The following is a 144,179-nucleotide window of genomic DNA, read 5'->3' as shown; positions in this document are numbered from 1 at the left end:
CCACGTCTCACACTTACCATGTCTTTGATAATGAGATTGCTAACTTCAAGTTAGCCGTTCAGGTTGGCTATCAGAAGGGCTGGGATCCCTGAAGCCGCGCCTGAGATTGGAATTCAGGAATACATGATTTACTAAGGATCTACTCGAAAGACAAGGGTGTCAGGAGGTGAGGGGAGCAGGCTGGAGCAGAGGAGTGAATGAAGAGTGCAGGTGGAGAGGCCCCTGCAGAGGTGCACCCCTTTAGGTAAGGAGTTTTGCCTTTTGTAACCACCCTGTCAATCATTAACCACAGGCGGAGTGAAAAAGACAGCAACCTCCCACAAGAAGGCTCCTGCTGGGCTGTGCTAAGTCGATTCAGTCATGTCCCACTCTTTGCGACCCTGTGGACAGTAGCCCACCAGCCTCCTCTGTCCATGAAATTCTCCAGGCAAGAATACTGGAACGGGTTGCCTTGCCCTCCTTCAGAGGATCTTCCCTACCCAGGGATTGAACTCATATCTGTTACATCTCCTGCACTCACAGGTAAATTCTTTACCACTAGCGCCACCTGGGAAGCCCACCCAAGCAGCACATCCATCATCTTTAAGTCAGCAGTTCATGTTGGAAATCAGACCAGCCCATCACTTTCACACCATCCTTACGATTTGCATAATCTTAAAAAAAAAAAAATTGGGTTTTCCTACAAATGAAATAGCATCTCAATATTAAAGATGTAGATTAGTTTCAGTGATACTTCAGATCTCTTGTGTCAGTAGCAGTAATAAATACAAAGGAATTATAATTTGTGCTTAGGCAATGGCAATAGGCTCAAATTTGCCTGCAGAAAAGAATTTCCTCCAGATCTCAGGAAATTTAGGGAGTAAGAGAGAAACAGAATAAAATTCGGGAGGGGGACAGAAAGTGTCTTCTCTCAAACCATAAATCATAGAAATTGAATTAGATCATCTCAAATTGAGGGACAAAAAGCCAGTTATAGATCCATTTCACGACACTGGCTGACATGGATTCCATTTGTGACTCACCGAGTAGCATTACTTATTCTGAGTGCTCCTCTGACAATGCAAGCACTTAACATGAAGACATGCGTAACGTCGCAGGAGGGGAGAGGAAAAAGCAAAATCTGACGGTTTGCCTAGAAAGCAAACCCTGAGTGTCAAGCATTTCTGAGGCCTGCTCTCAGGGTCTCTCTTAAATTCTGCTGTTTGCATAGCTCAAAATTTATAAAATCCTATTCTCTTTCCCAGACACGATTACCACCATCAAACCATTTTCATCTCAACCTTAGGGCAGTAGACTACTAGAAGGCTAACTATGTGATAGGGATCCAGTCCCAGGGGGTGGGGAGGGGGAAGGGGAGCAGAAGGGCTGAGACCTGAGAGATGTGGCCTCCAGATGGGGAGGGGGACTGCATCCCTGGGAAAGCAAGCAGGGCGAATAAATACCCCAGTCACTCGCTTCTCCTACCTCCTGATCCCCTGTCAATCCACCCTCATCTGAATCCATCCAGAAGGCAGCGGAAAATGGCCTGCCCCATGCAGTCCGCCCAGGCACCCAGCGGGCTGGGGAAGAGTGGAGAGCGGATTCAGGCAGCAGACAGATAATATCCAGCATGGTACCCCACTATTCCAAGCATGCAGCTGATACCTTTTGTAAACAGGCTAGAAGTTACGGTTTAAAAAGGGAGGGGAGGGTAGTTTCTTCAATTTATTCCTTGTGGGAAGCGCTTCACGTATCATTTATAATAACATCTGCTAGATATTTTATGTTATTTCACCCTCATAACAACTGTGTAATGGGTGAAATAGCTTTGTTTTATAAGTGATCAATGGGAAGCCTAAAGGAGCCGGAACTGGCTTCACATTACATTGCAAGGAGAGGAAGGAGCGGGGATGAGACCCAAGAACTTGCTGATATCATAGCCCACGGGGTCTCCTCTGTCCTTCTTCCTTAGACAGAGATGGCTGCCATCGTTCAGAACAAGTTAGAAGCCCTCCTCTGCTTGCTTTTACAGTGCTTTTAGGAGCCTTCCCCTTTCCCCCAAATCAGTCGCACTACTTTATAGGCACACATTTTTAACAACAGCCAAAGAAGATGGAGATGATTCATCCTCATCACGTTCACCAGATGTAAGGCCAGATGACGCTTGAGTATTTCCAAAAGTCAAATTAGATTCTCTCTCCAAAGACTGAGGAGATTAAAAGTAAGCTCTGAATGACAACTCCAAAAGAAAAGTCTCAAGAACATCTGTAATGCTGGACATCTCAATGGAGAAGGTGGTGCCTTTAAAACTGAGAGCAGTTCTCTCACGGAGTAATCTCGGGCCTCCGAGAAAGGCCCATTGCTTATTTATAGGCGCTGGAAATTGAAAACAACCTGAATCTTTAAAAGCAAACACGTTTGTGTACTACGGGCTTCCACCCCACCCTATCCTTCCTCACATGGAAATCAACACAGGGGTAGAACTGGCTGCCTTGCCCACCTGCTCCACCCCGCTCTACGCATGGAGCCTGGGCATGGTAGATCCTCAGATATCTGTTGGATGAATGAATGGATAGAATTCTCTTCCTTAAAGCATATGTGTGTGCAAGGGCACTCAGTTGTGTTCGACTCTTTGTGACTCCATGGACTATAGCCTACCAGGCTCCTCTGTCCAAGGAATTTCCCAAGTAAGACTACTGGAGCGGGTTGCCATTTTCTACTCCAGGGGATCATCTTGACCCAGGGATCGAACCCGCATCTCCTGCACTGGCAGGCAGATCTTTACCACCGAGCCACCCGGGAAACCCTCCTACAGCATCACTTTTGTGTAAACATTCCATACCCTTTGGTGTCATTCTGCAAGAAGAATGGACAATAATAATGAATACAAAGTGTTTTGTTCCCCCCACTGATAAAACCAGGAAATCACCTACAGAATTACCGATGGGAAAGTAAGAAAATAAACAAGTCCCTCCTCCTCTCATCCTCTGCACCACCCTCTCGCTTCCTCACACACTCAGGTGTCAAAAGAATCACCAGTTCTGTTTGGCGGACTTCAAGCATCCTTTTCTTGCAAGGCCATCCAAAAAATAATGAGTATTATGGCATCTCCTCCACAGCCATGTAATCAGCTAATACTAAAAGTGCTAAGAGAGATGGCGTTTTGCTGGTTCACATCTAAAATGTAGACAATCAACCATGAATGCCTCAGGCTGATCACATGCTGGGAGAAGCAATAATAATACGTCTGGCCAGATCTCCCTGCCAACTGGAAGGCCCAGGTTGCGGAGCAGATGTGCCGTGGAGGTGATGCATTTGGTCTTCAGTGGGGAGGGTCTGTGGGTCTCATCTGTCTTCTGCACCCCTACTGGTCAGCTCAGCGCTCAGCCCTAAAGCCAGCTGCTTAAGGCCCCGCTCCTGTGCGAATCCTCCATTCACGGGGACAGAAGCGTGCCCGAAGGAGAAGACAGCCCAGGAGCTGTGCCCTCATGACACGGCCAGGCTTTGTTCCCAGGCTCTTGTTTACAATATGGTGTCAACCCTTCCTTTCTCCACAGCCAGAGTTTGGGGGCATCCTTTCAGGGGATTTCTGTATGGCTCTGCTACATGAGGGAAGTCTAGCTCCTGCTTATACAATCAGCCCACAGATCCCGTGTCAGCTGGAAGCCACAGATGACCAACTGCAAGATCAATAGGCCTCCGTCGCTGCCACATGAGGGAGACCCCAAGCTTATCAGTAGCATCATGATAAGTACCTATTTGCCTGACATCTCCTCAATCAATAACTTTGTTATTGTTTGCATTATCTGACTATAAGTTTGGTCAATATACCCAGCTAATGGGTAACATGAGCCAGGATTGCATTTCAATTTTCTTTTTCTTTCAAGTCTAACTCCCTCTGCGCCAGCTTGAAGGAGTCACCAACTGAACCTCGCTGGCTCTACCTCCGCCTGTGCTGAGTTTCACTGAACCCCCCCCCCCCCCCCCCGTGACATAGGCTGTCTTGAGACAAGGAAGTTAAAGTTGCCCAGGTCTAAACCAAATTGAATAAACCCTGTCTCTCTTTGCTATTGTTTTTATTAGGTTTTCACTATGATGGGCAGATGGTTTTACGTGTGTGTTTCCTTTACCTACTGCCCTGGAAGGAAAAAAAAAAATCAACTAGCTAATGTGTGGATCAAGATGTACAATGCAAATGGGAATTAGCTGGTTGGAAAGTGGGTATGGGGCTAAACAAGTTTTGAACCCATGAAGAGCCTAAGATAGATATGGTAACACCATAAAGTAAGTAGAATAAAAGTCACTGTTCTTGAATTGTGTCACCAATCAGCCCTGAGCGCCACCTCAGAAGGGCCCCAGCCATTGTGTGATGAGAAGGACCAGCAGACGGCCCCGCATGTGAGGACGGCTCCAGCTGGCCTCTCACCCCTAACAGGATTGCACAGGGCTCTCGTACAAGATCAGGCCCAAGAGGTTACGGCTAATCATAAAAAGAGAAATAAAACTTGTAGTAACAACAGTGTGCAAGGCACAGAATGCTTTGATTTTCTTGTCACATTAAAAATATTTACTGGTTTCTCCAGTCCAGATTTAGTGGCAACCCCAAGTACAGAAGGAATAAACAAATTACTCACTTACCAGAATGAGCCTGGTAGTATTCATCACCCACTTCATCATTCTGCCTTCGGGTGCTTTTTTTTTTCTTATTTTGATTGGTGATAATAAGTTATTCATATATAACTGCATTGGTAATGGGGTATAAATTTATAGACCACAGGAAGGTTTTTTTTTTAATAAATTTTGATAACTTTAAGAGGGTGACAGTGTTCTCAAATGGTAAGCTGCCACTTTCTAGCTCATGGACTCATGGACCCCCAGAGCCAGCCACAGGGCTTGTGAAGCCTGGCCCCCTGAGTTCACAGCTGAACGGCAGCCCAGATCTCAATTTCCCTCCTTCAGCTCCCCTGCTCGGAAGGCCTCCCGCACACCTTTCCACTTGGCGGTCCTTACTTCTCCACTTCCCGTCCCTCAGCTGTTCGCTTCTTCTCCATCATAGAGAGAGGAGAGAGCTGCTTGGGGAGAGGCAGACACTTGACCTCTATTACACTCCGAGGGTCATTCAGACCCTGTTTGTCATTTGTGAAGGAGCAGAAAACCAGAAAGTGCCAGAGAGGAAAGGATCAGATAAGAAAGGAGGGGAGGGGAGTGGTTTGTGTCCATCTACTCAGACACAGCAGGTGCGAATAAACGCCTCCCTTCCAAAGCTCGCCTTCCCTCCTTCTCTGACTATTAACTTAACCTAAAGTCCTAACAAGAATTGATCTGTTAACAAATAGATCCAAAGGGGCTAACAGGGTTGATGTGTCTGTATCATGGGAAATAATGAGTCATGGAAAATTATGAATGAGAAACAAGTGTAATCAATATATGACAATAGATGTGAGGGGAGGGTGGTAATGGTTGCAAGGCACTGAGTCCTTTGTTTCACATCATGACTGATGGAGTTTCGGGCATGCCACCCCCAAACCAGCACCTTGATATACTGAGTGTTTTCAGCTGATGGAGCGTGAGGAAACAGTAGGTGCAGGGAAGACGCTCTGGCCTCCTTCCCTTACCCGTCTCACTGAAGGAGGTCACTGCATCATGTGAGATGCACCCTCCCCGTATCTGGAGTGAGGAGAAGAGCATCCTTATCACTCGAGATGGAAAGCATCCCACCCAACAGGCCTGGTCAAGTCCCCCAGTTACTGCATTCAGCTCATACTCTTCACCTAATCCTGTGTGCCCTGCAGAGTCACTTCAGTCGTGTCTGACTCTTTGCAACCCTACTGGCTATAGCCCTCCAGGCTCCCCTGTCCATGGGATTCTCCAGCAGGAATACTGGAGTGGGTTGCCGTGCCAGCTCCAGGGGATCTTCCCGACCCCGGGATCAAACCCACGTCTCTTACGTCTCCTGCATTGGCAGGCGGTTCTTTACTAGTAGTGCCACCTGGGAAGCCCTCGCCTCATCATCCCTCTCTATTGTATCTCTCTTCATCCAGTCTGGTATAAAAGCACTCCGTTTGGGACTTCCCTGGTGGTACAACGGTTAAGCATCCACCTGCCAATTCAGGGGACACGGGTTCAATCCCTGGTCCGGGAAGATTCCACATGCCACTGAGCAGTTAGGCCCTGGCACCACAAATACAGAACCTGTGTTCTACTGAAGCCCACGAGCCTGTGTCCCACAGCAAGAGAAACCACCGCAGTGGAAACCTCACACACCGCAACTAGAGAGGAACCCCTGCTCACTGCAGCTAAAGAAAGCCCACAAGCAGCAACAAAGACCCAATGCAACCAAAAATAAATAAAGGATAAATCATTTTTAAGAAACGCTCAGTTTTAACCATTTCTGGGGGGTCCTCACTTTCTTATGGAGACTCTCATGTACACAGAAAACAAATGTGTATGCTTTTCTCCTGTTCGTCAGTCTTTGCATCGGTTTAATTTTCAGACCCAGCAGGAACACTACGAGGGTGGGAAAAAAACTTTATTCCCCTCACACATGACGCTCATCACCAGAGCCCATGTGCACCAGACCAGGGCGTACCACTGAGACCCGCACTGATTAGCTAGACTGAATTAGTTATGTCTTCTGCCTTCTTGTCTTCTGGCTAAAACCAAACGCTGTGGCTTCACATTTACATCCTGCTCTTTTTCTTTTAGACTTGTGAGCCTGTCTTTAAGTTTGGGGAGCTGTGGAAAGAGGAAGCCATGGAGCGAGAAGGCCATGGAGAAGAACAGTGATCACTTAGCCCGTGAACCTCAGAGAGTCTAGTGAGAAAGGAGGGACCCACCGGGCTTGCAGGCGCCCTGCTGAGCTGGTTACATACTCAGTACCCCAGGCCCACTAACCATCTGCTCACTGCCCCTTCTGTGTGGACGGTCCTCCTTTGTGGCAGACTCCACGGTCTGGGATCTCAAATTCTGACCAGGTTTCCTAATTCATAAACTGGTAGGTTTTAGTGAAAGATTTACCCTTTCAAAACAAAGTTCTGAGACAGGATCAACTTCGAGGTTTCCCGGCTAGTGAGTAACAGGATTCTGCAGAAATAAGTCCTGTTAAAAAAAAAAAAAAAGAGTCTGTCCTTGGCACTGTAATCTGAAACAGCGATTCAGCCTCTCTGGCCATCTTCACGTGTGTTTCCTGCCCACAGGATGAAGTTGGAAAGTCAGAGCCGTCATCTGTCTCTACATGCGAGTTCTTGCCCGTCAGCTGGACGGGGAAGAGCCTCGTTCGGGTACATTGATGTTAGTCCTACTGACACATTTCCAAGTTCTCCAGCTGCCGTGTAACTTGAAACGGGTCAACTCTGGGAGGGAGAGGTTTGCTTTTCCTTCCTGTAACCTCAGGACTGATTTAATTAAGCAACTCCTCCAGCCCCGATTTATAGTCTGAAAAGTGTTTTCGCCACAGCCCTTCGATGTGCTGTGTTTTTCAATGAGCTGAAATGCACTGTTCAGTGGAAACACCATTCTGAGTGTCTGCTGCCACCCCAAGAGCTGTTCCAACATACGCACCCGTCCCCGTATGTTTAACTGCAAAGGGCTAGATAAATGAGCCGTGGTTTCCTTTGATAACTTAGCACAGTTTTAGAAATCAGAGGCGAGGATGGCTAAATTCCCCCATGGGTTCCTGAGGAGGGCAAAACTTCACCCTAGCCTCCTGCTGTGAAGAAATAACCTTTTAAACCTCATTTTAGAAATCAGTCTTTTTTTCCCAAGATTAAAACTAAAAATAAGAAAACCCTGTCACGTAGGGGTGGAGGGAGGAAAAAGAAAAGATGCCACAGCGTGACTGTCCTCTGTCTGTCCCTCGGGACATTTTGTTCTACCATCAGACCCCAGATGTCCTCCCCTGTTTGACAGTCCTGACCCCATCCCCCTCCCAACCTGCCACCTAGGAATGAATGAAGCCAAATTTCCCACAGGAAATGCCCTTTCTTAGTCTCTCAAAGGCCTCTACCTCAAAATGAAATCTGACAAAAGAAACAAATTAGATTAAATTGCAGCACTAAGGGTTTCAGATTGCTCAGATAACAGACTCAGACAGCGCTGCTAGGACTAAGCAAAATCATCTTCTGCAACGTGGGGGAAAACGGGGTTTCCTTCCCTTCATCTGTTCTTGCTGGCCATAGTGCAGTTTTTAATATCATCGAACGATAATGAATAGGCAGTGGGAGATGGGAGGACCAAGGGAAGGACATCAACCAGAGCGCCCACAGAAGCCAAGCCAGGAATATGTGTGAATGAAGCTGGATCAGTGAGAAATTTCACGTGATCACTCCAGAATTTTAAATGTTAGCAATCCATTCCATTAAAAACAGAAAAATCCACCACGGCTCCTTCAGTGGTTATCGAGCACTTTCTTTCTTACACATCCATGCTGTTATCGCCTTCTGTTCACCGATGGGGAAGAGCAAGTCTCTTAAGCGGCAAAACCAGTACCTACCCACAGCTTCAGCCACATTTTATCCACTGAACTGCCTGGGAGTTTTATAGATAGAGAAACGGAGGCCCCCACCCTAGGGTTAACTAACGTGACCAGGATCATAAAAGAGTCAGGATGACTTTTTTGAAAAATAAACCATCAAACTACAGAAACTGAGAGGAGAATGCGAAGGAGGCGTGCTGAGACAGAACAGAGAAATAATGAAACATAAAAAAGAGAAGCGCCATCACTGGATGGCGCCTAACGGCTGCCTAGACCAAGAGATAAAGATGTCTTATCGAAAAATACTGCAAATTTTCAAACACAGATAATTCTGCTTCTATTATCAGTCCTTGTGTTTGAAATCCAATGGTGGAAGACCCTCATAGTTATCGGTGAGGTTCTGATTGTCTTCATTCTGGGATTTATGTAGACAATGCTGCCCTCTCCTGGCCAACATTTTAATAACATGAGTCATTGTTTAAATTGAAACATTTTTATATTTTCTCAATGTACTTTGAAGAAATTGGCATCCATTTAGCATCACATATATGCATATTATTTACATGGCACAATACCCTCTCAAATTTTTTTATATAACTTGGGATTGGGTTTGTATCATTTTTACATGCATTTTATAGAGCACTAGAAGACATAAATGGAAAATAAATCATGTTGCTATGGGGCTCCTGAACTTTCAGAATTCAGTTCCTCCAGGAGGAAGTTTTTTTCTCATGACAGGAAACTTAGAAGAATTCCAGAAACAGAAAATATTCGAGTGTCTCTAATCTGAACACTACCTGACAGAAATGACTATGCCCTTCCATTTGAAGGAAAAGGGGTTATTATGTTTGAAGGAAACAACAGATCAGTTCATAAATATATTTTTAGGTAAAAGCAACTGTTCATGCTCATGGTGATAGAAAATCATCTTCTGGTTTCCTGCACCGACAGGTCATTTATCCTTAGAGAAATCACAGACCAGGAAGAGACTGTCAGCTAAGAGTTACCATACCAAGGTAGACACTGCAAGGCAATTTTCTTAGACCTGAGTGACAGTTCTCAGAACCTCTAACAGAAGTCAGTTGCCTCACAGCTTGTTCCATGAGCACATGTCCCATGAGAGTCACACCTCCATGGAAGTCATGATGTAGATGTTGGGTAGACAGCAACCTACGGAGAGAAAATACCTCTTATGGAAACAAGGTTGGGGAGCATTATTAGAGGAAGGAACACAGTCACCATCAAGGTCCCTCTTGAAGAATAGATGCAAGTGTACAGAGAATTTTTTTACTCGCCGAATTAATTATTATTCTTAGGGGAAATCTAAATCTGAAAATATATGAAAGCCAAGACTCAAAAATGCCAAGAGTAGACTGAGGTCTGCAAGGCACACCTCGCTTGCTAACATACTATTGTGGCCTGTTTGTTCTTTGGTCGAAATATTTTACACGATAATCTAATGTTGGGTTTTTCAGTAAAAGCAGAAGACCTAACACCACGGGTTCTATTTTTCCACTACAGCTGAGGACTGGCTGCCCCCTTAGATGGGGCATGCCCACTGTGGGTTTCCCACCATCCCCACCACACCCTGACACATACCCAGCCCGTTTCACTGAATTACAATACTTGTCGTGCCTTGCAATTCTTTAAGTTATTTACCTTTTTGCTCTAGCTCCGAGAATTGTGATGCCCACATTTGTTCTTTACCAGCCACAGTGCTCAGCAAATTTAAACAGCTCTCCAACTTGAGGGAGGGGAAGGCAAAGTTACAGGCACTAATTCTGATTTATCTCTTTTCATTTTGCCTACACTTTTCCTCCATTGTCTTCCTTCATGATTACAAATTCCCGTAAGAGTTTTAGTTAAAAGGTATCTCTAAAGCACCTTAAGTTTTAGCAAAGAAAATTTTAATATAAATCTATATTTAAAATAACTAAATCAGACTAATGGAAAGCACATTGAATTAGGAAGCAGAAAACCTGGGATCCTATTTCAACCTTTTCCCCTGATAAACTCTGTAACATTAAGTAATTCACTTAAACCCTCTTTACCTTTTAATACTCCATAAATAAGAGATAATAATAGTTGTTCCTTCTACCTCACTGGGATTTTGTAACAATAACCATAAATCAGAAGACATCTGAGTCTACAGAAGAATATTTTATAAAGACCAAGATAGCATTACCATGATGCAGCAGTAGATATAAAGTAAAATACTGTTCAATGGAAAAAAAGAAACTATTTTGAAAAAAAGAAGTTGTTGCTATATAATGATTTCTTTGGAGAATATACATCAACATGTTAATAGTAGTTATATCTAGGTAATAAGATTTGGGGGGATTTTTCCCCCTTTAGCTTACAGAAATTTTTTCTTCCCCTATAATGAACATATGTAATAAAAAATATAACAATAGTTTAAAAAAAGAGAGCGATTGGGAGAAAAACATAAAACTCTATATTTCCCATTTTACTGGGCTTGAATAATCACTGATTTCAACGGAAACCGTATATAAAATTGCCTTATATATCTTATGTTAGAAATCTGAAAATTAGAAATCTCCTGAGAAATATTTTTTAATATATTGCAAGCAAACTGGACTAGTCAAGGTGAAGCTGTTGATTAACTATTTTGTACCTTCCCCTTCCAAGCACTACAGGAACTTTAACTTTCTGATCCCCTCTTCATTACACGCAAGGCACGTGTAATTTCCGTGCCTGTGTTCCCACATCAGAATGTAGAAGTTTCCGATGCTTAACCTCCTCTAGCCATTGTGCCCTTTGGAGAGACACTGTTGCTGCATCCCAATTCAAATACCACTGTAAACCCATGCTTCTCAGCTGAGGGTGGTGTATCTCCCCAGGGGACACCTGCCCATGTCTGGACACATTTTTAATTGCCGCACTGGAGAAGGATGCTACCAGGATCTAGTAGGTAGAGAGCAGGGATGCTACTCCATGTCCTCAAATGCACAGAACAGCCCTTACCATGAAGAATTAGCAGTAATGGATTGAGAAGTCTTGCTTAAGTAAACAAATGCCCTAAGTTCAGATACAGTATCATATGGGTGTTTCTGGAGTCACTGGGATGAAGGTTATCAACTTTGTACCTAATAATCAAAACAGGAGGAGGAGGGGCACCATCTAGCAGATTTAAATTATCTGATAATTTGATATTTCAAAAAATATTTACTAGTCCTTTTCATAATAGCCATTGCTTACTGTTGAATGAGATTATTTCTTCTTAAAATCCCATGTATTTGAACTCTATAGAAGGTGATATCACAAAGAAAAACCAGGGAAAGAGTGGCGAAGAGCTCGGTTCATCACTATTTACATTTCTCTCTACCCAGGAAGATGAGAGAAAGTGTGAACTCAGTGCTTTGCTGGAGCAAATGAAACCTACACCCTCAACATCAAATATGCTGACAGGACATCACTCTTTTCAAATTCAGAAAGAAAAATACTCTCAACAAGAAATGTGGAAGCTCAGGGTTGTATAATTTTTTTTAACTTATTCTGAGAAATAGTACCCTTAACAAAGGAAAATCAACTCTATACAAGATTTCTTAAAACACTCAGGTTAAAGTAGAACAAAAGCAAAAAGATATATTTAGACACAAATGCTATAACTGTTTTCCTTTGAAAATCACTCCTTAGAAATTTCTCTAATTAGGCAAATAAAAGGGTTTTATACTCCTCAGATTTGTTTATTAGTGTGGATTATCATTCCTTTTGTGTTTGCAAAACAATAGGGCTTCATCAGTCAAAGAATTATTCAGGATAATAATTAGCAAGTTATTTTGAGAGGTGAAAATTTTTACTAATATTTAAAAATCCTATCACCACTCTACCCAGAGATAAATTATGAAATAACTGGGAAAACAGAGAGAGAAAGGACTCATGGAAGCTTTGCCTCTACTGTCTTTGAGCTGAATCCTTGACACTCATTATTAATATTTTTTGTTCATAATAGTCATTATAAAAGAAATTCATTTGCCTGATTATTCCCTTTTTGACCCCAAGGTCACAGAGCATCCTATTTATAATTCTGGTCCAGGAGGAAACTGAAAAAGGGGAAGCACACACAAAATAGTCTCATTGCTCCGTTGATGAACAAGCTGAGTCGGTCCTTGGAACCCCTGACCTCACACTCTAGATTTCGTGTGGCGGAGAGAGGGCTGGACATGCAGGAGAGGTCTGCGCAGAGTGTCGGCCAAGTGTGTGGCCTGGCGCTCATGTAGCTGAGATACCAGACACCACGAGAAAAAAAATAGATACAAGGACGAATGAAAGCCTCATAAAGTCCATTTCAAACCACTGCAGAGGAGGGTCAGGAGTCCTGCGGCGAGTCCAAAAGGGCCGCGTGTGACAGCTGAAATCAACATCTCTCCTGACAGGTCCGGTTGCCCTGCTTTGACTGGCATCAGCCCGAGAGCCCATCACGCTGGCTTATGGCAGTTGGTCCACGGGGCTGCTTCTCCCCGTCTCTGAAGACATCTTACCTGCTCCCTTTGTCCCCTCTGGCCCCAAAGATGTCCAAGCAGACACAGGCAAGATATGTGAGGAGGAGGAGGAGAAGGGGAAAGCAGGGGTAGGGGGAGGGAAGAGAGAGAGAAGGGGAGGGAAGCACTCAGGAAAAGAACATGGGAGAAAAAACAAACCCACGCTTCTTTCCTTCTAAAGAAACCTTTAGAAACACTATAATCATGGCTAATATTTTTTGAGTGTTTACTATGTCCCAAGTTCTTTCTAAACACTTTGCATGTATTGACCCACTTAATCTCTACGTCAGCCCTCTGTCATTTTTACCTCTATTACTTCATTTTATAGATAGAGAAACTGAGATACATTTCCCTAGTTACACAGCTAGTAAATGACAGATTTGAAAAAGGAATCCAGATGGTCTGATTTCCGAGCCCGTGCATGCTCTTTACTGTCTTACATTATCTCACCTTCCCAGTATCTATGAGGGATGGTCATTGCCACAGCCTGTATTTTATAGGGAGAAACGAAGAAACAGAAAGGCTATGTGATATATCATCCCACAAACCATGATGCAATGAGAATCATTTGTTCCCATCATGTGCCCTCATTATATTTTTCTGCCCCTCTGACCACAGAATGTGGTCCACTGGAGAAGGGAATGGCAAACCACTTCAGTATTTTGCCTTGAGAACCCCATGAACAGTATGAAAAGACAAAAAGATAGGACACTGAAAAAGGAACTCCCCAGGTCGGTAGGTGCCCAATATGCTACTGGAGATCAGTGGAGAAATAACTCCAGAAAGAATGAAGGTATGGAGCCAAAGCAAAAACAATACCCAGTTGTGGATGTGACTGGTGATAGAAGCAAGGTCCAATGCTATAAAGAGCAATATTGCATAGGAACCTGGAATGTTAGGTCCATGAATCAAGGCACATTGGAAGTGGTCAAACAGGAGATGGCAAGAGTGAATGTTGACATTCTAGGAATCAGCTAACGAAGATGGACTGGAATGGGTGAATTTAACTTAGATGACCATTATATCTACTACTGTGGGCAAGAATCCCTTAGAAGAAATGGAGTAGCCATCATGGTCAACAAAAGAGCCTGAAATGCAGTACTTGGATGCAATCTCAAAAATGACAGAATGATCTCTGTTTGTTTCCAAGGGAAACCATTCAATATCACGGTAATCCAAGCCTATGGCCCAACCAGTAATGCTGAAGAAGCTGAAGTTGAATGGTTCTATGAAGACCTACAAGACCTTTTAGAACTAACACCCCAAAGAGATGTCCTTTTCATTATAGGGGACTGGAATGCAAAAGCAGGAAGTCAGGAAACACCTGGAATAACAGGCAAATTTGGCCTTGGAGTAAAGAATGAAGCAGGGCAAAGGCTAATAGAATTTTGACAAGAGAACGCACTGGTCACAGCAAACACCCTCTTCCAACAATACAAGATAAGACTCTACACATGGACATCACCAGATAGTCAACACTGAAATCAGATTGATTATATTCTTTGCAGCCAAAGATGGAGAAGCTCTATACAGTCAGCAAAAACAAGACGAGGAGCTGACTGTGGCTCAGATCATGAACTCCTTATTGCCAAATTCAGACTTAAATTGAAGAAAGTAGGGAAAACCACTAAACCATTCAGGTGTGACCTAATCAAATCCCTTATGATTATACAGTGGAAGTGAGAAATAGATTTAAGGGACTAGATCTGATAGACAGAGTGCCTGATGAACTATGGACGGAGGTTCATGACATTGTACAGGAAACAAGGATTAAGACCATCCTCAAGGAAAAGAAATGCAAAAAGGCAAAATGGCTGTCTGAGGAGGCCTTACAAATAGCTGTAAAAAGAAGAGAAGTGAAAAGCAAAGGAGAAAAGGAAAGATATTCCCATCTGAATGCAGAGTTCCAAAGAATAGCAAGGAGAGATAAAAAAGCGTTCCTCAGCAATCAATGCAAAGAAATAGAGGAAAATAACAGAATGGGAAAGACTAGAGATCTCTTCAAGAAAATTAGAGATACCAAGGGAACATTTCATGCAAAGATGGGCTCAATAAAGGACAGAAATGGTATGGACCTAACAGAAGCAGAAGATACTAAGAAGAGGTGGCAAGAGTACACAGAAGAACGGTACAAAAAAGATAAAATAATCACGATGGTGTGATCACTCACCTAGAGCCAGACATCCTGGAATGTGAAGTCAAGTGGGCCTTAGAAAGCATCACTAAGAACAAAGCTTGTGGAGGTGATGGAATTCCAGTTGAGCTATTTCAAATCCTGAAAGATGATGCTGTGAAAGTGCTGCACTCAATATGCGAGCAAATTTGGAAAACTCAGCAGTGGCCACAGGACTGGAAAAGGTCAGTTTTCATTCCAATCCGAAAGAAAGGCAATGCCAAAGAATGCTCAAACTACCACACAATTGCACTCATCTCACACACTAGTAAAGTAATGCTCTAAATTCTCCAGTCCAGGCTTCAGCAATACATGAACTGTGAACTTCCATATGTTCAAGCTGGTTTTAGAAAAGGCAGAGGAACCAGAGATCAAATTGCCAACATCTGATGGATCATCGAAAAAGCAAGATAGCTCCAGAAAAAACATCTATTTCTGCTTTATTGACTATGCCAAAGCCTTTGACTGTGTGGATCACAATAAACTGTGGAAAATTCTGAAAGAGATGGGCATACCAGACCATCTGACCATCTTGAGAAACCTGTGTGCAGGTCAGGACGCAACAGTTAGAACTGGACATGGAACAACAGACTGGTTCCAAATAGGAAAAGGAGTACGTCAAGGCTGTATATTGTCACCCTGCTTATTTAACATATATGTAGAGTACATCATGAGAAACGCTGGGCTGGAGGAAGCACAAGCTGGAATCAAGATTTCCGGGAGAAATATCAATAACCTCAGATATGCAGACAACACCACCCCTATGGCAGAAAGTGAAGAGGAACTAAAAAGCCTCCTGATGAAAGTGAAAGAGAAGAGCGAAAAAGTTGGCTTAAAGCTGAACATTCAGAAAACTAAGATCATGGCATCTGGTCCCATCACTTCCTGGGAAATAGATGGGGAAACAGTGGAAACAGTGTCAGACTTTATTTTGGGGAGCTCCAAAATCACTTCAGATGGTGATTGCAGCCATGAAATTAAAAGGCACTTACTCCTTGAAAGGAAAGTTATGACCAACCTAGATAGCATATTAAAAAGCAGAGACATTACTTTGCCAACAAAGGTCCATCTAGTCAAGGCTATGATTTTTCCAGTGGTCATGTATGGATGTGAGAGTTGGATGGTGAAGAAAGCTGAGCGCCGAAGAAGTGATGCTTTTGAACTGTGGTGTTGGAGAAGACTCTTGAGAGTCCCTTGAACTGCAAGGAGATCCAACCAGTCCATCCTAAAGGAGATCAGTCCTGGGTGTTCATTGGAAGGACTGACGTTGAAGCTGAAACTCCAACACTTTGGCCACCTGTTGCCAAGAGCTGACTCATTGGAAAAGACCCTAATGCTGGGAAGGATTGGGGGCAGGAGGATAAGGGGATGACAGAGGATGAGATGGCTGGATGGCATCACCGACTTGATGGACATGGGTTTGGGTAGACTCCAGGAGTTGGTGATGGACAGGGAGGCCTGGCGTGCTGCAGTTCATGGGGTTGCAAAGAGTCGGACATGACTGAGTGACTGAACTGAACTGAACTGACATTTAACCAAACAATTTGACAAAAACATGCTTGGAACCAAGTCTAGTTCAACAAGTACTTTAGCATTATGAATTAATAGAAAACAAAATACAAATGGAGATAATCTGCCTTTATGTCAGTTGGGTTGTTCTCTAATTATTCTATGTGTATGAATGTCTGAAACTGCAACAATTCCCTAGTATATTGACATGAAGTATGCTTGACAGCTTGATGAGTCATCAGTCTGTCAATCAACTTCCATTTGTTGAATGTGTATTATTAGGTGCAGCAGGAGACAATAAGTAATAAGAGAAATAGATTAAACCTGTCTTCATTTAATGGTAAATGGGATAAACTAAATACTTCAAAGATCAAGAATGAAAACATTCTCCCTTCTTCCTTTTTGAAAGACCTTATCTCTATTTGAGGTGACAAAACAGCCAGTTAGAAATCCTCCCCTCGTCCAGATTGCCTTATGGTTAGAGGTAGCCATGGGAATACATCCGTGCTGGCTGATTGCAAACAGGTGCTAAACTCAAGGGGAACCTTCTGCAGTAGTATCTCCACCGTTCTCATCCTGCCCCTTTATCTTGCCTGGAGCATGAATACAGTGCCTGGTGCTGGAGGAAAGGTGACCGCAGGGCCTGGGAAGGAGCCCACGTCCTCAGAGACCTCCTTGGGCACCAGCATCTGCGCTGGACTGCCCCACCCAGATTCCTCATCACACGCATCCTTGTCTAAGCCAGGGAAGCCAGGGCTTTCTTCCCTGCAGCTGAACATTATCCCGGCCGATGGTAATTGCTCATTGTGTTCCTTTGTCCTCTCCCCTCACTGGTTTTGAGGAGCACGTGTCTTATAATTTCTGCCTATATGGCCACAGGCAGAGATAGGAGAGGGAAAAAAAAAAGAAAAACTAAAAGAGATACAATAAAACATCACTAATTGCATATTATGTAATTTTTACAGGTTTGATTATTTTGGGAAATTATTTGGAAGGAAAGCAGTAGATTTGTTATTACATTTTTTTTCCTGCAATGTCCTCCCATCTGTTTGATTTTTACACCTCATCTTGATGAAATCAAGATGTTATTTTCCTCTTCAAGTTTTTTCAATATGAAGCTTTTGAAAGATCTCCCACTAGACTTTTCCAGTCGATTTTAATAACTATTTCTTGCTCCAACACTAAACTACCATGGTATCTAGGATCCTCAAGACTATAATAGATCTGAAACATTATATAAATTTTCTTAGAGCTGAAATCGTTATCACTTCTAACTCACAGCTAAATCCACTAAAAAGTTTTCATATAACTTCTAAGGAGTTCACTGAAATGACTGCTTAAAAATTGTTAAAGGAATCAACACATTCTTTGAGATGTTCAAATAGTATCTTAGGCATCACTTTGTTAGCCTTAGACTCATGTAGCAGAAACAAAAATATTTAAATCCAGCCTAATATTTTTTAAAACTTTATATATTTTTTTAACTTCACAGAGGTTAAAAAAATTAGTTTAAACAACTTAAAAAAAAAAAAAACCTTAGGAAAAGTTGATATGTCAATACATATTCTGCTAAACCTACAGTTATTCATATATCTCAAGTAAAAACATGATTTCATTTTCTCTCATTCCCTCAATATTGAGAGAAAAGTTGATTTGGGGTTAAGAGCTATCAGGATGCCTGCTTTATTTATCCCCTATACCACTATTCTTCACCTTTTAGTGTGTGAACCTAACTCTTAACTCGGTCATAGGAAAAAAGCATTTCAAAATAAACGTACTAAATGAAGAATCCAACTTAGAAAACGTTGCCTGGCATTTATTCAAGTTCTAAAAACTCATAAATAACAAGGAGATGAGGTTTGGGGCTGATGAATCGCTGCACAGCCTGGGAAATTTATTTTCTAGGACAGTCTCTAGGTTTCAGATGCCTGAATTAGGTACTTCTCTTCAATACAAATGACTGCACCAGCCAGGTGGCTCCAACACTTCCTTTCCTCTACACTGCCATTATTTGGGATTTCTTTCTCCTTCTGTCTCTCCTCTCCACCCCACCCCCAACTCCTTCCCAACTATAACCTTTTGATATTGCAGGACAAATATGGAGGGACAGTGAAGGAGGAAGCAAAGGAAAATCTGAGGGAGGAAGAAAGAGCATGACTTCATCTCCCATTCCTTCTGTCCCTTCTGCACTCTGTGACATCTTACATTGCCTTCTGGGAGCAAGGGGGTTTGCGGAACCCTTCTGTGACAGCACAAAAGATCCTTTATGATCTGGTGTTGGCCTTTTTTTTTTTTTAAATGTAATGTAATGACTTCAATACACTCATTCCCAGGAGGAACCCTATCCAGCTCGGTTTGAGTATCAGTCTGGTGTGGGTTAGGCTCCTTCCTGAACTCTCAGGATGTTCGTTCTTCCTGTGTACCCTTTCCCACTTAACATCCTCTTCTCTACACAGTGAGCAACTTGGGAGCAGAAAATGTCTTTCATCTGTATTTTCAGGGCTTAGCAGCCTTAGTCAGTGACTGGTTCAAAAACATCAATGGTGCTCAAAAAATATTTGTTGGAGTATGTATGAGTGACCCCAGAACTTTTCCAAATGCTTCATCCCAGAGGCCCTGCTCTACCTTCTCCCACCAGAAGTTACTCTTCCTTGATAAAGAAGGAAGATAAATTTAACTGAGCTTATCAACTATGCTCCAATATAAAGTTTAAAACTATTTTAAATTAACTGAGCTGGCTCTCCTGAAGTGGAAACAATGCTACTTAGGTCTCTTTGCTAGCCTGAGATCCAGCATTATCAACTATATGTAGCTTTGTCTCTAAATGGAAAAAATAAATACAGTGGCAGGTTGTCAGTGGAGAGACCCACACTTTCATTAAATGGGTGGGGCTTTTTAAAAGAACAAAGGTGAAGACATGGTTATACACAATAATGGTCAACATTTACTCAGCCGTTATCCTGTCTAGACTCTATTGTAAATACACTACATCTACTGTAATCTTTCATTCTTGAATCAGCCCCAGGAGGTCTTGTTCTCCCTGAGTTAGGATGCAGAAACTTTCTCTAGTCCACTAATATCCATTCAACAGGATATTACCAGGCCTTTTAAAAATATGTATATATATGTGGAATCTGAAAAAACCAAACTCATCAAAACGGAGAATAGGCAGGGGTTGGGTGGGTGGGCAAAAAGGGTGAAAGGTGTCAAAAGATACCAACTTCCAGTTATAAGATAAGTAAGTCCTGGAGATGTAATGTACAACTTGGTGACTAGATGTGTATGTGTGTATGCACAGACTAGATGTATATGTACACATCTACATATAGATAGATGTGACATGACATTGAAGTCACTCAGTCGTGTCCGACTCTTTGCGACCCCATGGACTGTAGCCTACCAGGCTCCTCCATCCATGGGATTTTCCAGGCAAGCATACTGGAGTGGGTTGCCATTTCCTCTCTAGGAGATCTTCCCAACCCAGGGATCAAACCCGGGTTTCCCGCATTGTAGGCAGACGCTTTACCGTCTGAGCCACCAGGGAAGCCCATAGATAGATGTGTATGTGTATATATATGTTTATTTATATATGAAAGTGAAGGTTAAGTCACTCAGTCGTGTCCGACTCTTTGCGACCCCTTGGACTGTAGCCCACCAGGCTCCTCTGTCCATGGGATTCTCCAGGCAAGAGTACTGGAGTAGGTTGCCATTTCCTTACACATGTATATACATACGCGCGCACACACACACATATATATACACTGCATTGTGTATTTGAAAGCTGTTAAGAGAGTAGGTCTTAAAAATTCTCATCACACACAAAAAATTGTAACTGTGTGGTGATAGATGTTAACTAGACTTACCGTGGTAATCATTTCTCAGTATGCACGTATATCAAATCATTATGCTGCACATCTTAAACTTATAGAAAGCTATGTATCAGTTATATCTCAGTAACACTGGACAGAGTGAGGTCTAGGTAGGATCCTTGTCCAGGATTGGACAGAATCAGTGAGTAAACAACCAGATTGTCAGTAAAAGAGAAAGTAAAAGAGGTCCTAGCAGAAAATCAGTGAGAGATAACTCTAAAACTGACCAAAGATCAAGAGTGATTCCAACTCAGAGATATGGGCTGATAAATTTGCCCCCCTCCATCTCTTGGCCCCAGATTCCCAGACCATCCACCCACAGAACCACACACCCCAGACTGTCCTGCCCCTCCCTGCCAAGCTTGACTGACTCAGAAATATGAGAATCCCCTCTCCCAGAACCTGACTGGGAAGGGAGGTAGATCAAGCGAGAATGCCCGGGAGAGAATCTGTTCCTGGCTCTCAGAGTCAGAACAAGCTTGACCAGGAAACTCTCTCAACCCTGCTGATCCCTTTCTATTGGTCAAGCAGTCTGTGAAATTAATAGGTTTCTGTGGGTTGGGCAGATGAACCTAGTCTAGGCAACTGGCTTGACTGTATCTATGGGAAAACCCACGGCAAACACCAAGGAATCAATTACAAAAGAATCTTTGAAACCCCGCTGCTCCAGCGTGACCCCAACCGCACAGTCAACTGACTGAAGGAGTTGCAGGGGAGATCATTGCCCACACGCCCTTTGCAGAGAGATTTCATTTTTTATTGTCATGGATTTGTTTCCTTGCCATATTCTCTTTCCCAGCTAAATCAACACTTAAAACTTTTTAAATTCAGATTTTTTAAATAGATAAATAAAACATTACAGATATCTTTAAAGCCTTCCCAAACTCCTCCCTGATTTCGCTGCATGTCATTCTTCAGGGGCAACCATTGTCTTGAATTTGGTGCTTCTCATTCCATGCACGATGGTATATTTTCACTGGGTATGTAGGTGTCCATCAGCAACATGTACTTTTGTTTGGCATACTTTCAGTCTTTACAAATATGTTACTCTGGACTGGCATCTCTTTCACTCAGTTTTTGCTCAATATTGCTTTTGAGGTTTACTCATATTAATGTGGCTCTAGTGAATTCATTTCTAATTGCAATGTTCTATTATGTGAATATACCATATTACTATTATTATTCTATTACCATTAGTGTTCATTACAGTATTTCATGTTAGTATTCTGTTATGTAAAGACACCATCATTTATTTCTTAATTCTACTGAAGAGTAGAATAGCTGGATAGTAGAGTATGAGCATTTTTAACTTTAAAGAGAAGTTTGGTAATGCCTAATAAAGCAGTCGAGCCAATTCATACCCAGGTTGAGAGCTTCCTCTATTTCACATCCTCAGAAACACTTGATATTGGCAGACTCTTTAATTTTTGTCCACATGATGGAGGTGATATATGACCTCATTTCTGGCATTATCTTTATTCACAGATTGAAAAATATTTTTTCAGAATGATCTTATAGGTCAGTGGTTCTCAGAGTTTGGTCTGGGGACCCCTGGAAGAAGCCTGAAACTCCTTCAGGCAGACACTGAGGTCACAACTATTTCATAACAGCATCAAATGCTATTTGCTTTTTAAAGGCTCATTCTTTCACAGGAGTATAGTGGAGTTATGCAGAGGTATCTGGATGTGGTGCTGCCCCAAAGCATATGATCATCCAGCTGTCTTCTATTAAGCCCAACATTAAGGAGATTTACACAAATGTAAAGCAATGCCTCTCTTCTAGTCGTTTTTGTCTTGGAAAAACTTACTACTCCCATTTTTTACAATATGTTAACAGATGATGGGTTTATTATATCTCTCGTATAATTAACAAATACTTTAAAATATTTCAGTTTTAATTTCGAATGTGGTATTACTAGGTAAAAGGTAAACAATAGCTCTTTGAAGTCCTCAATAATATTTACAAGCTTAGGGGGCCCTCCAGATACCAAAAGTTTGAAAGTCGCTGCTTTAGGCCAGACAGTTTAACTGTCACTTCCCACTTAAAGTGATGACAGTTGACTTTTAGAGGGCACTTCCTGTGGAGAACCATCACGCTGAGTTCCTGAGGGTCACCTTCCCTTTAACCTTCAAGATACTCTTATAAAGCAGATTGGCCCCACTTGAGGGGGAGGAAGCTGAGACTTGGGCCAGGTCGGGGGTATCCCTGAGGGCAGGAATGGGACTGAAGTCCAGCCTTGCTGCTTCCACAGGCCTCCTTGCCTTCACAACTCTGTCTTCCCTTCTTACTCCCTCCCACTTCCTTCTTAGTCATTCTCTGAGTCAGCCATCTTGAAACTATCGACTCATCTTTGAATCATCCTCTCCGTTTCCTTTGAAATGATCCAAATCCCCTTCCCAAGGCAGCAGAGGGGTGAGAGACTCTGAGGCCAGCTTCCTGAAGATGGAGGAGCAGTAAAACATGGCCAAGCCCGAGGCTTCCAGGCAGCAGAGCCAGGCGTTGAGGCAGATATGCAGCATGGAGACCTGGAAACAGAACTTCCAAAAGGGCTGCACTAAGTGGGAAAATATTTGCTACAGAGATACAGATACAGATAGAAGCAGAGGTTGCAGAGGCCCTAAAATAGAAGGGTAGATCTTTTTTCCTCTGTGTTTCTTTGCCTCAAGCCCACAGGTGGAGAGAAATTATTAAAGTCAGACTTCTGCCTATTAACCGTGTCTATCTCTTATGCTCTGTTCCCACTCACTGGTTTTCTTCATTCAGCAAATATACAGTAGTGTGATAAGTGGGTTTATTGGGTTGATAATAACAGCTGACATTTATTGGTGTGAAATTATGTAGGTGCTTAGAAATGGGACTGTGGAGAAAAAGGAGAGCCATCTCGTGAAGAGTTGGATTTAACATTGAAGGTTTAATAAAGGGAGCGACATGCTTAGATTTGCTTTTACAAAGATCCTCTGGCTGCAGAGTGGAGAATGGATTGCTGGGGAGCAAGGCAGGAGGCAGAACATAGTGGGGCCTGGAACTTATTATCGGACTAGTAGGGATGGATGAAATCAGTGATGAAGAGGCAGGAGGCAAAGATGGGAACTGTTTCTCATATGCCTAGAATTACTACTGTAGCCACATAACCTGGTTTCTCATCACCAGGCTTTTTTTCCCGCTTCCAACCAACCCTGAGATTAACCTTCCTTAGATACCACTTAGGCTTCCCGAGTGGCTCAGTGGTGAATAATCCGCCTGCAGTGCAGGAGATGCAGGAGACAGGTTTGATCGGGGAAGATCCCCTGGAGGAGGGAATAGCTACCCACTCCAGTATTCTTGCCTGGAGAATACCATGGACAGGGGAGCTTGGTGGGCCGCAGTCCATAAGGTCACAAAGAGCCAGACACAACTGAAGCGACTTAGCACGCATGCAGATACCACTTATCCCGTTGAGGAATAGAGTCCACGGCTTAAGTGCATTGGCAGCACAGCCAAACAGCTTGGGTTCAAATTCCACCTCAACCACTTCACTACGCCCAGGTTCCTCATCTGAAAACTGAGATCCTAGAAATGGTGTTTACTTCCCAGGGTTGAGGTGAGTCAATGTATATGAAAGAACTTGTATCATTACTTGTGTATGGTCTGACCTATTGTCGATAAGTCATGTCGGACTCTTGTGACTTCATGGATGGTAGCTTGCCAGGCTCCTGTGTCCATGGGATTTCCCAGGCAAGAATACTGGAGTGGGTTGCCATTTCCTTCTTCAGGGGATCTTCCTGACCCAAGAATCAAACCTGGGTCTCCTACATTGCAGTCAGAGTCCTTACCAACTGATCTACAAGGGAAGCCCACCTGTGTATGGTAATCCTTCAATAAAAATTTAATTACTATTATGACATTTCTCCTACTCAGAAACCTTTCATAGTAGAGGAGACAAGATAGGGATATGGGATTAGGATATATAAACTACTATGTATAAAGTAGACAAGCAACAAAAATATATTGAATGGCACAGGGAATGATGGCCTTTATTTTGTAATAACTTTTAATGAATTATAATCTATAAAAATGTTGAATCACTGTGCTATGCACCTGAAACTAAAATAGCATTGTAAATCAACTATATTTTAACTTAAAAAAAAAGAAATCTTCCATAGAAAGTATTCTATTTTCATTTGCTGGAATACCAAAGCCTGCCTCTCCAGATCCTTCATAATCCAGGCCCACCACACCACTAAGTCTCATCTAATGCTATTCCCCCAAATATATTCACCAAATATACCAGATACAGCACCTCTGTGCCTTGGTCATGCTGTTTCCCTCATTTCAAATGCCTTTCTTTTTCCCATCTATCCTCCCAATCCTCTGTCCCTTAAATGCTCATCACCACTTCCAGAAAAATTACTCCAAATGCAGTGACCAGCAACCATATCCTGTATAATCATTTTCCCCCAAGCAGGACAGCCTGTCACTCCAACCAGAAGGCTATCATTCCAAATAACTCAGACAGCCACTCATGCTCCTGCCTGTCACTGCTATCTAAATGCTAAGCACTCACAGAAGGCCCAGAGCATAAACTTGTCCTTCCTATGCTTCGTGGAGCACTATGGATGCCCCCAGAAGCCCATAAATAAAAAATAACTTTGGTGCAAGTTAAGTTTTCATCAGCACTATCAGCTATGAAATATTTAAAGGCTCTCATGGGCTGTTAAACCAAACCAATGCTGTATGTTAAAAAGAGATAAGACCAAAAATATACGAACAAATTGACCAAAATATATTTTAGGGGAAGCAAAGTCTTATCCTAAGCAGGAGTTCATAAAGCACATGTGTCCTTCCATGATTCCTGTCTTCTGATTGAGGTGTGATTCGAAAAAAAAGACTGCACAACATTGATAAATCTCATGTCTATTCAACCACAAAACTTTATAGGAGTCAGCTTTTGTGTTAGGTTACTTAAAATTTTCTTTTATTTTCAAACATGACAGTGTAATGATAAAATCAAGTTTGCCTACAGGGCTTTCCACACCTGTAAGTTACTAGAAATTTTCCTTATTTGGGAAAAATGTGCTCAACAAGCTAGAAGATTTCTTTTTCAATGAAAATGATAACTTTGCATTTTTTAAACCAGGATACTGTGGGCATTTGCTTTGAGCTAGAAAAAAAAGATTTTTTCTAAATTAAGTCTCTCATTATCTACAATCTTGCTATAGATTGCACTCAGTTCAGTAGAAAGAGTGGAGAGACAGAGAAGAACTTCTCTCCATGTTCTCAGAGAAATTCAGAGAGGTTAAGAGTGAAAGAGTGCATCAAAGTGGTACCAAGTACCAGACCTTGGAAAGCATCTATTTTTTATTGATTCTCTTATTCAACCAACATTTATTAAGCCCCTAATTTTCACTGGACTACATAGCTTTGCCCCATCAGCAGTTTACAAAGTATTTTGAGATGTAAGACACAACGGTTCAGCCCCTGTACTGACCCACCGGGCAGCGGCACTTAATGGAAGGAAGCCAGCCGCTGGGGAGTGAGAAGGAGGTGGTAGTGGGTGGGGGACCCCACGTACTACATCCTTGCTTCTCCCTCTCCACCATGATGGCTCAGTCTATATGGTTTGGTTTTTGACTTGGTTTCCTACCCCTTCTGAAGCTAAAATATTTCCATCAAGTCTAGCCTGCTTAGATGAGCCACAATCATCAATACCGAGAAGTGGCTCTTACTTCCTGAGGCAGAGCTGCTGGCCAATGCCCAGTTGTGAATGGACTCGTCATCTTGCCCGACCATGAAGAGTCACCTTGAGCATTTTTCAAAACTACAGATTCCTAGTCCCTGACCCCAATCTGTTTGATTCAGAAACTCTGGGGGAAGGGAGGTTTTCTAGATGAGAAAACTGAGGCTCAGGGAGGTGAAATTATAGGCCTAAATCTACACATGCAAGTGTGGAGCCACAAGTAAAGCCAGATCTATTCCGTCTCACCTTTCTTTGTGTTACAGTTAGACATGTGAGAGACTATTGCTTCAGTCCCATCCCCTTTCTTCAATCACAGCCTCCTTACTCCATTTCCTGGAGTCATACCCTTTCTCAGTCTCTTCAAAAACGTGATCTCATGTCACAGAAGTCAATACTCACAACAGGCAGAAGGGCACAGTGAATGACTGAAGCAGGCTGGGGCAGTGCAGCATACATGGAAGGAGGCTACCCTAAAGAAAACTTCAGCCCTTTCATGTCCAAGCTATTAACACTAGTGGCTACTCAACGCCTACCAGCTATTTGCCAGTGAGAATGTGGACCCTGATTCACTGGAAGATCCAGATTTTAAGGTGAAATCTCAAATTATCAACCACAGACTCATACCACACTATGTAATACTCCATTGTGGGAAGATCCCCTCAAAAAGGGAATGGCAACCCACTCTAGTATTCTTGCTTGGAGAATTCCAAGGACAGATGAGCCTGATGTGTTACAGTCCATGGGATCACAAAGAGTTGGACACGACTGAGCAGCTAACACTTTCACTTAGAGATTTCAGAGAGCAAATCTATGGCTGCCCTTGAAGAAGCAAGGTGCTATGATATGAACTGCCTGTGAAGAGGGCCACATGTCAGAGAGCTGAAGACAGCCTCAGGGTGCAGAGGGCTTCAGTCCGACAACTACAAGGAACTGAATTCTGCCAGAAAACTTGGGACCTTGGAAAAAGATACCAAGTTCTGGAAAGGAATGCAGCCCCACCAGCATTTTTATTGCAGATTCGTAACCTTGACTAGAGGACCGAGCTAAGGCAAGCCCAGGCTCCTGACCTACAGAAACTGTGAGATACATGTGTGCTGTTTTAAGCTACTACAATTGTGGTCATTTCTTATACAGCAACAGAAAACCAACATACCCTTCTAGGCCTGTCCTTCTCAGAGAGCCCTTCAAACTCCCTCTGCCATCAACATTTCCATCCCTAACGGCTCTGATCTCAGCTGACTGTCAAGAGAGAAAGTAACCTGGCAAACTGATTTACCATTTATTACTTCCCTACCCCTTAGCATTTTTTAAGAGAGGGCTTAGAAAGGTACTGGCTAAATCAAGTATATGACTGACTCAAAATGATAGAATTACAGAAAATGATGCAGAAAAGTAGGAGCCATTTGGTGCCTGGAGATTGTCCCAGTGGGCCTCAAGGCATACCATAGTGCTTACCTCGGAATGCAATCAGCCCAGCCAAAAACACTCTAAACAATGGGACCAGGAGCCAAAAACTGCATTGCCACTTATTAGAAAGATTTATTGGAGAAAGCTTTAGTTTTCTTTTCTGTCAAATAGTGGTGAGACCTACCCTGCCTGCCTCAAGAGACTACTGCGAGGATTAGGCCAGTTGGCATATGTGTGTGAGATCACAGGAAATATGTATGTCTCTACCCCCAGTTACTGGGACAGAGCTCCTGAAACCTTCATAATTTCCTGGGTGATAGGAGTATCTTTTGTTCTAATGAGGTGACTCTGGCTGGTCTTCTGGATGAGCACTGGCCACTGGAATGAACAAGCCATGATTAGAAGCTTGGAATTTTCAGCCCCACCCCTCATTCTCTTGAGTAGAATGAAGGAGAGGAAATGCAGTTAATAATTGATCATGCCTGTGTAATGAAGCCTCCACCAAAACCAAAATTGTATGGCGTTCAGAGAGCTTCCAAGTTGGTGACATACCCCAACTCCACAGGCCAGAAGTCCCTGTGCTTGGGACCCACTAGGATCTCATTCTAAATATCTCTTCATCTGCCTGTACATCTGTAGCCTTTATCATATCTTTTAATAAAGGAGATCAATCCTGGGTGTTCATTGGAAGGACTGATGCTGAAGCTGAAACTCCAATACTTTGGCTACCTGATGTGAAAAGACGCTGATGCTGGGAAAGATTGAGGGCAGGAGGAGAAGGTGATGACAGAAGATAAGACGGTTGGATGGCATCACCAACTCAATGGATATGGGTTTGGGTGGACTCCAGGAGTTGGTGATAGACAGGGAGGCCTGGCGTGCTGCAGTTCATGGGGTCACAAAGAGTTGGACACGACTGAGCAACTGAACTGACTGAATTATAAGTGATTTCCTGAGTTCTGTGGGCAGCTCGAACAAGTAAGAGGAACCCAAAGAAGGGGTTGTGGAAAATTCTGGTTACAGCCAAATGTCCCAGACAGAAGCTGCGGGTGACCTAGGGACCTACTACTTGTGATTGGCGTCTAAGGGTGGGGCAATCTTGTGGGACTGAACTCTTTATCTGTGGGATCTGACACTGCCTCCAGGTAGTCACTATCAGAACAAGTTAAATTGTAGAACACCCAGGTAGTATCTGAGCACTGCTTAGGGCAGGGGAAAAAATCCGCACATTTGGTGGCCAGAAGTGTCAGAAGTGTTGTGAATGTGATAGTCTCGTGAGAGTAAAGGAAAAACATAAGGAGAGAAAGACTGGGCTTTTCTACTTAAAGTGAAAGCACTCTGGAAGTAAAAAATATATTCACAAAAATAGAAGTGATGAGGTAATCACAGATAATTTAAGCCAAAAAGATTCTGGCGCACGCATTCTTTTTTCAGGCCTGCAGCTTCAGCAGTGATCTTGCCCAAGTCCGCTGTCAGGCTTCCCTTTCGTTTCCACCTCTCAGTTTCAGCCAGAGGCTGACACGTTCTCTTGTCCCAGCTCCAATGAGGCCGACGAGGACCAGGGAGGGACTGAGATGACAGTCCTTTGACATTCCAACATGTGACTAACGAGGAAGACGCCTCCAGGAAGGTCAAACAGATGTCTGGGGAGTCCCCCCACACCAGAGCTAAAACAGCCCCATCAAACTCCCCAGGCTCCAAAAACAAAACCACTCTTAGTGAGACTGAGCTTGCTCAGTCCTTCAAACCCAAGCAGTCAAGCCCCTGAGAGTTCTAGCACTCTGTCTCATCCAGCAGGGCTCCGTTGCATCTGGATCCATATTTCAAATGGCAGAAGCAAGCAACCATCTTCTTTCAATGTCTACATGGCTTAGAGTGAAGCCTACACCAGGCAGAGTTTTATTAGATTTAAATGCACTAGAAAAAAAGTGAAGAGAAAAGGAACAAGATGATTTATCCTCCTCCTAGTCTAACAAACATAAAAAAAAATTCTCATAACAACTCATTTTAAAGCCAAGGGTTGAAGTCAAGGACCTCATGACTGATCGGAGGAGTAAAAAAGTTTCCTTCTAGAACTAAACTAAATCATTAAATTATAGAAATTACTTATAGTAATAAAACAGCCATCACAATACAAACATTTACTGCCTTTACCCTGTACCTGGCACTGTGCTAAATGTTTTTCATGGTCACCAAACATGCCTGAAGGAGGGATTTACAATGACCCTTCCCTCTTAGAGAAGAGATAATAAGCCCACAGAAGACCTATTAATCTTAACATAAGCATCAACATCATTGGTATTTTTTCTTCTCTAGAAATAAAATATTAATTTTATTAATATTTTAAATTTGTAAGCAATAAAGAATGTTTTACGTAATGTTTTACTGTAAGCTAATTATGTTTACAGTAGCCTTGAAGAAAAAAGCATGGGTTAAAAATGAGCAAATGTTTGCAACCTGAAATTAATATTCAGTGCACTGGGAGAATGTAAAGTTTAAGCAGAAATGAGAGTGAAAGCAATAATTAGAGCAATGCTAGCCTCTGTGTGGCAGAAGATGTGATCATTTAGAAGCACACACAGGAGCCAAGAAAGGTCAGTGCTGGCTTCTGTGTTGCATTCTTAGAGCTGCTCTTCCATTAAACAGTCTAATCCTTCATGCTATAGACAGCTGCATGGAAGGCAGTTTGGAGGTATACTTAATTATAAAGAAGGAAGGGAAGAAGGCAAATCAGAAGAGTAGAATAAGAGGAGGTAAAAAAAAGGAGAAAAAAATTAAAACAAAAATGCGGACTCTGAGTTAAATCCAACATGGGCAAATAAAATCAGCATAACAACAAAGATTTTCAAGTTTCCAGATGTAAAGCCTCATGAAATCTGCATATTAAAAAATGCAAAGGAGGGAATTCCCTGGTGGCCTGGAGGTTAGGATTCCAGGCTTTCACTGCCATGGCCCAGGTTCAACCCCTGATCAGGGAACTGAAATGCTACAAGCCACATGGCAAAAAAAAAAAATTGTTATTTTTATATTGAAATTTTTGGTATCAGAACTTGGCCTGTAGTTCAGAAAATACCAGTATTTAGGGCCACAGGAGGGAGTAGAAGAACATGGTAACAGAATATTATTTTGGATATTTGTACTACATATGTAAACCATGTAGAAGTTTTCCAATTTTTGGTTTTCATAGTAAGAGCTATTATTTACTGAGTGCCTTGTGTACCCAACTCTGTGCTAAACACTATTGGTAATACTCTATTTGATTTGATATTCCCAACAGATCTACCAGATAACATGAGAAAACTGAAAATGAGGGAGGGTGAGTTGCTCAAAAAGGAGCAAAAAAAGAGTACTGCATTTGAGATGAAAGAGTCCAAAATGAAGTACTTGGGTGCAATCTCAAAAAATGACAGAATGACCTCGGTTTGTTTCCAAAGTAAACCATTCAATATCACAGTAATCCAAGTCTATGCCCCAACCACCGAATACCAAAGAAGCTGAAGTTGAATGGTTCTGTGAAGACCTACAAGACCTTCTAGAACTAATGCCAAAAAAAAAAAAAAAAAAGTCCTTTTGTCTTTTTCATCACAGGGGACTAGAATGCAAAAGTAGGAAGTCAAGAGATACCTGGAGTAACAGGCAAATTTGGCCTTGGAGCACAAAACGAAGCAAGGCAAAAAAGACTGATAGAGTTTTGCCAAGAGAATGCACTGGTCCTAGCAAACACCCTCTTCCAACAACACAAGAGAAGACTCTACACATGGACATCATCAGATGGTCAATACCGAAATCAGATTATGTTCTTTGCAGCTGAAGATGGAGAAACTCTATACAGTCAACAAAAACAAGACTGGGAGCTGACTGTGTCTCAGATCATGAACTCCTTATTGCCAAATTCACACTTAAATTGAAGAAAGTAGGGGGAAACCTCTAGGTCATTAAGGAATGACCTAAATCAAATCACGATTATTCAGTGGAAGTGACAAATAGATTCAAGGCATTAGATCTGATAGACAGAGTGCCTGAGGAACTATGGACAGAGGTTCATAATATTGTATAAGAGGCAGTGATCAAAATCATCCCCAAGAAAAAGAAATGCAAAAAGGCAAAATGGTTGTCTGAAGAGGCCTTACAAATAGCTGTGAAAAGAAGTGAAAGGAAAAGTAGAAAAGGAAAGATATATTCATCTGAATGTAGAGCTCCAAAGAATAGCAAGGTGAGATAAGAAAGCCTGTTTAAGTGAACAATGCAAATAAATAGAGGAAAACAAAAGAATGGGAAAGACTAGAGATCTCTTCAAGAAAATTAGAGATTCCAGGGAACATTTCATGCAAAGATGGACACAACAAAAGACAGAAATGGTATGGACCTAAAAGAAGCAGAAGATATTAAGAAGAAGTGGCAAGAATACACAGAAGAACCATATTAAAAAGATCTTAATGACCCATATAACCATGATGGTGTGATCACTCACCTAGAGCCAGACGTCTTGGAGTGCGAAGTGAAGTGGGCCTTTTGAAATCATCACTATGAACAAAGCTAATGGAGGTGATGGAATTCCAGTTGAGCTATTTCAAATCCTGAAAGATGATGCTGTAAAAGTGCTACACTCAATATGCCAGCAAATTTGGAAAACTCAGCAGTGGCCACAGGACTGGAAAAGCTCTGTTTTCATTCCAAACCCAAAGAAAGGCAATGCCAAAGAATGTTCAGACTACCACACAATTGCACTCATCTCACATGCTAGCGAAGTAATACTCAAAATTCTCCAAGCCAGGCTTCAACAGTATGTGAACTGAGAACTTCCATATGTTCAAGCTGGTTTTAGAAAAGGCAGAGGAGCCAGAGATCAAATTGTCAACATGCATTGGATCATAGAAAAAACAAGAGAATTGCAGAAAGACATCTATGTCTGCTTTATTGATTATGCCAAAGCCTTTGACTCTGTAGATCACAACAAGCTGTGGAAAATTCTTCAAGAGATGGGAATACCAGACCACCTTACCTGCCTCCTAAGAAATCTGTATGCAGGTCATGAGGCAACAGTTAGAACTGGACATGGAACGGACTGGTTCAAAATTGAGAAAGGAGTACGTCAAGGCTGTATATTGTCACCCTGCTTGTTTAACTTATATGCAGAGTGATGGTGGTTTAGTCACTAAGTCATGTCTGACTCTTGCAACCGCATGAACTGTAGCCCACCAGGCTCCTCTGTCCATGGGATTTCCCAGGCAGGAATACTGGAATGGTTTGCCATTTCTTTCTCCAGGGGTATATGCAGAGTAAATCATGCAAAATGCTGGGCTGGATGAAGCACAAGCTGGAATCAAGACTGCCAGGAGAAATATCAATAACCTCAGATATGCAGATAACACCACCCATATGGCAGAAAGTGAAGAGGAACTAAAAGAGCCTCTTGAGGAGTACAAAAGAGGAGTGAAAACACTGACTTAAAACTCAACATTCAAAAAACTAAGATTATGGTATCCGGTCTTATCACTTCATGGCAAATAGATGGGGAAACAATGGAAACAGTGACAGACTTTATTTTCTTGGGCTCCAAAATCACTGCAGATGATGACAGCAGCCATGAAATTAAAAGACACTTGCTCCTTGGAAGAAAAGCTGTGACAAACCTAGACAGTGTATTAAAAAAGCAGAGACATTACTTTGCTGACAAAGATCCATCTAGTCAAAACTATGGTTTTTTTCAGTAGTCATGTATGGATGTGAAAGCTGGACCATAAAGAAGTCTGAGTGCCAAATAACTGATGCTTTTGAACTGTGGTGTTGGAGAAGATTCTTGAGATCCCTTGGACCACAAGGAGATCAAATCAGTCCATCCTGAAGGAAATCAATCCTGAATATTCATTGGAAGGATTGATGCTGAAACTGAGGCTCCAATACTTTGGCCACCTGACGTGAAGAGCTGATTCATTAGAAAAGACCCTGATTCTGGGAAAGATGGAAGGCAGGAGGAGAAGGGGACAACAGAGGATGAGATGGTTGGATGGCATCACCGACTCAGTGGACATGAGTTTGAGAAAGTTCTGGGAGATGGTGTAGGACAGGGAAGCCTAACGTGCTGCAGTCCATGGGGTCACAAAGAATCAGACACAACTGAGCAACTAAAGAACAAGTTGCTCAAAGAGGCCCAGGAAGAGGCAGAGCTGCTCACCAGTGCCAGTTCCGTGTGACGAGCACTACTCTCAGAACTGCTCCATCATAAGCATCATCACCGCTGCCGACAGCAGCACTTCTGGGCAGTTTACACAGAGCACCATTTCTGATCCCCACTTCAATCACTGTTACTCCCAATTTACAGGAAGAGAAACTGAGGCTCGAAGAGGTTAAATAATACCCAAGGCCACCTAGCTAGTGGGCTCCCCTGGTAGCTCAGCTGGTAAAGAATCTGCCTGCAATGCAGGAGACCCTGGTTCAATTTCTGGGTTGGGAAGAACCCCTGGAGAAGGGACAGTCTACCCACTCCAGTATTCTTAGGATTCCTGATGGCGCAGATGGTAAAGAATCCACCTACAACACAGTAGACCTAGGTTCAATCCCTGGGCTGGGAAGGTCCCCTGGAGGAAAGCATGGCAATCCACTCCAGTATTCTTTCCTGGAGAATCCCCATGGACAGAGGAGCCTGGTGGGCTACAGTTCATGGGGTCACAAAGGTCAGACATGACTGAGCGACTAAGCACAGCGCACACCTAGCTAGTAAGGTGGTGAAACTGAAATAGAAATGCAGACAAGCTGACTCCATACAGTAAACTAGAGCATGCTTCAGTGTTCTGTGCATTTCAGAAATACGACTAACAAATGAAAACACTCCTCTACAAATAATACAGAACTAGTTTTATAATAAATGTTAGTAAATGGCTTGCTCTGCACTCTGAATGTGAGAATTAGCATGAAAATCGGGACAAATTCAGTCATAGGTCATTTAATGCAGAGACCTGTTGATTGTGTATTATTTTTGTTTTCTCATTTTGATAGAAATATGCCGTAATGAGTTAACTGTAATAAATCACATTAATAGTTTATTGGAGTTAGAAACAAAAGATGCTTAGTCTTACTATCTTTCAAAAGCAACAGTGAATTAACAAATTAAGAAAAATATTCTGAACAGTAAAGGATGTGACGGGAAACTGCTTTCTTCTACAGGCTTTCAGGTATATGCATATTTGTAGATGCATACCAGGGCTATTAGGTCCTGGAAACTAATAGGTATATTTTTCTGACAACAGACAGGGAAGATGAACTTTGACGAGTTCAGCTAATCTCTCCTCTTCCACTCTCTTCCTATACTTTAACTTTCATAGTAAACTGGTTAAGTTATAGGTATTTATCTAACAACTGAGAAGTACACTAGAAAAACACCTTTTATAAAACATGCATTAGTCAGGATAACATAGACTATGCTAGATTAAAACGCGAGCCAGTGACTCAGCAAAGGTTAATCTCCTGCTCACACAGGGTGCTCCGTCAATTAGGCAGCTCCCCAGGGCATCTATCCTTTATCTGGGGACTCAGTAATCTAAGCTGCTTCCACTGAATGGCTTTGCTATCTCAGGACATGGCCTTCAAGATCACAGGGGAAGAGAGGGAGAGGGAAGCTGAAGGATCATATACAGGTCTTAAATGCTTTGGTTGAGAAATACTACCTGTCATTCTACTTACAATTCAGTGGCCATCTGCTTACAGGCTCATGACTAAGAGGACTTGGAAAAGTAGCAAGTATGTGCATACTTGGTAGATAATAAATGTCTCTGATATAGGTCACTGTATTCATGTTTTCTTAATACTATTACTGCCACTACTAATACTAACACTACAACTAATAATAAAACCATGTATTTATCACAACTGAAGTTTGTTTCTGTTATTTATCTTTATCAAGGAACAAACTTTTCATTTTATTAGTCAATTCCACTGAGGTTATGTTGCTTCATTTATTATTTTTTTTATCTTTAACCTGACATAAATATTTCTACTCTTTGGGATTTCTTTTCGTTCTTTTTGTATTTTCTTGAGCTGGGTATTTTATGTTCAATGTGATTTATTTTCTAATAAAAACTTAAGGTTATAAATTTCCCTCCAAATGACACTTTGTCTACTTTTTATAATTCTGATAGTTCTATTCTCATTGTGGTTTCCTTCTGAATATTATACAATTTTATTCTATCTCTTCATCCAGAAAATTAACTATTTAGGAAAATGTCTTGTTAATTTCCAAATGTATAGATTTTCTCTCCTTACTGCTTGCAGGATCTTAGTTCCCTGACTAGGGATTGAACCTGGGTCACTGCAGTGAAAGTGCCATGTCCTAACCACTGGACTGCCAAGGAATTCCCAGGTAGCTCTCTTCTACTGTTGTTATTGTTAACTTATAATTGTATTACATTGTGATCAACCAGCATGGTTCCACCCATATGGCAGCAAATGCTTAACTTGTTGACATTTCTTTGGCCTGTTTTGTTTCTGTTTTACTATGTTTATCTCATTCTCTAAAATAAGGTAAAGAATTACCTAGAGGGTTTTTATAAGATAGCCAAAACATTCTCCTGACTGTTGTTGTTCAGTTGCTAAGTCATGTCCAACTCTTTGCAATCCCATGGACTGAAGCATGCCAGGCTTCCTTGTCCTTCACTATCTCCCAGAATGAAGTTTACACAAACACATGTCCATTGAGTCGGTGATGCTACCAAACCATATCATCCTCTGCCACCCTCTCTCTCCCGCTGCCTTCAGTCTTTCCCAGCATCAGAGTCTTTTCCAATGAATCAGCTCTTCACATCAGGTGGTCAAAGTATTGAAGCTTCAGTTTCAGCATCAGTCCTTCCAATGAATATTCAGGACTGATTTCCTTAAGGATTGACTGGGTTGATCTCTCTGGAGTCCAAGGGACTCTCAAGAGTCTTCTCCAATACCACAATTCTAAGGCGTCAATTCTTTGGTGCTCAGCCTTCTTTATGGTCCAAATCTCACATCCATACATGGCTACTGGAAAAAACATAGCTTTGACTACTTGGACCTTTGTCGGCAAAGTGATGTCTTTGCTCTTAATACGCTGTCTAGGTTTACCATAGCTTTCCTTCCAAGGAGCAGGCATCTTTTAATTTAATTTAGTGGCTACAGTCACCATCTGCAGTGATTTTGGAGCTCAAGAAAATAAAATCTGTCACTGCTTCCACTTTTTCTTCTTCTATTTGCCACAAAATGATGGGACCAGATGCCGTGATCTTAGTTTTTTGAATGTAGAGGTTTAAGCCAGTTTGTTCACTCTCCTCTTTCACCCTCTTCGAGAGGCTCTTTAATTCTTCTTCACTTTGTCCAGACTATAAATCATAATTTCCAGGGGCAGGTACAGGCGTTGTATTTTTCCTGCCTATTCATATCCAACACAGCAATGACTCTCACATATACCACTGGTGAAAACCTCTACTCCCACCATTCTGTAGTTTTGGAATTTGATGAGTTGAGATTGGGGAAAGACTGCAGGAAGTATAGATTAGATGGTGGTAGAGATGCAGAATTCTGCTTGGTTACATTAAGTAACTTTATCTTATTCAACTTTGTGTCTCACTTATCTTTATAAACACAATGCCTGGCACAGAGCATGTAAATGATTAGAGGGGCTTGCAAGAACCTGCCTGCCAATGTAGGAGATGTTACAGATGAGGGTTCAATCCCTGGGTTCAGAAGATCCCCTGGAGAAGGCCATGGCAACCTACTTCAGTATTTTTGCCTGGAGAATCTCATGGAGAGAGGAGCATCGCAGGCTATGGTCCACAGGATCACACAGAGTCGGACACGACTGAAGTGACCTAGCATACACACATGCAACTATGAGCATCACATGACAGCTAAAGATCTGCATAACAGAAATAAAACCCTAGTTCATCTTCTAAAACGTCAATGGCTTGTGAGAAGCTGTGACATTCACATTACTTTTGCATCTTGTCTCTATGTAAAATCTTGAGCATTCAGTGAAATCTTCATAAAATGTCTTAAATGTAATTTATGAGCATGTGTATTAGTTTCACGTTGCTGCTGGAGAAAATCACCACAGACTTGGTGACCTAAAACAACACAAATTTAACATCTTAGAGTCCTAGTAGTCAGAAGTTCAGTGTTGGCACGGCTGCATCCATTTCTGGAGGCTTCAGGAGAGAACGTATTCTCTGGCCTTTTCCAGATTCCAGAGGCTGCCACATTCCTTAACTTGTGGCTCCCTTCCATTTGCAAAGCCATCAACAGCAGGTCTTTCTCACAATGCCAATTCTCTTTTTCTAACGTTTTTGCCTCTGCCTCGCCCACTTAAGGATTCCTGTGATCACATTTGGCCCACCAGATAATCCAGGATAATCTCCTTATTTTAAAGTCAGCTGGTGAGCAACTTTAATTCTATCTACAAACTTAATTCCCCTTTCCATGCAACATGATATATTCATAGGTTCTGTGGATTAAAACATGAGCATCTTTCAGAAGGCATTATTCTGTTTACCACAGTACATAAGACTAAAAAGAAAAAAAACAAAAAAACAAGAACAGAGGAAGAAATGACAGTGAATTTTTAAAATGGAGTAGTAACATTTACAACAGTAATAAAATTACAAATAGATAAGAATTAGTGCATTAGACTATAAGCATCTGGAACAAAGCAAAAAAAAAAAAAAACAGCTTAATACTATTAGTTTACTCAAGAGCGCACACACACACATATACACAGAGTAATAGCTTGGTTAGCTGATGCCACAGCTGGGATATTACTGTTTATTAATTAGACAAATTAAATAAAAAATGAACAACATGTTTGCTAGTTATTATACTTTTGTAGAAAAAGTTCCTAAATGCCTTTCTTCCTGGAAAAGGATTTTTTTTCTTACCGCTTCCATTCCAGCTCACCTCTAACATTTCCAGGAAAGTTCTAGGAGGATGGATAAAAGCCTTAGCGTTTCCCTCCCAGCTTAATCCATCACAGCGCCAGGATGGATGGTGACTGTGCAAGTGTACTCTGGAGACAAGAGCACTGCTGGCCTGAATTAGAAGCAAAGGCTGGTCAATATCGCCCCCTTGTGCAGAGAGGCAGAGACATCACTCCCTCTGGCTACCCAATCGGCATGTTGCAGGAAATTTCTTGGCTGAAGCTCCATGGAAGATGGCTGTTTGGAGAGTGAAATTCCCCAGAGCTTTTAGAATCAACTCTTTTCATCGTTTTAAGCCTACTTATTGGGAAATCTCTCTAAAATATATTACACATAAGAAATAATCATACTGAGTCAATACTGCATGAAAGAATATAACGGCATAAAATAAATTATTCATTGCCTTGCCTTGTAAAGAGCACTCTGAATGCAATTTTAACTATCCTTTTTGGCTGTGAACCTCAGTCCATTTACTGTTCCATAGAGTAGATAAAACACCAATATTCTTTTGCACGTTTATGACATTTTTTTAAAGTTTTTTTTCATCATCGCTGTTTGGGTTTTTTGCCACCTCTGTTGCTTGTCAGTGGTCACTTTTTGATTTTAAGTTTGTCAGTGTGGCTTCCTTAGCAGCTTTCTTTCCTTTTTTATTTGCTGTGGAAATAGTAACTAGGATACCAAGCTGGTTAGAATTATAAGTAAAAGGAGGTTAGGTAGGCTCCCAGTAAAACCCTCTCTTACAAGTAAAATGTGTGAAATTTAAGACAAAACTAGAGTGACGCTGCACAGGGCACCACCTGTGTGCACTGGATTTCAGGGCTGTTTGACGTCTATCTGGCTTCTTAGGAGCTGTTTTTACCTCTTCCCTATTTTTGCTCTGAATAGGTTAGTGTGAAATAGTTGTGTTTTGGCAAGATGGAATATTGTTATATTTTTCAATGTGTCAAAACCATGAAACGGGAATTTCCTGGGAATGAAAAAAGAAAAGCCGTATCCCTTTGAATGCTCATGGCAAATGGATACAAAACCAGAGATGCAACTTAAACGTGAATTAATGGGAGAAAACGCAAAAGGTGACTCATCTGTATAGCAAAATACTATGAGATGTGAGCTGTGTATACCACATGTACGTACATTGACTGGAAAATGTGCTCATTGTCATAATATTTAGTTTCTCCACTGATAGAAAAATGCTCCTCTCTTTGGTTCCCCAGGGGACAGTGCTGAGATCTATTTCAGAAGGCCCCTTGGAGGTGCCAGCGGACTCTAGCACTAAGCAGCACCCACAGGCCTGTCCCACTCAGTAATGCATCCTGATATTAGTTGCCCCTCATTCCCGGCTTCACTCCTCCAGTCCTTACTCTGCTCCCTTCAATCATCACTGCAAGTCATTGCACACAGCCTTTGTCTTGGGCTTTGGTTTTGAGAGAAGCCAGGTTTAAAAAAAAAAAAACATTGTCAAAGGAGAGAATATGATGAGCTGCTGCACCCACTTACAACCATGAGGGGAAGACTAAGAGAATGCAAGAAACTGATCCAGAACCGTGGCACCAATCTGCTACAGAACCATCTAACTCTAGACATCTTGTTCCATGAAAAGAAGAATCCTGTATTAAGTTGTTGACAGTTGGGTTTTGTGTTGTTTGCAGCCAAAGTACTTCTTGGGAGTGTCTCACTTAGAGCTGAAGGCAGAAGGATCAACGCTCTTGTGGGAAGCCTGGGGGTGTTGGTAACCAGAGTTCCGCCTTGTGGAGAATGCAGGCGGAGACAAAGACAGAGGGAATGAGTCCTGTGGTTTACATTCTTCTGCCAGTGAATTCTTTTTGCCTAAGATAGTGTAGAGTTTCTATCACTTGCAAACAAAAGTCCTCCGTCATTTAAGTCTGAGTTTATTCTTGTTCTACAAAAAAAAAAGTGGGCATGTGTGTGTGAGCGTATGTTCATTGAAGCATGGAAAAACATGAATGGATGTACTGAATGGCTACCAGCAGTTGTTTCTGAGAACTGGAATAGAGGGAAGTAAGAAGGACATAGGCTTCCCAGGTGGTGCTAGTGGTAAAGAACCCACCTGCCAATGCAGGAAACAAAGGAGATGCAGTTTCGATCCCTGGGTTGGGAAGATCCCCTGAAGGAGAGCAGGGCAATCCACTCTAGTACTTAATCACAGAGGAGCCTGGAGGGCTACAGTCCACAGGGTTACAAAGAGTCAGACATAACTGAAGCAACTTAGCACGCAAGAAGGTCATATGTATAATTTTCACTTTATGAACTTTTAATGTTCAAACTTGTTATAACCAACTTTATCGCTTTTGTACTTTTTTTAAAAGACTAAAAACTGCAGAAATCCTGCGATAATGTGTGTGTTGTTTTGAGGCTGCTTAGTTTGAGATGTGTGGCAATTGAAAACTAATACACATGAGTCATCACAAACCTGAGAATCACTGCTTACAAACCACCCAACAAACCTCAGGCAGACAACCACAAATCCCAAGACCCGAATAAAAGCAGAAATAAGTGCTGAGTAAGGAACTGATGCCAGGAACTCGTATCCAATCGGCCTGTGACTATGGCCCCCTACCCTCCCAAACATATAATTTCCATTACTTCTAAAACCCAACCCAATAAGCCCACAATCTAAGTTAAAAACAAACAAACATAAAATTGTGCCTGCCATGCAAATGCAGCTTTAAAGCAAGCTCATTTGCTGCCTAGACAGAAAAACCTAGAGCAGCCAGCTTCCAGAGTCAGTGTCAACAGCCTGGAGCACTAAAGAAATGAGAGGTATGCTAATCTAAGCAAGTGGGCTGACAGGATGCAGCCAGGTCCAGAGGGGAAGGGATACACTGGCTCAGCCACACAAGCCAGCTGATAGATGGACCAACACAGAAAATAACAGGGACATGACACTCTCAGGGTTGAAATGGTGCCGGCAACTGGAGCACTGACAGGGGAAAGAAAATCAGGACCAGCAGGACTGATGCCGGCAGATCCAGAGCAGAGGCAGGAGACACCAGGAACAGAACACGGGGGGGACCAGCAAGAGCCAGTGTGAGGCTGCGAGGCAGCAATTGATGAGAGCCAAGACCTGGGATTCCAGGCGGGGATACTGAAGCAGAAATCCAGGGATATGAGGAGTAAGAGCTACATATGCATACTTACTACATACTAAGTGCTTTAAACTCACAGTGCACTTAATTCTTCCAAATTTCTTGTGAAGGAGAACTTTTTAACCATCTCCATTTTTTAAAAGAAGAAATTAACGTTGATAGGAGATACTGGTTTGCTCAGTCACATGCTAGTATATTGGTCAGCTTGGGCTATTGTAATAGAATACCACAGATCAGGTGATGTAAAGAACAGAAATTTGTTTTCTCAGCCTTCTGGAATTTCAAAGTCCAAGATCAAGGTGCTGGCAAGGTTGGTTTCTAGTGAAGTCTCTTTTCCTGGTTCGCAGATGGTTGCCTTCTGCTGTGTCCTCACATGGCCTTTAATTTGGTACACATGTAGAGAGAGAGATCTCTGATTTATCCTCCTCTTCTTATGAAGACACCAGTCCTGATGGGTAAGGGACCCACCCTATGACTTCATTTAACCTTAATTACCTTCTTAGAGGCCCTTATCTCTAAATATAGTCACATTGGGCTTTCGGGCTACAACATGTGAATCTGGAGGAGACAGAATGGGTAGGGGAGTGGGGAAAAGACACAGATCAGTGCAAAAGAGCTAATTAGTAGTAAATACAGACAGTGTGACTTCAGAGCCTAATACTCTTTTTGGATATTTATATATTATTGAGGTGTAACTTAAAAGATTATAGTTCAACGAGTCTTGAATAAATGCATATACATTCAAATAACCCACAGTCCTAGCAAGAACTATACAGTAGATCTTAACCTTGAGACTCCCTCTACCAGACTATCTGATGACAGGAGGTGATGCTACTGGTAGATTTCACGGCAGCCCGGAGTCATCTCTGGCACTGAATACACAAGGTCCATGAGCAGCAAGACTGGATCATGAACTCCCTTCTACACACACCCACATCCGCATGGGGCTCCCTGCCTGGCCAGTCCTCACCCTCTGCTGCTCTGGATTCCAGCAGACTGACCCTCCCTCTCTGTGTAAGGCACTGCCCCTGGCATCTTCTCTGTGGTTCCAGCTTCTACCAAATAGTCCCACAGTGGTTTCCACCAGATGACCCTTGTGCCTCCTCTACTTTGATAAAGAAGCACTTCCTCCCTGCTGAGTTCCAGTTCAGAAGAATCAGCGGCTTCCTGCTGTTGCTAGCCTCTGAGTCATCCCGCCACCCATTGCTTGGCTTCTCCGCTCTTCCATCTCCTATACCAACAGTTACCTGCATTGTATTTCGCAGATTCAGACACTCAGCATGGTTTCTCTTCTCCTGGTTATGCTTTTATAGTACACTGCTACGGCCCCTCAGAAACTGGGGCAGTTCTAGGCTTTGGATGGCGCCCATGCACAGACGCCGGAAGATGGAGGACTCATCAGCAGAGATTTCTCCAAGAGAATACCAGAGATTATGCTTTTGTTCTTGACAGTTGACAACTTGCTGGTCTATCTTGTTAGCAAATTAGCACTTTCCTCCAATTCATTTGTTGCCCGTGGCTCACCTGTTTTTCAGGTGGACCTGTGCAAGCTGTCGAAACTAGAGATGCTTTTATCACATGGTTCTTTAGCTACTGTCATGACACTATGCTACTAATTGGACTTGTCAAACTGCCACATATTTTCCCCAAAAAAGTACATGTCTCTATGAAGTGGTTGGGGAGAAAATACTGACTTTGGAGTGCAAAATTGGATACTCCAACACTGAGAAACCTTCAACAGCCTGTGGGTATCCCCTTGGATCCTGCCAACCAGCTGGGGTGGGGTGGGGGAGAAACCTTTGCAGAGGTTTAAAAGAGGCACAATGCCTGGTCCGCTCTAGTTCCAATTTACGTCAAGCTGTAACTAACTGTAAAATCCATATTGAGTAGATTCCCAGGACTACCACAGAAGGAACCCCATCTCTAGTTTGGCTGCAAAACTAAGTCTTGGCTTCCAAGAGAGGGAACACCAGGAGGCAGACTGCACCCACTGGCTCACCGCCCTGTATCTGGGGACTTCTCCAGAGATGCAATACTTCCGAGTCTCCTTTCCTCAGCTCCCACCTCCTAAGTGACAGGCTGTTGGCGTGTCCTGATTGCAGGAGTAGAAGCCCCGCTGTCTAGGGGGGAGAGAAACCAGACAGCGCCCACTTCTCCTTCACTCTCTACGTGATAGATCACTTCAGCTGGAAGAAGTGTCGCGAAAGGAGCTGGAAGCTAGTGGGAGAAATGTAACCCAAAAAAAGAAAGGAAGGAAGAAAGAATCCTTTAGTCACAGAGCTTTTCACCCTAACCACAGAACAGGCTCTTGCTTTCTGTGGGAATAATAAAATCCCAGGCCCGCACTATACTAGCTCCTCAAACAAGAAGCAGCTCCCTAGACTGTAACTCCTCAGGGCTTCTGGGTTGGATTTGGTTTTCACTGGGTAAAAGAATACAGTAAAAGGAAAGACTGCGTACCCTTAAGAAAATCAAAGGAGTAAATAAGCTTGCTGTTCACACAAGGAAAATGCAGGCTGCAGGCAGCTCTGCCCATTGGTGGATTCTGCACCTGGTGAACAGACAGCGTTGTGTCTGCCCCAGCTGGACTTTCCCCACAGTGGACCGGCAGCTTCAGAGGTCCAGCAGACTGCCAGGGACATCTCTCCCACCTGGGAAAACAGAGTGGAAAGGAAGGGCTGAAAGAGATAACTTCATTCCAAAGGAAAAGCACAACAGCTAAAAGTTATTATAAGAGAAGGATCTCACAGCAGGTGGCAGGAGCTATTTTAAGGGTAGAGAAATATTCTTGGTGGAGAAGCGTTTAGGAAAAAAGCACAAATAGTGCATGAATATCATATCAGAGGAAGAAAAATGTTCTCTCCAAAATAAAGAGCAGGTATGGTATTAGCTGTTTTCACATCACATAAGCCCAGTGCATGCCACCTCAGCCTTTCCTCATCTCACCTGGCTCCTGCCTTTGACAACCCTTTCCTCCAAAGGCAGCCAGACTCAGAATTCTCTGAGAAGAGTGTTCCTCTAAATTATTCATAGGACAGTTCTACCAGCTTCCTATCCTCCCCTTCCAAGAAGTATCTGCTATGTAATAATCCAGTGAAAATGAACAATGCTTGGAACAAATAATGAATCACTCCTTGTAAAATTTCAGGAACTTGTAGATATTTCATGCAGGGAGGAATGTCTCTTACCCACATCCTAAATGGTACCACATTAAAAATATGTTATAAACTTGACCTTTTTTAGGGCATGAGATCCTGTTTTATGGGAATGAGAACATTATTTTTTAAATACTGATTTTCAAAAGTTGAGATCACTACTTTCAATTAAAATCTAAAGCAGACCAGAAAAATATTTATGATGTTATTTCCAACTTGTCTTCTCTTCCTCGTATGTGAACTTTGTTATCAGTAAAGATATGGGAAAGTGTCTTCAATAACAACAACAAAAAAAAACTTTCTAAAATCCTATTTAATCTTGTTGTATTTCTTTTCTACTAGTGCACTTTTGGAAGTGTTTTACCCGTATGATACTCTAGTCCTGGTAGGGATAAAACACAATTGACAAGTCTATGTCCATATTTACAACTGTTAGGGATTCCTACTATAATATTGACACTCTCAGTTCTCACTACAGTAGACTACTGCCAGGGACAGACACAATAACCCCCCTCAATTGCATGCTTTTTCAATGTGACCCTGCTACTCCTTCCATCAGCGAGAGTGAAAGCATTAGTCACTCAGTCGTGTCCGACTCTTTGGGACCCCATGGACTGTAGCCCACCAGGCTCCTCTGTCCATGGAATTCTCCAGGCAAGAATACTTCCATCAGTGAGTGGAGTCCATTTCCTCTCCCCTTGAACCTGGGTTGCCTTTGTGACTTTCTTGACTCACAGAACTGGGGAGGTGTGAGTTCCAGGCACCCTTGTGGAGCCCCAAGCCTCCATGTAAGGAAGCCCAGGCTGTCCTGCTAGACAAGTCTCCTAGAGGAAGGAGCCCCAAGGTGCCCAGCCGACAGCCATACCAGACATGTGAGTGGGACCATGCTGCATCTCCAGCCGAGCCATGACCAGCCCACACACGTAGAGCAGATGCATATCTTTTCCACTGAGTCTGCTCAGATTGCAGGTCTAGAATCATAAGCAAATTACTGCTTTAAGCCACTGTGTTTTGGGGTACTTTGTTACCTAGCAGTAGATAACCAAACTACTGACCTTACACAAAATGACTAAATTGTGTACAGCTACCCAGATTTGGTACATCAAAGATGAAATACTTAACCTCAGAAAGCATCATCTGTCTAAATATAAAAATGTAAATGATCGAAGTTCAAATTATGCTCCAAATCAGAGACCACGTCCCCCATACCCCTGCTTCCCTGCTATGGCAGCAGCCCTCAAAGTGTGGTCCTGGAGGAGCAGTATCAGCAGCACATGAGAACTTGTTAGAAATGCAGATTCTTGACCTTCTATTGAGACAGAAACTCTGAGAATGGGGCCCAGAAATCTATATTTCAATAAGCCTTGCAGGTGAGTCTGATGCATGCTGAAGTGTGAGAACCACTGTTCTATAGCAATAACACTTCTGATGTTTAACTGGTATACCTGGCCACCTGGATAAAAACCAGGTTAGGTGGCTAGGTAAGGCTACGGCTAAGTTCTGACAAACAAAAAGTAAGCAGAAATGGGAAAAGGGGTGTTCTCTTCTCTCATTCACCTTCATGCTGGCTGGAATTCAGATATGATGGGTGGAGCCCTGGAAGCTGTCTTTGATCATGAGATGATCCTGGGAAAGGAATCCATGTACAGCAGAGCAATAAGATAGAAGGAGCCCAGGCCCCTGATATTATGGAGATGCCACATTCCCTGACTTCCTGAATATGAGGAATTCCTATTTTCAGTTCTGTTTTTAAAGTTTTCTGCCCCTCACAATTAAATCCTAACTAATATATCATTCTAAATAGTACCCCTTCCCTTCGCCAGCTGAAATATTCTTTAATATAAGAATATTTTATTTTCTTCACTTGTCACAAGCTATTCTTTAGGTTGTTTCTATTTTCATTTGCCTATTAACTGTCTCCCTATTTGACTGGAAGCTCATGGGGGCAGTTTTATTCATCATTAAATCCCCAGCATCCAACACGTTTACCCTTCAAACAAGGACTTGGAGAATATTTACTGAATCAAATGGACAGATGAAAGGAGAGATGTGGGAAAGCCACATTTTTTCCTGAGATCTTTAAGCACTGATAAAATGATCAAGCCTTAAATAAATCTTTTTACATCCAGTAAAACTGTCTCCCTACAACATCTTATCTGTTCCACAATGTAATATAAACATGAAGCAATAATAGTAACTAACACTTTTATACATCTTGTGTGAAAGCCACTCAGTCATGTCTGGCTCTTTCTGACCCCAAGGACTATAGCCTCCAAGGCTCCTCTGTCCATGGAATTCTCCAGGTCAGAATACTGGAGTGGGCAGCCATTCTCTTCTCCAGGGAATCTTCCCAACCCAGGGATTGGACCCAGGTCTAACACATTGCAGGCAGATTCTTTCCCATCTGAGCCACCAGGGCAGCCCAAGAATACTGGGGTGGGTAGCCTATGCCTTCTCCAGCAGGTCTTCCTGACCCAGGAAGCAACCGGGGTCTCCTGCATTATACCATAACAAGTCTCAAAGGAGGCACATGCTGTAATGTACCTCATCACTATTCCTTAAACCTGCCAAAATCATCAAAAACAGGCAAGTCTGTGAAACCGTCACAGGGAACTTAAGAAGACATGACCAGAAAATGTAACCTAGTATTCTGGATAGAATTATGGGAACAGAAAAGGGCATTAGGTAGAGACGAAGGAAATCCGAATAAATTAAAGACTTTAGCTATTAATAATATGTCAATATTGGTTTAGTAATTGTAACAAATGTACCACACTAATACAAGATATTAATAGTAGGGAAACTGGGCATGGGATGAGGGAAGGGAATGGGATGTAGGTATATATTCTCTGTACTATCTGCTCACTCCTGTAAATCTAAAACTGTTCTAAGAAAATGAAGTCTACTTTTTAAAAAAGACATATATTAATTCTCATGAAAACTGAGATGGGAACCATGATGAGCCCTATTTTACATATAAAAGAGTACCTTAAGTTCAGTTTCCCCAAGTCTTTGAGACTTAGAATATACGTCTCTTCTGCACCAAAATGTATTTGATTCATTTAAATAATGTGTATTGATTACTGTCTGCCAGTCACAGACTGAGCTTAGGCAATTCTATGAAGAGAGGCACAATTAGGAAGGCAGAAAGAGCTTTGTATCTACCTACTGAAATTAAGGGCACGAGCAAACATTTTATTAATAAAGTGTGCACAATTCTAAGATGTATTTTACATGGTGACAGCACATACACTCCTTCAATAGCTAGAAACAACTGAGCTTGACATCTAATTATCAAGAATAATTATTTAAATATGAAGCCACCAGGTGGCATAAATTTTTAAGAACACATAAGTCATGTATCAGAAGTTACAAGGCTGTTTAAGAATGAATTTGTATCTTATCCCAGCTACTAAAATCAGGAAAGCGCTATCTCTGAGGACAATCCCCAGTCTATACTGAAAGGATACCTCAAAGGCGAAAACTTCCTGTGTTGTTGCATTCTTTTCTGAAGATATTCAGTGTAAACTTCCTTCACTGTTATTTTGGCTGGTACAACCTTAACATTTTCATTATTGATTACTCCACTGATCAAAACAAAGGTTTGGCACCTTGGCTGATCAAGCGGAAATTCCTGGCCCATGCCAGTCTGACCATGAAATGTTATACATGCTCACTATAACGTGGTACACTAAGACAAAAATAAGCTTTTTTTTTTTTTTCAAAGTGTATTACCTCTGGGGCTTCTTGACTTTCATACCTGGAACTGTAATCAACAGGTAGACTCCAATCTAAATATCCACCTGAAACAATACCCAAGGGAGCACTTTGTGCCCATAACTTCACTGCTTCTTGTGATTCCTTTAGCTGCCTCACTGTATTTAGCTTCTTAAAAGTTCAGCTGAGGCATTAGGTCCCTCACAAAGTTTTAGCCTGCTCAGTGTGGGCCATGGCACCTTGTACAGACCTCAGTCATAGTATTTACCACAATTCAGTGTATTTTAACAAGTAATTAATGAATGAAGATGAGGTACCATTCTGGTCATCTGGGAAAAATCAGTGAACAAATCAAAGATGCCTACCCTTGTGAGGAAAAATATACAATAAACAAACTATAATAAGTAAATTTTATAGTATGTTATAATGATAAGTGCTATGGAAAAGTAAAGGCTTTCCCTGGTGGCTCTGTGGTAAAAGAATCCACCTGCCAATGCAGATGTGGGTTCAATCCTTGGTCTAGGAAGATCCCCTACAGAAGAAAATGGCAACCCACTCTAGTATTTTTGCCTGGGAAATCCCAGGGACAGAGGAGCCTGGTGGACTGTAGTCCATGGGATTGCAAAAGAGCTGGACACGACTTAGCAACTGACCAAAAAAAACATATGGAAAAAGAAAACACGGAGTGGGTTAAGAGGGCTGGAATGGACTAGGGTACAGAAAAAGGTTCAAGTTATAGTACTTGAACTATATATAAGATATATATATATCTTCTTCTGTGAGAACGGGATTTGAGCAAAGACTTGAAGGAGGTGAGGGAATTAACTCACTTCCTTCAAGTCTTTGCAGATCCCAGAAGAAGAGGCTTCCGGATAGTGAAAAGAACAAGAGCAAACAGCCTCACACAGGAATATGCTTGGTAGTTTGAGAAGAAGCTTGGAGGCCAGTGAGTCTGGAGTAAAATGCCTCAGAAGGGAATAGGAGGGGAAGAGAGAGGTAAAGCAGGGAGCATCAGTGATGGCAGCTTGTGGGCCATTACAAACACTGGCTTTTATTCTGTGTGAAATGGGGAACTGTTCATGGGTTTTGAGTAGTGGAGAGACATGATCTTACTTCTGCAAGATTCACTCAGGTCATTATGTAGAGAATAAAATTGTAGCGGGGCCAAGACAGAAGCAGAAAAACCTGTTAGGAGGTAATTATGAGAGAGGAGGCTGCCTCAGGCAAGAGAAGTAGCATAAAGTGGGCCAGATTTTGGATTTAGCATCACGGGGGAAGGACATGGGGTGTAATCCTTGTGTTAGTCGCTCAGTCATGTCTGACTCTTTGCTGCTCCACAGACTGTAGCCTGCCAGGCTCCTCTGTCCATGGAATTCTCCACTCAAGAATACTGGAGTGGGTTGCCATTTCCTTCTCCAGGGGATCTTCCCAACCCAGGGATTGAACCTGGGTCTCCTGCACTGCAGACAGATTCTTTACCCTCTGACCGCCAGGGAAGCCCCGATAACAAACAGGAGAGCCAAAGACGTCTCTAGGGATTTTGTCCTGAGCAACTGCTTCGATGGAGGTATCATGAACCAACATGGGAAGATCATGGAAGAGGCAGGTTAGGATGTGAAGAGCAGGAATTCATGAAAGAACATGAATTTAGTTGTTGTCTGAAAATGTTCTGTTGACACTTTCTGGTAAGATGGAATAAATACAAGGAGAGTGGGTGTCAGCCGTCTGAAAGAAAATCTGGGATTCAGCTGGGCAGCACATTTTAGAAGTGCTCCATTTCAAATTCCCAACACTTGATATCAGAGACAACATTGTGAGGAAAAACACAGAAATCAATGTCTTTGAATCTAAAAATGATTGTGAAGAATTAGACTCTGAACATGAAAAAAACCTAAAAATACCTCAAATGATTTATCTACATTTACCTCTTTATACATGACTTGAGAATAAAATATGATTTTAAAATTCCACTAGATGGGACTAAATTTTCAAAAAATAGAAAATAACTTCAGTGGTAAGAAATCACCATTTAATAGTTTAATGGGCAATGCTTTTCTTAGTGACACAAAAAAATATTTTTAAATTGGATACGAGATAATAATGATTAAAAATAACTAATACTTACAGCCACAATGAGCCAGGGACAGTGCTAAGTGCTATACATGGAATTTATATATACATGGAATCTCACAACAATCCTATGAAGTAGTAACCAATTTCCCTCCTTTTAAGAGAATGCCCAAATAGTGAAGAAAACTTATGTGCCTTTTGTATGTCCCATACAATCTTTGTGCTTTGCTACTTTTTCCCCTTGGAATAAAATCATCAGCCTCCTATAATTTCTCACCTTTAAGAATTTTAAGAAGGAAATCTTTAGCATGAGTCTTAGATGCCTGCTGCATTTATTATCCCAAGTCCAGCTGCTCCCTCTGCTACACATAGACTTCTAATTCCAGTCTTTTGTGTGGGTTCGGGGTTTTGTTTGGTTCCCTTTTTCAAATAAAAAAATAGGCATGGGGGACTTCCCTGGTGGTCCAGTGGTTGGGACTCCGTAGTCCCAATGCAGGGAGTTCCAAAGTGAAAGTCACTCAGTCATGTCCATCTCTTGTGACCCCATGGACATACAGTCCATGGAATTCTCCAGGCCAGAATGCTTGAGTGGGTAGCCTTTCCCTCCTCCAGGGGATCTTCCCAACCCAGGAATCGAACCCAGGTCTCCCGTACTGTGGGTAGATTCTTTACCAGCTGAGCCACAAGGGAAGCCCAAGAACACTGGAGTGGGTAGCCGATCCCTTCTTCAGCGGATCTTCCCAATCCAGGAATTGAAACAGGGTCTCCTGCGTTGCAGGCGGGTTCTTTAGGAACTGAGCTATGAGGGAAGTTCCCTGGTCAGGGAATTGGATCTCAAGTGCGACAACTAAAGATCCCATGTGCCACAACTGGGACCTAACACAGCCAAATAAACAAATAAATTTTTAAAAAGAGAAAAGCACAGAAGGAGGTGCAGGGCTCAAGGGATGAGTAACACGTTGCCCCTGCCTTGAGGCACTTACAGTCTAATGGGTGAGACAGCGCAGGAACGGGTAATCTACTCCCTCCCACATGCCAGGTGCTTTGCGTCTGCGTGCAGCAAGCTCTGACAGCGCAGAGACAGCTTAGGGCAGACCCTAATGGAAAGAAAAAGTGGGTGTTTTCTCAACTCCTTCAGCTTCACGCTGGATTACGGGTCATTCCGGTAAACATTCCTGGGCTGCAGTGAGCCACTCAGGGGCTGTTTTGATTATAGTTCTTTCATACCTTGTATCACGTAGGCCACAAGAGCATACACTGTTTGTTTAATATTGGACTAAAGATGACAGACTAGGTTCTATGGAAGTCCTGAAAATGATTCAGTTCCAAACTTCCCAGAAAAAAAAAAAAAAGAAACTCTGACACACAATTACAAAAGCATGATACTGGCTGGGCTCAAAAACCACAGTTACAAAAACTATTTAGCAATGTACTGTAGAATAGATGTTAACTGACATTTACAGAGTATTAGTCAATAATATATTAAACAGTAACATTTACAGATTAATTACATGAACCTACACAAGGTACTTGTACTGGGGTTAGGGGGTGGGGGAAAAAAAGGACAATCCTTGGAAAAGGATCAATCTGGTTAGGGAGACTCTGTGAACCTAGAATAAAAACCAGGGTTATAAACACACCAAATTCTAGTAAATTCAATCCCATTTTACTGATGTTTGTAACCCTCATTCATAGTTTGAGACATGTGCACTAAGGGACCTCTTTTTTTAACAGCATCTCAGAACTGTGACAATATCTGCTCAAACCAATGGATTAAGAGGAAATGAAGTTTTTTTCCTGATCTGCAACTACAAGGCCCTAATGGTATAAAATCTGCTTGTGCAGGGGAGGGATGGGCAAGAATGTCCTCTAAGTTCAGCTAGCAAGAAGATATTTCCTAGAAGAAGCAACACTGTTGTTAATGCAATATACAGAAACCTATACCAAATCACTGTCATTTTTGACAGGTCCCTTAGGGGAAAAAAAAAAGTGTGTCAAATACTAAAATATAAGATTTTAGCTGACAGGACTAGATTCCTTGCTAAAAGCTGTCTACACAGAAGCAACACTGGCAATCATGACACTGAAAATTTTTAAGGGTTCTTATTCTCATCTGCAGCCTTGGGATGTGTACAGACGAAAAGATGTATTCTCTCCTTCCCCATCATTCTTACAAACTCAAGCAAGTAACTTCATCTAAATTCCTTGTAGAGGGAAGGGGTAAAAGCCTAGGTGGGAGGAACTTTTGAAAATAGTGTCTCTTCCCCACTCCATCTTTTGATGTTACTGATGGAAACAGTCTATGTGTGAAAAAGAGAAAACCTGAGAACCACTCATCTGAAATATCTGAACACACAACCAGATACCTTGATACAGATAGTTTCAGGAGATACAGTAACTGCTACCATTAAGCTCACCTCCAGTAGCATTCCACTCTACAGAGACGGGATGCCTCCTAGGGTGTGGATTAAGCCTCTGTACCCTGTACCTGGGTTTAGGTAGCAACAATTCCTGTGAGGGCGTGAGTCAGCTGTGTTGCTTTCCAGTGTCACCAAGACTACATACTTGACTAAACCACAACTAACACAGAGATCAGAAAAGTTTTATCAAGATGCATGTGAACATCAGCATGAAGACTGATGCAATTAATGACCACTTCACTCTTTTTATTCATATATTGAAAGAAATGTTAACTCTTCTAGAGAAGAAATGTGCTCTGATACTTCTGAAGTACATCCTATGATAAATTATATTTCACTTCAGCACAGTAAAGCATCAGTTTTTAAGCCCCAGAAGACATTTTGTGTGGATGCTTTGCTTTCTTTGAATAAGCATTAGGGAGCAAAGGCATAAAACCTAAAGGGAAAGGAGTTAAGAATCCAGTAAGACAGTTAAAAAGGTAAGAGAAACCTATCTTTTTGGACTGATGTTGAAGCTGAAATTCCAATACTTTGGCCACCTGATGTGAAGAGCTGACTCATTTGAAAAGACCCTGATGCTGGGAAAGATTGAGGGCAGGAGGAGAAGGGGATGACAGAGGATGAGATGGTTGGATGGCATCACCGATTCAATGGACATAAGTTTGAGTGGACTCCGGGAGTTGGTGATGGACAGCGAGGCCTGGAGTGCTGAGGTCCATGGGGTCGCAGAGTCGGACACGACTGAGCGATTGAATTGAACTGAAGTGAATGCCGTAGATATTTGACTGCTAACACTAGTAAGAGAGTAGTGTAGCCAAAAATGCAGTATTTGGACAGGACTGCAAAAAAGAAAGCTCTTATCCTTAGAAAGTCAAATGTTTCCACCTTCCCAGGGTTACTAATGCTGTTTTCCCACAGCTTCTTGGAAAATATCGCTGTTTTCTCTGGGCTCTTTCCAGGCGCTTTATTGAGAGAGTAAAATGGAGGAAGAGGAAAATACCGTAAACAACCTCACTATGGAAGGTTCTACTTCTGTTCTTTCTGTATAAAATTCTCATATGTGTAATTGCGGAGGAAGAAGGATGATCAGAAAATACGGCATTGGTCATTTGCTGATTGTTCTAGCACAATAATTCTCAAATATATTCATTCTTTAGTCTAAATCAGAGCTTCTAAAACATTCTGTGGTAAAGGACCAAATTTTAAAATTTCCATCTACTGCAAGCTTTTATAAATTACAGTAGAAATGAGTTACTAGAAAAGTAAATTTTTAAAAATATACAAAATATAAGCCCCCAAATTTTGTATTAGTGATTTCAACGGGCATAAAATAACTCTGTCAAATCGCTATTAAAGTTTATAAAAGCTTATTCTCAGCTTCTGTACTTACCTTGTGGCAAATGGATAACAAACTATTCTGAACTACAGTCTGAAAAGAATTGTCCTAACCACACACATATCCACAAACATGGGACACATATACATCACAGAAGCACACACAAACGCATCAAAGATAAATTTCTATCCATTTTAAAAATAATTTAAATATATAGAAAATAATTGTTTTACATATTTCTTTAAAATCCACTTTATACCAAAAAAGTTGATGAGAAAGCGGCAGTCTCCTACCCCACCTCCCCCCTTCAGCACCTGCCCAAAGTGGCAGCTGACTAACAATCACACCTGTCAGGGGAGCGGTCATTGCCAGCCTCCCTTCCCCCAGCCTGACTTTCCTCCTGGGGCTCTCTTCTTTTCACAGCTGCTGACCTGGGTATTCCCTCTGCCTCTCTTCTGCGCAGGGGTACCCTTTGAGAAAAACTATAATACTGTTCAAAATATTTGTGGCTCCTGCCTTGGGGTTGATTACACTCACCCCATTGATGTCAGGCTTGGTTACGAGATGTGATGTCCCATCCGATGGGAGGATTTTCCATCTCTGCCTTGTTAAACTCAGAAGTGACCGTGTGACTTGATTTGGCCAATGACATGTGACATTCCAAGGTGGAAACTTAAGAGAGAGTTCTATCATCTCTTTTCCCTCTGCCACAAGTCTGGCAATTTCACAGGTAAAGGATGCTCCACCAGCCTGAGTCCAATTATGATGATGAAAAGGAGCAGAACTACACAATGGACACACTGGGTGAAAAGAAATAACCCTACATTGTAAACCACTGAGAGTTTGGTACTGTTTGTGACTGCATCATAGCCTGAGTTGATGAATATATCTGTATTTCCTAGATCTCCTTTGTTGGCTTTATGCTCTAAATTTGGCAATTTATCTTCCAGTAGCTTCCTGAGAAAGTGTCTATAACAGGCAAAGACCTAATATGTCTGAAAATAATAGAATACTGAATTTGAAATAATTTTTCTCTCAGAATCAGAAAGCATTGAGACATTGTCTTCTAGTTTCCAATGATGCTGTTGAGAAGACCACTGTTGTTTTTTCTAGTCCTTTGTGTGTATCTTCACCTGCTCCCAGAGGCTTTTAATGGCTGTTCTAAAATTTCGTGGTCATGTGCTTTGTTATGGGCCTTTTTCAAGACATTTCAGTATCTCTTTCAATCTTAATGCTCATGTTTTTCAAATCTAGGACAGAATCTTCAATATTCTCTTAAAATCATCTTTTTTTAAAATAAAAATGTTAGTTTCATCAAAGTTAAACATGCTCAAAGTTTGCAGAGTCAACAACTTTCTCACTGAATATTTACTGTTCCCCAGGGACAGCCACTCTGTTTTTTTTTTTTTTTTAGCTAGTTCTTTGGTATTGACCTCCATATCTCTACACACGTATTTAATTGTGGTAACATGATATTTCTGTTTCAGGCATTATTTATTTTCATTATGGAAATGAGGATTTATTCTCCTCCTTCTCTGCACAGCCACAACATACATGCTGCTTTCACTATATATCATAACTTTAATTAGATTAATCATGAGTATTTACATTATTCAGTTCAGTTCAGTTCAGTCCCTCAGCTGTGTCCAACTCTTTGTGACCCCATGAATCGCAGCATGCCAGGCCTCCCTGTCCATCACCAACTCATGGAATTTACTCAAACTCATGTCCATCGAGTTGGTGACACCATCCAGCCATCTCATCCTCTGTCGTCCCCTTCTCCTCCTGCCCCCAATCCCTCCCAGCATCAGGGTCTTTTCCAATGAGTCAACTCTTCACATGAGGTGGCCAAAGTACTGGAGTTTCAGCTTCAGCATCAGTCCTTCCAATAAACACCCAGGACTGATCTCCTTTAGGATGGACTGGTTGGATCTTCTTGCAGTCCAAGGGACTCTCAAGAGTCTTCTCCAACACTACAGTTCAAAAGCATCAATTTTTCAGCACTCAGCTTTCTCCACAGTCCAACTCACATCCATAGATGACCACTGGAAAAACCATAGCCTTGACTAGATGGACCTTTGTTCGCAAAGTAATGTCTCTGCTTTTTAATATGCTATGTAGGTTGGTCATAACTTTCCTTCCAAGGAATAAGCGTCTTTTAATTTCATGGCTGCAATCACCATCTGCAGTGATTTTGGAGCCCCCAAAAATAAAGTCTGACACTGTTTCCACTGTCTCCCCATCTACTTCCCATGAAGTGATGGGACCAGATGCCATGATCTTAGTTTTCTGAATATTGAGCTTTAAGCCAACTTTTTTACATTACTGGGACCTTGTATTCCAGTTAGATTTGAGTCATGTAATAACTATGATTACTTTTCCTCTCCTACCAAACTTTTTTGTTTTCCCTGGAGTTAATAACTGCATTGTTCTTTTCACTTACTTAGTTTCCTAAGCATATATTGCCAATTCAAAACTCTCTACCACTCATTTAAATTCTCACTCTGACATTTTTAGATGTCAGACTTTCTGGTAGGTTGGTAAGTTGGTTGGATAGTTTGTTGGTTTCTCTCTTTCAGGATGGACAATTCCCTTAAATTCTCTGGAGTACTCCCAAATGGAGATCCTTTCTCCTCATTTCTCAAGAAAGAAGGATTGAATATACTTTAGTTAGCAGTTTGTTAGCTGGGTTTATAACTTTAAAATATTTGGACAAATGTTCCATAGGCCTCTTTTTATTCTCTTTTCCCAGGCTCTACAAATGGCATAAAGAAGACACGGCCACTAATCCCCGAACTCTGGGTTCCTGTCGGGCAAATTTGCTTCCTTCTCATCAATACCCCTTCTGCAGGCTTAGGTATCAGCTTCTCCACCTCTAAGTCAGTTACCCTTCCTCCATCCATCCTATCTTCTAAGTATGTGCTGAATTCTCTCAACTGCTGTTGTCAGCTTTTCTGTTCCTTTTGTCCTTGAGGGGTTGTAGAAGTATCCTATTGCTGCTGTGACAAATTATCACAAACTAAATGTCTTCAAACAACACAGGTTTATTATCTTAAAATGCTGGAGGTCGGAAGTCCGTAATCAGTCTCAGATGGCTAAAATCAAGGTGTTGGAAGGTGGCATCCCGTTAGGAAACTGTGAGGGAGAATCTGTTTCTTTGCCATTTCAAGTTCCTACAGGGTGTCTGCATTTGTTGGCTAGTGACCTCATCGTCTATGCTCAAAGCCAGCTGCTGAGCCTCTTCCATTCTCTCTCTCTAACTCTCCTGCCTCCTTCTTTCCCTTATAAAAAGCTTTGTGATTACATTGAAAGAGAAAGTGTTGGTCACTCAGTCGTGTCCAACTCTTTGCGACCCCATGGACTATAGCCCGCCAGGCTCCTCTGTCCATGGAATTCTTCAGGCAAAAATACTGGAGTGGGCAGCCATTTCCTTCTCTAGGGGATCTTCCTGACCCAGGGGTTGAACTCAGGTCTCCTGCATTGCAGGAGGATTCTTTATCATCTGATCCACCCTGGAAGCCCTCAGGGGTTACACTGGGCCCACTCAAACAATCTAAGATAATCACCATATCTCAAAATTCTTAACTTAATCACATCTGCAAAGTCCTTTTTTTTCAAATAAGACAATCACAGGTCCCAGGAATTAAGACAGGAGTATTTATGAAGGGACTACTATTCTGTCTGTCGTAAAAGTTTACACTTTTCTTACTCCTTTAGTGTGGAGTGTCAGAAATGAGCAAAGCAAAGAGTATGTGTTCAATCACCTTGTTTGATCAGGAGCCCAAATAGTATGCGTACTGTTTCCAATCCCTGGGATTCTTCTCAAATCTTTTTTCAAATAGATAAAAATAACAGATAGGAATAATAATAGAAATAACCAAATATCATTGAAGCCTTTAATCTATACATGAGATTAGAACAGCCTTCAGAAATTTTTCATGAATCATGAGTGTCACTGTTTGGAAGAGAATCTGGCAGAGTAGAAATGGGAAGAAAATGAATAAAAGTGGAAAACAGAACAAATGAGTGGGGAAAAAATTTTTTTGAAGGAGGTGCTTACAAGATTATGAAATATGCTTGACACTCAGTAATATGGGTGCTAACCACAGACTAACAGACAAGAATCAAAGATGAGAACAGAAAGGTCACATATGAAAAAAAGAAAGCTAAATTTAGAATTGGAATTTCTAAATTCAAACCCCAATTCTCAAACTTACAGTCTGATCTTCTGCAAGTCAATCAGGTGTCTTGGTTGTACAGCTGAAGCTGAAATCCAAAAAAGTTATATCAATTTAAATTAACAGACATATATGAAAGACTTCAGGGAGCCATCCATCACATTGCAGTTGGATGTTAGTTGAATCTAAAGCAGAAATTGGCACGAATTGAAAACTATCATTATGGCAAAGCAATGATAACATAAGAACCCAACAGCTGGAAGGCAGACTAAAAGAAAATTTTCTTTCCTATTTCTAAAACAATGGACTTAAAAAAAGAAATAAAGAAAAAGATGGACTAGTCTAGCCATAAGAAAATTCACCTTAATGCATGGGTATCATTGCAGATATTCTATAGAAATACCACTTTTACTCATTATTTTTTTTACTGAACTCCTTCAATGTGCCAAACACCATGCTAGGTATAAAGTATATACCTGTGAATAAGGCAGATGCAATCACTGCCCTCACAGAGGTTACAGTCTAGCAAGGAACCAGACAGTTAAACAAAAAATGGCAAGTAAGTGTGATAGGTGATTTAATGGGAACCAAAACATGGAATTCAGGTAGTGAAATCAGACTAGGGTGCAAGTCTGAGGTAGGGGGTTAAGCACCATGCTCAGAGTTCATGACATACCCTTCAGAGCTCAGCTACACAGCAGGAATGAGCAAAGCAAAGATGAAAGGGGACGGTTAGGCAGAGGGTGCCAGGGAGCCTACTCCTTCACCTAGGAAGGCTGACAAGGTATTTTGGAAGTTTTTTAGCCTAATTCTTGTGTCATGTATGAAATGGTGACAGGACCGATACGAGAGGAAAGTGCTTGTATTACTATGATGCTATCGGAATGATAGACTCACACTCATGGAATAATAATTACTTTGCTTTCTTCTCAAAGTAAATTCCCTCCCCTACTTCTCATCCTACAACCAGGCAGGGGAGAACAGCGGCTCTGGAATCAGGTTGCCAGCTTGGGTTCACATTCTCACTCTTGCCACTTGCTAGCTCTAAGACCTTGGAGACGCTATTTTCTTCATCCCTTCATGCTTCAGCTTACTTATGTACAAAATGCTCCTAATGTTACAATTTTCCTCATTAAGTTATTATGAGGATTAGGTTAGTTAATAAGTCAAAAGTGTTTAAAACAGTGCCCGGCACAAAGTAAGAACTTATCTTCACTTATTGCTGCTACCAGTTTTATTTGCCAACCACTGGCCTTTTGTAATTTCCAGGAGGATAAGAGGTCAGTTGATTTTGTTTACATGGCATTGCTTTCAGTCACAAGGAAGACAAGAATGCAGCAGGACTACTAGCTTACCAACTGGTCCTCAAAATAGAAATAAGAAGCAACCAGAATCTTGCTGATCAGTTCTTCAGTTCTGACTCTGAACGTGGGAAGATCAGAAAGCTTCAAAGAGGTCTTCATCTCTTTCAGGTTATATAGAACTAAGACAGAGATGGCAGGGAGTGTGACCATGCTGAAATCAGGTCCCACAAGAAGGCAGTACTTTGGTGGATTCCTATGATTCAGGCTGTAATACAGAAACAATATTTATAGATGCATTTAGAGATTATCAAGCTAAGGGAGACCTGTTTATGCAAACCAATGCCAGGAGATTAAGTCCAGAATTTCAACTGCATCCACTCATCAAACATTTGAGTGCCAGCTACGTATAAAATACTGTTCTAAATGTTAAGAATATAGCAATCAAAAAAAGAGACAAAAGTCCCTGCAAACGTATTAAATGAGCTAAGTATATGTCATGCCAGAAAGTGACAGGTGCCATGGAGAATAATAAAGTATCAAAAGGAGACAGAGAGAGCAAAAGAGCAAAGAGGGAGGTGGGGTGTGGGGTGAACAATTTTCATCAGGGTAATAAGGGAAGGCCTCACGGAAATGGGGATGTTTAAGCAAAGACCTGAGGAGGTGAGAAGGACATGGAAACGTCTCAAAGGAGCATCCTGACCAGAAAGAACAGCAAATTTGAGTCCCTGAGGAGAGTGTGTCCAAACTGCTGAGTAATAGCAAGGTGGTCAATGGGCCTGAGCAGTGAAAGGTAGTGGGAAAAGAGCAGGAAGTGGATCAGAAAGGAAATGGGGTCTTGTAGGCCTAACTGTAAGAATCACAGCCTTTTCTGAGCAACGTGGGAGCTACTAGATAGCTTTGAACAGAATCATAGCTTAAAAGGATCACCCTGGCTGCTGGGCTGAGAAGAGAATGAAGGCTAATGGAGGTAACAGCAGCTTGGACCAAGGTGGTATCAGTGGAGATGGGAGAATTAGTCACATATTTTCAAGAGACAGCAGTAGGATTTGATGACAGATTGGATGTGGGGTGTAAAAGAGTTGCTGAGTTGGCCTCAGCAGTGGAAATGATGGAGTTGCCATGGACTGAGACAGAGAAAGTTGTAAGTATAGGAGGTTTTTGAGCAGAGGAGAGATCAGGAGTTTAGTTTTAGATATAATAAAATGGAGAGGTCTATTAAACATCCAAGGCTTCCCTGGTAGCTCAGCTGGTAAAGAATCCACCTGCAATGCAGGAGATCCCAGTTTGATTCCTGGGTCAGGAAGATCCACTGGAGAGAGGATAGGCTACCTATTCCAGCATTCTGGCCTGGAGAATTCCATGGACTGTATAGACAGCCCATGGGGTTGCAAAGAGTCAGACATGACTGAGCGACTCTCACTTTTCAGAGGTCTATTAAATATCCTAGGATACACAAGGCCTAATCTGAGCCTAGGGAGTTGTGAGCATATTTATAATATCTGATGCCGTAAGACTGAATGAGGTACTGAGGGAAAGAGCATGAAACAGAAGAGGTGCAACGTCAGAGACCCGGGACACTCCAACAGTAAGAGGTCAGTGAGCAAAAGAGATTGAGAACAATGACTAGCAGTGGATTATGAATATCAGGAGGATAAAGTGCCCTGTAACACTGAAGAAACAAGTGTAACAAGTGAAGCTACATGGGGGTTGTGATCAACTGTGTCAAACGTTGTTGACAAGTCAAATGAAAAGACTGAGAACAGGCCATTGGATTAAGTAACATGGAGAGCAGTTTTGGTGGAATTCTGGGGGCAAGAGTTAGTTGGAGTGGATTTAACAGAAAATGTGAGAAAGGAATGGGGATGGTAAATGCAGAACTCTTTCAGGGATATTCATTGTAAAGAGGCAAAAAAAAGGGGGGCCGGGGACAGTAGCTAGAGGAGAAAGTAGAAATAGAGAGTTTTGTTGTTGTTATTGTTGAAGATTAATTTTAAGAAGCAAAATATTAATTTACATTGTTTTTCAGTTGCTAAGCCAAGTCTGACTTTTTGTGACCTCATAAACTGCAGCATGCCAGGCTTCTCTGTCCATCACTATCTCCCTGACTTTCTTCAAACTCATGCCCATTGAGTCAGTGATGCCATCCAACCGTCTCATCCTCTGTTACCCTCTTCTCCACTTGCCCTCAATTTTTCCCAGCATCAGGGTCTTTATCAATGAATGAGTCAGCTCTTGGAATTAGGTGGCCAAAGTACTGGAGCTTCAGCTTCAGCATCAGTCCTTCCAATCTACCATATCTAACTTATGCAGGGCACTATAACTAGTAAACGGAACACAAATAGATGTAACTGATCAGTGCTTTCTCCTCTCTGTTGGAAAACTATTGGGAAAGTCCAATTAAAGTCATAAGACTAATTCATGGGCACAGACAATAGCTCCACCTTACACTGTTTCCAATTATGAACTGCTAAGTAGATCAGATGCTTTAATCAGCTGAGCAGGGTACCTCTCCTGTGACCAGTGCTGGAGAAACTCTAACCATTCATTCATTCCTTCATTCAAGAAACATTACTGAGGGCCTATTATATGCCAATTACTAGGGATACAAGTCCAGCAAAACATAACATTGCCTTTAGGAAGTTCATGGTTCAATAAAGGATACAGACAAGCAAGGAAATCAAACCAGTCAATCCTGAAGGAAATTAACTCTGAATAGTCATTGGAAGGATTGATGCTGAAGCTCCAATACTTTGGCACCTGATTCCAAGAGTCAACTCACAGGAAAAGATCCTGATGCCTGGAAAGACTGAAGGCCAAAGGAGAAGAGGTGGCAGAGGATAAGATGGTTAGATATGTAATGTTAGATGTTTAGATATGTTAGAACCATTTAGTGACTGAACCCCAAGCAAATAAACAGTTCTCATATAATGGTAAAAGAGGTATGTGTACATACGAGACAAAATTTGAATTAAAATAGTTAACAGCTTAGTATGGGGACATCTAGGTCATTTCTTTTTTCTGTTATAGATGGGCTTCCCTGGTGGCTCACAAATCCACCTACCAATGCAGGAGACATGGGTTCAATCTCTGGGTCAGGAAGATCTTCTGGAGAAGGCAATGGCAACTCACTCCAGTATTCTTGCCTGGGAAATTCCATGGACAGAGGAGCCTGGAGGACTGTAGTTCAAATGGCCACAAAAGAGTCAGACTAAACCACAACAATGGTTCAAGTGTTTGAGATACATCAGTGAACAAAACAAAGCGACTCCTATTTAGAATGTGCATATTAGCAGGGGAACCAGTAAACAATGAACATAAAAGGTAGTAAAACACACAGTATATCTGAAGATAATGACTGCTATAGGGAAAATTAGGGGCGGCTGAGGTAGGTGTCAAATTGCAATTTTAAATAGTATGAGCAAGGCCTCAGTGAGAAAGTGAAGGAGGTGAAGGAGTCAGCTATCTTCAAATTTGGAAAAAACATTTTAAGTACTGAAACAGACCCAAGGTGCTAAGGTAGAAGCGTAGCTGGTGTGTGGCAGTGGGAGAAGCAGGGAAACTTCTTAAGAAGCAATTGCAGTAATCCAGGCAAGAGATGAAGGTATTGCAGATCCACGTCACCTGCACCTGCAGAGGAGGTAGCAGTCAGTTTTTGGATGTATTTTGAAGGTACAGCAATAGAATTACCTACAAGAATAGATGTGGAATAAGAGAGAAAAGAAGGTGTTAAGAATCATCCCAAGATTTCTAATCTCAGCAACTAAGATGGAAAATGCTGCAGGTGCAGATGTGATGGGGGAAATCAGCTCAGTGTTGGACAGATTGAGCTTGAGATGTCTATTAGACACCTCTATAGGACCTAGAATCCTCTTGGCCTTCTTGCTTGTGGGACAATTTGCAACTTATTTTGTCCCTATTGCCATGGCCACCCAACCTCAGGCAGTAACCACCCAATAGTGCTTTGCCTCATGCTCACGCCACACATCTCACACAAAGGTCTGCCTGGTGCCCACACAAAACCTAAGTGTGCACATGTTCCAGAGGAGGGTAGTGTTAGCATCTTCTGACTGAATCTTAACCTTCTCTCCTGACTCCCTTCTTTTTGCTACCCTCATTTCCCCAGGACTGTAATCCCTAGTAAGATAAGAGCACAGAAGCCTCTATTTCTGGGAGAACCAAGGCTAAGACAAATGCTAAGACAACAGTGAAGGCATGAATGGATAGCTGTTTAAATGAGTCTGGAGTTTGGGAGAGTGATTTGGGGAAAAGATATAATTTTGAGAGTTAATCAGCATGGGCATTGTATTTACAATCACAAGGCAGGATGAGGGCATAAAGGAGTGAACAAAAAAGATAAATAACAGATGTTGGAGAAGTTGAAGATTTTATTCTAGTATCTTTGAAAGCAGTATCTTTGAGAGCAGAAACAACCTTTTCTTCATGGCTATAGCTCCAGTTTTGTAGTACAGGGCACAAAGTAGGTGCTCAACAGGTATTTTTAGAATAAACAAAATAGGTCACCATGGCCCTTGGGTTAGGTAGAAAAACTAAGTCACGAGAGATGATGAACTAAAACAGGCAGGGTTCATGGAACTTGAGTTCACAGTGAGGGTAAAAATTAGGTTCAACAGCGGAAGCAACAGAGTAAAATAACAGGAAAAGGAAGTGGTGGTTAGAAAAAAAGTGCTCAGATACCACTTTCTCCTTGAAGCCTTTTACAATCATCTCATGAGACCTTTCCCCTTTTCCATCTCATCTACTTTATACTAAGTCCACTTGCACCCATGTACTCTTCTTTCACCTTCCCAACATTAACCCTGTTTTCCAATTGAAAAATTAAGTAAAAAACAGGGGTAGCTTTTAAGTCCCAGAGATAAAAATGAATGCTAAAGTTGGATGATTCTAGTTCATTTCTATGGTTTATGGATATGCAAATACATGAAATTAGAAGACTACATTTCAAATCTGAAGCATATCCAAAGTGTTTAGCAAAATAACCTGCATTTGAATGACTGGATGACTGAATGAATAAGTGAATTAATGAGGTCAGGTAAGAACAGAGGTCAGGGGAGCCAACATCAAGGACAAAATATGACTAAATGACTGTTGGAGGCTCACTGATCTGACCATAGGGCAAAGATGGATCAGGCAAGTGGGCCTGCAGTTAAAAAGCACCGAGGAAGCTAGCAAAGCAACTAAGACATGAAGAGGTAGGGCCTAAGTGAGCTCACAGTGCAAACAGAAAAGGAGAATGTAGAGAAATTTTAAAATTAAAAATTACCATATTTGGTGAGTGCTAAGTATAGGCTATGAGTAACTCTTTATGATCCCATGGACTGTAGCCTGCCAGGCTTCTCTGTCCTTGGGCTTCTCCAGGCAAGAATACTGGAGTGGGTTGCCATTCCTTTCTCCAAGGGATCTTCTGGACCCAGGGATTGAACCCAGGTCTCCTGCATTGCAGGCAGATACTTTACCATCTGAGCCACCTGGGAATTCCCAAATAATTCCAATATTCTGGTATCATGTATAGGACCAGGGTAAGAAGAGCAAGGAGATAAGCTACATTTTGAAAGTGTATTTGACACAAAGATGAGATATATAAATAAATCTAATAATGGGAAACATTTTAACTGACACTTGTTACATGTCATTGTGCCAAGCACAACTTTCCATGAATGATCTCATTTAATTATCATAAGAACACTATGATGTAGTAGCTACTATCATCTTCACTTCACAGATGGAAAAACTGAGGTGCACAAGGGAAGACCATGCCCAAAGTCACACAGCTGAACCAGGGTTTGAACCCTAAAACATTTAGAAATTTTGCCATGACCACAGAGATATTATTTGTTCAATAAATAACGAACACCACTGCATTGTGCTGAGGATGGGAGGAGAGAAATTCTGGTGGTAAACAAGGCGCACTTGGTCACTACCTGCACAGACTTATAAGAACAGTAAACAAATAATTCCAAGAATCATGAATCAGGAAAGTGCTAAGTTACAGTTAGGTAGGAGAAGTGGGTGACAGCAAAGAATTTCAAGGAAAGGGAATAGCATGTATAAATACCTTGAGGTGAGAACCTACAGTAGAGAACAAGAGAAAAGAGCCTTGAAAAATAAAAGACTAACATGGCTGGAGTGCAGATAGCTAGAGAACTCACTGGGGAGGCTGAGAACACAAGCCTGGATAACAGAGGGCCTGGCCTTTATGATAAGGACTCAGATTGTGTTCAGTAAACAAAGGGAAGGACTTAAGGAATTCAATCAGGGTAGCAACTTGATCAGATTTGTATTTGTTAAAAATTACTCTGGCTGGAGGGAGGGGCAGCACAGAAGAGTAGAAAAAAAAAAAAAAAAATTACTCTGGCTGCAGTATGGCAAATGGATTGGAAGGAGCCAAGACTAGTTTTGTAGGACCTAGCTGGCAGTTACTGCAGAACTTCCAGCAAGAGGTGAAGTTAGCTTCCATTGGGATGGAAAAGTGGTCATTAAGAACAGAGAGAAGCCACAAATCCTATTTTTTCAAGGCAGGTCTAGGGGATTCTGATGTGTGTTGGAGGTGTCTTAGGTTTCTGAACTGAGTAGATGGATAGCATTTCCTTTACTGAACCAAGGGCTATATAGGAAGAGGGGTTTGGCACACCCAAGTCATCCAGATGAAAGTGTAGCAAAGGCACTTGGAAATATGAATCTAGAGTTCAAGAGCAAGATCTAGGCTTGAGCTTTGAGCTGGAGTCTTTGGCGTATGGTATCTGAAAGGAACAGAAGAGGATGAGACCACCTAGGAAAGCGCATAGCTGGGACTCCAGAAGCGGGTGAAGCTCAACAGGATTCCAGTATTTAACAGTTGGCTAAAGAAGGAGAAGCGGGTTGTTAAAGAACAATCAGAGAGTTAAGAGGAAAACAAGAGCGGAAGACAAGAGCATATGTGGATAAGGGTGTGGGCAATAGTGTAAGATGCCAGAACAAGGTCTTGTAAGCAGAGGCCTGAAGCCTGTCTGTGACAATTCAGAGCTGCTCCAGGTGCGTGGTAAGAACAGAAACTAGACTAGAGAGGGCTGAGGGGTGAGTCATGAGAGAATGTCTACGTGGTAAGAAATGGAGAGGGACTTAAAGACAGAAATCTAGACGTGAGAGACTTGATGGTGGTTTAGTTCCTAAGTCGCAACCTACTCTTTTGACCCCATGGACTGTAGCCTGCCGGGTTTCTGTCCATGGGATTATCCAGGCAAGAGTACTGGAGCGGGCTGCCATTTCCTTTTCCAGAGGAGACAGACTTAAGGCTGTTCAAATACTAGACAGAAACTCCGGTAGCGGAAGAAAGTTGAAAATAACGGAAGGAAAGGAGGTTATTCTTCAGCCGAAAGAGAAAGCAGGAGGACATCTACAGTACTAGGCTAGAGCACGGGACGAGGGAACTCTTTCAACAGGAAGTCAGTATGAGGCGGAGCTGACTTGGACCCTCTCCGCTTCATAAGACACAATTGCGGTTAAGTGTGCCTGCTAAGTTGCTTCACTCGAGTCCGACTCTTTGCAAGCCCATGGACTCGTTGCCCACCAGGCTCCTCTATCCATGGGATTCTCCAGGCAAGAATATTGGAGTGGGTTGCCATTTCCTTCTTCAGAGCTTTAAGCGACTGAAAGTGAATTACAACAGACCTGAAAGCCCGGGAGAGAGCACTGCCGAGTTAAATAAAACGGATAATGATAAAGTCAGCATTGACTCTCGGGTGACCTCTGAGGGGGCAAGACCAGCTGCTTCCAGGCAACGGATGTCGCACTGAGGGTTCGGATGGGGAAGTAGATGAAGAAAAGGGGGCAGCGGCTGCAGTAGAAACCTGGCTGTGAAAAAGAAAGCAATACAGGATGGTTCCCCCACCCCCACCCCCCAAAAGGCGGGCAGGTAGGGGGCGATTAGGGGAAGACATTTCTAAAGTGCAAAAAAGCAACCTCGGTCAGGGCAGGGCAGGGCTCGGAGGCCCAAGGTGTGCCCCACGGATCTGGCCGTCCTCGCTGCCCGGCTAAACTCCGCCAGCTACCCGGAGTCCCAAGGCCTCCGTCCCCCGAAATTGAATGGTCCCACCGGCGGCCGCCAGGTTTCTCTGCGAATTCTCGGAGCGAAGCCTCCCGGCCTGCCCAAAAAGGCGGAAAACCCTTCCCACAGTGGCCCACGACGCCCCCCCCGGGCCGCGCCGGCGCCGCGCCGAGGCCTAGCGTCCCAGCGTCCCGCCCAGGCCTCGGGAAACCGCAGAGCTGCAGCAAGCCTTCCTCCCCGGCTCCGCCGGGCTTCCGCGCTCAGCCGGGGCCCCGACCCGGTGGCGCGTCTTTCTGGTCCCGGCAGCTTTTGAAAGTTCCCGGGGCGGGCGGCGCTCTGGGGCCCAGGCCCGTGACGCTGCAGCCGCCCTAGAGCCCGCCGCTTACAGCCGCAAGGGCAGCCCGCACCGGGGGTTTCCATCGAACCGTCCACACCCCTCGGGAATTCCCCACCACGCCACACACAAACCCCAATTCTTCCTGCAAATTTCCGCGCCGGTTTTAAACCGTCGATACGCGGCCAGAGCAGCGGGGGTGCTTATAGCCCCCCACCTCCCCACCCCCGGGTCCCAGCCCACCGCCGCTTTCCCTCTCCCGGAGGAACCCCTCCGCCGCGCCCGAAGGAACTCGAAGGTCTTCGGCAACTTCCGCCTTCAGCGCGGAGGGCGGGGCAGCTCGAGCTCCTCCCGACCGAGCTCGGCTGTTTCCGTGCGCGGCCGCTGCGCACTCGGCACTGGGCGGCGCTGGCTGGCTCCCTGGCTGCGAGTCCTCAGTCGGCGGCGGCTGCTGCTGCCTGTGGCCCGGGCGGCTGGGAGAAGCGGAGTGTTGGTGAGTGACGCGGCGGAGGTGTAGTTTGACGCGGTGTGTTACGTGGGGGAGAGAATAAAACTCCAGCGAGATCCGGGCCGCGAACGAAAGCAGTGACGGAGGAGCTTGTACCACCGGTAAGAGGAGCAGGAGGAGGAGGCAGGAGCCGGAGAGAGCCGGGGGGACGGAGGGGGGACGGGGAGGCGCCGGACACCCGCGCTCGGGGCCTTCCCCTCGCAGGAGGGGCCGCGGTAAAGATGGAGCCTCCGCCCGAGCCCCACACCATCGCCGCCGCTCGCAGCGAACAAAGAATAATGGCGGCGGACTGGAGCCAGCGGCGGCCGGGGCGGCAGCGACTCTGCCTGCAGCCAGCGGCGGCGCTCATGGCGGGGGGGCGGCGGGGCGGCGGGCGGGGTGGGAGCCGGCGGCCGGGGGTGTGTGCGGGCGGGCGGCCGGCCGCGGCGAGCTGGCGCCCGCGTTCCCGCCGCCGCCGGGCCGGGCCGGGCGCGGAGCCGGGAGCCCGGAGCCGCCCCGGGGGAGGCCGCCCGCCGGCCCGGCCGGCTCTACCCCCTGCGCCGCCTGCCCGGCCCCCGCCGACAGTCTCGCCCCCCGACCCGGCCCGCAGTCCGTCGGGGTAGCGCCGCCGGGGTGCCCGCGGGGGGTGGAGGAGGAAGAAGGCGACAGTTGAGGGCAGAGGAGGTGAAGGTGCCTGCCTTCCCGGTAGCCTCCGTGTCTGCCATGCCCGCCTAGCGAGGGGAAGCGGTGCTCCGTCTGACCTACTCTCCTCTCCTCTCTTTGTGCAATAAAGTTCGAAACCCAAGGTTTTCCTCTCGTCCTGTATTTTATTCACGCCCTTTCCCCCCGCTCCCGCCCCATTGGGAAAATGCTGTTTTCTGTGCTTTTCTGCTTACATGAGGTAATGAGAACTCGCGCTTTTTAAAATAATTTTTTGACTCTTTCCCTCACCCTCTTTTTTTTTTTCTTCTAAATCAGTAGTCATGGAAATGCATTCTTCGGGGGAGGACAGGGGTGCTAAGAAAAATATATTTGTAATTAAAAAAAAAAACCTATTGGGATCTTGTAAAAGGGAAGCTGATGTTTGAAAACAGTTTCGGTTTTAACCCTTTTCAATAAGGTAATCACTTGAGAGCGATCATTCTGAAACACTTCGTTGAAACGAGTATTAGCGACGTACTTTTGTTTCACATCACCTTGGCGGGGGGCAGCCGTGGTGTTGGGTCCTTTGGCTCTCCCCTCGCACCCCGACCATATTTCTCACATCTTAAATACGAGATTGGTTAACCCTAAATCTAAAAATAGCCATTTAAAAGTATCCATTATTTTCCTCGCCCGTAGTAGGCAACCCTAGCCCCAGACCCACAATAATTTAAGTCACAAAGTTTATTTTTTCTTTTCCTGTTGGGGAAAAGGGACAGCAGAAAAATCATTGACACATCAAAAATTAAAAGACAATTTTTAAAGGACCATGGGATGTGACCTATTTAAGTTTGTCTTACCTTCTTCAGAAGTTAAAATTTCATGCAAGCGTTAGCTTTCATCAGTTCTGCCTTGTAAAGGTTTAGTATAAAATACTTTTGGTTGCCAGTTGTTGAAATCTTTTACATTCATTTCCTGATTTAAAAATAAAGCCAAAACGGTTATTTTAGGTGATGCAAAAGGTTGTTTTTAAAATACTTCCCTGTCTCATGGTATGATAGAATGGTGATTGATACAAGGTTTCTTGTTAGGAATAAATAGTAGAAGCACTATCTTCTGATTTTCTTTATCCAAGTCACTTTTCCAAAACCTCCTTACTGCATTACTAATATTAAAAAAAAACAAACACACATTAGCCATTTTTCATTGCCAAGAAATTTAATTAAGAAGATGAACTAAAGAGTATTTTTCCGTTAAGAGTTGGGAAGATGGTTTTATTTCCAAAAACTGAGGAAATTATGGTCTTGATGTTGCCATAGATTACTGTTTTTCCTTAAGGATTTTCTGCAGACCAGCATAAGTTGAATAGAATTCTCTTCCCTTACAGATACTATCTGACAGTGACTCTTCCTTTGTTGATTTTTTTTTTAAGAAGTTGTGATAGTTTTTTTCTTTTATTCAAAAGGTCTTTTTAATTTTTTAATTATAAATTCATAATCTAATTCTTACCAGTCTCAGGTGAAACTTTGTAAACTTCTGTAATTATTAATATTTGAATATTCATTTGTAACATGTTACTAAGTTATACTTCTACCCCCTCCCAGGGATCAGCAGAAATTACAGTTAAATCTGCTTGAACCTTTTTTTAATGAATGTGTATTCAGAAAGCCAGTGAGTCTTTGATAGAAATTAACTGAAAACTATTAAAAAGCATTTCTTATGAAATATAAAACTCCAGTGTAACTCCTTTTGAATCATTTTCTTTTTCTCCCCCACAAAAGAGCCTAAGGAAACTTATTCATAAAATGGCTCCTTTTTCTGCTTTCTGAAATTCATTTTCATGATTAGATCTGATTAATAGACATTATTGTTTCTTCATAGAGGCGTACCTTTATTTTTCATTCTAAGACACCGAGTTTTATTTTGGGGGATATAATATGACTACAGTAAAACCAGGTATATATCCCTTGCTTCACCTCATTTTAAAAATTATTTTCCTTTATTTACACAGTAGAAAAAAATTCTTACAATCTTAACGCTTACAGTTTATCAGTGAAATTTGTAATTTCATTTATTCTATAAATGTCTTATCAGGCATGGTTATGTGGACTTGTTTATAGCCAAACTGTGACATAATCTTAAAAGCATATCTTTCTTGATACATAGTGTCACTTCAAGAGATGGCTTCTTTATTGACTAGAGCTCAAATCTGAGTTTAAGGATTATAGTAGTCAGAGAATGGGAAAAAGAAAATGAAAGGGTTTCTTTGTTCTTCTTACTCAGGTATGAACACATTTCTACATTATCATTTGAGGCACACTTTATGGTACTTCAAATAACAGTTAGCATTTACTGTGGTAGAGAATCTAGTTAATGGAAAGCATTGGGTTTGGGAATCACGGGCCAATTTGAATCCTGCTGTTGCCACTATTATTCTGTGCCTACCCTCAAGGAATTTTGTCACCTACAAGAAGTTTCTTGATCTTTCTCAGTCTTTGTTTCTTTATCTGTTAGAATAATGCCAGCTACTTTTAGTGTTGTCAGGTAATTATAAAATACTTCCTTGGGGATTCAATTTATTTTTAAGTTTTATTTTAACTTCTAGCTGTGGAACCTTGGGCAGATTTCTTCTCTATACTCATTTTCCTTGATCTTAAGTATACAGTATCTAACTCAGACACATGTGGGAATTAAATGAGTTAGTACATATTAAACACTAGGCATGTCACAAGTGGTCAACAAATGTTTCCTATTATGTTTTAAATTATTCATCATTATTATTGTTACTGTGTTTTAATTCACTAGGCCAGAAGCTGCAGCAAATCCAAAGATGGATTACACTGTCATATCTCTCTACCCTCAAGGAACTATTGGGGACATGATGACTAATAAGGCAGTATATGCCATAAGAAAGCAGTCAAAAGGAAAGAGAGATCACACTTGATGAAGATGGAAGAAAAGAGGATTATATTTTTTATTTCTAATTTTATTTTTTAATAAGTAATTCTTTTAGATAGTCCATAATTCAAAACACATAAAATGTAATGCAGCAGAAGGTCATGTTTTTTGCCCCCACCCTCCAATCACCCAAGTGTTACCAATTTCTCTTTTGTCTTTTCAGAGGTACTCTATCCATATACAAACCAGTATGTATGTGCTCTCTGCCCCATCCCCCTTTATATACGAATGATAGTATACTGTGTACACTCCTATATCTTCCAGTTTTCACTTAACACGGCTTAGCATTTGGGTTGTGTAAGTACATAAAGACCTTCATTCTTTTCATTATCAGGCACTTCATCATCTGAATATACCTTTGTTTATTGACCAGTTGATGTGTTGATTTTATTTTTAGCTCTCATGGCTTTTTCAAGTAAGGAAATTTGTCATTAAGCCTTTATTTCTTTAAATGAAAGATTTCATATGAATGAGAGCAGTTTGTGATAGGAAGTTATTGAAACTCCCTCGATTATCTTTAGTTTCAGTTTTAAGTTTTAGTAAAATGTTCGAGATGTACATGAATAGGGAAGCAAGCTGTATAAGAGTTAACTCTCAAAGTAAATTTAGTCTGTATTTAACTCCTTTGTTGTGGTTCTTACAGCCCTAAACAGCCTCTCTTTTATTATTTCAGCCAATAAAAGTCTATAGTTTTCTCTTTAAATGAGAAAGAACATCTTATGTAGTTCAGACCTTTTTTTAAGTAGACCATTCTCATGGGATGCGATTACCCAGTAATCTTGATTACTGTACTGGCTTTCTCGGAGGTAATTTTTTACACACTGATTAACTTATTTTTTTGATGATTTTCTAATTTTTCTTAGTGTAGTTATCAGTGAGTTTTATATTTGATACCTAAATAGTTTCACCTATATGATTGTTTACTGAGACTTTACTTCTTAGATGAATTTTTTTTTCCTTTTACCGTGGAAGTCCTTGGCCAAGTTACTACTTGGCCCAAGTAATAACTCCTTCCAACTAGAGCACAAAAGAAAAGTTTCAATGCTCTCTTTTTCTTTTTTTCGACCTTCTAAGCAGCATTTAACTATTAATATATTTTAAATATACATCTGTTAGTATATTTATCTTTAAAATACACATGCTATAAGGTCTTTAAGTTGATTAAACTTAGAAAATGATAACTAATAATCTAGCAGCAGGGACTCAAAAAACTCCCTTATCTTTCAAAGAAACAAATCATTAAATGAAGCTGTTTTGGTGATCTCATTCTTTGTATGCTTAACTTGACAGATATATTAAAGCTTTTAATATAAGAATATTGTCTTACAGTTATTTTGAGGATTTACTAGTATTTTATATAAAATACTAAACATGCTATTTTTACCCACTCAATGACTAAAATGTTTACAAAGCACTTATAGATTGGTAGGGGTCGGGAGTGGATAACTGAAATCTGTAAAGACAGGAAAGTTTTCCTCTGGAACATATCTGGGGGCTACCAGGGAATTAAATGATTCCTCACAGTCTCATTGTATCAGTGAATTGCCTTTTGGGTTGGAGGTAAAGATCAAGAACTAAAACAACAAACTGATACTGTGAAAATGGTTACTTGTTTTCCTCTGCCAATTTAATAAATATGCTATTTATTCAGTCATTATATGTCGTTAGTCTTGGTCAACTTTTTGAAGTTATAAGAAGAAAGTGTGGTTCTAAATTTACACTATCAAATCTGTAAATGTAGATTTTTGAGACATATTTGAAACATTTGTTTCTCTTCTGACTCAGTATGCTCACTTAGTATCTACAAACTCTGTCTTGTGTTGTTTTGCTTTGCATTTTTCTCCTTTCTTAGCTCTGCCAATCCTGATCCTGTACGATATGTTTCATTGTTTTACCTAGTTTTGCTTACATGTCTCCTCTTACCAGTAAGAAGATGGGCAAAGATTTCTGGTGTTAATTCCAGAAGATAAGTAGAAGACAGTATTTTACATAACCAGTGATGAAAAATTACCTTTAGGTATTTAATCAATTACATGAATCACAGCTTAAGAATAGTACCGCTTGTTAAACTTTTAAATACCTGAGTTGCTTTTCCTCAGGGTTGAGGTAAGATTATTAAAATTTAGTTTACCATAAGTGAAATGGGCTGTCTGAACAAATTCTTCCTGGTTGGATTTATCTAGAGTCTCTGAATAATCTATCACTCCTCAAGGTTTAGAGAGTAAGAGGTCTGAGGCATTGATGCCAAGGTTTTTCCTAAAGGAGAAAAGTAGATACATTTATTTGGGGAAGAGAATTAAGTGAGAAGTTAAAATAGCTAAGTAATGGCCTTGGTGTCTGTCTGAGTGGAGGATGGGTCTGAGAGTTTATACCCGTGGTATTAGAAAATGTCTTTACCAAAGATTAGTAAATCTTGGAAACTAAGATTTCTTTCTTTAATTTTAAGTCTTTCTCTAATGAACTGGTTATCTGGGTTTGAATTTCTGGTTATTATTATATGACAGTGTCTCTGTTAATTTGCTTCAGTCGTGTCTGACTTATCGTGACCCTATGGACTGTAGCCCACCAGGCTCCTCTGTCCATGGGATTCTCCAGGCAAGAGTATGACAGTATAGATGTAACTAAAAATGTTTGTAGTCTAAACAAAGCTGAGTAACAATTTTGAGGGTGGTTATCCCTTTTTGTGTAAGCCATTAGCAGTAGGAGATTCATGCATACCTTGTTTGTCATCGTTGAATTGAAATTTATTGCTTGTTCTGAACTCTGTGCTCTTAAACGGGCATCATATTCTTAAAATACTTATTGTTTGCAGTTACTGCCATTTATCTATCTAGTCATTTATTCAGCGAACATTTATTGACCATCATCTTTCTCATAGTTGGTGAAATAGTCATAAGAAAATTTAATCAGGTATTTTTAGAGATATTAAATAAACCATTGTTCTAGTTGCTATAGAAGCCTGAGTATGTGGCTTTACTGCCCTCAAGGAATTTACAGTATAATGGAGATGATAGAAGCGAGTATAAGAAAAAAACGGTTTATATGTGGCAGAATGTCAGTTTTCACTGTCTTGAAGGACTGTTGAGTTTAGAAGAAAAGGTGTTCAGTGAGGAAACTTCTGTGAGAAAGACAGCACTCAAATTGCACACGGAAGAACTTGGGAGGTAAAAACGATGGAGGTATATTGTGGGCAGTGGCATGGATAAGAAAGTGAAGACTGGGAGCAGAGTGAACTTGACATTCACCTTTCTTGAGGTGGTGAAAGTGTCGTGTTAAATGTAAATCCACAGTATGAGGAGCCCTAAGTGTGAAGAGGGAAGCTTTAAATGTCATGTAAGAGGAGGAACAACATAAACAGAGGGCTGGTGTGTGAGAACAAGCTAGAGTGTAGGTAACCGGGCTCCACACCACCCGTCCCAGGCAACTGCTGAAGTCCCCGTGGCCGCTTTTTGTCTCCAGTGCTGAATTCTTCCAGTGCTTAGTTGTGTTTGACTCCTTGTGGCCCCGTGAACTGTAGCCTGCCAGGGTGCTCTGTCCATGGGATTTCCCAGGCAAGAATACCAGAGTGGGTTGCCATTTCCTTTTCCAGGGGGATCTTCCCAACCCAGGGATCGAACTCACCTTTCCTGTGTCTCTTGCATTGCAGGTGGATTCTTTACCTGCTAAACCATTAGGGAAGCCTGTTCTGAACATTGCATATAAATGGATTCCGTTGTGATGAGCTTCTTTTACTTAACACAGTAAAACTGTTAGGGTTTATCCATGTTGAATTTATCAGGACTTCATTACTTTCTGTTGCTAAATAATATTCCATTATAGATATGCAGTATTCATGAATTCATGGACATTTGGACCTTTGGGCCATTGTGAATAATGCTGCCATGAACATTCATTTATAACACATCTTGTCGTTTCTCTTGGGTTTATACCTAGGAGTGGAATTGCTGGCTTATATGGTAACTGTTTAACCATTTAGAGGAACTGCCAGACTTAAGAGTGGTACCCTTTTACATTCCCACTGGTAGTGTATAAGGGTTCAGATTTCTCTGTATCCTGAACACTTGTTTTTATTTTTCACTGTAGCCATTTTAGTGGGTAAGAAGTAGTAGTATCTCATTGTGGTGTAGACTTGCATTTCCCTAATGACTAATGCTGTCAAGCATCTTTTTGTGTACTTATTGGCCATTTGTATATCTTGGAAGAAGTGTCTGTTCAGATCCTTTGCCCATTTTTATATTGGGTTATTTGTCTTATTATTGAGTTGTAATAGTTCTTTGTTATTCTAGATACAAGTTTCTTAACAGATATATATGATTTATGAAATTTTCTTCTATGGATTGTCTTCACTTCTTGGCACGAAAGTTTTTAATTTTGACAATTTCCAATTCATCTTTTTCTTTCTTTCTTTCATTGCTTGCGCTTTTTGTTGTCATATCTTGGACATCATAAATTCTTAATTACTATAGACATTTTCTAAATATCTCTGAAAGCCACGACAAAAAGGACACCACTATTTAATGAAAAATATGACTACATCTACTAATACATATTTGAAATTACACCCCACTTGCTCTGGTCTTCTCTTTTATCCTGTGTCCAGATTCCTTAGTTTTGAGTACTGACCAAAAGAAGCAAAGGTAAATATCAAGAAATAGCAACTTTGAAACTAAGTTTAATTCAAATTTTTGAGAATTATTTGTTACTAGAGAATTTATTATGTTGTGTGGATGTAGTGTATCACTCATAAATTTAAATTCTCCTGTATTAGGGGAATTCACACTTAGCAGACTTTTACCATGGAGGCATCCCTGGTATCTTAGGCATAAGCAGTCCGCCTACGGTGTAGAAGACATGGATTCCATTCCTAGGTCCAGAAGATCTCCTGGAGGAGAGAATGACTACCCACTCCAGTACTGTTGCCTGGATAATCCCATGGACAGAGGAGCCTGGCGGTCTACAATCCATGGGGTTGCAGAGAATTGGACACCACTGAGTGACTAACACACACACCATGGAGGCAGTACTAACTCCTTCGTTTTTTGCAGCTGACTAAACTGACCTCTGGAGAATTTAAATTTACATACTAGTAGAACATTTTCCCTGGGCAAGAAATAACAGTAAAGCATAGTCTTCGTCACTCTGAATATTAATAGCATTATCTCTTTGTGAAGAAAGCTTTGAAAGTTTAGCTTGATTGATGATTACTAAAATTTGTTGTTCCTCATCAATAGTTTTGGTTTATAAAAGTTCATTTACTTGAAGGAAGTATTGTAGCCAAAGTCTTGTAAAAATACTGATTTTGTTATTTTATTAATCAAGTCTGCATCAACAGAAAGGTTACCATAAGTAGCCAGCTCTTGCTTTCCTTTTTTCCATAATTCATTGTTTTTCTATTGTTTCGAAACAGTTTATGGTTTGAAATGATTATTAACTAAATACTTGTTTGGAGGGAATTTATATGTAAACTGATGGTAGGGATTAGTTTATACTTGCCTAGCTCTTTGGTGAGTTTGTGAGCCCTTTGAGAGAAAGGGTTCTTGGCTGCTTTACACTATAGTCCCCATAGTTTTTGGCAGAACACTTAATTATGTAATGTGCACGAAAACTTATAATGAATGAATTCCTCTTGGAGGGTCACAAATTTGAAAAGCAGGATTAAAACCAGTCCCCCTTGAGGTTTTGCACCAAGGGGGATTAAAACCAATCCTTCTTGAGGTTAGAGGAAGCTGACATATATGCATATGCTTAGACAATTAGGGGCTTCCCTGGGGCTCTGACGGTAAAGAATCTGCCTGCAATTCGAGAGAACCTGGGTTCCATCCCTGGGTAGAGAAGATCCCCTGGAGAAGGAAAGGAATGGCAACCCACTCCAGTATTCTTGCCTGGAGAATTCCATGGATGAGAAGCTTGGTGGGCCACCGTCCATGGGATCACAAATAGTTGGACACTTGTAATTGCTTAGACAGGTTACAGATTTATTTTTTAAAAGCCAAGGAAATTAGATTCGTTTTTTCATAGCTTAAAAAGAAAATTTTCTCCCTGGAGTCTAAATTAATTCTGATGGTTTACTAACACTTTTCACCTCTGAAACAGGAAAAATAGCATGAGACTATTAATCAAAGTGATTACCAGAAGTCACTACCAGGTTGATAAATAAAAGTACATTTACCTGAAATGCTGGACTTGATTCTTTCAGAATTAGAGATAAAAGATACCTAAATATGAAGTGAAGTGAGTCCTTATCAAAACTGTACATAAAGTCTACTGTGGTCTACATGTCATTTTTCATCTTTGTAGATTAACCATGGCTAGTTTTTAAGATATAGTTCAATATACCCTTGGTACTTTGAGTGCTTGAGATTTTTCTAGTAAGCCAAATATAATTAAAATGATTAGCATGTTGCTTAATAGTTTATGCAGTTCTACTGCCAGATATTTCTCCACTTTTTATAATATCGGAAGCTAGATGTGCATAGCCCTAAACAGTCTTGTAAAGTTCTTAGAAATCTCTTAACATCTTTAGTTCTCCATCTGTGAAGTCAGAGCTAAAGCCAGAATTGCTCTTATATATGAGTTCTGCCATATAACATGTACAGTGTTACTTCAGGAAAACTGATTTTCGCTCCTTGTTGTCTAGTATGTAAATAATTCACAAAGAATAGCATTTTAAAATTTAGTTCAAAGCAGAACTGTTACAATCGTTAACTTTATATTAAACACTTGGACATTCATTTTTCCTTTCAATATAGTGATTTTCACATAGTCACTCAGGCTTTGTTGAGTAAATGGAGTAATGGGCTATAAATATTTAACCTTCAGGCATAACTTTTGTAGGTCCTTAACAGTGTTAGCCTTGAGCTAGTTTATGAGGCAGAACTTGAAATTTGAAGACAGCTTCACTCTTTACTCAACACGGAAATTGCTCTTCTAAAAGGAATTACATGTAGGAGGTGCATAATGCTCTTTTCTCTTTAAAAAAAAAAAAAAAGGCAGCTTCAAAAATCTTAATTAGTAGAAACTTCATATATAGAATCTTATATAAGGTCACTTCTTTGAAAGGCTCAAGGTGGAAAAAGCTGTGAAAAGGGTATCAGATGGGTGTTTGGATAGAAAGAAGAATGGTAAGAGTTCCGTTGATTGTTGTTGTCTACAATATGCATAGTCATAGCTGCTGCTCTGCTAAGCAGCATTGCTTGTCTCTTGGTGACCAGATCTGTGAAGGCTTGTTTCAGAGCCATGGGTAGTCTTACCTGAAGGAAAACAAGGCAGATACATTGTGCAGTACTTAAAAAATAACAGTGACTGATCTGAGAAAGTACTAAAGCTTTCTTATTGAAAGATAGTATAGAATTAGTCACAATAGAATATGAGGATGGTTTATGTAAATCAAATAATAACTTTCCTAATTCATTTCTGTTAAGTACTTCTTTTGAGGACAGTTTCTTACAGAGCATAATACATATTTTAAAATAACATTAAAAATAGCATTCAAATACTTGGTAATCAGAAAACTGCAATACATCATAACATGTAAATTTTGAACTTAGTTCAGCCCAATAAACAAATAAATTAGGGAATTAGTTTTAATAACATTGAAAAGATTCGTTTTTGTTGTATGTGGTGTTTTTTAGGTAGTGGTAGTTGAGTACTGGCGTTTACTATTAATAACTTATTAAAACATATAAACACATTTTCAGGTTTTTACTTTTGTCTCATGAATGATTAAATCTCATCAAATTCAGATCACATAGAATTAGTTTCAGATACAGCTTTTCTTCCCCTTCTCTAATACTAGACTATAGGCTAAAGTATGGATTTGTATTCCAGTTAAGGGAGAAAGATCTTGGTAGGATCATAGAGAAAACTGTTTCTGAAAATTATGTCAGAATTTACTTAGCTTGGTAAAGTTGCCAGGTGATTTTAGTTTTTCACATTGCCTATTCTGGTTCTTTCACTAAAAACATAACCTTAGTTTGTTAGGGTGTAATCAGTCTCTAATAAGGTTCTTATCGCTGGAGTTGATAAGTGTGTTGAGCGTGGAGTGTGCTTGTTGTGTACATACGTACATACCTACACACATGTTTACATACACATTACAACATCCAGATACGCTGTTTTCCTATCTGGTTTCAGTGAAAGTATGCTGTATTTAATACCAAATGACTGTTATTAGCATCAGAAACCTGAAGCATTAAATTTCCAGTATTGATTGCATACATCTCAGTTCTGCTTAATAGGGCATACAATGAAGATAAATGAAGTGTCTCAAGGTTAACAACCAAAAAGCATACAGGAGGGAAAAAGAGAAAGAAGCAGTGCACCATGATCATTGACTCCTGGAACCTAGAGTCCTTTATGTAGCAGCTGAACATTTTGCTACTCTCTTTAATAAATTAATCACGTGGTGGTGGTTTAGTTGCTAAGTTGTGTCCAACTCTTGGAACCGCATGGACTATAGCCCACCAGGCTCCTTTGTCCTTGGGATTCTCAAGGCAAGAATACTGGAATGGGTTGCCATTTCCTTCTCTGGGGGATCTTCCCAACCCAGGAATCAAGCCCTGGTCTCCTGAATTGTAGGCAGATTCTTTACCAACTGAGGTACAAGGGAAGCTCAAATTAATCATAACACTCAGAATATTAATCTTAGTCAAGACATATTAAAGGTGTACGAGTATGCTACCAAGGCTTTCAAACAGCTGTAATATACTAAAAAATTAGCAAGTACAAAACAACTATGTAAAAAGTATTGTACATGAGCGCTAGATGTTTTCAGGTTTTCTGCAAAGTATTTTTAGTAATACATTTGACTGTGACAACAGACTGGTCATTTAGTTTTAAAATCATGTGCCCAAATTTGACTTTTTGCTGTGATTATTTTGGAGACTTTAAGTCTGCTTTTGTGATTTCCTTAAATCCCTGGACTTGGTGAAAGACCCACTTGCTAGATACAGGAGCAGTTTGTGTTTTTTTTTCCCTCGTTTATAATAAAGGTCATTTGCATTTTAAAAACCATGGCCTATGTTCATATGTTCTATTAGTTATGAATGTATTATTTCTTTTTCAGAGTCAAAATTCACAGTTCATTTCTATGAATACTGATCCGCTCATTCTAAACTGGATTACATTTGTCATAGATTTAAGGGATTAAAAAGTAAACTTGTGAGGGAGATGGATTTATTTTTCATAAACTTGAGCTAGAATGTTTAGGATCTTAAGGACCTGGGCGCTTCTTAAAAATTCAAAAGTATTTTAGGATAAAGAACAAGGTGAAGATTTACAGCATTCTTTCCTTTCACTTAATGGTTGTTAGCGAAAATGATGATACATGCTTGCTTTCTTGTTCAGTGACCTTGATTACAGAATTTGGTACTGCCAGAAATTTCTCCCTGATTTGGTATAGTTCTGTATAGGTGCTGGGTAGGTGAATTTGAATGCTACCTTATCCATGAGGGCTTTATACTGATCCACTTTTATAGTATTGAAAATCCCTAAGCATCCTTCCCACCCTTATATTTTACCCAACACTTACTGTGTTCTGATTTGTTACACATTTTACTTGTTATACTTTCTCTCTTCTATTTCCACACACTAGAATATAAATTCCACAAAGTTTTAAAAAAATTTATTTCTTCATCTCCAGTAACTTGAACAGTGCCCGACATGTAAGTACTCATATACAATACAAGTATACTGTATGTAATGTAAGTTATTAAAATTGAAGATCCTGTTGGTTTAAGAACAGTGAATTATTCACTTCTGGTGAGTTACCTCAGGATATATTGCTTTACAGAGTAAAATATATTGCAACATAAAAATTCTAAACCCATTAACTTAACTTTGAGACATCATTCTAATATTCTCATTTTGCCCTAGTAGCTGCAGATTGATTAGGAATGACCATGCTTTATCTTTTATCCTTTATACAAAATCAGACACCAACCACTGACTCACTCATTTCTCTAAAGGCCTACTGTAATTAAAGTCTTTGCTTATACCATTTTTCTTGTCAGAAAATAAATCCCCAAATTTATTAATACTGTATTTATCCTCAGTGTTTGGCATTCCACCATTCTTGACTATTGCACCATACTCTCTTCTTAAATATCATGGAAGCAGTCATTTGACACTTTACTGGAATGTTTACCCTAACTGTATTGAAATTTTTGAATATCAATTGTCTTGACTGTATAAAGGTAGAAAAGTGATACAATCCTAGTCAGATAAATTTCTTGAAACTTTCTAAAAAAGAAAAAAGCTGCTTTATCGTCTTTGAAAATTAAGAAAAGGACTGTTAAACTGATAAATTTTACATATCATAATGTATCTGAATGGTAATATTTTTATATTTGCCCAAGATTAAGAGGCTAGGTGATGTATTTTTAGTCCATCGTTTTTACGATGAACCATATAGTAAAAGGAGATAATAAATATTGTGGCCTGCGTAATTATGTGTGTGTGCATGCATCTTGTGTTGTCACTTCCTAAAATCAAAGCATTTAAAACTGAGAGAGATCTTTTTACCCATCTCTTGTTTTCAGATGAGGAAACTAGAACCCAAAAAACCTAATTTGTCCTGTGACCACTTGATGACAGCTCCAGCTTTCTATCAAATGTTAGGCTATTTCCCAACTATTCAGAACAGCATTCTTTGTTTCGCTCAAGGTGAGGTGCATAATACTGCAGAATCATTCCCTTTTTGTTTTTCATATTAAGAGATAGAACTCTGAAGACCCTTACAGCAAAATGACTTGTCTTTGTGAATGAATTTATTTATTTTTTTTAATTTTAGGCATGACACTATTTTGAAATTCATTTTTAAGTTCATAGTTTTCAAAGAATTATACTCTATTTTTAGGGAAAAATCATGAAAATACCTAAATCTTAACTAACATTCCCAAATAAATTTTGGAATTCAGAATTATTGGAAGGACTCAAGAATTCTTGACAAACTGTCAAGCTAATACTAGATTTTCCATGATTTCTAAAGATCTATTGTTTCTAATGTTCCAAATCCAGTATTTTTACAACATTCTATCTGAATTCATATGTACCTGATCTTTGCTTATTCGGTTTTTTGCTTGTTTTTGCACTCCCAAAATGCATTTCATTTGTATAATCAATTAGGAATCTCCTTCCTTCAAGTAATTTTGGAAACCCATATATTGGCTCTGTTAAATGATCCTGTGTCTGAATACTGCTCTGCTTACTAAGACCGTTCCTGGGTTAATAGAAAAATTGAAGACTGTACACATCATACCTTACTATCTCTTTTCTCTCCACCTGAAGATACAAACACAAAGGAGTAAAAGCTTTCAAAGGCATAATTAATGTGCTCACATTAAATGCTAGTTTAGTTTAGTTGGAGACTGCTGTTTCAGCACCTTCAAGGTGAAAACCAGAAGAATAGTTTCTGGTTTAGTTGACTCTTGAATTTCTTACCTGAAACAAATTGTTTTTCCTTAAATGATTCTCACTTGTTCTTTGAGAAAGGCCTGAATTAACTGATGAAAGACAACAATTGTACTGTTGCTCAAGTGGTTGATATCTACTCAAGCTAATTAATATGGCTGTCCCTGACTTTGAAAAAGGCTTGGTTGTCTTCCAGAATGAAATGGTAATGAAACACTGGCAGTTTATTTACATGGGGGATCCTAACCATTGGAAACACCACACTTTGTCTTTAGAAGAAAATTAAAAGTAAGTAAAATAATAATATCTAGTTGGGTAGGGAAGAAGATGCAAATCACGTTCTTTCTTTGAATGTGACCTTGTAACTATAATTTCTTATGTTAACTAATGGTTTTATTCTTTTGTTATAGAATCATAAATATTTTATTTTCTGAAGCAAGTTGCAATGATACCCTTCCCAGGTGGCACTAGTGGTAAAGAACCGGCCTGCCAATGCAGGAGATACAGGAGATGTGGATTCAGTCCCTGGGTCAGGAAGACCCCCTGGGGAAGGGCATGGCAACTCATTCCAGTATCCTTGCCTGGAGAATCCCATGGACAGAGGAGCCTGGTGGGCTGCAGCCCACAGGGTCACAAAAAGTCGGACACGACTGAAGTGATTTAGCACGCACACACCTTAAATGTTGAAAGAAAATTAATTGGCTCTAACATATTGAAAAGTAAACAGAAGAAAGTATGATCTGTGCTTTTAATCAGATGGTAGGGTGAAACTATTTGGATGACAGCGTAGGTTAAAAAAAAAAATGTGGCGAACTTCCCTGGTGGCCCAGTAGTTAAGACTCCCATGTTTCCAATGCTAGGGGGGTGTGTGTTTGATCCCTGGTGGGAAAGATTCCACATGTGGCATGGTGCTGCCAGAAAATTAAAAAACAAATGTGACTTGGACTGAAGTCTTTCCAAAATGGTTGTGTGTTCTCTGTCTACAAAAAGGTATTATGATGGTAAATTTGCATTTATCTTTGTTCTCATTAAGTTGATGATGTGGGGGAGAAGATAGAGAAAAGTTTGTGGGTTTCAGCTGTTATTTAGCTTGACTCAGTGCTGTCCTCAAATGGATCATTTATTGTTATTAAGATTAGATTTTTTTGCTTTCATGTTTTCTTTCGGAGCAACAGTATGGATCATATTTAGTATTCACAAACTATTTTTTGATGTTGCTCTCTGTTATTTTTAAGTCTGTCTGAAATTTTTTAGTTTAAAAGAACATCAATTTTAAGTGTACAACTCAATGAATTATCACAGGGGGTAGTAAAGTTATTTTACAATTCTTTTTTTAAAAGTTACTTTTACTCTTCAGAAATTGAGGTAAACAGTTCAGGTAAATTTTGAACAAATACTAATTTCATATTATAAGTATCAGATTAAAAACTTTTTATCAGTGGATATCTCAAAATCATGACCGAAATAAAGCTTTTGGTTCATATTTTCAAAATGTTATCCATCATTTCTGGTATTAGAATTTCTTTAATTGCACACATAATCCTGAATCCATGCTCATAGAAAGAAGAAAAAAGTACTGAAATATATAAAAGTAAAAGGTGCAAATCATCATATACAATTCTACCAAATCTTTCTCTTTTCAGAGCTACCACTTCTTATGGTTCAGTTATAATTTCTACACCTTTTCCATGCATATACCTTTATAACAATTTGTTTTACATGTTTTGTTCTGTTTTGTTTTTAATGTAAATGGGGTTCTACGTTATATTGCCATTTCACTGTCTTGGAAAGCTTTGTCATTCTATTATAGTTAGACTTCATTGTTTTTCATTGCTTTAATTTTTTAATGGTCCTCCTAATGATGGATACTTGTTTCTAGTTTTTTACTATTCCAAAAAAAAATTTTATCTTTGTAAACTAGTCAATAATAAGAGTTTCTTACTGAGTAGTAGTTTCTCTGTATTCTAGATGTTATTGTGTTGATTGTATGTATGAGATATTTTCTCCTTGTGTACTTGTCTTAGTGGCTTTTGTCTTGTTAATATTTTAAATAATTTTATAGTCAAATCTGTTGATCTCCTTTGTCGTTTGTTTTGTGGCTTCTTTATTTCTAAATTATTCATTTCCACGGAGATATTTTCATTTTTAACTGTCACTTGTAAAAACATTTTATAGACTCCTGTGAATGGTGGCAGAATGTTAGTATGTGATACATTTTGATGGCATGTAATAATCACATAAGGATTAATGACTATTTTGATTATCAATTTCAGAGTTATAAAATAAATGTAATAAATTCTGGAAAAGCATTGGAGTTTTTGTGTTGTTTATCAAATCACCATAGGTAGTCCTTACTGTTAAATTTATTTTTGACAGGTAGTATGTTAGGGACTGAATGATAACGGTACACAAGTAAGAAATAATCCCTTTTATTGTGACTCCTTGAGAACAGTCCCTCCCCAGTTACATCTGCTGTATAGTCAGCTTTTTTAACTCAAAGTCGTGTCGCTGCTGCGAATTGCTCTCCACTTTTGCTGTCACCCAGTGCCAGATTGAACAAACATACTAAACTTGTAGCAAAGCAGGATCTAAAAGGATCAGCCTTGATTAATTCATCCAGAATCTCTCAGTTAAAATTTTTAAGTGTTTTATTGTGTGTGTGTTGTTTGTGTGTATACATACACATGTGTGGAGTGTTGCACATTATATAGGGTAAGGAGAACGCAAAAGAATCTTTTCTGTGTTTGAGGTCTCTAATTTGACGCTGTCAAGAGCCATAAGTTGAGCTCTTGAAACTTGGGCTATTTTGTCTTAACCACCAGCCATTTCTGGAGGAAGTAGGTTATAATTTTTCTGTTTCTTCCCTATGACAGAGGGAATACCTTTATAGGAGGTACCTTGAAGCCGGTATCTCATAGACCCTATTATCAGCTCACTTCTGCTCTCTGCCCTCCCTCCTTACCTGATTGATACATTTTTAAAAAATTAAAACTTTGCTGCTGCCCTTCCTCTCCTTATCAGGACAGATTCATGGAAGAGGGGAATCCCATCTTTCTATAACAGATGGAGTAATATTGGGAAGTAAAAGGAAAAAGCTTTTTTCTTTTTTTGAAAAAACTAGTACTTTTACAGCTCAGCATATTTGGACAAATCTGACAATAATCCAACTACATTGTAGCTAAACTAGATTTCTGAGTGCATCTGCTAACCTAACCAACACATATACCTTTTTATAACTTGAAAATTGCCTTTAAAACCACAAAAGCACAAAGCACTGTAGTGCTTGTAACACTCTTCCATATTATTGTAGGTAACTAAATGACCATGGAATCTGGAGCAGAGAACCAGCAGAGTGGAGATGCAGCTGTAACAGAAGCTGAAAGCCAGCAAATGACAGTTCAAGCCCAGCCACAGATTGCCACATTAGCCCAGGTATAAAAACATGGAGAGATTCCAAGTTGTCTCTTCTAAGAGGAATACGTTTTAAATACAAGAGAACTTAGTTTTTATTAGAGATATACATAGAATGAGTGGTAACATTCTTAGAATATCAAAATTCCTATTTATTTAGTATCAGCCTAATTTTAGAAATGACAGTATTCAGTAACATAGAAAAATGTATTGTTAAATACTAACACATTATTTGTAGTAGTGACATGATTCAGGATAGTTACATTTAAACTGATGGGTAGATGGTCTCTTGAATAAAACCTAATATGATAACTGGGTTGTTTTTTTTTTTCATATCATATAGATTTATTTGGGGGCATGTGGACACATAATCTTAAAAGCTAAATTTACATGTGCTTAAATGAAAAAGATAGAATAAACAAATAAACTGACACACAAGTAAATACCAATATCAAGGATGATAGTTTTTGTCCTTGTATTTCTTAAAGTATGATTCATAGTTCTTTCATTTTGTCTTTGTCTTAAACATTCTAAGGTTATATTCTCATCTTTATTTTTTGTTCTTACGTATTTTTCCTCAAATGTTTTATTAACATTTATTGGCATTATGTTATATATGAGTGAGAAAAGTGGTTAATCTAAACACCAAATAGCAAACAAATAACCTGCTAGGTAAGAAGAGTGGGATGTTGCCTCTTACAGATGAAAGCTCCCAAGAGAAAATAATCCTAGCTGAGGCGCTGGGATGTGGAGCTTCTGCTTCCCAGAGAGTTTAAAAGCTCTCCTACAGGAGTCATGAGCAAGAATGGATTTTGGGAAATGGAGGACTAATCACATATGGTCACCACACTGAGCTAAAATGCGGGTCAAATACTAGGTCTCTAGCAGGAATACCAGGGCCAAATACTAGGTCTTCTAGTAGTCCGAGCAGTGGGATGTTTTGTGTTTTCTCCTAAGATCACCGGGGCCCACCTCCAGCCCTGAGGAGTAAGGCAAAGCAGAATATATCTAGGGATGAAGTAAACGTACTCAAGATGAAGCAGGTGCAGGAACAAAGGTGAAAGCATCAGGGCCTCATCAGTACATGTCAGGGCAAGTGTGGGCAGATACGAATTGGGACTCATCCAAGCACTCAGCCCTCTGGTAAAAAGAAGATACAGTAACGGCAGGGGTCTTGGTGATGACAGTCCCCAACATACCTATCTCTCGGGACGCCATTCTTCTGGGCTGGGTGTCCTCCACCTCTGCTGTGTAACGTCACTCTGGAGATTGCCTTCCTACTGTCTTTCTCTTGTGGAATTTTGTTCCCAGTGGTTCCTTGAGCAAGGTTGACTGGGTAAAGAATTCTTGGTAAAGAAAATGTTTTTCAAATTTTTAAGGCACACTCAATTTTTAGTATTTATGTTTCAAAAGACTAAACCTATTTCTTACTTTCTGTCTCTTGTTATCTTGTAAAAACCTCTGTTCACAGTGCTTCACCATTTCATTATCAAGGCCTTGAATCGTTACCATTCATTGTGCAGTGTTCAGTGGGCCTTTTTTTTTAGTAGAAACTCAGGTCTTCACTTCTGGGCAATTTCCTTAAGTTATTTGGTTGATGATTTTTTCTCTCCCTCTTCTTTCCCTTTTATCTCTTGAATTCTTGTGATCCAGATGTTACTACCTTGAGGACTGTTTCTCTAATTTTCTCATCTTTTCTCTCCTGTTTTCAGTCTGTCTTTTTGCTCTGCCCTCAGAGATTTCTTCAGCTTCACATTTCACCCCGTCTGTCGGTTTTTTTTATTTCTCCTATCATGTTTCCAAGAGTTCCTTTTGTTTCTGAACAGTCCTTCTGTATTTTAATAGTATCCTCTGTTTGTTTTATGCTTCCCTGGTGGCTCATACAGTAAAGAATCTGCCTGCAATGCAGGAGACCCAGTTCAGTCCTTGGGTTGGGAAGATACCCAGGAGAAGGAAATGGCTACCCACTCCAGTATTCTTGCCTGGAGAATTCCATGGACAGAGGAGCCTGGTGGGCTACAGTTCATGGGATCGCAGAGTCAGACATGACTGAGCAACAACCATTTTGACATTTTTTTTTTAAAGTTTCATGCAGGCAGTATTTTCTCTACTCTGATAATATTAAGTTTTCTCCTCTCTACATAGATTTTCTTCTGTATACAGTTTTCCTCTTCTCTTTTTTTGGTCACCACCTTTCATATTAGAAGCTTTCCTCAGATATTTGATAACTTGTGGCTGTTGGCCTACATTTAAAAGTAGGTGACCAAAAACCTATGTTGGATGTGTGTGTATATGTTTGGGGCCTGACGTCTGTGAGTTGTGAGCTTCATGATAGGGTGGCATCCCAGTGTTGTTAAGTCTTTCTTCTTAACTTCGTGTTTGTTGGTCAGGTTCCCCAGAGAAAAGCTTTACTATCTCCTGCATATAAGTAAAGACCTGTGAGCCAACCAACGGAAGGAGACTGGAGTTTAGTACCTCACCTCAGCAATGCCTGGTGTCGAGCAGTCAAGAAACCCTCTATCAGAAAATAAACCAACGTTTTTCTGTCCTCGTAGGGGAGATTAGTGTCCATTCACAGAGTGAGGAGGGGATCTACTTGCTTTTCAAAGAGCCTTCAGTCAGCCTTCCTTATCTTCAGCCCCTCCTTTCCCTCTTCCTTCTAGGGTGCTTTAGATTCTGAGCCTCTTAAGGACCTTGTGGCATGAATCAAGCTGTCCCTGCCTCCACCTCATGAGTTGGCCTTCTGAGGTCTTCCAGGTTCCTTACCTTTCACCCACCTGTTTCCAGCCTCCAAAACTCTTACTATTACTTCCTTTCCCATTCTTCTCTGCTGGTGTGATTATGCCTATAAAAACAAAATCAGTTTCATGAAGCTTAGTTGGAAATTCGGGAAGGAACAAAATTATATGTACATGTTCAGTTAGCATATAATCATTGATAAGTGGAATGACATGATACTTGAGTTTTAGGAGAAGTAATGTCTGTTCACTTTTGTAAATTTTGTTGTTGTTCTTTTAATACCTAATTACAGAGGGTTTTTTTTTTTTTCACTTGCTCATCCAAGTCCTTAACACATGCATTTTGACATAATTTCTCAGAATTCTGATACCTATTTTTGTTGTCTAGTAGTAAACTAGACATTCTTAATAAAATTGTCAAGACCATTGTGATTTGACCATTGAACGTAAAAAAAAAAAACAAATTCAGCCTAACTAATGAAGGAGGAAAATCAATCTAAAATAATAATGAAATGTCTTAAGATTTGGAATTTACAAGTATTTCTTTTAAAGTGGAAAAAACATGTTGGTTTTGACTATGAGAATGTTAATTTTTATGGAGGGTTTTAAGTAAAGAGCTGGGTGAAAGGATGATTGTTGGCAGTATTGTTGTAAATTAACTTTCTTGTAACAGGCAAATTTGAAAACCTAAATAGTAATAAGGAATTTATTAAATTATGTAATTTTTACCATTATACAGTCATTAAAACCATTAAAGTACTATTAATGATATGAAGAGATATTTAGAATGGATTTGAAAGATTCTGTAATAGTGCTATAAAAATTGAGTGTATATATGCATCTTTAAAAACACATGGATCTACTGCAAAAATATTAAGTGATTAGCTCTGAGTGGTAGGAATATAAGTGATTTTTTTCTATATTGGTGTATCTGAATTTTCTAAATTTACAGTGAGAGGAACCATTATGTGGAATGATTAGCATAGAAAGAGGATTATTTGTTAGGTTAGTTTGTTATATTTACCTTATAGAATACTCAGAGAAGAGGACATACTAATTGTTTCAAATATTAGAAGAGCTTTCCATTGATACAAGATATTCTGAATAATTTACAGTTTTGGTTCTCCAACCTTGGTGTCGGGGAACATGTCCTTGGGTCCATCAGAGGTTCTGACTTTATAAACAGGCACCCTATGTAATTCCATTGGAGGTAATCTGTGGACCACATTTTGAGAACCAAGTAAAACTAAGTAAGATGTATAGTGGCCAAAAAACGATTGATAAGGAAGGACTTCCTCACTGTCCGAAGGGGAAGCTCGTGACTTTAGCCTCTGCCTTTAGTAGGTATCTTTCCCCCAAGCTTTATAGTCAGACATCTAATTGCCTTGTAGACAGCTCTGCAGATTCAGACGTCACATCCGTTCCATCGTTTTCCACTGCTGCCCCAGCTGCTTCCGCCTATAAGCTGCTGTTTGTGTTCTCTATTTGGCACAGGTCACCCATTTCCACCCACATGTGAACTACGTGGGTCGTCTTTGATTTCTCTCTCACTTCCTTCCATCAGTCATTCATAAATCCCTTTCTGGTCTGCCTCCTGAATTTTCATTAAGTCACTTATATTATTTCCATCCCTAATACAACTAGTGCCTAATTGCTGGCCTTCACTTTTACTACTATATATAGACTTTCTCAGGTGGTCTCACCTCTACTTTTTTCTTCCTCTGAAATAAGTATCTTTCACACTACCATTCAAGTAAAGTGACCTGTCTAAAATGCAAGCCTCACTATGATATTCAGGAGTTCAAAAGCCCTTCAGTGTTTTCTCCAGTCTCACAATAAAATGCAAATTCTTTAATGTAACTTGTATAAGATTTCATGACTAGCCCATCTGGCCCCTGCCTGTTATTCCATCTCTCCACACTTCCTACTTCCTATAGTAACACACTTTTATATAGTAGTACTAACTGCTGGTCATCCCTCTCTACCACATACAGACATTGCTGTTTCTCTTTGCTTTTGCCAGTGTCACCCTGTGTGTGAAGCTCTGTGCCTCCCCTCTGCAATTGATAAGAACATACCTTTCTCCTTTTTTTTTTTTTAACTCACATGCTTTGTTTCACACTCACATCCTTCCCTGGCGGCCTCCCCTCCTCCTGCTTTGGGCAGGGTGACTCTCCTCACTGTGTCCATTGTTCTCTTTGCAGGCTTCATTACTTCATTGAAGTATATTTATTTGTGGTCTTTTCCCCATTCCTTCATACACATGCCTCAGTAATTTCTTTTAAGGGCAGAAACCTATGTCTTTCTCATTTCTGTAGTTTCAGTTCTAGTGTTGTTCTGGCACACATATCCCCAGTAGTTGAGTTAAGTCACTCAGTTGAATGACTCATGGACTGAGTCGACCTCATGGACTGTAGTACACCAGGCCTCCCTGTCCATCACCAACTCCCGGAGTTTGCTCAAAGGCATGTCTATCGAGTCGGTGATGCCATCCAACCATCTCATCCTCTGTTGTCCCCTTCTCCTCCTACCTTCCATCTTTCCCAGCATCAGGGTCTTTTCCAATGAGTCAGCCCTTCACATCAGGTGGCCAAAGTATTGGTGCTTCAGCTTCAGCGTCAGTCCTTCCAATGAATATTCAGGACTGATCTCCTTTAGGACTAACTAGTTTGATCTCCTTGCAATTCAAGGAAAGAGTATGATCACATGACCTTCATTAAATTCCCCATTTAACTGTTTACCAAATGGACAAATAAAATTGCTACCCCCAAACACATTCAAGCTCAGGAACCATAAATACTATACTATTTGATAGATATGTATGACTTAAGAGCCCTTTTAACCTGGGTGTTGACTTATTAAAATTGCCTTCTTTGTGCCTAGGAGAAAACTGGTTTCTCAGATTCTCTCAATTCTGCCCCAAGAGGAAGATAAATCCTTAAAATATCAACTATTACCAGTTAAGTGCTGCAAGGGGATAGAAATTTTCAGTTTGTACTTCCTCATGAATGAAAGGCATACTTGTAATAAGTTTATAAGAGAAAAATATGCTTTATACTGTAAGATGTGTATTTGTTTTAGACTTAGTAGCTAAGCTTCGCCCAAGTTTGGGAACAATTATTCTTTAGAACATGGCTTAATTTAACACATGATACTCTGAAGAATTTTACATTCCTTCAAAGCTAGCTTATCTCTTGACCTTGGGTAAGTTGCTTAATCTCTTTGAGCACTTCATGTTTCTGTCTCTCAGTGGGGAGAGAATATGGGGATAACTCTTACTCTAACCCAGTCTGATTTCTTCAAAGAGCAAATGAGAAATTGAATATGAAAGCAGGTGGGAAAATGTAAAGCACCATACAAATAAAGTGGTATTTAGTGTTCATAAAAAGTCTGTGTTACATATTTTGATATTACATTAAAGCAAAAAAAAAAACCAAAAAAAATTTTTGATTTTCTTCATTTGGGGGGAGTTTAAAAGTGGGGGGCATGGGAAGTATTTGTAGTGTGTTTTTTTTTTTATTTCCAAAAAGAATATTAAGTTTAATGTTAGTTCCTTCCACACCATTGGAATACTTAACCTAGCAGAAGGGTCATCCTTTTGCTGCTAGAAAGTTGCTTCATATTAAACATGAATACTCCCAAGGAGGCATCTGTGATGGTAATTTGTTTCCATGTTCAACACCATAGGTATCTATGCCAGCAGCTCACGCAACATCATCTGCTCCCACCGTAACTTTAGTGCAGCTGCCCAACGGGCAGACAGTGCAAGTCCATGGAGTTATTCAGGCGGCCCAGCCATCAGTTATTCAGTCTCCACAAGTCCAGACAGTTCAGGTATGTGTATGAAAAGTTCTGCATCTACTTTCATAACTGTCGTTTATAGCCATATTTCTCTTCCTTTCATTATGAAAATAGGAACATGTCTAGTTTAGAGTTTTATTTTATAGTAATTATGGAATATGCTGCATCTGTATAGTCACCTTAAGTATAGGAACATATATACACAGAACAGACAATAAAAAACTGTTTCGTAAACTGGAGGAAAAATGAATTGATTGGGAAAATCATAAACTATATGGGATAAAGTGGAAATGTTGGAAGAGACTATAAGGGTACCTCAGGGAAATAAGATGCAAAATAATAACTTTGTAATTATTTTCTAAACATGCTGTTGGAAAAAATAACCCTTGTCAAAAATTAATAACCTTACCTAAGGTATTATTTGAATTTAAAGAAAAACAAGTATGTTTAGGAGTCTTAAGTTAGAGTATATACAACTTCAAAATGATACCTTCAGAAAGTGTACCTTAAGAATCAGGGATTTTTCCATGCATGTTATCTTATTCTTTGAAGAGATTGTTCCTTTAATTTGGATCCAAGGGGAATAAAGGCATATAAACCTCTACTTAACTGTAGAGAACCTAGGGCAGTATACATCTTTGCAATGAGCTTATTGGGGAAGGAAAAAAAGAAAGACTTGAACGTTCATTCAAGTAGGCCATAACCCCAGCCTCCCATTTCATATTTTTTGCTTCACAGTCTTCCTGTAAGGACTTAAAAAGACTTTTCTCCGGAACTCAGGTGAGTCCTAGGTCCTATTTTTAGAAAGGAAGGTGAGAAATTATTCTTTATATCTTTTTCCCTTCTCTCTAAACATGGATCTCAAGTTTGAATAAAAATCTTAGATATCTTCTAGGTCTAGGCCAAACTTGTTACCTATCCAGCCCTTTATCTGTTACTTAGTTTCCCTATTTACATCCTTCTCCCCTCCTCCAAATGGCAGTCTGTCATTACTTCAACTCTTTGAGAGAAAGGAGGCAATCTCCAGAGGTAACCAGTTTATAATCAGGGATAATTGCTAAAATATTCTTCCCTGAGGTGAACCAGAATACCTTTCTAAAAGTGTTACCTAGTGGTCCCAATTCTATCCTCAGAAACAAGTTAAGCAAACTTAACTCCTTTTCCTATTGGACTGCTTCCTTTTCCCTATCTCCCACATCCTTCCCATTAAAAAAAACGTCCAGACCAAGTAAATGCCTGTGTTTCTTCTATAATTGGCATTGTTTTGTTTCCTCTTCACCATCCATGTCGTCATCTTGTGGGTGAGAGCTGTTTTCTCTCTTTTTTTCCTTGAGTACAGTAGCCAAATTGATTGATACTTGTAGAGGGGAGAAGTCCCTTGTCTTCTATTAATGTCATCAAAGAATATACTAGATGTTAACTCCACCTCAGCTTCATTTGATCTCTGTGCTTTTCGTTTGCTTGGACATTTAGGGCAGGGCTAGAGGGAGAAAGAAGAATGAATGTGTTTATATAAGTAAAATCATCAAGTTATAATATTGAAAAGGAATTTGTTGTTACTAAATAGATGGTATAGTCCAGGTAAAGACTGAAGAATTTGAGATTTCTATAGAACCACACTGACTGAACAATAGTCTCCTATCTTTTATCTCAGTTTTTATTTCATTGAATGCTCCCTAACTGTTGTTCATATGATGTATGCCATTACTAATTCCCTGCTCGTACCTTCCTCTTGATGATAGTGGAAAGAACCTGACCTCCTAGTCAGGAGACCTAGATTCCAGATCTCACATTAACCTTTACTTTTTCTTTTTCACTTACGGTAGGAGGTCTTTCTATAAAGAACACACAAAAATTACCACAAAATTTGCTAACATTATAAACATCGGTTTTAATAAATGATGTTTAATTGTTGATTGTATTCTTAATTTTAACCTTTACTTTGTGGTAAAAGTAATAATAATGACCATTAACTTGTAGAAATGTGTGAGCTGTGCTTATAATTAGAAACCTGAATTCTACAAACAGAAACACAAACAGTATTTTTATTTTAAAGGCCCTAAACCATGGAGAAGCTATTAAACTTCAGTGGTCATTTCAGCTGGTTAACAGTGATTAGAGTTAATCATTAGAGAATGGTTTATAACAGAAGAGGTGATCAAACAGGGGGAGAACTGATTCCTCAAACTCTTGATGGAAGAATATTAGTATCCTAGAGCAGCATTTCTGAAATATATAAGGTGCATTTCTCTTGATGTGAGAATAAGATATTAAGATTTCTATTTATCTTTTTTCATCTCAGAGGATTAGAAGCTAAGCTTTACTAATATTTCATATTCATCAGTGCCCTAACTTACCCCTTATGTATGTGTGTAAGTCAGATCTCACAGATTATATAAAAATTCCCACAAAAATACTGGGAGTCACACAAATGTATAGAAGTTAACAGTATCATCCTCACTTTTCATTTGTTAATTTTGGATGCATTTTTAATACAATGCAGTTAAAACATTTCATAGGATTTATGGATTATGTTACCTTAAATTATTACATTCATTCCTTCAACGAATTTTTATTGATCACATGCTATGTGCCAGTCACTGTTCTAGGTGCTGTGAAAGACAGCAGTGAACAAATAATACTTCTCTATTCTCATGAAGATCACATTTGAGCGAAGAGAGACAATGAAAAAATAAAATATGTCAGGTGAGGATAAGTGCTGGGAAGATAATTAAAGCAGGGGAAAGGGATAGAGAATGATGTGGAGGGAAGGGTATTTTATTTTATGTAGAGTGGTCAGGGAACACAAACAGCAGCAAACTAGAAAGCAGTGAAGGAGGCTAAGCCATACAAATAAAAGCAAGTCCAGATGCCCAAAAGTGAGAGTATGCTTTACATACCAGAGAATGGCAACACAACATGGCCTGATTAGAGTGAGCAAGAGGGATTGTAGTTGGCACTGAAATTTTTGATATAGCCTTTACAATACTTTATAGTGTGATGGGAACAACAATAAAAATCTTTTGTGCAAGATATCCAATAGTTATCATATAGCAAATATTTGAGTTGCTGAACAAACATAAGGATGTTACTTGTTTGTTTTTACATAAGACAAGTGTTCCAAAGTTGCTGATCTTTGTAATGATGGCAAGCAAGAGATGACCGATAAAGGATATGTTAAGTAACAGACATTTTTGAAAAAAAGAAATTATTTTCAACTATCTTTTCTGAGAGAAGGTGACATTTTAACAGTGTATGAGAGAATACCTGCATTTTGAAAGGAAATTGTGCTTTGGACAGAATATTTTGAATATAGAAGTTTGGAAATGTTCCCATACTGTTTTTTAACTGAAAACAGTATAAATTTGTCACCTAGAAACTCAAATATATATACTTTTAAAACTCTGGAAATAGAGTTTTCCAAACTGTTCAGAAGTGTTCCAGAGTTTCAGTAGGTGTTGAACTTATTTGTTAAAATATAAAAGCTTGTATTAGCATGTAATAACTGACCAAGAGTCAGGGAGATGAAAATATACTAGTAAATCTCATCAAAAGTTTGTGCAATTGATAGATGAAAGTAAAAAAAAAAAAAGATTGGTTTACTTAGTAAGCCTGGCCACACAGCACTTACTCCTATATCCACATGTCATGAGCTTTTTTCAGCAGTTGCAGGTGTCAGATCACATTTCAGAAAGTCCAGGCTTAGAATCAGATTTTTGAGTCACTGTTATAAAATAGTAAATGGTTTCTTAATGAACCTCATTACAGCACATCACTCTTGTTGCTATGAAATATTAAGAAATTTACAGATGTATTTTAATACTTGACTTTCTAAAAATTAATTTGTTTTATGATACAGATAACACTTAAAACTTGCAAATAAATGTATGTGTTTATGTCAAATTTTTTTTATTTATAAGGGAGATCTGCAGATCAAAACAGTTTGGAGAGTGCTGCCCTAGACTCTTGTTAAACTCCTTGACCCAGTGAATAAACAACTAACTATACCTAAACCTGAGCCTGGACTGTACTCCAGGAAAGTGCTCAAGTTTTCAGGGGACCATGTCTAGTTTGAGAAAACATCTAATACAACCATTTTTAAAATTTTGTGCTAGTCACCATATATTTTATTTTGACATTTCAAATAACATCAAAATAGGGAGTTTTTTCCTTCTCATAAACAGGAGGTATGAGTTTTTAACAAACTTTGTTTTAACAAATAAAAAGAATATTGAGAAATACAGATCTAAAACTTCACAGGTTCAGTGATGGGTTTGGCTTTTTAAAAATTTCTTGACCTATAAGTGGCCATGATTAAAGTCCTATTTAAGGAACTCAGGAAGGGATTAATAATAGAGGTGGAGACCAGAGGAAGGGGCTCTGCAATTGGAATGTGATGGTAGTCTTTGATACTTACAAGTGGGATATAGTTTTTCATGTTATTTTTAATAACCTATTAAATATGTGTTGAACTGTTGTTATTAAAAAGGATTTTAATGGTCTTAGAAATGAGGGTTTAGTGGTTTGGGGGGTTTTGGTTTTTTGTTTGGTTTTGGTTTGGTGGGGTATGGTGTTGGGGGTTGGGGGGTTGTTTGGTTTTTGGTAGATAGTCCATAGGAATTGGCTTCATATTCATAATTCTAAGTTCTGTCTGGATAGTGTTCCACCAAAGAGGAAATACTACATTTGTTAAGTAGTATTTAATAGTTCTGAATTCCTTTTACATTTAAAAAATTGCAGTACATGTCACTTATACATGGAATCTTAAAAATACAACAAACTAGTGAATATATTAAAAAAGAAACAGATTTCACAGATACAGAGAACAAATTAGTGGTTACCTGTGGGAATAGGGATGAGGAAAGCGGCAATATAGGAGTAGGGGACTAAGAGGTACAAACTATTATGTATAAAATAAGCTATAAGAATTTATTTTGCAACACAGGGAATATAGCCAATATTTATAACTGTAAATGGAATATAGCCTTTAAAAATTGTGACTCACTATTCTGTATACCTATAAATTAGATTGACAGCATACTTCAATTTTTTTTTTAAATTGCAGTCGTAGAGTATAAGTTAGTTCCTTTTGTGTGAACTGACAAATTGTTTCGGGTAAGAGGAATGGGAGACTTTGTTTTACTGGGAGCAATAGATGCATTGAGTTTGGGGGAAAAATTAAAGGCCATATATTTAAAAAGCAATATTAATTTGTTTCATTTCAAAATTGTCCTATGGGTGGTTTATGTAGCATGCTTTAAAATTGTTATTTTAATGACTTCCAACTTGGAAGAGTGTGCTTAAGTCATTATCCTTGAAAGAAGGTTGTAAGAATGAGAGTTAAGCAAAAAAAGACAGAATGATAGAGAAACTAAGGTCCTGAAAAACATTAATGAGGGTAAACATTTGTCAGGTTATTCACTTTGAGTTCAATCTTGTTATCCCTTGAAATTCTGATTCTCTGCTAAGGCCTTTTTACAGCTCCTCATTAGCTCTACGTCTTTGAGAAGGTCTGTGTAGAGACTCTACTGAGTGAGCTAGAGAACAGCAGCTACAGATGAGTGGGGAAGTGTTCTGGGTCCGCCTTTGGCAGTAACTATAGTGTTGTTACTCTACCATGAATCAGAGGCCTATAGGACTATACTTGGTTTACTTTAAAATGTTTTAAGGGGCACATACATTACTTTATTGTAGATCTATTTTGTGAAACATTACTAGATTATTTTCATTTTAAAGTGAGTGTGTATCACAAAGCCCTCTGAATACAACTGCCTGCTCTCCAGAACCCTTAGGCTCGGACCACGTACTTGATTTCTCAAGTTTCTCTTAAATGTGTTCGTTCTTACTGCCTTTGCCATAAATTTTGATAAGGCGCTATCCCACATACACCCTTTTGCCTTGGTTAAATTTAATTCTCACTCCGACAGCAGCATGCTCACCTAGGTTAGGAGAGAGCAGGAGGCTTCTGCTGTTTAGCCTAGGGAAAGTTGGCAGTGTAAATCTGACAGACTAGCTTACCTAAATGACTAAAGTTCTAGTCTAAAAATGGTCTGAAAATGCTTCTGGGTTGCTGCTTCTGACAAAATTGGTTTGAGATTGGAACCAGCAGGATTTTGATGCTAGTATGGACGTCTAAATTTGAGGTGTCAACTGTTGACAGTGGCTTCACTACCTCATAGCTTTGTGACTTGGGTGATTTACTTAAATTCTTTGTGCCTCAGTTATTCCATCTATAAATTGGACATATTAATGGTACTTATCTAGCACCTAAAGTTAGTGTATTTTAGTGAGTACTGAGTAATGTAATATATGTATGTGCTTTAACATAGCATCTGCCACATAGTAAGTTCTCAGTAAATGCTAGTTGCTGTTATTATTATCCCACATAAAATCTGTATTCACTTTACCTTTGTTCCTTCTCAATCCAAGCATACTTTCCAGAAATACACAGTTCTTTACCTTGAAGTTTTGCTTAATAAAAATTGTGGATTGCCAGCTTTGAAACATGTCTGTATGTAGCAGAGGACTTCTTCCAGAATTGCTAGAAACAGCCATCTGGAACGTGGTTGAAAGATCACCGATCTTATTTGTACAATTGTAAATATACTCAAAAGTATTTCCACATTAGTTAAAGGAAAATATTTGTACAATCAGTAGACTGATAGCTAGATTTTTAGTCACTTATTCTTTCCTTCATGTCAGAACTTTATTTTATTTGGTAGTTTTGTTCTAACTGTAAGAAAACAACTGACAAGTGATACTGATACACTCAGTGTTGATTATAAGAAGTCCTGAAAGAGAGTAGGCTGAATTTGGATACCACAAAAGTTTGGTTTTGACAAAGAAATTTTAAGTTCTCTGAATTCTGTAGGATGGGGAAAAAAGGGAGAGGAAAGGGATGGTGTGATTGTCTCCCATAAAAACTGATTTTCTACTAAAGCATGTATAACGTTGATACATGCCCTTTTGTATTTGATCTTTTCTTAAAATTCATAAAAATTTTATGGGAACTAAATTTGATTATCATGATAAAGTTCTTCTTTATTTTCAGATTTCAACTATTGCAGAAAGTGAAGATTCACAGGAGTCAGTGGATAGTGTAACCGATTCCCAAAAACGAAGAGAAATTCTTTCAAGGAGGCCTTCCTACAGGTATGGAATTGAATAGTTAAAAGAATTTAGGATCAGAAGTATAAAAGAGTACCCCTATGTAGTTACAGATGAAGAGATGTCAGAAGGCCAATTAGATACTCAATTCAGGACCATACAAAGCATGTCTTTTCATCTTGAGTTGCTTCTCTCAAATAAGTTGAAGCTTGTCATACAGAATAAGAGCACTTCTTAATCTGAACATGTTGTGTCTGACTCTTCATGACCCCATCGACTATAGCCCGCCAGTCTCCTCTGTCCATGGGATTTTCCAAGCAAGAATATTGGAATGTATAGCCATTTCCTTTTCCCAGGGATCCTCCTGACCCAGGGATCGAACCAGGTCTCCTGCATTGCAGGCAGATTCTTTACCATCTGAGCCACAGGGAAGCCTTACTCTGAACAGTCCTGGATAAAGACTGATGATTTTTTTTTTCTTCTGTTTTTGTAGACTGTGCTACATGCTGCTTTTCTGTTTAAAAGATTGAAATACATTTGATAAGGTTATAGCATTTTCTGGTTATAAGTCAGTTCTGAGACTGTACCACGTACTTCATAACATATTTCTTATTCCATGGTACTTAGCATGATAACTGCTTGTTAATTTAATAGTTGCTTAGGGTGATGTTTGGTGATATTCACTAATTTTAGGGGCACCTTACTACAGTTTTATGTTCAACTACAAAAGCTTCCTAATCCATACCTTGCTTCCAAGATGGACCAAAACTGTTTTTAGTACTACATAGAATTTGGAGCCATATTAAATATCTCCAGGAAGAGCAATTCCACAAATCTTTAAGCTTAATTCATAGTTTAATAAACTTCAAGCTTATTCTTCCCTTCTTTAGCCTACGTTATTTCTATTTATATATACTATTTTTTAAAGGAATGTTATAATTTTTTTTTCCATTTTCTTGGCTACTAAGCTAGCCCTTTTCTCTATCCTCACAATTAAATTAGGGATTCTAAAGACATACCATTAAATTGAGAATTAAGAATTCTGTGTTACCAAGTATGTGTTGTATTTATTTATACTCATAATTCTCAAAATCTAGCTAGTTTTATCTTTTAACTTTGAAATATATCTAGTGTTACTATGTAAGACATTTGATCCTGAAGCAAATTCAACTTGATAGTAAGAAACAAGCTACATGGCTTCTCTGTATAAGTTCTAGGCAAACCCTAGCTGTAACCTTAATGATACATGAGTTTTATGTTGGGAAAAAATCTTTTTTTTTTTTTGCCTTATTGGCACCACACATGTGTAAAGAAGGGTCTCTTCCCTTATAATCAAACCTCCATAGTGGAGTATGCCATTATTTTGCTTTTAGTTTATGAACTCTCAAAACCTAGCCTGTATGTCTTAATTTGATTATAACAAGATCTGTATCAAAATTCTTAGGATATTTTTGTGAAGTTGGAGAAATGGGAATTAAATAATACATGCTGGGTTTTTACTGGAACAGCCCAGCTTTATGGTGATCAGTTTTTACCCGGAGGAAGTCCTTGAAGAATTCTCACTTAGTTTCAGCTGGCTTAGTATTTTTATCAGTAATTGAGCTGAAAACATAAAAGCCATGTTGATCAGATTCACAAATAACAGAAACTTAAGGGCAAAGTACCCTAATAGATGGTAGAATAAAAACCTTGAAAGGTCATAGCAGCCAGGGGAAACAGAGTGAAATGAATAGGATGAAATGTTGAGGATAATGGTAACATTTCTGAACTTGAGTTTAGAATAAAGTCAGTTATTCCCATCCAGGATTCTGGATTAAGAAGTCATCTAAAAAAGATAATTAATGTTCTTTAATTATCACTGATTAAATGTGGTTTCCAAAGAAAGCCAATATACCATAAGACTGTATCGGTTTAAAAGGAAAAAATAACCTAGTGTCTAGATTAAAGGGAAAGTCGCCCAGTCGTGTCCAGCTCTTTTACCCCATGGACTATACCATCCATGGAATTCTTCAGACCAGAATACTGGAGTGGGAGCTGTTCCCTCCTCCAGGGGATCTTCCCAAACCAGTGATTGAGCCCAGGTCTCCCATATTGCAGGTGGATTCTTTTCCAGCTGAGCCACCAGGGAAGCGTTTTTGCCATGCAAAAGGGTTTTTTTCCCTGTAGTCAATTTTTCTATTCATCTCTTCTTTAATTGCACCTGGATTTTGAATCAGTCTTTTTTTCGGTTCACTGTAAGGAGAAATACATCTGTGTTTTTTCTACTTTTCATATGGTTTTGACATGTAGATGCCCTGATTCATTTTTAGTTTAATGTTACATTAAACTAATTAAACATTTTATTGTTTATTATTGTAAGTTTTTACATTTTAAACTATAAAATTTTTAAATTCTCTCCTAAGCGCTGTCAACTTTCTGTCAGTTTCCTGGTCTTTTCCTCTTCTTTGTATTTGGCCAGTAAATGTTACTTTTATTTTAACTGATACAGTTCTCTGTTTTTCTAGGAAAATTTTGAATGACTTATCTTCTGATGCACCAGGAGTACCAAGGATTGAAGAAGAGAAATCTGAAGAGGAGACTTCAGCACCTGCCATCACCACTGTCACGGTGCCAACTCCGATTTACCAGACTAGCAGTGGACAGTATAGTGAGTAATTGATATTTCTGTTGTGGAAAGTGAGATGAAAACTAATGGCTGCATTCTCCTCAAAGTAATCATATAAAAGCAGTGTGAGCTTTGCTAAATCTTGATTGTCACTGTTATATTTCCTTTACTTATATGCAAAGTTTTGTAACAGAAGTATTTGCTTTTCTTCAGGGTTTAGTTAGGATTGCCCAGGTATGTAAGACCTTTAAGTGGCGTGCATGTTCTGGTGCATGGAAAGTCTCAGAAGATTTTCAAACCACTACATAAAAATGTATTTCGGTCCTCATATAACATATTATGTTAATAGAAAACATGAGTTTTTCAGATAATTATTCTTTGATTATGTTTAAGGCCAATTTTTGTCTCACAGAAAGCAAAGATTTCTTTTGAAAAATTATCAAAGTTCCCATTTCTCTGATGTCTCTGATACTTGGGTCTCTCTTCTTATCTTTCATCTCAATCTGTTATAAAAGTACTTTTTTGAGTTCTACCTTTGTTTGATCAAAGGCATTTGTGTGAATGGTACCTTTTTCCTCTCTTTTTTCCCCCAATATCTTTTTGCCTTCCACAGTGTCTCACACATTGATGTCTTCATTTTTATTTGTTTATTAAATACAATGCTGCCCACTATATAGTTGCCCTCCCTCTCTTTCCTTAATAACACATCAAATGTACACATTGAAACTCTCTTACTACATTGGTTTTCTAATGTCCTGAGGTAGTCTGTGTCAGAAATATGTATAAAAGTTTGACTCCCAAGTTCATAATTTTCCAGTTATACCTTGGCCTTCGTTTGCATAACTAATTTGCATTCCAGCCATATTAAAAACAAGTAGCAGAATTTTTAGCTGTACCAAAGCTGAAACTTTTAATAGTAAGTAGAAGGCAGGCATTTTTGACTAAGCTTCTTGTTCATTCTGTAAGCTTATTAGAGTTCACTTATCCTCTTCCTTCTTCATTGGCAGAAATAGGTGTATGTGTGTATTTTTTATCAAAATAATTTGAGCTATTCAAGGTATGTGTTCTAACACATTGATACATGAACTTATTTTTCTCCAACTTTAGTACACTTGAGGAATACAGCATAGTCCTATTAGTAACAGAGATTCATTTACCACAGCAGTTCTCATTTGAACTAGAAATAGAAGGCCTGCTCTCCAGACAGAGGCACATCAGAATCTCAAATAGGGAAGTGAAGTTGAGGGAGGTAAAGCTCAGAAAACAGATGTTTCATTTGGCACACCCTTTCCATCCAGCAGTTAAACAGTTGCTTGTTTTAAAGGTTAATACTTTGAGATTTTAAAGGCTTTATGCATTAATGTTTATGCCTTATTCTCTCTGTATATGCATATATGACTTTGATGGAACTGATTTAACATTATGTTCTTGATTATTATTAACAATCAATATAATTACCACTTACATATGTAACAATACTATATATTTCTTATAAAACAAGTATATGATTGGGAAAATTCAAATGGTAGAGGTTTATAGTATTAATAAAAAGTAAAGACCCTTCCTACCCCTCCCCAGTAGTAAGAGTTTGGTGGTATATATCCTTCATTCTTTTTCATTCTGTTTATGCATACACATGTAAAATGTATTTTTATACATGTGAGACCTACATTATTTATATACTGCAGACAAATATATGCATATATAGTTATGTAAGTGGTTTCTTTTAATAGCTACATTGTGTTTCACTGTATACATATAACATTTATTTAAAAATCGCATACACTGATGAATATTTAGGACTTTTATACTGTTTCAAATAATGCTACATAAACATTCTTTTAGTATATAGTGTCCCGTCCTGTCAGTGGGGTGGCATCTAATGAGTGGAACTGTTGAATCCTAGTCAGCCTGCCCAGTTACCCTTCCCAGTGACTACATCAATTTGTAGTCAGTAAATTGTTTGTTGTGTTTTTTTTATTAACACTAGTATTAGTTTTGTCCATTACGTGGTTCACAATCCCTGATAATAAGTGTTGAAAGATGTTATTCTTAGGTAGAAAAAAATGTTTCACTAAATAAAATTGTTTTTCTCATCACTTTGGCTACTCAAACTCTCAGCTAAGTTTGTTTAATTGTATTCTTTCCTTATTTTGTGATAGAATCATTATGTACATCTAAATATACATCTAAATACACATTAGTAACTTGACTTCTTTTTCTTCTTGTTTTAGTTTAGTTTTTTTTGAAAGCAATCTTAAGTCCTTTTAAAATATGACATGCAGAAATAAATATTAAGAGAAAAACAATGTTTGATAGGATCAGACTTCAGTTTTCAGAGTACTTTCCTATATACATGGGCTCATTTGAGTTTTGTAAAAACTGTACTTACAGGCTAGAAACAGATATTGTTATTTTTACAGAAGAGATAACAGATTCAAATAACAGTTTAGTGATGGAACTTGGACTAAACCCAAATCTCCTGATTTCTAGTTTCCTTCTTTCTTTCCACCTTGAGTTCATTGGTATATAGTCAAGAAGAAAGCTGTGTGTGTTGAATACAGTGGAATTTGCTCATTAACTCTAATTGAGAAATTGTGGTTTGATTCTGTTAACCTTCTGATTCTTTCAAGTTATCCAGCAGTGTTAATCTCAGAATACTTTTTACATATTTCTTTTTTCCCACTTGTCTAAGATAAGTAAAATTTATGGAATTAGCTAAAGTGGATGGATTGTATATGCCAGTATCTGAATTTTCACTGGTATTATTTACTAAACTAAATCGTAGCCATTAACAGTTATTATTTCTTGATTAAACAGTAAATATAATTTTTAATACACAGATGACTCAGGATATTAGTCATGCAGAGCTAGCTGACAGTTGATCGCAAACTATCAGTAATTTCCTTCTAAGAGACACACAGTAACATGCTCAAGTCAGACATGTTGGCTGTTAAAATCCATTATGCAGTTTTATATGTAATATTGTGATTTTTTTAGTCCTTCTCTTTCTGGAATACTTGAACTCTTAACAGGGAAAAGTGTCTTACTGACTTTTTCCATGTACCAAAGGTTAATTCAGTTTTTTTTAATGAAGTGAAATGTCTTGTATGAGCCAAAATTTATTTCCTTTGGAGCAGATGAATGACACATGTGAATAATCAATGGATTCTACATGAGAAGGCTTGAATATGTAACTTAGAAATAGCAGTAAGATACTTTTTTCTAAACGATCATCTTGGGCTCCAGTTTTAAACTCTGTGAGAGGTCTGTGATAATTAAGTTCCATAGGACATTTCAGTTGTCTCATTGAGTGGATTTCTGTTATACTTTATGTACTGCTAACTGAGTAAGACAACAGAATGCACTACTGAACTGCTTTATTAATTATGCATTAAAATAATCATTTATTGGGTGCCTATTACATACCCATGTCTGCGCTAATAAGTACATGAATGTAGAGAAGAAATATAGTACACAGTTAACACCAGAATAAAGGAAGTGGGTCACAGAGTGGTGCCTCTTCTCAACCAAGTAACTTCAGATGGAATTTAGCATTTTCTCGTTCTATTTTTTTAATTGTTAACTGACATTATTATAAATTATAATGTGGTTCATAGAGTATACTTGTATTCTAGAAATTGGATATAAGTTTTCCTGAGCAGAAAGTTACTTGACTATACAGAATCTTTCTTGGTGATGTTATCTGCTGTAATAATTTCTCCTAGATATGTCTTGCAAATTATTCTTTGAATTTAGTGTGTGTATGTCTTATATGGCATTGATTAGACTTGTAACAATAAAATCTGTTGGATTTTAGTTGCCATTACCCAGGGAGGAGCAATACAGCTGGCCAACAATGGCACTGACGGGGTGCAGGGCCTGCAGACACTAACCATGACCAACGCGGCTGCCACCCAGCCGGGCACCACCATCCTGCAGTACGCGCAGACCACGGATGGGCAGCAGATCCTGGTGCCCAGCAACCAAGTCGTCGTTCAGGGTAAGAGAACTCAGAGCTCACAGGTGTGGTAAACTCTTTAAAAGGTTAGAATTGTATAGACACAGAAAAAAGTAAGTATGGTATTGCAAAGCACTGTTAAAATATAGCTTATTTTCTGCATCATAGATAATATTCTTCATAAACTCTTCTTCCGTTACTCCAACTGGACCAAAATGTCATGGCATAAAAACAACTACTTTCAGTTTTAAAAATATAACTTCTATATTTAACACCTTTAACATTTGGATGTAGGAGAAATGGGGTAGGCTAGAGGGAAAGACAATAAAATTGGGAGTTTAAAAAGCTTGTTTCTAAATCTAAGTATATAGATTTGCTTTGTGACCTTGAGCAAGAGCCAGCCTCCCCTAACCTTTTTTTTTTTCCAATGTGTCAAATGAAAAGTTGTACTAAATCACTGATAAGAATCTTTGGAGGTTCAAATTCTGTTTCTCTGCTTTTAGTCAGAAGTAGTTTATATGTTCATTTCTATGATCATCATGTTTTATTTCAAAGGAAAGCTTTATGTTCTGAAAAATCTTTTGCCAGTGTGCAAGTCCACTGCTCTATGAGCAAGAGTAGTTAAATCCATGGTGAATTACAAAAATTCAAAAATTACAAAAATTTTTTCTTTTTTGTTTTATTTTCTTGTTGTTTTCTTCCTATTTGCTTCAGAAATATTTATGAATAGTGGATCATTTTTCTTTGAATTCATTGCATATTTTAAGAATGATTTATGCCAGATTTAAAATTTGCATATTAAAGAAATAATAAATCTGTTTCTAAAAATATTTTCATTAATAGTATGTTTTGTCTCTATTAGGTAATGACAGATATGCCCCTTCACCATGGATGATTAATTTCCTATGATTCTAAAACCAGCTAAAGAATCAATTTATTTAAAGGGCCCTAATGTACTTACAGAATATTTTGTTACTAAACAAATAATATTTGAAGAAGAGAATATTTTGCTTATTAATGGGAGTAAAACACCTTTTCACTTTACACGCAGGTACTCAAAAATTGTAAAGCAGGATGTCAGTGAATTTGAATTCTGAACGTCAGTTTGAAGATGGTAACACATTTAGTATATACATCTTTTCCACTCAAACTACACATTTTAATTGATATTAATAACAAATATGGATGATTTTTAAAGAGTTACAAATTCTCTCAGATAATGTTAGGTTTCTTATTCCTAGGAGGGCATATTTATTATTAAGTTGTTTTTAGAAAGAGACTTTTTTATTTCACAAATGATGGATCATTTAATTATAAAAATAAAACTTTAATTTATTTAGCCATTACCATTTACATTAAAACAATGTTTACAGGTAATATAATTGGTATCAAGTGATACACTTTTTCATCCTTTCAGTTTTATTACAATTAGGAATTTATAGTTGACCATAATGCTTTATTTTCTCTTACGTTTTGCTGTTTTATGAAAAGTCATGGTCGTTTTTATGTCGTGGCAAGAGTCTACTTGAAATTTTTTAATATGAATTTACCAATATCAAAGGAAGACATGAGGACTATACTCTGTCTAGGAAGATCATCCAAGCTGTGCCCTACTTACCTTTTAGATTTAAGGCTGGTAAACACGTTAAGAACAGAACAGAACTACGTTCCAATGAAAGATAAATGTAAGATCCAGCAGACATAAGTCATGAAGATCCTTTTTCATCCAAGTGCCTATACTAATAAATACACTAAATTGGAAATTACTTCTGAGTAGTGAATGACCCAAAGAGTGCTGCCGATTCTCAACATTTTAGTCAGAATCATCTGTTGCTTTTTTTCCTTTTAATTCAAAATGTATGTTCAGATTGATGATTAACCCATAGTTGTACCAAGTCACAGTACTTCAGTGTCTCACAGCATGCTCACTCTTTCTCTCTTCAGCTGCCTCTGGAGATGTACAGACATACCAGATTCGCACAGCGCCCACGAGCACCATTGCCCCTGGAGTCGTCATGGCGTCTTCCCCAGCACTTCCTACACAGCCTGCTGAAGAAGCGGCACGGAAGAGAGAGGTTCGCCTCATGAAGAACAGGTACATTTACTTAGATTGTTGTAGGTCAAGTATAACTTCAGATTCTGCCAGATGTATGTCAATAGGATCTTTGCATTGGGATTTTTTTCTCTGGTAAAATTGATGGATCCTGCTAAAACTTCTCTATTTAATAAGCTGCACTTAATGAGATGGCTAATGGTCAGTCTTTGATGATGAGTAGTTTTCTTTCATGCAGTTTCTCCATGAGAGAGATAAGGCACAACTTTGCTATATTTTCACTATTGCTTCAGCCAGCTGACTCAGTTATTTAAAAATTGTTTCTTGTCACGAGTAGTATCATTAAGAAAATCAACAGTTGTGTGTGTGTGTATAAATGGTAAGCTTTATTTACATTAAATGTATTTGTAATAAGATAAATGTATGACGACCAGTCCAAGTTTTAACGCATATTAAACACCTAAATAAAGATTTTTCAAAAAAGATTAATTCTGAAAATATCTTATTATTGACAAAAATCTTAAAATCGAGCTAGTCTTCAACAGTGAACATGCTAGAGGTCAGAAATTTATTAAACATGGGAAAGTTATTTTCATAAAGTAAATTCATAGCTATAAATAGCTTTGTCATTAAAAAACAAAAGCAGATAAAAAAATTTATTTACTTGTATTTACTGTAGTATTTTTATGTATTTAGCTTAGGATTTAAATATTTACCTTAAGATATGGAAGTTACCTAAGACAAACCAAAGAAAAAGAAAATAAAGATATTAAAAGTTTGAAACATTGAAAATATTCCTCTGCCTTTCACCCCAAGATTCTTCACATGCTGTGATGAAGTGAAGGAAACATGAAAGTTGAATTTAGAGGGTCTAGATTCAAATCTTGGATCTACTCCTTTTGCTGTGACTTTAGAACATAACCTCCTAAACCTGAGTTTTCTGGCGTTTTTACAAAGGATCTGTTGTAAAATAGGATCCCACTACCCACCCAGAGGGTTGTTCTGTGGGTCAAATAAGAGAATTCCTTTGAAAGCACTTTGTAACTGCAGTCCTTTATTGAAACATCTGTTTTTCTGCAATTTCATTTTTCAACTCAGATCAGCCTCTTTCATTCCTAAAATATTCTTAGCTATTACTGAATGTTAGTAAATTACATCTAGACTATGAGAAATGGCACAGCTTTTTCCCAGGTTATTAGGAAAAGAGTTGGAAACAAGCTGGGTAGCTTATTTGTTCTCCATCAATCTGTGATTTTCTGTAAGTATTTAAGTTAGAATAATAAGCAGAAACATAAAAGCTGTGTCCATATTTAAATGTATTTAAAAATATAAACTCTGTTTAAACTTTTTGAGTTTTAAATGTTTGTAAGGAAATGTTTGACCCTTTTTAAAATTAGAAGCAAGTCTGCTTAGAAGTCTCAAGTAAAGGCTAGGTTAAAAATTTTAAGATAACAGTACTTACTAAAGAAACCAGTTCTCAACAGACACAGTGGTCAGGTAAAAAATAAATCTCTTGATTATGAAAACATCAGAAGGACTTCAGATTGTGTCTCTGTAGTCTGGCTCTGTAGAACAGAAACACTTAAGAACTAGGTAAGGAGGCAGCACTATGGCTTCTTGTCTGCTCTGGTGTACAGAGAGCGAGCTGCCCATTTATAAAAGCAAATTAATTTGACTGGCATACCAAATTTTCCTTTTTCTCTATTCATTTGATTTATGATTTCACACACACACACACCCCCAGGCTAGGGACAGGGCACACAGAGCTAGAGCCCCTAACAGCCTCTGCTCGCCTGAGATACTCAGGGAAGCTACCTAACTTACTGTGAGCTCGTTAATAAAATACTTTGGCTTGGATTTAATTTCACTCTAAGGAAACTTCCCATTGACTGCTATAGCTCCCTTTTCCCTTTATTTCCAGATTCCTGCTGCTTCTACTTTTTCAACTTTCATCCACTAGAATTTGCCTTCTGTGCCCACCATACCACTCTAATGTCTACAAAAACGTAGATACCCTTCCATTTGGCACATCTAGTATTCTCTTTTCATTTCATTTTACCTTTATGGGAGTATTTGACACTTCTAACTGCTCATTTCTCTAAACTCTTCTTTGGCTTATTCACCTGGTTTTCTGCCTACTTTTCAAATTTTCCCTTGAAACTTTTCATGCCTACCTGTATTTCAGGCATCACCTTAATGTTGATACAGCTTAATTACATACTGGTTTTGACCTCTTCCCTGAGATATTATTTATTTAGGTACCAGTATATGTTAGACACAGTACTTTGTTTCTTTATATATTTCATTAGTTCTGCCCACAGTAAGAAAGAAGCTTATCTCCACTTTACAGTAAGCAGGTAAATATTTTGCCAGAGGTCACACCTTTTTTAAGAAATGGGTAGAACCGGGATATGAGCCTGGATCTGGCACCAAAGCATGTGCACATGCTACTTCTCAGGTTCCAGCATGCAGTTGTCATCGCCTGCTCTGCCACTCAAACTGGAACACGTGGTGGCAGCGTGCTGGAGGTGTGTAGGGCCACGCAGCAAACATGGGAGCTTTCCTTGAATATTTATTTTGCTCAAAAATTTGACAGAAACAAACATTTTAAAGGTAAAACTAAAGATTCAAAACTAAAGGTAAAACTAAATTCATACCAACAGTAGTTGCTTTGGATTGTGCCCCCATCCTTAGTTTTCTCTGGTATTATGGTTACTTAGGTGGAAAAGTTAGAGAATCAGTCTTCTCCTGAACATACTCACTAGGAATAGATGCCCCTTATGCACCTCACACAAAGGCTGTCCTCTAAACTTGGATAAGGAAAAGTTGTGATTCCTCAAATTGTGTAACATTCAAATTGCCATATACTCAAAGATAAAGTGGTAAATGTTCTAAAAGTATAGATGGTTACATTAACTGTGTTGCTACAGTAACAAAAAATCAGTGTCTAAGAAACAAAAATCTCTTCCTCACTTACTTACATTTTGGCAGCTGCAAGTCATATGCTATGGCTTTCCTTCACATGCTCCCAGCCGAAGGAGGAGCATCTCTTTGAGGCCTGTCCTTGTAGCAAAGGAAAAGGGGCAGAGCTTTTTGAAGCATCTGCTTGATTGTGGACATCACGTCCACTCGAGTACCACTGGCGAGGAAGCAGGTGAGGACAAGCCCAGCATCAGTGAGGTGGGGATGTATGCTCTTCCCACAGGGAGGGGGGAGTGAAAAAGTATGGAAGCAATGCAACCCATCTTGTAATTTTAGAATGCAGGAAGAATTGAACAGGTTTCCTAAAAGTAGAAGTCATAAAGAAAAAGGTTAAGTAGGTATGACAACACCTATGATTAGCCAAGGAAAAGATAAAATAGCAAAGCAAACAAACTAGAAACCTTTTAACATATAAAGTCAGGAGATTGATAAGTTAAGGGTATGTAATAGGTAGATTTAAAGACAATGAATTAGAAATAGGGTTAAAAAAAAATTAGAAATTCAAACCAAGTATAGTGTATGCTATGTCACTGAAGGTACATCCATTCAGCTTCCGTGGTAGCTCATCTGGTAAAGAATCTGCAAAGCAGGAGGCCCTGGTTCAATTTCTGGGTCAGGAAAATCCCCTGGAGAAGGGATAGACTACCCACTCCAGTATTCTTGGGCTTTCCCAGGTGGCTCAGACTGTAAAGAATCCATCCACAGTGCCGGAGTCCTGGCTTCAGTCACTGGGTTTGGAAGATCCCCTGGAGAAGGGAACAGCTACTCACTCCAGTATTCTTGCCTGGAGAATTCCATGGACAGAGCAGCCTGGCAGGCTGCAGACCATGGGGTTGCAAAGAGTCAGACACGACTGAGTGACTTTCACTTTTTCATTCAACTATATAAAACCAACCATTAATAATGAAGATTTGTTTTTACTGAGATGGGAAGATGCTCATAGTGGAAAAGAGCAGGTTACCAATATATATATATGTGTGTGTGTGTGTATATATATATATAATCCATTTTTATTACAAAAGATAAACATGCTCATTATAAGCATATTAGAAAACATAAGCTAAAATATTTACTCACCACTAATGTGCCACCCAAAATGTTAACATTCTGGAGTATAATTTTTTCCCCTAGTATATATGTGCAATGGTAAATAACATTTTTAGTATAGTTTTTAACTTTTTATTTTGAAATAATTTTAGCTTATGGGAACAGTTAAAAACATTTTAGTACAGAGTTCTAGATATTCTATCAACCTTCTCAGCCTTCTTACAATTTTAGCGTATTCTATAACCAGTCTGTGTTTCTTAAAACTAAAGAAATTAACATTCTGTTATATATTATGGATAGTAATTAACATAGTATTTTTGGACTTCCCTGGTGGCTAAGACTGTAAAGTGTCTGCCTACAATGCGGGAGACCAGGATTCAATCCTTGGGTCGGGAAGACCTCCTGGAGAAGGAAATGGCAACCCACTCCAGTACTCTTGCCCGGAAAATCCCATGGACAGAGGAGCCTGGCGAGCTACAGTCCATGGGGTCGCAAAGAGTCAGACATGACTGAGTGACTTCACTTTCTTTCTTTTTTATCATGGTATAATACCGCTAACTGAACTATCCATTTTATTTGGATTTCCTCAGTTACTCCACTTTTCTCTGCCAAAATCCAGTCCGGGTTACTACATTGCATTTACTCACTGTGGCTCCTCATCTCCTCCAGTCTGTGACAGTTTTTTTCTTTGTCTTTTGTGGCCTTGCCACTTTTGAAGAGTAATAATTAAGTTTCTTTCAGAATATCCCTCACTTTGGACCCGTGTGATGTTTTCTTATGATCAGGTGAAGGTAATGAATTTGGGGGAAGAATCCCACAGAGGTGTAGTCTGCCCCTTCTTGTCACTTGTCAGGAAGCACTTACTAGCATGATTCATTCCTGACGGTGTTCACTTTGATCACGTGGTTAAAGCGCTGTCCAGCTGCTCCACTCCATCTGTTTTTCTCTTCACACCCTATTCCTTACAAGGAAGTTACTACATTCAGCCCACACTGAAATGGAGGATTACTAAATGCCACCTCCTGGAACCAAGAGTATCAAAGAATTTGTGGTTTTAGGTGAAAACTAACACAGTAATTGGTGTAATTTCACAAAGATACTTGGAGACTGCAAATATCTTATTTCTCTTTCAGCTATTCCCCACTAATTTTAGTATTCACAGGGGGGTCTTTCCTGCGGTGACTATTACTATGATATTCTAATGAGGATTTTGTTTCCCCATCCCTTCTGCAATTATTAACTGGAATTCTTTAAGGAAAATCTGTCCCTTCCCCATGTATTTATTATTTATATCAGTATGAATTTACAGATAGTTACCTTATTCTTTGGGCTGAAATTCAGTATTACTTAATTACGATATTGTTAAGATTATTCCAGCTTTGGCCATTAGGAGTTCTTATAAGTTGGTCCCTGTGTCCTTTAGATGGCATCTTAATTTTCTTGAAGCACATCTTTATTTTCTGACACTACATTATCCAGGTTCAACTTCTCATGTTACGGTTTTCTCTGCCTTAGCTTTGAAATCAGCCGTTTCTTCAGTGAGCCCTAGTTTCTTTCATTGAAAAATGGTTTACTTTGACCACTTGGTTAAAGTGCTGTCCAACTGACCCTCCATTACAGTTATTTTTCTCTTTTTATAAATTTTTCAAAGTGCTCTTTGCTATTGAGGTTTCACAGGCCCTCTTAAAGGACAGAGCTAATAAATACATGTGTGTGTGTGTATACACACGAGCTCATGTATGCACACATCTATAGTTGTATGTATTATTATATATTATAGTAATTACTAAAATAAGTATGTTTTACTCACCCCACTGACTAATCTGTAACCACAGGGCTTATTTTAGCCTTCCCTTCCCCCTTTGCTTATTTGTAATTTCGTTCTCTGACAGAAACTTGGCTTCCCAATAAAGATGGTTTATTTATGTATTTCTTAAATGCTAGTATCATATAAAATAGTTTTATAATTGCTAACTTATACCCCTGTCAGAAACAAATTTACAATACAACATTTATGTACAATTCTTTTTTTTTTTTTTGCTTATAACCTTAAAGTACTAGTGAAGGTACTGTTTTCAGAGTTACTTAGCTGTGCTTCTTTTTTCTCCACTCCTTTCAGTGAGGTGGGTGGTGGTGGTGGTTTAATTGCTAAATTCTGTCCGACTCTTTGCGACCCGACGGACTGTATGTAGCCCACCAGGATCCTTTGTCCATGGTATTTCCCAGGCAAGAATACTGGAGTGGGTTGCCATTTCCTCTTCCAGAGGATCTTCCCGACTTAGGGATCAAACCTGCATCTCTTGCTTCACAGGTTCTTTACCCCTGAGCCACCTGGGAGGCCCTCAGTGAGGTTATGTCATACATTTACAGTAAAGTTAGATTTGTCAACATGTTCATTCAATTCTGGGATTACCTGATGTCTTGTTTTCTGTTTTTAAATTGTCATTACTTTACTGTTTGTGCTGTATGGTTCTATGGCGTCTGACAGACGTGTCTGCCACCACAGTGCCATACAGTACATTTATACCATTCTAAAAAGAATTCCTGGTGATAACTCTTGGTGGTCAGCCTCTACCCCTTTCCCCAGCTCCTGGAAACCACTGAACTGTTTTCCATCTTCTGTGTTTTCCACAATCTCCTATAAATGTAACCTTTTGGATCTGATTTCTCTCACTTAGCACAACACATTCAAGATTCATTGTTAGTGGTGTATGAATCAGGCAGTTCGTTTTATCCTTGGTATTCTATGGATGTGGTTTATCCATTCACCTTAAAGTTTATGTTCATTTCTAGTTTTAAAGGATTATGAATAAAGTTACAATGAACAGTTAGATACAGGTTTTTATATGAACTTTCAGTTCACTTGAGGAAATATCTAGGAGTGGCCTGGATGGATGGAATGGTAAGTATATATTTAATTTTATAAGAAACTGCCAAACTATTCTTCAGAGTGGCTATACCATTTGCCTTTCTACCAGCAATGTATGAAAGCTCCAAGTGCTCTGTATCAAGTGTTATAACTATATTTTACATTTAGGTCTCTGATCCCTTTTGAATTAATTTTTATAAGGTGTGAAGTGTGTTCATGTTCATCTTTATGTATCAACTGTTTATTCTAGCACCGTTTGTTAAAAAAGATTATTCTTTCTTTGTGGAATTGCCCTTGTACTTTTGTCAAAATGTAATTGACCATATTTGTATAGGCTTGTTTCTGGGGTGTCTGGCTTACTCCATTGCTTTGTGTATCTGCCCTTTTGCCCATCCAGTCCATTGGGAGAATCTTTTCATTCTCTTCTGTTCTTAAAAATACTCAGATAGAAATTTTTGAGACACCTTAAGAGGCACTCCCCAAGCTGAAGAGTTCTTTAAGTTTTTTATTTAAAGCTCATTTGAATTTTGTATTCTACTCCAAAATACAGTAATTTTTATTTTCATGTGAGAACACTTGCTACCCTTCTGCCCCATCAATTAAAATTCGTGCTTCAGAACAGTTCTTTTTTTTTTTTAATCAGTTTTCTATGGTATGTTGAAAAGTTTACATTAGGCAATTTCCAAGTCATTCTCTTTATTTTTTTCAAGTGCCTAATCTATAATATGTTAAAACGTTTATTGCTTTGAAACAGATCTCTCTTTTTAATGTAGTCTATCTAACACAAAATAAAGAATGCAGAAATGTTGCATAATTTTTCCTGTCTTTTGCTTATAGGGAAGCAGCACGAGAGTGTCGTAGAAAGAAGAAAGAATATGTGAAATGTCTAGAAAACAGAGTGGCAGTGCTTGAAAATCAAAACAAGACACTGATTGAGGAGCTAAAAGCACTTAAGGACCTTTACTGCCACAAATCAGATTAATTTGGGATTTAAATTTTCACCTATTATGGTGGGAAAAGGACTGGCTTGGCCACAACCAGAAAGACAAAATAAACATTTTATTTTCTAAACATTTCTTTTTTTCTATGCGCAAAACTGCCTGAAAGCAACTACAGAATTTCATTCATTTGTGCTTTTGCATTAAACTGTGAATGCTCCAACACCTGCCTCCACTTCTCCCCTCAAGAAATTTTCAGCACCAGGAATCATGAAGAGACTTCTGCTTTTTATCCCCTGCCCTCTTCAAGAAGTAATAATTTGTTTACTTGTAAATTGATGGGGGAAATGAGGAAAAGAAAATCTTTTTTTAAATGATTTCAAGGTTTGTGCTGAGCTCCTTGATTGCCTTAGGGACAGAATTACCCCAGCTTCTTGAGTTGACGTAATGTTTGGGCCGCATGCTTAAAGTAAGTAAGGTGCAATGAAGAAGTGTTGATTGCCAAATTGACATGTTTTCCCATTTCCATTGTGAATCATGTAAAATTGTGAAAGAGATAATACGCGCTGAGAAAAGAATTTTAGGATGGTGTTGAAGAAATTAAGAATGAATTCAGAGTCTTTCTATGTACATTCTCTTCAATACTGAACACTTGTCCTTGGTTCTTAAAAATACTCTGTATTAACCATAGCTCTTCGATAGGGCAGTTGTTGCTTCTTAATTCAGTTCTGTGTGTGTTCAGCATTTATGAATACATTAAAAGAAGTAACCAACTGAATGAAAAAGCATGGTATTTGATTTTAAATTAAATCAAAGTAAGTAAAATTACAAAGCTTCAGTGTAGTACTAAATTTTTAGTACAAAGATGCTCATTAGTAAACCAGTTCCTTGAGTTATATAACAAGGTTTTTAAATAGATGTTTTTGTCATCACCTTCAAACATATTTATATTGTCACACATTTACTTAAAAGGGTTTTTCTAATTAAACTGCTCCCCTTTGCACTTATACCACCAACAGGAAAGCCTTCAAGATGTTGAAGTAAAGTGATATATTTGTTTATAAAATGTTACGTGTTGTAGAAAAATACTGATTTTAAATTGTTTCCATATTAACATACTTTAACAGTTGAGTGAATTTTTTAATGAAAGAAGTTACAAAGATATAGTTTAAAAGTACAATATTAGATATACACAAGGAAAATAATTTTTTCAGACTTATTTGAATGATTGCTATACTACAATATTTGACTTGTCATTCTTGCAAGACCTTGTTTGTTGTTTTCTTCCAAAAGGGATAGGGATGCTTAGCTTTCCAGTATATTGTATATCCTTTGTTATTCTGTAAAGGACCTACCTGTCTTAACTCCTGACTAGAACCGTCTGTATTTGTATGTATCACACATTGTTTCCAATATGACTTAATTATTAATACTCATTTTATTCACTAAGTCGATAAATTTAAAAGCTACCCTTTTAAAAAAAAATAAGACGGAATAGATTTGAAAAATTTGAAATCGACATGTTAGATTATAATTTCTCATTTGAGAAGGTGTTTTTTTTTTTTAAGAGAGTCTAAGATTTAATGTTTTATATTTAGTTATGGGTTTTTAAAAGTTTGTTAATGTGTTAACAAAATATGCAGATGTGGATATTAATTATTGAGTCCATTTTGAAAAGTAAGACTTTTAATTAATATTTGTAAATGGTATTTTTTGTTTGTAACAAAGCATTGTCTTTTTTTAAGGATGCACAGAGTTTATGAAGCAGCATCATTCTAAGAATTGAGTGATGTAGTCTTTATCTTTGGACAGTTCACCAGATTCTCAAGAAGGCTTTCAAACGACTGTAAATTTTGTTGTTTATCCTGCTGAGCTAACGGTGAAAGTTATAGCATCAAAATTATTTGTATGCCAACTTAGATATACCATTTTCGAAAACTGGTTTGATAGAAACCAAGCAAAATCAAAAATCTGTTCACAAACCAGAATTCTTAAATGAGTCAGAATGTCAAAACTGAACATTTTAAGTCATAAGCTTTAGAACACTGCTTAATATTTAGCAAATGTTTTCAGAAATAAGGCTTTCTGTTTAATTAGAAAGTTGGTGGTCTCTTAGTCCCTGATAAATCAAGGCAATCACATCCATATTAGCTGGTTGGATTTATAAATTACTTTTGAGGATGACTGCTCTGGTTTGAAGTCAGTTAATGATGAGGTAAGAAGTATATATTCTGTTGCTAAATCTGTTTAGACCTTGGAGAGACTTGAAGATTTTCGTTTATACAGATAGAAATTAAGCATCTTTTGTGAAGACTTTTTTTTTTAAGAGAATTGGGAAAATGTGTTTGTTTTTAAGCATGCAACTTTGAGAATCTTTGTTAACAACATAATTTTTAAAAATCTTACAGCCAAGAATATATGTGGCCACATTATAAATGTTTTTTCTCTTCATATTGGCCAAAAGGGAATAAAAATGTCATCATAGGAATCTGTACATATGCTACTGATTTGCCTAGAAAATAGCAAGTTTGGTATTGCTCACTTTGCAAATATAGGGCCATGTGGCACTTTTATCTATAGGACAGATTAACTCTAATAAAAATGAAGTGGGAGGGGTTTATTTTTGATATATTGCTCTTCTGAGTTTTTAGGCTTTGATAGTGTTTAACGGAAAAGTGGTTTAGAAAGGGCTAGATCCAATGTGTTCACATTATTAAAAAGAATTGATACCAGATGTAATTTTTAAGTTCATTCTTTTTCAAATTCAAGTACCATATTGGCAACCATAATATTGTCATAGGTGCTCTATTCATTTAGATATTCTTGGGGGGATGGCATTTGTATAATATATGTGTACATATATATATACATACAGTATATATCTGAGGCTCTGAGAGCTCTTAAGTCAGGAATGCTGAGTATTATAGTATATTGAGGTCAGATGAAATTTTACATTTTTGCGTGATCTATTGCATCCCTTTTGGTAATTTCTTGGACTGCATTACTCCAGCACTCATGACGGATTTTTTTATCTGCTGATTTTCTTTTTTTTTTTTAATTGTTAATTTTCTTTGACTTGATACTTTTAAACATGTTACTAGTCACTTGAACCACCACCACAACCACCACCACCCCCAAAAGTGTTTGGTTTTTATGCTTTGTCTCTGGCAGCTATAACAGTGGTAAGAACATTTTGAAGATAGCTTCTAAAAGGTACCACTGATTTTTTCAGAAATCATCCTGGGGGAAAATTTTTGGTGTTTTCATTTGAGCAGGGATTTTTGTCAGAAAATATACTTAGATGGTAAGTCAAGCAGCAGTGCTAGTACCCGAAAGCACAACACCAGTCAGGCAGGCTGTCCGATCAGAAGTCATCTGGCTGAAGTTCATCTCTGTCTCTCAGGCCTAATCCCTGATCCTTTTGACCATTTAGGGTGACATGTGGAATCATACAAAGGCTTAGGAAGATACAAGTTTGTTTAAACCAGGATGCTTTTACTTACTTTAAGTGACTTCAATCAAGATTTCTTATTTTCATTTCCAATATTTTTAATTCTGTGATCAGCTATAGTTAGCTGTCAGCATAAATTGGTCTCTTTATTTTGAAGATCAGAAGGTTGGCTGCTTCATTTTTCAGGATTAAATAAGACTGACATCTTGAAGTTAAAATTTTGAATTAAAGTAGGTTCCAAAGACACTTGTTACACACCATTTCATTTTTTTTCAAGAGGCTTTGTTGCCTTTGTAACCCTGAAAACTGTTGGTATATTGTTTCCCATTGACTTAATACAAAAGTTGTATATTTATTTGGATTATATTTACATTATATTCTTTGTAAATGTTTGGTGTAACTTGCACTTTTAAAATGACCCTGTTTGGGGTATTAGCAAACTTGAGAAATTCCCTCATCAATTAATTGTCATCTGACTTTTTATGTCTTTCTCCTCTCTTCAAATCATGTGTCTTTTTTATGGAAGCTTTTCATTGATTAAAATATTTTATTTAACACCTAAAGGCTAGCCTTATAAATAGCTGTAAAAAGAGAAAAATAAGGAAATTAGACTAGTTCAATTAATTTAAAAATGGGTTCAAACCCTAATTCTCTTTCATCATGAATAAAGATAGAACGAAATACAACTCAAGTGAATAAATATTTATTTCCAATTTTAAATGAGATTCTGTCCTTACCCCAACATTAATACTATGTATAGGATCCTAAGATATCCTTGAATTTGTGCAGAACAGTGAAAGACTTCAAGGTAATTAATTATTGTTGTCATGGAGAACACATGTAATAATTTGATTAATTTTTTCACTTTAAATTGTTTTCGTTAACATAAAAAGTAACTGTCTAAATTTGACTGGTTTCAGATGAGAGGAAAAGTGATGTGTGCTTATAGTAAGCCTGTAGGTGAAGAATTGTGGGATAAATTTGTTCGCTCAGTTGTACAAAGCACAACTAGGACTTTTTGTTGGATGGCCTACATACATCTTGAATACTTCTAATGTTGATGTGTTGACTTTTTTTAAGTTGACTGCACAGTCACTGTATGTACTAGGAACTGGTTTCCTTGACTGTCTAGAATCAACGGCTGAGAGAGGCGCTAATCCCTGAGGGGTCGAACATATCATGGAGCTGAGTCAGTATGGAAGAATTTCAAATCAATCAAACAGGGTGCTGCAGTTCCATCTGTCTCATCTGCTGATGATAAGTTCTTATTGATGAGTGAATGTAGCTTAAGCCTTTGTATGTGTCCTCAGGGGGCAGACAAACTTTAAGAGGGACCAGATAACGTTTGAATGGAGGGATTATATTTCAGGTGTTTTAGCTTGAAATTTATTTTTTAAAAAAATAAAAATAGAAAAAAAAAAAAAGAACAAAGCCTGTGAAGCAATTTGATACTATAAACAGGCTGAGTTGTTTAGCACAGAGAGAAAATATTGACCTGTCTGCATTCTGGTACTGTGCATACAGGTCCTAGTTGGGTAAAACATGACACATTTTGAGTTATTCTCACCAGCAAGTAAAAGGAAAATGAATATTCTTCAGTAAATGTCTTTTGAAAGGGTCAAACCATAGGAAATGCAAATTTTACCTGCTTTATACAGGCATTATTTAATACTTGCCTACAGAAGTATGGCATTTCTAAGCTGGTGTCTGAGGAGCATCTCAGATATGAGAGTAAATCTAACATAGTTCAAAAATTGGTAGGGAAGGAAGAAAATCCCTGCAGATGATGACCTTAGTCAGCTGGCCAAGTGAAACGATCTGTCATTGTGTTTGGGAGGTTTTATTTTCTTAGGTTTTTAAAATTGAATTGGTATATGCTTTATAGACATTGTATTTTTATCCAGGTGCCACTCCAATTTGTGTATGTAATAAAATTATTTATATTAAAATTGGGGAATAATTCGTTGAGTATAGATTAGGATGGCAGAGAAGAGTGCTAGTTCGCAGTTTTCCATGTAAAGTCCCCAACTGATTTGTCATGTCAGTTGTCATCCCCACCCAAAAAAGGAATTATTTCTAACCTAGCTGTATCACTTGAAACTTCAGAAACAAAATAATCAGGGAAGTTTCTAGGGAGAAAAGTGTTGGGTTTTTGGTTTTGTTGTTTTGTTTTTCCTTGAGGACTGGGGTCAAGAATACCTCCCCCAAAAACTGTCAGCACAAAACAGGGTATTGACTTTTAACTCTGATGTTCCTATTGGAGTTGAATACTAAATAAGTAAATATAGTGAGGAAAATGCATTTCTAATAAAACTCCCTACATTCTAGAAGCATCCCTGTTTTAATTTTTTTTTTTTTACCTAAATCTTTTTGTGCTTTGTGTAAAGAGAAAAAAATGTACTGTTATAATGCATTTTATTAACACTATGTACATATTAGCCGCTTTGTGTTCAGAATGGTAGCAATTGCTTTGTATATTAAAGTAATCCTTGTGAATTTGTGAAATATTGTCATAAAGTGCTTTTTCTTACTGTAATCTTTGTGGTATCAACTGTCATAATGCCCTTTTTACACAAACATTTATGTGCTGTCACATAAACATGCTTTTAAAAACTCCTTAAGTCTCTTTTTTGGGATGGGATCATCTACATTGTGGTTTTTCCTAGGTGTGTGAAGCAATATTTTGTGGACTTGGTTTATTTTGTTAAATGGCAAAAGTTAATGCTAGAATATATCACAAGCTTATGTTGCACAGCAGCAGAAAACTAACTCAAACTTAACATATCTTTACTTAATTTTACTGTATTCCTGGTTTTTAGCACAAGATTTTTTTTCAGTAAGATTAATCAACAGTGCCTTTTTGAGGATTTAGACATGTTACTGCCCTGGTGAGACAACTAATGGGAGACATGTGGCCAGCTGTATTTATTGTCACAAAATGCATGTTTGCATTGGAAGGATAAGAATAGATGACTTCTTGGGTCTCCTTGTAATTCTAAAGTTCTGTGATCACGTAAAATGGAAGGAAAGGGGAGGAGATGTGGTTAATCTGCTCTTTGCTTAAAGCACAAGAATAAAAGATTCTCTCCTATACTATTGATTCAATTTCTGAAAATTAGCAGTTGCAGTCTAAAGGACTTTTAAAAATTGCCATGTTTAAGCCTGTTATATCTGCCATTGTATTGAAAGAAATACATGAATTTTATTCCTTTTTTCTTCTACAAAGAGTGACCACATAATGTATTGTAAAGACAGACATTTTTGAGAGGGAACAGGTGAGGTGTAAACCAGGACTATGCTGAGCAAATTGGGACTGATGGTGACCCTCCTTATAAGCTGAGTTTAGGTGCTTGGACCTCCAGTAAAAGCAGAGTGCCTGTCCTCTCCATCCACAACTTTGCTGTCACTTGCTCATTTCACAAACACGTACTTGAGAACACAATTTGGGGCAGTGAAAAGTTCCTGTCTTCAAGAAACTAAGACACACAACCAAGGAAACAATTCTAATACGTTTATACAGTTTGAGTCCTGAACTCTAGACTCAGAATTGTCATCTGTACTCCGACTGTAAAATAGAGGTCCAAACTGAACTTTTAATTTCTCTAAATCTACTCTCTCCTAAGCTGGTTCTCCATCTTGAAGGTGATACTATTATCCACTAAGCTGCCCTAATCAGGGTTGTCCTTCCTCTTCATTTTAATTTCTCCACAACTTAAGCACATTGACTATACTAGGGCTTAGAATGCTAGTGAGGACCTAACGAGTGAAGAGAGAAAGTAATTTGAGTTTGAATGTGATATGTGTTCTTGTTTGAGGTGCAAATTCATGTAACAAAATATCATTTTGAAGTGTGCATTCATAATGTATTACCACCACCTATATCTAGTTGCAAAACATTTTTATCACTCCAGAGAAACGCTGTACTCATTAAATAAGAGTCACTCAATTTTCCCCTCCCTTCAGCCCTCTGGCAACCACCAATCTTTCTGTAGATTTACCTGTTCTGGTTATTTCACATTATCATACAATATGTGACATTTTGTGTCTGGCTTCTTTCAGTTAGCATACTGTTTTTGAGGTTCCTCCACATTGTAGCATTTATCAGTACTTCATTTCTTTTTATGGACAAGTAATATTCCAATGTATGTATATGCCACAGTTTGTTCATCCATTGTACCTTTGTTTCCACTTTGGAGCCATTGTAAATAATGCTTCTATGAACATTCATGTGCAAGTTTTGTGTTTGAGTGCTTGTTTTCAACTTTTGGGGGGGGTATATACATCTAGGAGTGGAATTGCTGGGTCATATGATAATTCTATGAGTTAAATTTTGAGGAACTGCCTCAGTGGCTGCATTATTTTCCATTCCCACCAGTGATGCAGAAGTGTTCCACTTTCTCTACATCCTGGCCAACACTTGTTTACATTTTGAAAAAAGAAAAAATAGTAAAGCCATTCTCATGGATGGGGAAGTGGTATCTTACTGGGGTTTTGACTTGTAATTCCTTAGTGATTAATGATATTGAACATCTTTTCATGTGTTTGTTGGCCACTTGTATATCTTTGGAGAAGTGTCCAACTTCATTGCTCACCTTTTTTTTTTCTTGAGTTTTGAGTTCTTTATATATTCTGGATACTACATCCTTATCAAATAATAGGATTTTGCAAATATTTTCTCATATCCTGTAAGTTTTCTTCTCATTTTCTTGATGAAGTCCTCATTCTAATTTTTTAACTTAGTTTTTTAAAGTAATATGTAAATATGTATATTTGGAAAAGAACAGTACAAATGGGTGAGTTTGTATATCCCTTTAGTGACAGTCTGTCACTAAATGTACACACAAATGTAAATGTCTTTTCTCTCCTTGTCCCTTTTTTATATAAATGGTGCTTTATTCCTCTGAATGTGTCTCGGCAATAGTTGTATTTCATTATATGTCTGTCTACCTCAGTCTAACAGGTGTGAAGTATCCCACTGTATAGATATAGCAGTTTATTTAACTAGTACTCTCATTTTGGACATTTAGTTTGAAACTGCTGACTGTTAAGATATACACAAGTTAGTATAGATGTATATACAAGTTAGTGTATCTCTAGGATAGATACCGACAAGTGGAAACTTATTAAGTATAGTTTTCTTCATATTTGGAGGTGGTTTGCTAAGCAGTATTAAGACTGCTAAGTTAATTTTTAAATGTCATATTCATTAGTATTTTTTATGTCAAACTTCACAGTCTCTCTTTTCATAAATATTCAAAGAAAAATGAGAAGTAGCAGACTAGCCTAAGGTTTGCAGTCCTTCCTCTTCTCATTTCTGTTATACTGTTTTCCCTTCTGATCTTCCTGAGCAACAGCTGTTCTCAGCTAGGGAGCATCTGGTGATGCCATCTTTTTTAAGTGTTAAATTTTAACCCTTCTCTGGTTGTAGGAAGAAAAGCATAACGTGATTTTAAAGCAGAAACTTCTGAGCTAACAAGTCCTCAATTTTTGAAGTGACAAAAAGAGCCCTGAGGACTGCCCTGCTTTTCCTGGCAACTCATGTCAATGGTGAGAGAACCCAAGTCTCCAGTTTCCAACAACACGGAAATACACTCACTATGGCATCTCACCTATTCTTGTAAAGCACTTGAAAATGCTGCTTCTGTCTCAGCAGAGGTTGTGGGAGCCGTAACGTGACTTTTTCTCACACTAAATCACATGTCTATTTCACCAACTATATCTAGGACCTCTTACCAGTTCAGTCACAGTTGCGTCTGACTCTGCGACCCCATGGACTGCAGCACGCCAGGCCTCCCTGTCCATGCCCAACTCCCGGAGTTTACTCAAACTCATGTCCATTGAGTCAGTGATGCCATCCAACCACGGCATCCTCTGTCATCCCTTTCTCCTCCTGCCTTCAATCTTTCCCAGCATCAGAGTCTTCCAATGAGTCAGTTCTTCACATCAGGTGGCCAAAGCGTTGGGAGTTTCAGCTTTAGCATCAGTCCTTCCAATGAATTATTCAGGACTGATTTCCTTTAGGATGGACTGGTTGAATCTCCTTGCAGTCCAAGGGACTCTTACCAATAGTAGTGCATTAAAAGTGATGTTTAAAAGAATTATTAATAAATTGTTTAAATTTCCTGGCAAGTCCAGTAGTTAAGATTCTGCCCATTCATTGTCAAAGGTGTGGGTTCAATCCCTGGTCAGGGAACTAAGACCCCACAAGCTACACAGTGCAGTCAGACAAGTAAGAAATTTAAAAAATTAAAGGGCTTGAATTTTAAGAACAGTATCCTAAATTGTTATTTTTGTTTCTTGATTTTAAAAATGACTGAAAATGCTTCCATCAACCACCATAAACTAAAAGCATAGATTAAACAAATGATGTTGGAACTGAATCTTTTGTATGTTCATAAAATTTTGTTACTGAGAATATGCTTTACATTTTGATATCCCTGAGAATAGGCAATTTAATAAGGTAACTGATATGTAAAGGAATATGTATTTTTCATGAGTATATATTTATCGAACTTTTATGAAGAGAACACTGTTAACACTTGAAATATAAAATATGAGGTACAGTCCTTGCCTTGCTGGGGCATAAACTGTACTTGGAAAGATGATGAAACATTTCAGACAATGTTACTCTGCCCTCAGTTTTCAATCTAGTGTTCATCTCATTTAGATAAAGTTTTCTGATCAATTTTAATTCTGATCCTCGAGTACGAAGAATAAATGTACTCTTAGAAACCATGGCTTCAAATGGTTCTGTCATGAACTAAAGCAAGATACCCTTAAGAGGGATCTTAGAAAACAAGTGTACTTTAGAGTTTTAGTTCTAAAAACCTAATGTATATTTTAACTCAGCACTTGGCAATTGATTTTAACTGAGAAAAAAAAGTTACTGATACCCACTGGCTGTTAACCACGTAACAGTTAAGAAACTGAGCAATATGAGAATCAAGGCTTAGTACAGTAGGTCTAGAGGAGACTAGATTTCTATCCTTGAGGACAAAATAAGCACACTTAAAATGCATATTTATGGGATAAATTAATCCTTTTCTCAGAAATAAAAAAATCACAACTTTGTTGACATTGATAGTGGGCCATATTCTTACACCCCCTCCCTCTATACACACCCCTGAAGCACTCATTTCCCAGTTTCTGGTAATGTCAGTGGCTGATGGCGCTCCGCTGAGTCTCTCAGGAATTGTCTCCACCCCAAGGTTAAGCTCCTTGGATCCAATGGCTAGCTACACAAGGATGTAAGTCCCACCCCTTGCCTCAACACCCATTTTCTGGCCACCCCAGCTCTGAATTCTGCTGAGGGCTTTCCCACCTGCATCCCAACCCAATTTCTCCCTCTTTCCCAATCCTGCTACTTTTACTCCCTCAGGTGTTGTTCTTGAAAACATTCTCATTTAAACTTTCTGAACCTTAACCTTCAACCCTGAGTCTATTTCCCTGGGGAACTGGACCTGTGACATTTTGAACCCAAAGCCAAAAAAAAAAAAACCACTTGATTTTCACTTAGACAACCAAGCTATTCCTGGTGAATTTTTCTCACCTTTTCTTCTATTTGTAGGACACGCGGAAAAAATTACCTTCCACCTTTTCTGATTCTTAATGTTTTACAGAAATGTAAAAGAACCCAATCACAGCTCACTTCACTTGGTAGTGCATCCAAGCATGCTCTGCCCCCACCCCACCCCATCCACACCCACAGACATTCTCATAGCTCTCTCCAAAGTCAGGGGTGTTCAAGCAAAGGAGCTGAACTCCAGTTAATATATTCATTCCTAGTAAGATACCTAGATGGGATTGCCCTTTCATTATAGTGTTGTTAATATTGCAGGGCTTTTATTTTACTTGTTTTTAAAGATGTTCCAGACCCGTGGTACAGTACTGGCATTTCATGGATTCGGTTATCTGTGGATATTTCCATTTCATGTGCATTTATCAGAATTGTGTTGAACTGGTACATGACAATGCTCAGAACTTTAAATTCACCTTTATTAAAGTAAAACCTCTATCTAAACCTCTATTTAAAATATGACACATCCAAAATAGTCATTAAAAGGTTAAGAGGGAGGAGGTCTTGTTTCTAATGTTTTACAAAGAAATCTCTCTCTAGTAGGAAACATCATACTGAGATTATAATATTCTTGTGGTCTAAATGTTTAAGCTGTTGTTTAAGCTTTTACACTGTGGGGGAAAAAGCAAAAGGGCAGGGTATGTGTGTGACTTCATAAAGTCTATCAAAGGTAATCATAAAACAATGTAGCAATCAATCAAAGATCAATACCCTCTAACTGTAATGTATCTTTTTCATTCAAAAAATACTTGGCTATGATATACTAGATACTGGGGAGACCATAATGAAAGAGGCAGAAGCATTCCTGGCCCCCAGGAACTGTACAATCTTCTGGGGCACATAAACATTGAATAAACAATTACAAGTGCAATGTGGAAGGAACTGAGACTTGGGGAGTTAACCTCCCATGGAAAGAGCTAAAACTTTTTCTTTTACTGTCATCCTGTGCATCATGAGGAGGCAGGGAAAGGCTACAAAACAACACTCGAGAAATACAAAAACATTCGAGAAAGGGGGAAGCTGAAGGGAGATACTACAGCGTTTGATTTGAAGATAACCTATTCCCCATTTTAGGAGCTTACCAAAAAATAACTAAATTTTTATTTTTATTTACTCTTTTGTTTATATACCTAAATCTGAAATTACACCAAAAACGCATATGAGACCTCAGAAAACTCACATCCTAATCTCTAGTAACCAAAAGTACTTAAGGCCTAAATACATCAGACAAAAGAGTTCAATAGTATTAATGGCTCAGGGAATGTACATTAAACTTCTTGTCTTATACTCAGAAAATTAGAAAACTGGGATAAACATATGTCTTACAATGTGTTTTAAATGATTTGCATGACCTAGCCTCACCAAAACAAGTTCTTTATACCAACCCTTCATCACAGCATCAATGCAAATTGTTTATTGAGAGGGAGCATATGGGATACAGAAACAACAAAAACCAAAATCTCACACTTTCCTTTAATGTTAATTGAATTTCAGAGTTAGTAAAATATAACTAAAGAAGTCACAGCAATGGGACAAAGTGCTGCTTTGTTTTAAAACTGTACATTTGCTTTGTCTTTCGAGAACCTTTGGTTAACCTTGTACAGCGGGCTACTTTATTACATATGATTATATTCCCCATGTAAGACCTTAATTGATACACTCAGTGACGACATTCTTATAAATTAGAACCAATTACAAGTCCTCTCTCAAGCATCTCCTCTGTGCTTTGTAAATATGTACGTCTTTTTCAGAATCATAGTGAACCTTGCTCACAGTAAATTGCCTCTCCAGCATTGCTAAGAAGTTGTAATCCCGTTCATAGCGAATTCGGCAAGCTAAAAGAACCATTGAGTGGTTGCTACAGAGATGCTCCAATGTTTGAAGAAGATCTGCGAATGTTTCTTCTAAATATATGATATCAGCTCCAAGTATCAGGTCAAATTCTCCAGGTGAAAAACTCCCCAAATTTTGTCCCCAAGTCAGCTCCTTAACAACAGCTTTGGGCTGGATATGGGGTGGTAAATTGGCTTGAACGTTTGATTTAAGAAACTCTAATGCTACTTTTCGATCCGTGATAGTCACGTGAGCACCTAGAATGTAGGACAAAAAGTAATGCGCACATCAGTACAGTTAATAAGGAGAGGGGTCAAGTTAAACAGCAGGGGGAGCCTCTCTACACATTTCACCTGACACGTCAGAACAATGGCCAGAAGCTCCTCCTCTACTGCCTGCAGGTAAATGTAAACCTTCGGTTTGCCTCTATGACTTCTTACTGTTTGCAGAAGTTATGCCTATTAAATACTAAGTCCCCAAGCTAGCCTATGCTTCTGAATTCTGCAGGCAGAAGTGGCCCACCCTCCACAGGTGTCTACCATTATACTTCATTCATTAGGTTACCATCTTCAAGTCCGTAGGCTTCAGGGCAAAATGAAAGCCAAAGATGAAAAATCTGGGCACAAATGATAAATGAAGACAGCAAGATACTTTTAAACATAGAAAGGCTCCTTTCTGGGGCTAGAGCTTTAAAAAGAAGCATAGAAAAAACATTAACTGGCTACTAAGAAATTTCAATCTATCTCTACTTATGCTGTCAGGAAGCAGCCAATCTATATGTAATCATGCAATTTATATATAATTATGGAAAAATGGTAAAGTTAAAAATCACAAGATTGTATTAACAGTCCTGTAGGTGAGATAATGTTCTCTATGTGCTAAGTTTCTACAAGCAATGTGTAAAATGAAGGAGGCAGTATTGTATTCATCTGTTTCTTATGGGTTGATTACAATGAACTAAGAGATTGAACTTTTTGAACCAGTATGGCGGAGAGAAGTCCGAAATGGTAGTTACCCTTCAGGTGAAGCAACTACATAAGGTCAGCCCTGAAACACCCCATCTACCTTGCATTAACACTATGGTACACAATCCTGCTTGGTTTTAACCCTGTAAATTCTAAAACATAAACAGTACATTTCATTCTTTCATAAATTATTTCTCATCTGCATCCTTCAGTCTGCAATCTTCATGGGCAATCCCCCAGAGGATCCCAGAACAGCTGTTGGCAGCACCATTTCAGTACAGTTTATACTGAAGGTTTCTTATCTTGACATGTAACAGTATATAATTCAGTTGGACATGTGACTCAGTCCTGAGTGTGATACTGTGAAAATATGCAAGCTGACAGATGCATGCACCTATCACTGTTGCTAGTCAGAATGCTGCCTGGTGAGTAGAATTCAGGGATACTTTCCATCTCTCCGGGTAACAAGCCTCTTCCTACTTTGACCCAGGACTTCCCCCCTGGACTTCCCACCAGTCTACAGAGCACTCTGTGGTCAGCACTGGAGTGGTGTGGTTTTCCATGTCAGCTCAGTGTTCACATTAACAGCTCTTAGACGGAGACCTCCTCGAACGCCTGCCTCAGAGGTTTCTGAGGCTACTTCTGACCTGCCAAGTGTGCCCCAAGTTTCAGCAGAATCATACTGTCAGCTGACCATTCCCCAAAACATCCACCAATTCCATAAATATCCAAGTGGCTGCCATCAGCCATGGGACAAAGACCCCTACCTTCACAGAATCTACATTTAAGGGAGGAAACAGGCAGCAAGGGGTGTTTTTAAAAGTAGGATATCTAGTATGTTAGTCGAAGGTATGCACTAAGGAAAAAAATAAAGCAGGAAAGAGAGATACAAGACATCAGGAAGTAAGAGAGTTGGTTTGAAAGGGAAGTCCTCAATGAGAAGGTAACTTAGGTGGGGGAATAACCAAATGCATAGGCACATGTATGGAATCACGATTATAACTATGATTAAAATATGGATGGAGATTCCTTTAAAAAACTAGTACTGAAACGACCATATGACCCAGCGACCACACTACTGGGCATATACCCTGAGGAAACCATGACTGAAAAAGCCACATGGCCCCCAGTGGTCACAGCGGCACCGTTTACAACAGCTCGGACACAGAAGCAACCGAGATATCTGTCCACAGACGAGTGGGTAAAGAAGTCGTGGTACATAAATACAGTGGAATATTACTTGGCCACAAAAAGGAGTGGATCTCAGTCAGTTCTAGTAAGGTGGATGAATCTAGAGCCTGTTATATGAGTGCAGTCAGTCAGAAAGAGAAAAACAAATATGGTATATTAACAAATCAGTGGAATCTAGAAAAGTGGTACTGATGAACCTATTTGCAGGGCAGGAATAGAGACGCAGACACACCGAACAGACTTGTGGTCACAGCTGGGGAAGGACAGGGCGGGATACGTAGAGACCGGTCCTGAAACATATACATTACCATACGTGACACAGATAGCCAGGGGGGAGCTACTGCAAAACACAGGGAGCTCAACCCAGTGCCGTGTTTCAGCCTAGAGGGTGGGATGGGGTGGGTGGTGGGAGAGAGGTTCACGGAGGAGGGACATATGTATATTTATGGCTAATTCACATTGTTGTATGCCAGAAAACAACACATGATGAAGTAATTACTCTTCAATTAAAAATAAATTCTTAAAAATGTGGATGGAGAAAAGGAAAAGAAGGAAACACACCAAAATGCTAATGGTAATGATGTTGTAAAGTCGTGAACAACCAGAATCTTTGGTGGGTTTTTCCATTTTTTTTTTTTTTGGACTGCTTCTAGGGCTATTTTTGTAATAGAGTAGTATCATTTTTATAACAAACAGGAATTTTCCTGATTTTCGAGTTCATCTTTCATTCCAAAGCTATCTGGGCACCTGCTGTGTGCCAGCTGCATATTAGCGCCAGGGACACACAGACACTGTCCCCTTCCCCAGGAGCCTCAGCCTGCCAGGAGAGACAGACACACAGAACCACAGCCTAGAGTCAGACGTGACAGGGCTGGGGGGCAGAGCGGACACCGAGCCCTGGGGCGCTGCAGAAATGAGGCTGCAGGTACTTCCGGGGCAACCACGGGCACACCGTCTGCCATCCTGTGTTCTGGTCCCTCCCAGAGGCCCCATCCTTCGTGGCAACAACTAACTAGTCCCTGGCTCTGGGATGGTCTTTGAAGAACCTTATCCTGGCTTTGCCAAGCCCACAAACTCAGACTTCCAGATCGGAAACAACATGCAGAGGGGCTATGAACACATTCTGAGCATTTACTCTGTGCCAGTCAATGACCTATAGATGTCTATGCACGATCTCATTTGATCCTCTCTGGGCAGTGAATACGGTCATTATCCTCATTCTATCGGGAAACAGAGTTTTAGAGATTCAGCAACTTGCCTAAGGTAACACAGCTGCTGCTGCTGCTGCTGCTAAGTCACTTCAGTCGTGTCCGACTCTGTGCGACCCCATAGACGGCAGCCCACCAGGCTCCCCCGTCCCTGGGATTCTCCAGGCAAGAACACTGGAGTGGGTTGCCACTTCCTTCTCCAATGCATGAAAGTGAAAAGTGAAAGTGAAGTCGCTCAGTCGTATCTGAGTCGGTCGCTGAGTCGTGGACTCTTAGAGACCCCATGGACTGCAGCCTACCAGGCTCCTCCGTCCATGGGATTTTCCAGGCAAGAATACTGGAGTGGGGTGCCACTGCCTTCTCCAGTAACACAGCTAGTAAAAGTTAAAAGAAGTCAGAAGCGGTGGAGTGCTTACTTGCAGCTGGGGGCTGGTGAGGGAGTGGGCAGGAGGGAGTATTGGGAGGTTGGGATCAGCAGGTGCAAACTGTTGCATGTGGGATGGATGGCAGCAAAGTCCACGGTGTAGCACAGGGAGCTATATTCAGTATGCTGTGACAGAGCATAGTGGAAAATGTGTATATATGTCTGGGTCGCTTTGCTGTACAGAAGAAGTTGGCATGACACTGGGAATCAACTATACTTCAGTAAAATTAAACTGAAAAAAAAAAAGAGGTCAGCGCCTAGTGGGCCTCTAGCCCTGAGAGTCCCAGCTGACAATACTGAAGTGAGAAATAGTATATATGGTATCTTAGAGGCAGTTCTACCCAATCATCGAATAGTTTGAACTGCACAAGCCAGAAGTTGTAGAAAAGAATCAAAAAATTTGTCAGCAGTCAACCCTTTGTCAACAAAGAGTCAATGAATTATGAAATAGAAATGAAGCTTAAAAATGCTCTAGGCCTAAATTAATGTCTGTATGCAAAAAAAAACCACACAAACTTTGACATCAAGTCAGAACTACATACTGCTTAATAGATGTCAGTTCAAACTGCAGGGTGCCCAGCCCTTCCTAAAAGGAACAAACCACCAAAGATTCCTCAGCAACAAAGGTAAAAGATTTTCCGCTCTCTTTACTTCCTTGGGGTAAATCCGAACACAGAGACAGGGAGAGTGGTTTAGTTGCTAAGTCATGTCCAGCGCTTGAGACCCCATGGACTGTAGCCCACCAGGCTCCTCTGTCCATGGGATTTCCCAGGCAAGAATACTGGAGTGGGTTGCCATTTCCTTCTCCAGGGGAACTTCCCAACCCAGAGATCAAACCTGCATCCTCTGCAATGCAGGAGGTCGGTACCTAAAACTGTAAAAAAAAAAAAGAAAGAAAGAAAAAAACCTCCATCCATGAATAAGATAACTCTCTTTGAACTCAGTCTCCTTAAGATCATCACAGAATTGAAGGGGGCAAAGCAGTCTCCAATGAGAATACAAATGACGGAATGAGAGAAAGAGAAGGAATGAGCCTTCCCGAAGTTGTGAGCATAGCAGCTGTGGCCCATGACTCCTAACAAGTACAAGGAGAAGGACAGTAACCCAGTAGGGAGGAAGCTGACAATGGGTCTGTGTCATGGAAAGGCGACCCCTCCACTCCCACGGAGGGAGCCCTGCGTCTCACTCACCCAGCAGGGCAGCCACTATGCCCACCAGCCCTGTGCCAGCACCCAGCTCCACAGCAGAGCAGCCCCGGAGCTCCACAGTGCCCATCTCCAGATACGTGGCAAGAACGACAGCCTGAGTCAAAACACAGTGTGATAGTTAAGGTCAACAAGCGCTGGAGGATTTCCAGCAGGCTCTGTGCTTTTGGAAGTTACCACGCACCCCCTCCGCTCAACTCCCAGGTTAAGGGCACCCAGGGAGCTCAGCTGCTGCCAGCAGGGTCCCCTAAAGCAAGCCTGGATACTGAGTCTCACCGCCCAGCTGCCCCCAGCCCCTCCAGAGGCCCTCAGGGGGACAAGCAGCCGTCAGTCATTCTGTCCACCTGAGACCAGGTCCTGCTGAACCTGGGAAGGTTAACTTCTCCGTCACAGCACTCTGACACTCGAGGTTTACAAACCATTCTGGCAGAGCTGACGTGAACAGTCTCTGTGATCTGGCTTAAGGAATGTCCAGTTCCTAAACCGAGTTCAGATCAGCAAGGCCACAACCAAAGGGGACATGGCCACATACTATTAGTATACGGAGCAATTCCTCTTCTTGGTGAGAATGAAGGAGATTCACCCATTCCTCACTATTCTGTATCTTTATTACTCTTTCTGAGAAAACTTTTCTTGTAGTTACCTTGGACTACATTCCTAGAAGCAGTACTACTGGGTTACAGATATATCAATATTTTGTATCCCTGAATGTTTCTGACACCCCTAATACAATGTTAAGATTGTAAAACTGTATCTATGCCAATCATTTATCCAGTATTCACTGAATCCTGAGTTCCCACTGAATCCCAGATGTGGCTAGAGACTGAGGGCAAGTCTGCCACAAGCAGCTGAAAGAACAGGGCTGGGGAGAGGAAAAAGCAGCAATTACAATATCGTTTTTTGATCATGACAACTATGGAAAACTTAAAAGAAAACACATGATCTTCATTTGGGGCTTTGTCAGTGACATTTTCTTTGTGCAATGTTAAACTTAAAAACAAGTGTCCAAAGCAGCTAGGGGCTCAGGTGGCAAGTCACTCAATTTCTCTCAGCTTTCTTTACTCACCCTTAAAATGCAATCTATTTGAGGGGGCGGGGGGGCAGGAAAATGATTCTAATGGGTAGAAGTTTTCTGGGGATGGGGTGTGGTGATGCAATGTTTTAAAACTGAGCGTAGTGGTACTTGCACCACTGTGAATTTACTTTAAAAAAAAACAACCTTAAGTGAAAGGTACAGTATATGAATTACAAGCCAATAAAGCTGTTACTTTTCAAAAATAAGAGCAGTCTTTATCATCAATTGCTGATATTTTCAGAGGCCTCCGGGGCTCACTTACCGCGTCCCAAACCACCGCTGCGACTCCCAGTTGCTTCCAGTCCTGCCTGATCTGGATCGTGTGGTTTGCAAAGGAGAAGGTGGCCAGAGGCTTGTGGAATCTCTGCAGTCCCATCTCCGCGGTCTCCACATAGGGCACCAGGGCCATCTCGCCCCCGCCCAGCTCTCTGCTCCCTCCAAGCTGTGGGGCAAAAGAATCCTGAGTGAGGCTCTAGCTAGAAAATGCATGACCTCTTTAGTAGCTCCAAAAGCTCAAAGCCAGTTGTTACAAGTTCAAAAGAAGGAAGAGTTGGGGGGAAGTCTCTAATCCCTTTTGCACGGCCCTCCTGGGAAGTGAGATTTCGCTCTGAATTCATGCCAAAGGTGCTGGATGCCCTATACACTCAGTGAATTCGCAGCGCGCTAAGAGTGAGCGAAGTGGAGGTGGCAGCTCAGGGCGCTGAGAAAGTGGCGCTTTCTAAAAGCCTGGGCCCGCGTGGACTGCGGCTTGCAACCCGCCGCGGTCGGCGGGGCACTATTGTTTTGTGTCGGTCTCCCCTCGCTCCCTCTCCCTCGGAGCGTTCAGTGGCGACCACCACGGACTCGAAACTTAACTTCAGCCTGGGGTTAACGTTGTGATTATCCTGCTTTATGATACCAGCTGGATATACACGGTCTACGCAGATCCATTTCCTGCAGACGGAAAGTGAAAGACACTCGGGGATTCTGAATCACTCGCGGGGAGCAGGACCCTGGGTCCGGCATGGAGTCGGCCCCCCGCCGCGGCTGGGCGCCCGCCCCGGAGTCGCCCGCCCCCCAACCCCAAAGAGGGGCGGCGGACAGGGACACACGTCATTACCGCGGGCCCCGGGGCTACGGGAAGCGGCGGGGTAGGGGCGGGAGCCTGGAGAGGGGCCGCCGGCTCGGCCTGGCCTCACCCCGCCCCGGGAGCCCGGAACCTCCCCGCCGAGGGCGCGGCCAGCAGCCCCGGCGCCCGGCGGGCCCCACACTGGGGCCCGCGGCACGGCCTTGCCTGTACTTACGGCTCCAGAGACGGCCTCGCGTGGCGCGCGTGGCGCGCGTGGCGCGCGCGCCGCTTTCCCCGCCCCCGAGGTCGGCGGCGGAAATGACCGGCTTTAAAGGGGCAGAGAGCCGGTAGACCGCCGGGCCGGGCGGGGGCGGGCGGCCGGCGCTGGGACACCCGTTTCCGGTCCCCCGCCTTCCCAGAACAAGCGATCCACTTGCGCCAGCGACGCGGAGCGGCGGGTGCAGTGTGGGGACCCAGAGCGGAGATGGCGGGGCGGGGTTCCCGCTGCGTGAGTCCGCAAGATATCGGCGCCCCCAAGTCAGTTTCTCTGGCCGCCGAGAGTGGAGTTCGTGGGGGATCCACGCTGTCTAAAGCGGTGCGTTCTATAGCGACCACCGCAGACTCGATCCTGAACTTAAACTGGGCGGAGTCGACCCTGAAGTTAAACTGGGCATTAACAGTATGATTTTCCCGCTTTACGATACCCTCTGGATATTTACGAAACCCTCTGTTATTACTGCCCCACCATCATCTCCAGTATTAGATACAAGTGACATTCGCAAAGAGCCAGTAAATATCTACAACCTTAATGCCATAATCCGGGACCAAATCAAACATCTGCAGAAAGCCGTGGACCGGTCCTTGCAACTGTCTCTTCAAAGAGCTGCAGCACAGGAGCTGGCCCCCGTAATCGATAAAGACAAGGAAGACCTGATGGAAGAGATCCTCGAACTCAGGTCCCTACTGAGCACCAAACGGGAGCAGATCGCCACACTGAGGGCGGTGCTGAAAGCCAGCAAACAGGTGGTCTCACTCTACTGATGAGCTATGCTAGCCAAAACTTCAGTTTATGCCTAAACGTTTCCAGTGTCCACTGCCATCAGGATGGGAGAAGGAAATGGCAACCCACTCCAGGATTCTTGCCTGGAGAATTCCATGGGCGGGCTACAGTTCATGGGGTCACAGAGAGTCGGACACGACTAAGTGACTAACACTCCTACACTACTGGATATACACCGCTGGAGATGCGGAGGCGCGGAGGGCGTGGGTGCCACCGCGGCCGGGGACCGCGAGGCCAACCCGCCTGTCGCTGGACAGGCGGTGGGTCCACCTGCCAGTCTATCTGATAGTTCTGGCGCTCGCGCTTTTGTGTGTGAGTGGTTTTAAAATTTGTGCGCTTGCTGGTTTTTAGTATTAAGGGTGATCAGTTAGCGGGTGTAGGAGAAAATTCGCACCTAAGAATACGTGGTCACCCATCCGTCCTCACCGTCTCACCTCCGTCTCACCAAGGTGAAGTCCGAATTAGTGAATTCGCGCGCTCCGTGGCTGCGGAGCGGGAAACGCGACCTGCACGTGGCTCCCCGGCCGGTGTTGTTGCTAGCGGCGGGACGCGCGGTCAGCCGGGATTCTGTCTCCTTCCTCCCCCGGCCAAAAGGTCAGCGCATCTGCCCTGGGGGCCCCCGTTCTTGAGGTGAAAGCTGCTCAGAGTGTGGCATCTGGCCGCAGGCCCCTGGGAGGGACACGGTTGGAGTGAGCATCCAGGAATGTGACTGCGCTGGGGCTTGGAGGGAGCGGGGCGAAAATGGCGAGATGAGGGCTACCCTCCTTCTCCCTGGAAGGTTTCTTTTTCCTCTTGGATCTTGACCCCCAGACTCCGCAACCCACCCACCGCCGCTCTCTCGCAGTGAGTTTCAGCTCCGCCTGCACTTTGGAATAAACTGGAGCGCTTTTCAACACTGCAGGGCTGGACGCTGCCACTGCAGAGTCTCAGCCGGTAAGCGGTGAGGCCAGAGCAATCCTATTTTTCGGAGCTTCCCGGGTGATTCCAGCAGGCAGCCTGGAATTCCGGCAGCCACCCCCACCCCCGCGTCCCCGCTTCCTATTCCTCTCGCATCCCGCAGGGGGCGTGCTCTGCTCTCTGTCCAGATTTCCGTAGAAAGCTGGGACCCTGGGCTGCAAAAGTGACTGGAAGAACTTTGAAGGTCACCAGTGAAAATCTTTTCTTTTTTTCTTTCTTTTCTTTGCTTTGCTCAGTTATTCATCACTAACTTTTTTATGTTAGTGGCATAAACTGGCTGTTTTATGTCAAAACTGGCAAGAAAGTGCAAGGATTCCCCAAACACTCCCTGCCCCCAAACACTCCCTGCCCTGTAGTAGCCTCCCCCATTTATCATCTCCCACCAGAATGGTACATTACAGCTGATGAACCTACCCTAACACATTATCACCCCAGAGTTTACACATTAGACTTCACCGTTGGTGTTGTCAGTTCAGTTCAGTTCTGTTGCTCAGTCGTGTCTGACTCTTTGTGACCCCATGGACTGCAACATGCCAGGCCTCCCTGTCCATCACCAACTCCTGGAGTTTACTCAAACTCATGTCCATTCGTTTGGTGATGCCATCCAACCATCTCATCTTCTGTTGTCCTCTTCTCCTCCTGCCCCCAATCCCTCCCAGCATCAGGGTCTTTTCCAATGAGTCAACTCTTCGCATGAGGTGGCCAAAGCATTGGAGTTTCAGCTTCAGCATCAGTCCTTCCAATGAACACCCAGGACTGATCTCCTTTAGGATGGACTAGTTAGATCTCCTTGCAGTCCAAGGGACTCTCAAGAGTCTTCTCCAACACCACAGCTCAAAAGCATCAATTCTTCTGCGCTCAGCTTTCTTTATAGTCCAACTCTCACATGCATACCTGACTACTGGAAAAACAATAGCCTTAAGTAGATGGACCTTTGTTGGCAAAGTTATGTCTCTACTTTTCAATATGCTGTCTAAGTTGGTCATCACTTTCCTTCCAAGGAGTAAGCGTCTTTTAATTTCATGGCTGCAGTCACCATCTGCAGTGATTTCGGAGCCCAAAAAATAAAAGTCTGCCACTGTTTCCCCATCTATTTGCCATGAAGTGATGGGCCCAGATGCCATGATCTTTGTTTTCTGAATGTTGAGCTTTAAACCAACTTTTTCCACTCTCCTCTTTCACTTTCATCAAGAGACTCTAGTTCTTCTTCACTTTCTGCCATAAGGGTGGTGTCATCTGCATATCTGAGGTTATTGATATTTCTCCTGACAATCTTGATTCCAGCTTGTGCTTCATCCAGCCCAGCATTTCTCATGATGTACTCTGCATATAAGTTAAATAATCAGGGTGACAATATACAGCCTTGATGTACTCCTTTCCCTATCTGGAACCAGTGTGTTGTTCCATGTCCAGTTCTAACTGTTGCTTCCTAACCTGCATACAGATTTCTCAAGAGGCAAGTCAGGTGGTCGGGTATTCCCATCTCTTTCAGAATTTTCCACAGTTCATTGTGATTCACACAGTCAAGGCTTTGGCATAGTCAGTAAAGCAGAAATAGATGTTTTTCTGGAACTCTCTTGCTTTTTCAATGATCCAGCAGATGTTGGCAATTTGATCTCTGATCCCTCTGCCTTTTCTAAAACCAGCTTGAACATCTGGTAAGTCACGGTTCACATATTGTTGAAGCCTGGCTTGGAGAATTTTGAGCATTACTTTACTAGCGTGTGAGATGGGTGCAATTGTGTGGTAGTTTGAGCATTCTTTGGCATTGCCTTTCTTTGGGATTAGAATGAAAACTGACATTTTCCAGTCCTATGACTGGGTTTTCCAAATTTGCTGGCATATTGAGTGCATCACTTTCACAGCATCATCTTTTAGGATTTGAAATAACTCAGCTAGAATTCCATCACCTCCACTAGCTTTGTTTGTAATGATGCTTCCTAAGGCCCACTTGACTTCACATTCCAGGATGTCTGGCTCTAGGTGAGTGATCACACCATCATGATTATCTGGGTCATGAAGATCTTTTCTATATAGTTCTTCTGTGTATTCTTGCCACCTCTTCTTAATATCTTCTGCTTCTGTTAGGTCCATACCATTTCTGTCCTTTATTAAGCCTATCTTTGTATTAAATGTTCCTTTGGTAGCTCTAATTTTCTTGAAGAGATCTCTAGTCTTTCCCTTCTATTGTTTTCTTCTATTTCTTTGCACTGATCACTGAGGAAGGCCTTCTTATCTCTCCTTGCTATTCTTTAGAACTCTGCATTCAAATGGGTATATCTTGCCTTTTCTACTTTGCTTTCCACTTCTCTTCATTTCACAGCTACTTGTAAGGCCTCCTCAGACAGCCATTTTGGTTTTTTGCATTTCTTTTTCTTGGGGATGGTCTTGATCCCTGTCTCCTGTACAATGTCATGAACTTCCATCCATAGTTCATCAGGCACTCTATCAGATCTAGTCCCTTAAATCTATTTCTCACTTCCGCTGTATAATCATAAGGGATTTGATTTAGGTCATACCTGAATGGTCTAGTGGTTTTCCCTACTTTCTTCAGTTTAAGTCTGAATTTGGCAATAAGGAGTTCATGATCTGAGACACAGTCAGTTCCCGGTCTTATTTTTGCTGACTGTATAGAGCTTCTCTATCTTTGGCTGCAAAGAATATAATCAGTCTGATTTCGGTGTTGACCATCTTGTGATGTCCATGTGCAGAGTCTTCTCTTGTGTTGTTGGAAGAGGGTGTTTGCTATGACCAGTGCGTTCTCTTGGCAAAACTGTATTAGCCTTTGCCCTGCTTCATTCTGTACTCCAAGGCCAAATTTGCCTGTTACTCCAGGTGTTTCTTGACTTCCTACTTTTGCATTCCAGTCCCCTATAATGAAAAGGACATCTTTTTTGGCTGTTAGTTCTAAAAGGTCTTATAGGTCTTCATAGAACCGTTCAACTTCAGCTTCTTCAGCATTACTAATCGGGGCCTAGACTTGGATTACCATGATATTGAATGGTTTGCCCTGGAAATGAATAGAGATTATTCTGTTTTTGTTTTTGTTTTTTTATTCTTTTGTTTTTGAGATTGCATCCAAGTACTGCATTTCAGACTCTTTTGTTGACCATGATGGCTCCTCCATTTCTTCTAAGGGATTCTTGCCCACAGTAGTAGATATAATGGTCATCTGGGTTAAATTCACCCATTCCAGTCCCTTTTAGTTCACTGATTCCTAAAATGTCAACGTTCACTCTTACCATCTCCAGTTTGACCACTTCCAATTTGCCTTGATTCATGGACCTAGCATTCAGAATCCTGTGCAATATTTCTCTTTACAGCATCAGACTTTGCTTCCATCACCAGGCACATCCACAACTGGGTATTGTTTTTGCTTTGGCTCCACCCCTTCATTCTTTCTGGAGTTATTTCTCCACTGATCTCCATAGCATGTTGGTGTTGTGCATTTTATGAATTTGGACAAGTGAAGATATGTACCCACCGTTATAGTATCACATAGAGTAGTTGCACTTCCTAAAAATCCTCTGTCTTCTACATATCCATCCATAACCTTTGGCAACCACTGGTTTTTTTTTTTTTAAACTCTCCATTTTTTAAAAAAAACTCCAAAAAGTTTTGCATTTTCCAGGACGTCGTATAGTTAGAATCGCACAGTATGTAGCCTTTTGCTTAGTGTGCATTTCAGGTTCCTTCATGTCTTTTCATTGTTTGGTAGTTTATTTCTTCTAAGTGCTGGATGACGCACATTCCCTGTATGGATGTAGTACAGTTTGTCCATTTACTGACTAGGAGACAGCCTGGTTGCTTCCAGGTTTTGGCAGTCATGAATAAAGCTGCTATAAACATTCTTGGACAGGCTTCTCTATGGTCATAAGTTTCCACCTCCTTTGGGTAGAGACCAAGGAGCATCACTGCTGAGTCACATGGTAAGAGTGTGTTTTGTTTTATAAGAAACTGCCAAACTGCTTTCCAAAGTGACTGTACGATTTTGCAATCCCACCAGAAATGAATGAGAGTTCCTGTTGCTTCACACCCTGACCAGCGTTTGGGGCTGTCAGTGTTTGGATGTCGGCCATTCTAATGGGCTTGTAGTGGCCTCTCAGTGCTGTTTTAACATGCAATTCCCTAATTACATGTGACATGGAGCATCTTTTTTTCCTCCAGTTTTATTGTGATATAATTGACATAACTTCGTACTAGTTTACGGTATACAACATAATAACACGATATATGTAAATATTGCGAAATGATTATTACAGTAAGTTTAGTTAATATCCATAATCCCACATAGTTACAATTTTTTTCCTTGTGGTGAGAACTTTTAAGATCTGCTATCTTAAGTCGTTCCAGTCATGTCTGATTCTTTGTGACCCCATGGACTGTAGCCCTCCAGGCTCCTCTGTCCATGGAATTTCTCAGGCAAGAATACTGGAGTGGCTTGCCATGCCCTCCTCCAGGAGATCTTCCCGATCCAGGGATCAAACCTGCATCTCTTATGTCTCCTGCATTGGCAGGCAGGTTCTTTACCACTAGCACCACCTGGGAAGCCTATAGGTGGATTTTAGGGTAATTCTGTTCTACTTTTAATTTTTTGAGGAACCTCCATACTGTTTTCCATAGTGAGTGTAGCGATTTACATTCCCACCCACAGTGCACAAGGGTTTCTTCTCCCCACATTCTCACCAACACTTGTTATCTCTTACCTTTTTGATAATAGGCATTCAACAAATAGCTGATTGTGGCTTTGATTTGTATTTCTGTGGTGATTAATGATGCTGAGCACCTTTTCACAAACCTGTTGTTTGGACCTTTTTAAAATCTGATTGTTTTCTTATAGTTAGATTTTAAGAGTTCTTTGTATATTTTGGATAATACTCCTTTATTAGATGTGTCTTTTGAAAATATTCTTCCAGTCTGTGGCTTGGCTTTTTATTCTCTTGAGTTTCGTTTGCAGAAC

General features: G+C 40.0%; 2 protein-coding genes and 1 long non-coding RNA gene across 15 annotated transcripts; 1 reads left to right on the top strand and 2 right to left on the bottom strand.

Moving 5' to 3' along the window:
- Window positions 1-40,669: 40,669 nt before the first annotated feature.
- LOC122698754 lies at window positions 40,670-68,389 on the bottom strand. Of its 3 annotated transcripts, XR_006342409.1 has the most exons (7): window positions 67,800-68,389; window positions 59,895-60,108; window positions 58,579-58,627; window positions 51,589-51,702; window positions 45,684-45,789; window positions 44,124-44,314; window positions 40,670-42,221 (listed from the first exon to the last, which is right to left on the bottom strand). It is a non-coding gene; the product is annotated as an uncharacterized LOC122698754 (long non-coding RNA). The 3 variants fall into 3 exon arrangements; XR_006342408.1 differs by lacking the exon at window positions 67,800-68,389 and having other exon boundaries at window positions 59,895-61,905; XR_006342410.1 differs by lacking the exons at window positions 51,589-51,702; window positions 67,800-68,389 and having other exon boundaries at window positions 59,895-61,905.
- A 31-nt stretch (window positions 68,390-68,420) lies between these two features.
- Window positions 68,421-123,293, top strand: CREB1 (cAMP responsive element binding protein 1). 8 transcript variants are annotated; one of them, XM_043910237.1, is made up of 9 exons: window positions 68,499-68,711; window positions 87,025-87,146; window positions 93,551-93,697; window positions 94,403-94,444; window positions 100,716-100,816; window positions 103,276-103,418; window positions 107,197-107,379; window positions 109,282-109,432; window positions 117,126-123,293. In XM_043910237.1, exons 2-9 carry the CDS (start codon window positions 87,033-87,035, stop codon window positions 117,268-117,270), a joined length of 1,026 nt encoding a protein of 341 aa, XP_043766172.1. In that variant the 5' UTR covers window positions 68,499-68,711; window positions 87,025-87,032; the 3' UTR covers window positions 117,271-123,293. The 8 variants fall into 8 exon arrangements, with proteins under 8 accessions (XP_043766174.1, XP_043766172.1, XP_043766171.1 ...); XM_043910236.1 differs by having other exon boundaries at window positions 68,693-68,827; XM_043910239.1 differs by lacking the exon at window positions 94,403-94,444 and having other exon boundaries at window positions 68,421-68,711.
- A 5,361-nt stretch (window positions 123,294-128,654) lies between these two features.
- METTL21A (methyltransferase 21A, HSPA lysine) lies at window positions 128,655-137,580 on the bottom strand. Of its 4 annotated transcripts, none has more exons than XM_043910244.1 (5): window positions 137,438-137,570; window positions 137,009-137,087; window positions 136,417-136,596; window positions 135,065-135,176; window positions 128,655-130,343 (listed from the first exon to the last, which is right to left on the bottom strand). In XM_043910244.1, the coding sequence occupies exons 3-5, from the start codon at window positions 136,561-136,563 to the stop codon at window positions 129,946-129,948; spliced, it is 657 nt and encodes a 218-aa protein (XP_043766179.1). In that variant the 5' UTR covers window positions 136,564-136,596; window positions 137,009-137,087; window positions 137,438-137,570; the 3' UTR covers window positions 128,655-129,945. The 4 variants fall into 4 exon arrangements, with proteins under 4 accessions (XP_043766179.1, XP_043766181.1, XP_043766180.1 ...); XM_043910246.1 differs by lacking the exon at window positions 137,438-137,570 and adding an exon at window positions 137,254-137,426; XM_043910245.1 differs by lacking the exon at window positions 137,009-137,087 and having other exon boundaries at window positions 137,438-137,580.
- Between the last annotated feature and the right edge of the window lie 6,599 nt (window positions 137,581-144,179).

The sequence above is a fragment of the Cervus elaphus genome, chromosome 8, assembly GCF_910594005.1.
Source record: "Cervus elaphus chromosome 8, mCerEla1.1, whole genome shotgun sequence".
NCBI lineage: Eukaryota > Metazoa > Chordata > Mammalia > Artiodactyla > Cervidae > Cervus > Cervus elaphus.
This window is presented reverse-complemented; position numbering and strand designations above follow the sequence as displayed.

What these genes read in the sequence shown, in the direction of transcription:
- METTL21A (XM_043910245.1), bottom strand. Translation starts at nt 136,563, where the DNA reads ATGGCCCTGGTGCCCTATGTGGAGACCGCGGAGATGGGACTGCAGAGA. An exon ending in CAGCGGTGGTTTGGGACGCG is followed by an intron (nt 135,177 to 136,416) that starts GTAAGTGAGCCC and finishes GTTTTGACTCAG; the next exon opens with GCTGTCGTTCTTGCCACGTA. An exon ending in CATAGTGGCTGCCCTGCTGG is followed by an intron (nt 130,344 to 135,064) that starts GTGAGTGAGACG and finishes CCTACATTCTAG; the next exon opens with GTGCTCACGTGACTATCACG.
- CREB1 (XM_043910237.1), top strand. Translation starts at nt 87,033, where the DNA reads ATGACCATGGAATCTGGAGCAGAGAACCAGCAGAGTGGAGATGCAGCT. An exon ending in AGATTGCCACATTAGCCCAG is followed by an intron (nt 87,147 to 93,550) that starts GTATAAAAACAT and finishes TCAACACCATAG; the next exon opens with GTATCTATGCCAGCAGCTCA. An exon ending in GACTTTTCTCCGGAACTCAG is followed by an intron (nt 94,445 to 100,715) that starts GTGAGTCCTAGG and finishes CTTTATTTTCAG; the next exon opens with ATTTCAACTATTGCAGAAAG.